We start from the raw sequence: 144,179 nt of genomic DNA, 5'->3' as shown, positions 1-144,179 counted from the left end.
GGTCACATAGCCCCTGCGTAGCAGAGCCAGGGCTGTGCAACTCTTCGCTCCCAGTTCCCAGACTACTTCTTCCCACTGAAGTATGCGCCCTGAATTAGGGCTCCTGGCACACTTGGTAAGAACACAGGCTACACAGTAACAAGCGTTGGGAGTCCATGTGTGGTTTTCCTCCGTGACAAGGCCTGGCCTTTCCTTGTGGCAGCACATTCAGTTTGCTTAGGACCTTTCAAGAATTCTTTTTGTGGGTAAGACATGTCAACCTGTTGAGTTCCTGCCTTCCCGACAAAAGTTGTAGCAATAGAGTAGCAGTAATGGTAATCCTGGAGGTAGTGATGGTGTTATCGGTGGTGCTAGCAGTAGTAGCAGCAGCAATGCTAGTAATGGTAGTAATGTAGTAATGACAACCACAACTAGCATTTAGTGTGTGCTGAGTATGTGCTATGGACTGAATTGTGACCCCCCTCCCCATTCACATGTTGAAACTCCAACCCCTCACGTGACTGCATTCGGAGACAGGGCCTTTAGGGAGGTCATTAAGGTTAAATGAAGTCATAAGGTGGGGCCCTAATCCCATGGGGCAGCATCCTTATAAGAAGAGGAAGAGACACCAGAGCTCTCTCTCTGCGTGCCACAGAGGAAAGGCCACGTGAGGACACAGCGAGAAGGTAGCTGTCTGCAAGCCAGGAAGAAAGGTCTCCCCAGAAACTGAATATGCCAGCATCTTGATCGTGGACTTTCAGCCTCCAGAACTGTGAGAAAATAAATGTCTGTTGTTTAAGCCCCCCAGTCTGTGACATTTTGTTAAGGCAGCCCGAGTAGATTGATACAGTGTGTGTCGGGTCTTATTCTAAGTGCCTTACATAGTTTGAGTCCTCTCAATAATCTTATATCAGAGACACTATTATTACTCTCACTTTAAAGATGAAAAGCAGTAACTTGCACAGGGTCACACAGTGAGAGGCAGAGCTGGGTTTTGCCTCCAGAATCTGTCAACTAAGATAAAGGTGTGTTTGCCTCGCTAATCTGTTCAGCATACCTGGGTTTAACTCCATCTGGAAGCTGCCTGCTTACTCCCATTACTCACTCCAGCTACAAGCTAAACCAGAGTGGTTTCTCAGGGGAAGGAACCCCAGCAATGTCCCTGTTGCTCTCTCAAAAGTAAAGAGGAGACACCAAAAAGGAAAACAGACACTGATAAAGAAGGAAGGAACCAACATGAATGCTGATGGAAACACCGCAAAAGGAAAAGTGGTGTCCCAGGTTTCTGGCCACGTGGAGAGATCCTGCATTTTTGGAAGGCTCAAGTATCCCCAATAGTCCTGTGGCCAGCATGCTCACTGATAGAGGACCCCAGGATCTCCTCAGTGCAGATTTCCTTACCATATTCACTGCCCCCCATGGAGGTGCTGAGGATGGTCTCATTTTGTCTATTGTTGAACGTGTAGCAATTCCCATACATTGGATGGTGGAAAAGCGTGAAGTTCCTATGGAGAAAGATTATGCGTCAGAAAAGGCTGTGCTGGGAACCCCTCTCATGCATCTGAGCTGAAGTCTGGATGAGCAGTGCTAACGGGGCCAACTCTCTTTTGTGGACAATGGACGATAGACGTGACTCACTTTCCCCATCTTTCCTCTGATAAATGACAAAGCCCCTCATCTGGTTGACACATATTGATGTAGAACTACTTTTTGCTTTCTGTTCTCCTTCTTAATCCTCTCACCTCTGTCTCCATCCTGACCCGGCATTCCTTGTGCCAACATATCTGTTCCAAATTCCTCTACTCTTGAATTTCTCAGGCAACACTTGAAATTTTTCCATTCCATTCTTAAGAAATGATCTCCAGAGAAAGGATCACATCATGCATGCCCTTACAGTGACTTTAGATCCCAATCCTCAGGGACACATGATTCCTATCACTCAGTTTTTGCAAAGACCAATAAAAATACTAACAAATAGAAAGGCTTGGTATTTAAAAGAATGAGGTAAGCCCTTCAGATAGGCAGGAACACTTTAGAATGTCCCATCACTGCCCAGTCACCACCAGGGATCTTAGTGTTATCTTAATGGTGGAAAGGTTTGAAAGCTCACACGTCTGTGCATAGACATTTTTCTTTCCTTCCTCCTTCCTTTCCTTCTTTCCTTCCTTCCTTCTTCTGTGCTAGATTGGTGGTTCTCAATCATTGGTATGCATGATGGTAATATACAAGGTTATACACACACCATCAACTACTCGGTGTTTATGAGTAATTTAATGAGTTTAAGGACATTTTGACTCTACGCCATCTCCATCTTCCTCACTGACTCTAGAGCCTAGCTCCCGTGTAAGCTGTTTTCCAAAGGGCAGGGTCACTAAGAAGAGCACTTTTCCCTCCCAAGACCTACGGCTGAGCTGCAGGTGCGTGCAAAGCACCTGGAGCTGAGAGAGCGACCTTCCTCTGCTGACCTGGCATCGCAGGACACCCCGTCAAAGGAGCAAGTAAGCAGCAGCTCCTCAGCAGTGTAGCTCATGTTGATTTTCCTCTCTAGAGACACTTGTGCCATGATGTTCATGTAGTGCAGCTTGTACCACTCCTGGATGGCGTTGACCCCCGAGCTGAAGGTGTAGACAGCACATTTGGACGTGTCATTTGAACACTGTGAATAAGAGGAGACACTAGGCTTAAGCCATCGGCCCTACTACTGACCTTCAGAAGGACTGTAAGGATGAGGAACTGAGACTCTAGAACACATACTTAGGGGAAAAGGAGGATACCTGGGGCAAGATGGGCTTCCTCTCACGTCTAGGAGACACCATCCTCAAGCCTCAAGGACAAAGGAGGGGCTGAATGAGGAAGGACACAGTCTCACTCTCAAGACTCCCTATCAGGAGAGAAGCAAAACCAGCTTCTTCAGGGTCCCCAGACATCCAGGCTTTGGCTTATTATTGCTACTGAGTTTCTACATAACCCTCACCATTTCCTTTTGGATCAGCAGTCCAGAAATCTGGATTCTAGACTCTGACACTACTTCTTTGCTGGATCTTGGGCAAGGCACTATGTACCCACTATTTCACCTACAAGATGTTGAGGAAAATGCCATCCTTTCCAACCTCAGATGGTAGTTGGGAGGACCAGCATTTAAAATACATAATAATGAGAGCTTTATAGGGAAATTCTGGTACATTCTAGAAGTTCTCATCACACAAAGCTACGTATTTCTTGACAGACATCAAAGGACTGATTTTGGTATCAAGAAGAAAACTTGGGGTATCTTATGAAAAGACCCAGGAAGACTTTGAAAAGCCTCAACAATTAAGAGAAAAGGCCATTTTTTCAGGATTTGTGACTGAAGCCATGAAGTCTCACAATCAGCAATCAAGCTTATAAGGTATAGAAGTAGCTCTCGGCCTGCAGAGGTGGCTGGGGCATGGAGAGGAGGGTGGTGATTGAGGTTGCCCAGCAAGGTAAAGGAATTCATTTTTGGCAAACGGTTGCTTCTTCAGAGCCCCTCAAATGAGACCAAAGAGGGAGAAGTGAGAAGCCAGGCTTTGGCACCTCACAAAGGCAAAGTACTGCAGGGAACACTGGGTGTTACTGCTCTCTATTATCTATTTTCTTCCTTCTGATGTCTGCACCCCAATTTTGCTTTGGTGGAATTTCCTTTCCCCCTTTGGATACAGTCTGGTGAGACTGTCCATCAAGATGCCCCACCCTCTGTAAGCCATCAGGTGATCCAAACTTGACCAATCAGATGGTCCCAAAATGGATTTGAATCCACCTTTGCAGATGGATTAACAAAAAGACTGAAAATGGTTGAAGTTTATTTAATCCAGTAGCAGTATATGAAATGACTTTCCATCATTTCTTGCCACCAAGATCCCTGGATCTTCCTTAACTTCTATCTTCCATGAACTACTGGTCACCTTCTGAGGCATTTTTTTCTGCTTAAGGTGGCCTGAGTCAGTTTCAGGTGCTTGTAGCCGCTTCACCCTAACTGGGCGTGTTTCTTCCTGTGGGACTATAGGGGCTAATGGCAAAGGAGAAACCTCCCTGGACCCACTGTCTCCAGCCCATCCCATGCCCCCAAACGGTAAGAAGGTGCATCTCACCAGTTGGAATCCCACCATCTCCTTGGACTCGTGGACAGTTACGACGTCTGAATCTTGGCGAATGATGCTTCCGCTGACTTTCCGCTTCCGCCCGGTGAGGAAGTCCCTGGCCTTGCCCGTCTCACCCTCATTGAAGGCCAGCAGCGGGACCACGTTGAGGAATTTGGGCCGCGTGCCCTCCCAGACTGAACTCCAGGACTCTGCCTCTCGGCGATTCCGAGAGTTAATCTCTGAAAAGCCGTACAGGGTCTTCAAGGCGCCTCTGGTTTCCTGTTCCAAGTCGGCTAGAAGGTCCCGCACGGCACTGTACCTGTCGAGGTGGGAAGGAGGAGTCAGGGACAGCAGAAGCCCCTCTGGCAGAATGCTGGCACTTGTCTGTGCTGCTTTCCATCACCGTGTGTCAGCCTGGTGCCCACTGCTCCCTCCCCCTTGGCAAGGAGACCAGGCCTGTTATGATTTGCCCCATCCAAAGTGTCTGCCGGCTCGAGTCAATGGGGGCAGGCTCCCGTGTGACCCTTGTGTGACTTCCTGTGGCTTTCCCTCTGCCACTACTGTCTGCTTGCTCTCGGGGCGTGTTGATGAGTTTGCCCCAACCAGCATTTCTGGAGTGGCGACTGTCAGGTGCCTCCCATAAGCCAGCCACCGTGAGGACAGGTAAATAACTACTAACCGACCATCCCCCCAGGGGCAGGCTCCGTCTCCACCCAGCACACTTGCCCCTGCCTGCCGATTCTCCCCAAGTCTGGGAGTGCTGGGAAGGGAGAGGTATAACTGCCACCTGGACAACCCCCAAGAACAGAAGAATGTTACAGGAGTTGACTGCATGAAGCATAATGAAACCATCTTTTCATTTTCACTATACCAAATGGTCCTGGCCTCCCTCTTAACCCTCCTCTCTCCCCTCTCTCTCCCCCTTGCTCTGTGCAGAGGCAACACAGCAGAGTGATTGAGCATATAAACTCCAGAGCCAAACCACCTGGGTACAGTCCCCCATCCTGGTTCTAGATGTGTGACCTTGGACAAGTCATTTAGCCTTTCTGTGTCTCAGTTTCCCCCATCTGTAAAATGAGGTTATAGGGAAGAGTCAATGAGTTTATTATCTCTATCTATCTATCTATCTATCTATCTATCTATCTATCTATCTATGTGTGTATGTATGTGTGTATATACGTAATTAAGTGGTCGCTATTATGACTTTTCTTAGTGTAATTACATTTGTTCATATTTCATTCCTCCACTACAATATCAGCTCCACCAGGACAAAGACTGCATTTGAGTTTTTCAGTTCTACGCCCCAGAACCTAGCACAGTGTGTGACAATTTGTAGGTGCTAAGTAAATGATTATGGAACAAACAATGGATGGAAGGAAGAAAGGAGGAAAGGAAGGAGGGAGAGAGGGAGGAAGAAAGACAAACTTTGAAGTGGAAGATGAGTCTTAGACCTGTTTTTTTTTTTTTCTTAGACCTGATTTTGATTTTGAGCTTTGCCACCAACTCATTGATGACTCTGGACCAGTTATTTCCCTTTGATAACCTTCCTGCCCTGCTCTTCCCTCCTCCCCACTCCCACACCGGCTCTGACAAATTCTGCCAGGTTCTGATCTGCCTCACAGAGCAGTTTTTGATAATCCTGGGGAGGACTCCAATGACCCATTTAGAACAGGTCCTGCAGCAGGCAGTAGGGCAGTACCAAGGGCTGACGCTGCTCAGAGCCCAGTGATCTCAATTAGTGGGGCTGGGTTCACACAGGTGAGGATTTGGGGCAGGTAAGATGCTTCCAGAAGTCACCTGAGTGTCATGTCTGAGTCAGCCTTGAGCTCACATTCTGGGGAGAGTGAGGGTGTGAACTTGGAGAGCTCAGGCGAAATGGCTACGCTAGGCTTAGGGCGTGTGTGTGTGTGCATGTCCAGGGTGGGGGGTTCTAGTTCATTCTAGGCCCAACTTCCAAGTGAAACTGATCCTTGCAGCCTCCCCCTCCCACCTTCCCTGGGCTAGCCCATCCTCAGAAGTAGACGATGGACTGAACTTGTGGTACAGATTTAGAACCTAGGAGAGAGCAGTTTACCAATGTTGGCAACAAATTCCAGTTTCTAAAGAGCATGTCTGTAGGCTGGAGTGTGTCACCTTTGGGAGGGGCTTTGGCATCTGGAGTGAGCAGGACCCCCACTCCATGTCCCTGTTCCTGCCTCTTACTTGTAAGGGTTAATGTTGCAAATGGTGACAGCAGGGAAATCCAGCTTCTGGAAGTGGACTTTGATGGAGACAGAGACGGTGTAGAAGGAGATGATGAGGAGGGCACACTGCCAGAAAATCAGGGCTACAGCTGTGAGCGTGAACAGAATCCAGAGCAGGCGCCGCAGGCGGCCACGGGACACCACGATGCGGCGGCAGCCGTGGGTGTTGGTGGTCAGGCAGTACCACTGCATCAGCTCTTTAATGGTGGGTGCCTGAGGCCCCGTCACGGGCAGATTCTTCTTAATTTTGGCTTTGATCTTCTCTCCAGGAGCCATGGCAGGGATGGGACTTGGAGGGGCAGGCAAGCTGGAGGGGCAGGGAAGAAAAGCAGGTGAGCTCACGTCCCCCGGCCTGCGGGCATGTCCCTGGAGGCCACGTGCTGGGAAACACCAGTCCACGTGCCCTCAGAGGTCGCTTCCTTTTTCCCACTGTGGGCTGGACAGTCTGCATTCTGAGGCCTTGGCCCCTTCTCCAGGATATTTGTTTTTTGGCCACCACAGCTGGCAAAGAGCCGCCACCTCCTCTTGCGGCTCCCAGGCGGGCCATATGGGGCTGGGTGAGGTTTAACCTGTGAATCACTGGACGGGTTTCAAGGGCCTTCAGTCCTTCCCTCCTACCTGGAGCAGGAGCCCTCTGAGCAGCCTCTGCACCTCCCTTATCATGCTCTGCGGTGACTAGAGCACTGCCACCTGTGCCTTATCGCTTCCACTAGCCTGCCCTCCTCGAGGGCAGCATTCCTACCCTGTCCTGCCCCCTGGTGCCTAGCTCGGCATCTAGCACAGAGCAAACACCCTGTAAATTGATTCCGACAGATAAAATCCGCCAAGAGAATTTCCTGGCAGCCACCCTAGACCATGTTCAGTCCCTTCCTGGCCGTGTCTTCCCAGCCCTTTCCTGCGGCTTGACTGCAGGTAGTGTTTCTGTTTCATTTCTGTTTCACGTCTTCTCTTTACAGTCCAAGCCCTTGCTGTTACTAGAACAACAGCCTACCACCATTGGCCACTTAGTATTTGCCAGGCACTGTGCATATTTCCTTGATTCTGAGATCCCACTAATTTGGGGAATACACTTTGATTTAATAACAGCTTTGTTTGGGAGAGAGTGTTGGAAAGCAAATTACCACATTCACCAATGAACGTGATGCAACTCAATTACAGAAACTTTACAATGTGAAATAACATTCTTTTTAGAAATGAACTCATATATATATATACATATAGGGTCATCTCATGATTATAATATATGTAGTCATAAATATATAGTGTCTCTCTCTCTATATATACACATAATCTCTATATATCTCAATTCATATTTCAACAGCCCCACAAGGTAGGCATGCTGTTATTATCTCCATGTTACAGAAGAGAAAAACGAGCTCAGAGAGGTGGAGCACCTTGTGCAAGATCACACAGCTAGTAAGTGGAAGAGGTGGACTGGAAGCTTGCAGGCTTCGCCACCTTGGCCTATGCCTCTGAGGGGCCTGCTATTGTGCTGGGTGCTGCCCCCTCCCCCAGACAGTTAATTAACAGCACCTGGGACCAAAGGACGCAAGAAAGAGAAGGCACCCTGAGCTACTGAATTTCCAAACTCTGGACAGTAGATGAGCCCACTCCCCAACGGTCGTGAGCCCTGGTATTGCGGGAGGGGGGTATATGGAAACCCTGTCCCCTACTGTAGGCGACAGAGGCAAATTAGGACATACTGTACTTTGGAGAAGGATGTACAGGGTGCCCCCCGTATCCCCAGAGGGCCTGTGTCAGGACAAGAACTTTAGTTTGGCCCATCAGCTTCTTCAGACAGGATTCTGGACTTGAGGAGTGACTTTTCCTCCGCCCTGAACCCGTGGGATATCAGCCAAAGTCAGGAGCTGGGGCAAAGCTTTCAAGTTTAGGATGCTGATGGTTTCAGGTTTACGATGCAAAAGAAATAGAATGCGGGGTGGGGGAAGGTGGAGGTGAGGCAGCCAAACCACTCCAAACCCTTCACCGACGTATATGACCTTGCTGGGAGGAAGGGAACCATCTCTGACCTTCAAAATCATACTATTAGCCTCTTGGCAAGAGGAATGTAATTATTTTGTTTTATCATTTAAAATATTGCCCATTCTCACCTCCTCTCTCACTACGATCCAAAAGCAAAAACGTTAGCAAGTTTGTTTTTTTTTTTTTTTTTTTTTAAAGATTTTATTTATTTATTTTTTCCCCCAAAGCCCCAGTAGATAGTTGTATGTCATAGCTGCACATCCTTCTAGTTGCTGTATGTGGGACTCGGCCCCAGGATGGACGGAGAAGTGGTGCCTCGGTGCGCGCCCGGGATCCGAACCCGGGCCACCAGCATCGGAGCGCGCGCACTTAACCACCAAGCCACGGGGCCGGCCCACAAGTTTGTTTTTAAAACCTAGGTCCACGTTCAATTTCCACGTCAAACAAAACTGCAACCCAGGGAAGGTTTCTCCTCTGCGAATCTTCAGCAGAAACTGTGATTCTGGAAGCTCCAGTCTCCAACCCTACTTTTTCTCACTGAAGATGACCCCTGGGGTCCCTCTGCCCCGTCAGCCCCTTCCCCAGGACTGACCTTGACCCCAAAGGATCAGCCACCAATGTCAGTGAAGCCACAAGTGAAAGGAGGGAACCCATCTTGCTTATCACAAAACAGGTAAATGTTCACACCATGTTTCAACTTCAAAGCAGAGCCAGGCTGTAGCTCTATTATGCTGTACTGCTTGATTAAACGTGATGCATTGGTGGAAGAATTGGTAGCTGACACACAGCACTCACTCTTCTAGGCACTTTACAGGTACTAATTTCCACAACAATCTTCTGAGGTAGGTACTATAACTTCCTCCATTATACAAATGCAACTGAGACACTGAGAAGTTAGTTTACCCAAGGTCACCTAGAAAGTGGCTGAGCGGGGATTTGGACCCAGGAGTCCATGCCTTTAAGTACTAGCTATGCTGCTCCTCAAATAACAACAGCAGCAGCAATAATAGCTGCTATCATGTATTGATCCCTTACTCTACTCCCAGGCATCTTACTCAGCGCTTTTTACACATTACCTTATTTAATCCTCACTCGAATTATATGAGGTACTAGTGCTATCCCCATTTCACAGAGGAGGAAACTGAGGTGCAGAGAGGTAAGGCAACTTGCCCAAGGCCACACAGGTAGGAAAGATTCCTTGGAATTCTAGGGTCCTGGCTCATGATAGCGACTCTCTACTGCTCCCCCTCGCCTCCCCCTCTTCCCCCCTTCTCTGACCTCACCTTATCCCCATACCACAGTGAGGAAACCCGAACCTCAGGCTCTGGCCGCGGGACCCGAGCTCCTCCCCCGCGACTCTGCAGCCCCTGCTACCTCGCGCAGAGCGACCGACCGGACGCTGTCCTGTGGCCGAAGCCACGTCCGCCCCAGGGCAGCCCCGGCTGAAGCCGCGGGAGAGAATCCAACCAACCCGCTTCAAGTGTTTGCTTCTTTCCGCAACCACAATCACGCAGAGGAAACATTCCAGAGGGTAAAAGGAACAATCGTGGTCAAGTCCATGCGCCTCACCAAGGCCAGGAAGGGGGCTGAGCAGATGCTAGGCGAAGAGGCGAGGGGCAGCCCCGGACCCCCGGACCCTGGACCTCGTGTCTGAGAAATGCCTCTCGCTCCAGCTCTGTGCCCCGGGCCACGGCGGGGGCAGACGCCAGAGAGCCGGACCCGCACTGATCCGGGAAGCTGCCCCAGCATCCCAGCCATGGGGGCAGCCCCGGGCTGACGCCGGCACCGCCACTGACCGCGCGGACGGCGTCCGGGAAGCCACGGGGCCCCGCGTCCGCTCCGGTCCCCCGAGCTGGTGCGACCCGAACCCGCCTGGGCTCACCTTACTCGGTTCCGAAGCGTCCGGGGCTCGCGTGCGCGCGATCTGGGTACGCTCTGCTCTGCTCCGGGTGCAGCGCAAGCATCCCGCAGCAGCCGAGGCCACCGGCTCTTGTGGGGCGGGCCTGGGCCCCGCCCTGGAGCCCCGCCCCCTCGGGCCCCGCCCCCACCTGCCCAGGTGTATTCCCCAGGCGGCCGAGGATGCGCGGCCGCCCGGAGCCGGCCACGACTCCGCAGCGCCCCCTGCCATCCTGAGGCTGCTCTGCGTCCCAGCCTGTCCCGCGCTGTGCCTTCCGGTGGCACCGCGCAGTGCCTGCTGCCGCCTTGAGGCCACCGTGCACGCCGCATTCCCGCTGGGAGTGCGCCCAAGCATGTCGCAGCGCCCCCTGCCGCCCTGTTACTGCCCAGCGCCTTCCACTCTTGTCCGGTCGGGCGTCCTCCCACCAGGAGAAATCTCAAGCAGCCTCTTGCCCAGGGCTTCCTCCTGACCTGGAGCGTAGGCTGCTTCAGTGCCCACTTGCGTCCAGCTGTGGGCAGCAGGGGCTGTTCAGCCAGGCGGTTCCTCCTGTGGTCTCTTCAGCTGCCTTTCTACAGTGGCTCAAGGAGATAATTACAAGAAATGAGCTTAGAAAATTGCAGCTAAGAGGGACCATAGGAGACACCGCCGTCACAGCCCCTTTGAGTAGGGAAGAAAGAGACCCAGAGAGGGGAAAGGGTCTGTTCTCGCTCAGCGCTTCTCAGACTTTAACGTGTATGCAATCACCTGCGGGTAGTGTTAAAATGCAGATTCTAATTTAGTAGGAGTAGGGTGGGACTTGGGAATCTGCATTTTTAACTTCCCAGCTGATGCCTCTGTTGCTGGTCCAAGGACCACACTTTGAGTAACAAGGTGAATGGAAACAAGTTCAGTATTTTTGGAGGGCAATTTAAAGAAAAGCCTGTAAAAAAAATCTCAACTGTTTTTTTGCAACAACACATGCTTATTGTAAAGAATTGAAATGATAAGGAGAAAATGGAAGTCTTTCCGCAATTTTCCACCCCCACTAAATAAGCATAGTTAACACCTTGGTTATTATTTGGTATGTATATATAATAACATATGCGTATATATTACATATATAATGGGATAATGAAATACACACTGTTTTTTAATTTCGTAAGTTTGTTTTAATGACAATAAACTACACAGTTATATTCTCATTGTAAAATAAAGCCAGCTTTTTCACTTCATGGTATATTATGGGTAACGTTCCTTGCCAATATATACATTTACCTAAGTATTCCATTCACATAACTCATTTACTCAGTCTAATGATATCTTTTAAGGTTTGCCTCCAATTTTTCACTAATATAAATTATTTTCTGTATAATATCTTCATGTGCATCTCTGATTATTTCCTTGGAATAAATTCCTACTAGTGGGATTTTTTTTGTCTATATACTTACCCAGTTTAATTGGCACAACAAAAAGAACAGTTAGAAAAGAGCAACCTGTGAAAACAGCATATAGAATATAGAATATATATCAAAATGTTTGAAAAAAAGAGGTTATCTCTCAAGGTAGGCTTACAAGTAATTTTTACTTATCTGTGTTTTATTGTTTTTCTATAATGGGGAGATTATATATATAAATATATAGTATATATTTATTTTATATATATTAAACATATTTCTGTATATATCACCTGTGCCATATAAATAAGAATGTTTTTAAAAGATAGCAAGCTAGTTGAAGTCAGAGATAAGACTTGAAATCAGATCTATGTCACTATTGGATAGGGCGAATTTAGGCTGAATTGACTTCTTTTTAAAAATCAAGTTAAAATTTATATACAGTGAAATGCATAGATCTTAAGGGTACAATTCAATGAATTTTGGTAAATGTATGCACTCATATAACCATCACCCTAGTCAGCATATAGAACATTGCCTCAGAAATTTCCCTCAGCTCATTTCTACTCAATTCCCACATAGACAACCACCATTCAGATGTATATTACAACAGATTAGTTTTCTTGGTTCTTAAACTTCATATAAATGAAGTCACACAGTATGTACCCTTTTGTGTCTGGTTTCTTTCATGAATTCAATTCTGACTTTCTTTTTTCTACTATGTCATTATTGCCTCTGGTTACTGCGTTACCCAGTTTTACAGATGAGGGGACTGAATGTCAAAGAGGTTATGTTTACCATTTGTATACCAGTAAGTAAGTGGTAGAACCAAGATTTGCATCCAATCTGCCCTTCTACAAAGCCAACACCCTCATCCACAAAGCTGCAGGAGAATCTTGCTGTGAGTGGGACTGACCTTCATCCTCCCAGGTCCCACATGAGTGATGACAAAAAGTCCTTGGAACAGCTGAGGTGGAGAGAAGGCCCTCATGTCCTAGGCCACAGGGCAGCAAGACTTCTATCAAGACATCTGCATAAGGCATGGTTGATCAAAGTTATACAAACTATCTTGGGTACAGAGTGGTGCTGTCTCTGAACCACCTCTGTCATCATTAGACCACAGGCAACTTCCCTTCCCTTTGAAAGCATCAGCATCCATTTCTATAAAATATATCTACAGTCTACTTCTCACCACCTCTGGGGCCACCACCATGCTCCAGTCCATCACTATCTCTCACCTGGATCATTGCCATCGCCTCCTAACTAGTCTCGCGGAGCTGGCCCTCTACGGCCTATTGTCGATACACTAGCCAAAGGGATCCTATTAAATTAGAGTCAGATCATGTCACTCCTCTGTTTGAACCTGTTCAGTGACTTCTTACTTCATTAAGAGTAAAAGCCAAATGGTCACTGAGGAGGCCCTCCGTGACCTGACCCCTGTTGTCACTCTTCCCTTGTCTCCTACCACTCTCACTCTGGCTCATTCTGCTTTGTTCTCATTGGCCTCTGTGCTGTCCCTTGAATCTGACTGACACACTCCAGCCTCAGGCCTCGTTACTGGTGTTCACTCTACCTGAACCACTCTCTCTACACACACTTACACAGGCTCAGATAATCATGTGGATCATCTCCCTGTCTCCTTCAAGTTTTTGCTTTGTTGTTAATCAGAACTTCCCTGGCTACCCTATTTAAAATTGCAATGTTTCCCATCTTCCCAATACTACCTATCCTCCTTCCTATGTTATTTTTCTGTAAAGCAAGCCGAATCAAGATAAGCAGAATTGCCTAGCCAACTCACCAGCTGATTCTAGGTGCACTAGTCATGCAATCTTATTGTGGCAATTGATAACTAATACAACTTCATTCAAACAGAAGCTTTGAAAGACCCAAGCATTTCAGGACTATTGGGACTAGTGACAGGCTCAGCAGCAAGCCACTGATAGAGGAGTTCAGGGCCTAGGAAATACAACCACCAGGGGACAAGTTCAGAGGGCATTAAAATCACTTACATTCAACATCAGCTGCTCCTTCCTCAATGCTACTGGAATCCTGTGACTGGAATTAGTCTTGGTAAAGTTGTTTGGTTTCAAGTAACAAAAACAGACTCAAATTAGTGTAAGCAAAACCAAGAAATTATTAAATGGATGCAGGCAGAGTCTTTTATAGAATCCAAAGAAACACAAATAAGGCCTCAGGAGAATGGGAACTAGTAAAGTTCTACATCCCTTAAGAGGAGGATTTTGTGAGCTTTCTTGAGTTCCCAAACTCCCTCTCAGTCTCAGTGGATCCCCAGGAAGTATTTGATTGGCCACTGGCCTGCCAATGAGCTAGCTTCTTTGAGTCAGCTGTCCTCATCCCTGGTCCAATCAGCTAGCACCATAAGGGTAGGAATGTACAGAACAAATATGGTTGTAGAAGTCCACCACTATGGGCAAACAGGCAATTCTCAGAGAATGTGGCTGTGAGTGAGGAAGGAACCTTAAAAGGAAGTGAACCAACACTTCCCTTTGTTATTAATACCATTTCTAGTCTACTTAGGAAAAGGCAATATTAGATGAGACTTACACTGTCTCCTAAATACACAGATTTTTATAGACTTGCTTGCCAAAAGCAATGGTGTAGTGGTTATTTGTTGTTGTTGTTGTTTCCCACCAACATCCATTCTCTCTTATTCTGGAGACATCCTGAATTTCCTTCAGAGAACCATTCATTCCCCTTTCTCAGTCCATGTGGTTCAAGTTGGGTTGATCCCACTTCTGGCTCTAGGTCTAGCCAATCAGCTTATCACTCAGGTCACAGTGTTTTGTTCAGGAGTTTGCATGGGCTCCAGTTCAATCCAGTGAGAGTCAGGCCCACTCAGGACATTTTCTGGAAGATTGCAAAGGAGAACCTGTCTTTCTGTTCAAGCTACTAGCAGAAAGGTCTGTGTAATCTAAGAGCTGTGGGGAGTATCACATGGGGCCTGGGAGAGAAGCCAACACAAAGAAAAGAGGAGCTGAGGGATGGAAAGTGTTCCAGCCCTGATAATAAAATGTGAGTCTCTGGACCCAGCACTACCTGGAGCTGAGTCAACCTCCTAGATTTTTTAGTCATGTGAACCAAAACATTTCCTATTGTGCTTAAGACATTTTGAGTTCAACTTTTCTCACTATAAGTCCAAAGAGTCCCAACTAATATAGAGGATAAACATCCTATCTTCCAACTTGGATGAGGTGATGCCATCTTCTCTTTGTTAAAGTGATTGTATTCCATATTCAGTTCCAGAGGCAGGATCTACAAATCTTCCAGGGAACATTTTTCAATGCCAAATGATACCAGTGAGGACCCCACACTACTAAAAGGGAAAAGGGAAATTTGAACTTTGATAAGAAAACAGACTCTTCTTGATCCTGGACCTCTTTAGCTATCTCAGTAAAGCCTAAAGTTCACCAAATTATCTCCACAGGCCCTACAGCTTGATGTAAATCAGGTGTGGGGTCAATGGGACTCAAATTTCCAGGTTTGTATTTATACTATATAGAAGAATAGTAGCGACCTGGGAAGTTAGCAACAAGAACTTCCATGACCTGTGAGGCTCATGAGGGGTGGTGGAATGATAAAAGATCATTCTTATTTATTAATAAGACCCTAGTTACCAATGACCTGGGAACTATTTCTGTGCATAGTCTTAGCTTGGGGCACTAGCATCAATTGTTGCAATATTACAGAAATGAAAATTTGGTTATGTCCATTTTCTAGGACACTTTCTTTCTCCAAAGGGCACACAAGCTTCTGACAAAAGTTATCATCATTTTCCTAGTATAAGAAACATTCTTTGATTAATCATATTCTTTAAGGATCAAGAAACATGCACAGATTACTCATGATGATGAGGGGCTTGTTGAAACCACACACAAGATGACTATCACAGGAGAGTTCTTGATGGAATCTGTTTCTCTTGCCTTCATGGAATCCATTCCACTTTCTACTGGCAGCAGAGCCTACATTTTCCTTTGGGGAATCATATTCCCCAACCTTATGTCCATTTGATTCTGGTAGGAACCCCATCCTCAGCACCAATCATTTCTCTCTCTGGCCGCAGCTGGTTCTGAGAAGGACATGCTTCCCAAGCCAGCCAGTGAAAACCTTCCCCTGGAGAGAGTTTAACCAGCATTTTTGCTAACAGATGAAAAGTCTTGCCAACTTCTCAGCTGTGTCAGGAGGATTTTCAACGCTCTATATCCCACCTACTAGGCCCTTGCCAATTCTACACTTTAGCCTATGTCACCTAAAACACTCCATTTCTAGTACTTATTTGTAATTCAAGTAGGACTGTGCATATTGCAAGTATCAGAAACAAACAACCCTGAACTAGCTTAGGTTTAAGGATGGAACAAATTATCTCACATACTTGGGAGTTTGGCTTCAGGCCCAGCTTAAAGCTTGATTCAAAAGATGTCACCAGGACCTGGTTTCTCTGCCTTTAAGTCTTGGCTCTACTGTCTCAGTGTTCTTGCCATTCTCTGTCCAGTGCAGTTATAAAAAGGCTGCATTAGCTCCAGCTTCTACGTGAACATAACTAAGTCCAGCAGGACTGGTGGCTCAAGCATGGACTGCAGGATTAGCTCTGAATTAGGCTTTATTACTTTGCTTGAGGTATGTTTCAATCCCTAACTGAACACCATGATTAGAACAATAGAATGCACTGATTGGCTTAGGTTGGATTATATGCTCCACCTCTGAGTAGAATTGGCTTCACCCAAAACACATGGGCTGAGAATGAGGAAGAGGTGGTTCTCCCAAAGCAAAATCAGAGTAAATTCTGGGTTACAAAACATCTAGTCTTCCATCATTTCCCTACTTTTGTCTTCTCCGGCACTTGTAATGGATAGTTGCTTCAGTAGAACTCTTTCTTCTCTTGGCTTCTCTGATGTACCACTTTTTCTAAAATTTATTTATACTTCTTTTAATGCCTCTGTAGAGTTTCTGGGTTTTAGAGGATCAGTGCTGGGGTTCAGGGACTAAGGAAATCAGTCATGAAAAATAATAGGAGATCATGAATCTTCTGCAGAGTCAGAGGAGATCTAAAGTGGTTTAGAAGGCTTGGTTAAACTGATACTAGGACTGAGGCCTCAGAAGCACAGGATTAGCTAAGTATGGGAACCCAGTGGTAATAAGTAAGCTTACTCCCAAGTCTGGCTCTTTCCAGGACTCCTGTGGCTCTAGAATGATGTCCCTTAGATCTTGTGGGTGTTATCTTGCCCCATGAGGATGGGATCAAGGCTCTCTCTTTATGCATGCTCATTAACCCAGTCTTTTTGGAAACTTACTCTCCTTGATCACTAGGGAGTAGGAGACAGGATCCTTGGATTCACTTGTTGTGAATTTCATAATGATTTTTCCTATGCTGCTTCTCTCGCAGGAAGCTGGCTTTAGATGATCAGCACCGCGGACAGCAGCTGCTGTGAGTTCTCCCTTTATGCAGGAGGTCTCTAATGGGGTGCTCCTCTCCCACGAAATGCCACTTGCAGCTTTGAGATGGATACAGTAAGAAAGATGAAGTAGTGAAAGTGACCTCCTCCAGCCAAGTTATTCAGTTGGTATGGATGAGAGATGTCACAGTCAGCTTGCCTACGGAAATAGAAATGTACAGTCGATTCTTGATATTTGTGTTTGCAGCAGTTATGTTCTATAAAGTCGCCACAAACATTGAATTAGCAAATACTGAACCATTGCTCCCAGGCGAAACATACACTTAGGTTCCTGCGAGCCTCTGGTGACAACATATTCATCAACCGATCAATGCATAACTTTTTTTAATGTGTGCTTCTGTTTAAAGATATCTTATTTAATATATATTATTCATTCATTAACACTGGACTCATGGCCAATGGCACTATAACTCATGCATGAACGAAACTTATCTAACACATTTTCTCTGAAAGGCACATCACAGCCTTCTGTTGTTGGCTGTCTTCGTTGGACAGCACTTCAGTACCACACTTGGGGCCACTTTAAACAGCAAAATCACCAACAAAAAGCACAAAAAAGGGGAAAAACATGGCACTAAATAGACTGCAAAAAGAACACTTGTTTACAGTATGAGAGCTCAATCAAGAAGGCAGAGAGGTAGATGTCCCTGCTCCAGAAGAGAGAGAGAAAATTCACCTTTCCTCTGTCTTTTTTTTCCATTCAGACCCTCAAGGGATTAGATGATGCCTGCCCATATTGGTGAGGGTGATCTTCTTAACTCAGTCTACTGATTCAAATGTTAATCTCTTCCAGAAACACCTTCACAGAAGCACTCAGAAATAATGTTTTACCAGCTATCTGGGCATCCCTATGCCCAGTCAAGTTGACACATAAAATTAACAGTCATGCCAGGTCTCAGGATACAAAACGTATTCAGAGGTTATAGAAGCTCAACCCATACGGCTCTTTATGATTTAGTTTGCTCTTCATTTTCTTATATCTTAGGGTGGAAGTTTAGGTTATTCTTTAATATAGGTGTTGATGACTATAAATTTCCCTCTAAGAACTGCTGGAGCCACATCCCAAAAGTTTTCATATGTTTTCTCTTCATTTTCATTCATTTCAAAGTATTTTCTAATTTGCCTTATGGTTTCTTCTTTGACCATTGGTTATTTAGGAGTGTCTTTAATTTCCACGTATTTGTGAATGTCCCATATTTCTTTCTGTTACTGATTTCTAATTTAACTAAATTGTGGTCAGATAACATGCGATGTATGATTTCAATCCTTTTTAATGTGTTGGGGCCTGCTTTATGGTCTACCATATGGTTTATCCTGGAGCCCTACAAGAGTTAACACCACTAAACCAGTTACCACTCTAACCTCAGATCCTACTACTTGCCCTTCATTTATTCCCCTCCAGCCACCCTAGCCTCCTTGCTATTTCTCAAACACACCCAGGCATGTTCTTAGCTTGAGGCCTTTGCATTGTGCTGCCTCTGGCTGGAATGCTCTTCTTCCTAATTTTTGCCCAGCTCACTGCTTCTCCTCCTTCTTTGCTCAAAAGTCTTTGATCTTTGTTCAAAAGTCACCTTCCCAGCAAGCCTTTCATGACCACTTTATTTAAAATTTCAGCCTCTACAGAAGCGTTGTTTCCCCCTTTCCTACTTTATTTTTCTCCATAGCACCAATTTTCATCTGACACACTGTATTTGTTAACTTGCTTGTTGTCTCTCTTTCCCCATTAGAATGTAAGCTCCTTGACAGCAAGCATTTTTGCCTGTTTTGTTCACTGCTCTGTCCTCAATGTATAGAACAGTGCCTGGCACACAATAGGGCTCAATATATATTTTATGAATAAATGAGTGAGTAAAATAATAGACTCAGTTCTAGTTTGTGTTATGGTTGGCTCCACTGGCTCTGGAAGGCTATGCCTGGGCAGAAAGAGGTGTCTCAAAGAGTAGAAATGCCCAGCTAACTGCAGGCTGGGGGGTTGAATGGACTGGTAAGAGACAGAAATACTACAATTTGTGTGTTCTGTGAGGGCTTTGACCTGCTTATAAATGATACACACAGGGCCAGCTTCATGGGTGTGTGACTTGTTTAGTTGCACAAGGCCCCACACTTAGAAGGCCTTGTGTTTGGTTTAATGCTCTGCTGTCACTATCTTAAAATTCTTAATAACAGTTGAACAAGGGGCTCTGCATTTTCATTTTCACTGGGCCCCACAAATTATGTAGCCAGTCCTCAGTATGCAGACTTCTTGGATTTAAGAACACTGTGGGTGATAAAAGTGGGGAATTGCTACAGCAAACATGAACAGAATCCAGCTGGACCTGGAGCTTTCCTAACAGGAGAGGAGCCAGTCAGAGTGAGAATATGGGCCAGAAAGTTCCAGTTCTGGAGGAAAAAAAATAAGTAAGCTATCATTTACTAAATTTTAAGCTCTATGAGGGCAGGGATCTGGTCTGTTTGTATTGGAAAAAAAAGAATGGATGTTTAATATACTATTCTTTCAGCTTTTGTCTATGTTTGAAAAATTTCATAACAAAAAGTTTAGAAAATAAGTAGAATAGTTAGCAATGTGTTTTTTGACGTAATATGTACATTTCTAGGTTTGTTATTCATCTACTGATGAAGTTGATGATCTGTTGCTTTCATGGTTTGATCAATAGCTTACTCAACAATTGATTGATCTTCACAATGTTTTCCAGCGACTCTTAACAAATAATTAATTTAGATTATCAAGATGGAGTTTGCTATTTCAATAGCTATTAGTGTATTCTCAACAATCTTTTTTTAAAAAATTGAAATGTACTTCAATTTTGTTTGATAATATTAATCATTGTAAAAATGTTAAGCAATACAGAAAAAATGAAAATCTTGCTTAATAACCACTCACCTGAGACACAAAATCCCACTTCATTATTAACAATTCATTATTAACACTTCATTATTAACAATTTTGTGTATTTTTTCAGACTTAAAAATTGTTATATAAATATTGAAAGCTATTTATATTACCTAAGTGGTTTTATATTTCTTTGCAATCTTCTTTTTTCACTTAACTACAAATTATGGTCATCTTTTCACGTAAATACATATAGAGGTATCATATTCTTTTTAATGGCTGCATAGTATTTACTATGCCACCTGGTCTGTAGATATTTTTCCATAACCCATTCAGCCAGCAAGTTTTCATCAAAATATTACGCAAATAAGCAAAATTTTAAAAACTTGTTTATTTAAAGTTAAAAGAACATTTTTTAAGAGATTCTAGGTTTTCTCCAGGTTATCTCAATCAGGTTTTCTCCCCCCAACTAAATTCAAGATACCTAATGGAAGCTTTCAATTATTGTTTTACAAAACTCTAGACCATGATGTTAATGGTGCCCCCCTGGATTTGTGCAAGGAGCAACTAAGTAAGATTTCATTCTGCTCTGAGTATTGGAAACCCTGGTTAACAGTCACTTAAATGACTGAGTCTGGAGGATGTAACTAAAGCAGTGCTCAGGTGGAAATTTGTAACTCTAATGCACATATTTAAAAAGAATATTTCTTGGCAAGCATGCAGAGAGGCTGGATCTATCATACATTGCTGGTGGGAAAGTAAAGTGGTACTCTGGAAAATAGTTTGTCAGTTTCTTATAAAACCAAACATGCACTTACCATAAAACCTAGCAATCACATCCTTGGGCATTGGGCGTTTTTCCTAGAGAAATGAAAATTTATGTTCAGACAAATACTTGTACATGAATGTTCATAACAGCTTTGTTTATAATAGCCAAAAACTGGGAATAACCCAAACGTTTTTCGGTAGGCAAATGGTTAAACAAACTCTAATACATCTATGCAATGGAATACCACTCAGCAATAAAACAGAATGAGTATTGATAAGTGTGACAACATGGACAGATCCCAGGCGCATTATGTTTGGTGCAAAAAGATAATTTCAAAAGGTCACATAATATATGATTCCATTTATAAAACATTCTCAAATTGACTAAACTATGGAGATGGAGAACAGTTTGATGATTGCTACAGGACAGGGATGGGGGTAAGAAAGGGTGAGTGGGAGTATAAAGGGGCAGCAGGAGGTGGTGATATTGTGGTGATAGACCAATTCTGCATCTTGATTGTAATGTGGTTACATGAATCTACACATGGGACCAAACAGCCCAGAACTCCCTCTTCTCACACACACAAATGAGTGCATGTCAAAACTGGTGAAAACCAAATAAAGCCCGTAGTCTATTCGACAACATTGTGCTAATGTCAGTTTCCTGGTTTTGATATTGTACTTCAGTTATACATCATTACAGGTAGAAACTGGGTGAAGGGTTCAAGGAACTCTATGTACAGTTTTGCAACTCCTTGCGAGTCTTGTATTATTACTTCAAAATAAAAAATTAAATAGTTTTAAAAAAGAATTTTTGAAAGTCAGTGCTCTAAGCTTCCATCTCAAGAAGCTAGAACAAGAAGAGCAAATTAAACCCAAAGAAAGTAGAAGGAAGGAAATAATAAAGAGCAGATAACAACAAAATAATAAAAATTAAATTATTTATATAAAGTCTTAATCTCTGGTAGTGTAAGTCCTCATTCTTCAAGATTGCTTTCATTATTCTAGGTCTTTTTCATGTCATTATAAAGTTTAGAATTAGCTTGTCAAATTCCACAAAAAAATCTCACTGTGATTTTGATAAGCAATGTGTTGAATCTATAGACTAATTTTATGAGAACTAGCATTACAATATTGTCTTGACAATATTGAGTCTTCTAACCATGAACATGTATATCCTTTCATTTATTTAGGTTTTCTTAATTTCTTTTAGAAATATTTTGTAGTTTTCAGTGTAGAGGTCTTATGGTTCTTATCAGATTTATTTCTCAGACATGTTATGAGTTTTGGTGTCTGTTATAAATAGTTTTGTTTTTAATTTCATTTTCTGCATGTGTGTTACTAGTACCTACAAGTTAGTGCAGCTGCTCAAGTATTTTGTCAAGGACCAGTCTCCTGTTTTCTTTGGCTCCACCATCCTTAGCATCTCAGAGTCACAAGATGGCTGTTGCATCCCGAGGTCTGGAATCTGCCTTTCTGAGAAGAGGAAGAAGTGAGTGACAAGGTGGAAGGGACAGCACCTAGATCAGGAAAGAAAAACTTTCCCAGAAATCTCTAGACTTCTGTTCCATTTCGATCATTAGAACAGTGTTGGCTGCTCCTAGATGCAGAGGAGGTGATGACGGAGTTGTTGCACATTGCTGCCCCAAACAAAATCAGAGGTCTATTGGTAAATCTTAAGGGGAGAATAGATAGTAGGTGAGCACCTAGCAATGACAGCCACAGTGTAGAAAGGGATTTAACACTTTTCATAGCACCATGAACTCCTATCATCCTTTCAATATGGTTAAGGAACATTTTTTTTTTTTTGGTGAGGAGGATTGTCCCTGAGCTAACATCTGTGCCAATCGTCCTCTATTTTGTATGTGGGATGCTGCCACAGCATGGCTTGATGAGGGGTGTGTAGGTCCGAGACCCGCATGTGAACCTGCGAACTCTGGGCTGCTGAGGAAGAATGCGCGAACTTAACCACTATGCCACTGGACGGGCCCCAAGGCACACTTTTTATTTAACTTAGCATTTTTTATGTTATTTTGACTATGTAAATATCATTCCATGCTAATCTGTGTCATGTACTATGATTACATTTCCTCTCTGGGTCAACTTTTGTGATCTCCTTGGAGTTATGGCTTTTTGTATTTGTTTGTTTGGTTTTCTATGTCACTGTCTCTAATCCTTTCATAACTCTCCAACAGAATTGCAAAACCTCACTAAAAAAACATTTTTTTTTCATGCAGTCAGACACATCGAGTTTCCCTTTTTTCACCCTTGGAAATATCTCTCCTGGAGTCTTCTGTAATCTTACTCAATCTGAACTGGTTGTTCTCTAAGCATTCTGGAATTTTCTTTAGCCTCTTCCTGTGTAGAGTTTTCTGTGTCTTGGCCGTCCCATCAGTCTTTATGGTTTAATCTCTCATTTTAGTTGACTGTATTTTCCAATATTTTCTTTCCTGACAAAGACATCGTAGGAAGTACCTTTTTGAGGCATTGCATGAAAACACCTTTATTTCATTTTTAGACTTGATGGATATAGTTTGGGAATAGAATTCTAGATTGGAAATAGTCCCTCATTATTTTGAAGGCATTACTTCATTGTGTTTACATCCCGTTTTGCTTTTGAGATTTATTTTTTTTCCCCCCCAAAGCCCCAGTAGATAGTTGTATGTCATAGTTGCACATCCTTCTAGTTGCTGTATGTGGGACGCAGCCTCAGCGTGACCGGAGAAGTGGTGCGTCGGTGCTTACCCGGGATCCGAACCCGGGCCGCCAGCAGTGGAGCGCGTGCATTTAACCGCTAAGCCACGGGGCCGGCCCCCGTTTTGCTTTTGAAAGTCTGATGAGATTCTGATTTCCACTTCTTTTCTTCTTCTTCTTCTTTTTTTTTTTTTTTGGTGACTCTGTGGCTTGTTGTCTTTTTTTTTTTGTGAGGGAGATCAGCCCTGCGCTAACATCCGTGCTAATCCTCCTCTTTTTGCTGAGGAAGACCGGCTCTGAGCTAACATCTATTGCCAATCCTCCTCCTTTTTTCCTTCCCCAAAGCCCCAGTAGATAGTTGTATGTCATAGTTGCACATCCTTCCAGTTGCTGCCTGTGGGACGCGGCCTCAGCATGGCCGGAGAAGCCGTGTGTCAGTGCGCGCCCGGGATCTGAATCCAGGCCGCCAGCAGCGGAGCGCGCACACTTAACCGCTAAGCCACTTGGCGGGCCCTGTGGCTTGTTGTCTTTATCAGGAAAGTTTTTAAGCTGTTTTTGTTCTTGGCATTCTAAACTTTCCCAATCACATGCCTTGGTGAGGATCTTTTTTGAATACATTGTGCTGGATACTTTTGATCTAGACCCTCATGTTCTTCAGCCCTGGACATTTTCTTCTACTATTTCCTGGTATAAATTACTGCTCTCTTTGTAGAACTCCCGTCAGTTGATTGCTGAACTGCAACGATTAATTCTCTAATTTCATCATCTTTTCTTTTCTCTTTCCCATCTGTTTTCTTTTTAATTCTACTTCCTAGGAGATTTCTGCAACTTTATTTTCCAACTCTTCTGTTCAGTTTTAAATTTCTTCTATCAAATCTTTAATTTCTAAAAGCCATTTATATTCTAGTTTTTAAAAAATTGTGTTATTGTTTTACAGATGCAATATTTTCTATCTCTTTGAGCACGTTAAATACAATTTTTAATAAGTCTTCCTCGGGTCTCTGCTTTGTCTCAACTTCCTCCAAGTTTTTTTTTCTTTTTTTTTTTTTTCTGATTGCTTGCTTTGCAAAGCTGGGGGCCTTCTTCAATGTCTAATGATCCTGAGCTGACTATTCACTTTTAACAGCGAGGTATTAAAAAACTGTGGATGTGACATGTAACTTTTCAACTCAGAGGGCTTCGATATAAGATGTTCGGAAGGAATCCAGCCATTTGTGTCAGACCCCCAAATGTCACTGTGTGCAGACCTTTATCAGAGCCCTATTTCTCTAGAAAAGAGGCTAATTTCCTGCCAATTATCGTCTACAACTGTCTTGGACCAAATGGCAAAAGTGGGTTGCGTCAAAGATGGTGTCTCAGTCTTTAGGCAACAATCTTTTACTTGGTTGCCCCGTTTTCAGAATAGTTCCAATTTTCTGCCCTTTCTAGGCCTTGTTTCTCCAAATTTGGAGCCTCTCTAGTTTAATAAACCTGTCAAATAAACTTCATGCTGGAGGTGGGGGCTAGAAGCGTTGTTGCCTGGATGTGTGTGATAAGTGAGTGTCCCTAAGGGTCTAACTATATAGAGTTTCAACTAAGCTTCTTATTTAAAGTCTCATGCCTCACCCCATCTTTTGTGCATCTGATGCCTCTAATTCCTGACTGTATTAGTTTGTTAGGGCTGCCATAACAAACTACCACACATGGAGTGGCTTTAACAACAGAAATATACTTTCTCACAGTTCTAGAGGCTACAAGTCCAAGATCAAGGTGTTGGCAGGGTTGGTTTCTTCTGAGGCCTCGCTCCTTGGCTTGTAGACGACCATCTTCTCCTTGTGCCTCCACATGGTCTTACCCCATGTGTGTCTGTGTCCTAATTTCCTCTTCTTATAAGGTCACCAACCTTAATGGGTTAGAGCCCACCTTAATGACCTTATTTTAACTTAATTACCTCTTTAAAGACCCTATTTCCAAATACAGTTACATTCTGAAGTACCGAGGGTTAAGACTTCAACATATGAATCCGGCAGGGGGTGGGGGAAGGAGACACAATTCAGCCCATAACACTGGCCATTTACAGATTTTACAAATTGGTTTGCTTGTTTTCTTCCTCTCTGCAACTATTTGATATTCATAGTTCTTAGTTCTGCTACTATCTTTACCTGATTTCCATCTTTTGAAACTTCTTGACATTTCTCTGCTGGATTATCTGTTATTAACTTGACAGCATTACCTCCCTCTTCTATAGTTTCCTCTGCATCACAGGGAAGAAGCCTAGAATTACATTTCCAAGAATCTCTTTCTTAGAGTTTGCTAATGAGAGGTACTGGCAAAGGATTTGGAAGATAAAAGAGAAGTCGTCATTCTTTGGTGGCAGTTGTGGGCAGACAGTAAGCAGGCAGTAGACCTGAAGTTCTCATTAGCTTCCAGGCGAGCTGCTACAAATCACTCCCTTTAGCACTGTGGGTAGCTGAGAAGACAATGGGTCCTCCCAGACTCTTGAGCAGGGCTGGGATCAGGGTGAGGGTGAGTTGAGGCCGGGGCGTGCAAGTGCAGGGTCAGATTCTGTTTTTGTTTAAAATTTTGACATTTTATTCATCGTGGGTTTTTTTTTTCATTAAGTTTATTTTTTTAAAAAATATTGTATTAAAATATTCTTTATTTTGGGGCCTGCCCAGGAGTGCAGCGGTTAAGTTCGTGCACTCCACTTTGGTTGCCCAGGGATCGCAGGTTCAGATCCCAGGCGCAGACCTACACACCGCTTATCAAAGCCATGCTGTGGCGGCGTCCCATATAAAGTAGAGGAAGATGGGCATGGATGTTAGCCCAGGGCCAATCTTCCTCAGCAAAACAGAGGAGGATTGGCAACAGATGTTAGCTCAGGGCTAATCTTCCTCACACACACACAAAATATATATATTCTTTATTTTGATAAGTGAGTTGTGACGGTTAATTTTATGTGTCAACTTGACTGGGTTAAGGGATGCCCAAACATTATTTCTGGGTGTGTCTGTGAGGGTGTTTCTGGAGGAGATTAGCATTTCAATCAGTAGACTGAGTAAAGATCTCCATCACCAATGCAGTTGGGCATCATCCAATCTGTTGAGGGCCTGAATAGAACAAAAAGGCTGAGAGAGGGCAAATTTAATTTTTTACTTCAGCTGAGACATACATCTTCTCCTGCCCTTGGACATCAGCACCCCAGGTTCTCGGGGCTTCAGACTCGCACTGGGAGTTACGCCAGCAGCCTTCCCGGGTCTCCAGCCTGCAGACAGCAGATTATGGGACTTCTTGGCCTTCATAACTGTGTGAGCCAATTTACATAATGAATCTCCTCTTATGTATACCTATACATATCCTATTGGTTCTGTTTCTCTGGAGAACCCTAACACATGAGTGTTTTGGTGCCCTCTTAAAATTTGTGTCCAAGGCCACTGCCCCACTAGCCTTACTCTATGCCTACCCTTGCCCTTGGGTTGCAGCAGAGCTTCCGGATTACCCCTGAGACTCACTCCCTTTGGTGCTACAGGCTGAGACTGCTGACAGGGGTTTGCTTCCCCTTCACTCCTCAGCCTTCCAGTGGTGAAGCAAGCCTCAACTTCCCCTCTCCTATTCGAAATACACAGAGTGGCTTCTGTTTTCCTGATGGAACCTGGATTTATACAATCTCTCATCAACCGTATTCTCCTTTTCTGATCTCTCTTTTGTGGATTTATATTTTTTTTATTATTTTACTCTGTCTTAATAATGTTTTGGTTTGGAGCAGAGGAAAATTTATATGTTTAATCTGCACATTTTTCTAGAAATAACTCTATCCTCAAATTTCTAAAGTTCTGATTCATTTGGACAATTGCACTTTGCCCGTTGCATCCTATCCGAATTACAATTGACAGCATCTTCTGCATGGTTGTGCACATTTTCATCTTCAGTGCTCCTCACTGTGGCCACAAGGTCCTACAATATCTGACCTCTTGTCCACCTCCTTAACCTCACCTCCTCATCTCCAGCCATTTTCCACTGTGCTCAATTCACTGCAGCCACCCTGACCTTCTCTTCCTTGAACATGCCAAACTCATTCTCAGCTCAGGGTTTTTGCGCTACCTCTTCCTACTGAAGGGGTTCAGAACAGGTGTCCCCAAGGTGTGCCACTTTGGCACGTGGAATATTTTGAGCCAAAGGCAATCGAGACCCTGCAGGCTCAAGAGAAACTTTTACCTCTCTCTTAAAGAATTTAAATTGAGGGTCTTGTCCATAATAAGAGTTATTACCAGAAATAAATTTTTACGACCTATCTGTACAGCAGGGAAAACCTCTAATTACCGAACCTCTGCTCTTCTTATTGTCCTGTGAATTACCCTCCTCCGCGCTGAGCCTCAGGCTCCTAGCTCATTCCTTAGCTCAAGATGGCATATATACCTCATTTCACCTTTTTGTCTCTGAATCTCTCACATATGTGGGGTCTCTGACCCTCTCATGTATGTGGGTTTCCCGTGCATATGAAATTAAATTTGATTTTCTCCTCTTAATCTGTCTCGTGTCAATTTAATTCTTAGACCAGCCAGAAGACCCTAGAAGGGTAGGGGAAAATTTCTTCCTCCCTCACACCTCTGTCTGGAATGGTCTTCTCCAGATTTTCCAAAGGCGCTTGTTTCCTTGCTTCATTCAGTTCTCTGTTCAATGTCCCCCCTTCGAGAGGTCTTCTTTAACACTCTATGTAAAATAGTCTATTCCCCCTCGTGCTTTATCTCCTTACTTGGTTTTAGTTTTCTTCAAAGCAATTATCAGTGAAATTATATTTTTGTTTATTTGCTTATTTTCTGTTCTCTCCCTCTAGAATGGAAAACATTTCGTATTTTCCCTGCTGCCTCCCCAGAATCTTAACAAGCACCTGCCACGTAGTGAGCACTCCAATATTTGTTGAATGTTTACACTAGAATGAATCTCACAATTCTCTTATTTTGGTAAAAAGTTAGAGGTTTTCTTTTTTTCTTTCCATCGAGTTCTGGTGTCACTCAGGTGTCTACAACTCTCCCAGGGTCTCCATCCCATTGTTCCTGTCTCCTGTCTGTGATGGTCTTAGGATTCCCAGGAGGACTTCTGCTCTCCGCCCTTTGTCATGTGAGTAAGGGTCACCAGACACCCCCCTCCATTCTGGCTTGCCTGATCTCGGAGACCTGAAGTTGAGAGCCCCAATGTGTGCCCCCTGTACCCAACAAACACATCAGTTGCCTCTCAAGATGCCCAGATGTGAACTCTCCCTCAAAGGAATCATTATTTCCTCAGTCATTCTCAGCCATTCTTACAAAATTTGGCTTATTTATTACTCAATATTATTTTTTAAATCTAGCCCTCCTTTTTAAAAAAATGTAAATGCATTTTTTAATAACCTTTTTAATGTTGTAATAATTTTAGATTTACAGAACATGTACAAAGATAGTACAGAAAGTTCCTGTATAAACTTTCCCCAGTTTCACCCAATGTTAACATCTCACACAACCATGGGACATTTGTTAAAACTTGACATTGGTATCACACTATTAGAAATTAACATTGGTATCACACTATTAGCTAGAGTCTAGATTTTATGTGTATTTCATCAGGTTTTCCACTAATATCCTTTCTATGTTTTAGGATCCAATCCTGGAGACCATGTTGCATTTGGTCATCACGTCTTCTTAGTCTCCTTTGGTCTGTGACAGTTTCTCAGTCTTTGATTTTCCTGAGCTTAGCGGTTTTGAAGAGTACTGGTCCTTTTTGTAGAATGTCTCTAAATTTGGGTTTATATGATGTTTTTCCTTCTGATTAGACTGGGTTATGGGTTTTAGTGAAGAATACCATAGAAATGAAGTGCCTTCTTCATTACATTGCATTGGAGTTTGATGTTTAATTTTACGTGTCATCTTGACTAGGTCATGGTGGGGGTCCAGATATTTGGTCAAACATTACTCTGGGTGTTTCTGTGAGAGTGCTTTTGGATGAGATTAACATTTAAATTGAGACTGAGTAAAGCACACTGCCCTCCGCAATTTGGATGGGCCTCATCCAATCAATTGAAGGCCTGAATAGAACAAAAAGACTGACTCCCCTGAATAAGAGGGAACTCCTCCTGCCTGACTGCTGAGCTGGGACATTGGTTTTTTCCTGCCTTTGGACTCGAACTGAAATGCTGGCTGTTCCCGGGTCTCCAGCTTGCTGACTACAGGTCTTGGGACTTGTCAACCTCTGTAATCATTATGTGAGTCAATTCCTTATAATAAATCTCTCTCTACACACACACACACACACACACACACCCTATTGGTTCTGTTTCTCTGGAGAACCCTGACTAACACAAGGGGTTACTTGATATCAACATGACTTATTGCTGGGTGACGTTAACCTTGATCAAATGGTTAAGGTAATGTCTGCTGGGTCTCTCCATCACAGTTATTATTTCTTCCTCTTCACACTTTGTTCTTTGGAAGTGAGTCACTAAGTCCAGCCCACACTCAAGGGGCAAATGTCTTTTAAAGGAAAATTTCATATCATTGCAGGAAAACAGAAAATCAGTGTTGCTATAAATAGAGGGTGAATGTAAAAATGAATAGAGGAAAACAAAACAATGTATTTAAAATCTGTCTAGATACTTATTAAGTTATCCAATTGTAACAAATTACCCCACAACTTAATGGGTTAAAACAACACAATAATTTATTTTGCCTGTGAATCTGCAATCTGGGCAGGACTTGGCAGGGGAGGCTTGTCTCTGTTCTATGGGGCATCATTGGGCTGGACTGACTGAGGGTTGGAGGGCCCACTTCCAAGATTGCTCACTCATGGCTGGCAAGTTGGTGCTGGTTGTCAGCTGGAGCTCAGCCAGGGCCTAGGGCTCGGGGCCTTGGTTTCTTTCCATGTGGGCCTCTCAGTGTGGCCTGGGCTTCCTCACAGCACGGTGGCTGGATTCCAAGGGTGAGCATCCTGAAAGAGAGCCAAATGGAAGGTATATCATCTTTTATGATCTGGCTTCAGAAGACACAGAGTGTTACTCCTACTGAATTCTATCAGTCAAGGTAGTCACAAAAACTCACCAAGTTTCAAAAGGGAGAAGGTATAGATTCTACTCTTGATGGGGGAGTGGCATGGTTCTCAAAGAGTGCGTGGGATGCCGACCACAAACTACTGTACTGTTGCCTGCCCAAGGCTGTGACCTTGAGGCCTGCTCCATTTGTGTTTAAAAAATGGGAGAACGGAAGAGATTATTAGCAAGTGGTGGAGAGGTTTACAAAACACACCAGCACCACACTGAGACTCTTCCCTTTAAAAGAAAATGAAAGACAAGAACACACTTTGCTTCTCCTGTATTTCTAAGTCTGTAGAGCTACCTGGAACTCGAGCTCCCTGGACACGCCAAGACTTTTCATGCCCCTGGGTCATTACACACGTGATTTTCTCTTCTTAAGTTTCCTTCACTCTCTTCTCTGCCTAGAAAACTCATTTTTACTCTTCCAAACCCAGCTCCATTCTCTGAGGCAAGAACAACATCTTGTTTATTTTAGCTCTTATTGATCTCTTGTGTTGAAATTTCTCTGAGACCCATTTGGCTTCCCAAGTTCATTCACCACATTTTGAGTTCCTAAAGCATAGGAACCATATGTTATTTGTAATTGTAAGTTTTTGCCCACTTTATCTCTGCTTGTAACACTCCAGCTCCACACTGTATTTCCTATCTGGTCATCTCCTATTCATCCTTTTTTTTTTTTTAAAGATTTTATTTATTTTATTTTTTTCCCCCCAAAGCCCCAGTAGATAGTTGTATGTCATAGCTGCACATCTTTCTAGTTGCTGTATGTGGGACTCGGCCTCAGGACGGACGGAGAAGTGGTGCCTCGATGCACACCCGGGATCCGAACCCAGGACACCAGCATCGCAGTGCACGCACTTAACCACCAAGCCACAGGGCCGGCCCTCCTATTCATCCTTAAAAACCCAGATGGACCAACACTTTCTGAAGGAAATATTCACTATCTCCTCCCAGTTGAGTTATTAACTTCATCCTCTGTGTTCTCACAGGATTTCATCTGTAGCTCTAGGCAGTGTCCAGGTGTTAGAGTGTAATTCATTAGTTGGTATGCCAGGCTTTAGGGCAGGGACTAAGTTAAATCATCTTTGTCTTAGACCAGTTCCCCAGAGCCAGACCCTGGGACGAGAAATCATGTGCAAGTGATTTATTAAGGAAGAACTCTTAGAAGAAATTCATAAAGGGTGACGGGAGCAGGTCATGGAATTGGAAGAAGTCGAGCAAGGATAGGATTTGGGGCAAGGTTCTAGAAAGATTACCTTCGGCCTCATCCTGCAGGGAGGCTCTGGAATGTAAGTTATGCCTCAGAATTTGTTATGACTGGAGGCAGAGAAGCCGGCTTCCATACTCCTGCACCCAACAGTCATTGGCTAAGGGCCACCCCAGGAAACAGAAAAGCCAGGCACTTCCAGCTCTCTGACTGCAGACAAGGCGGTGCCAGTAGCCCAAAGGTCAGAAGACAGTCACAGGTGCAGCCATTCAAGCAAAGCACACAGCCAGGGACAGGTACAAAGAAAAAGCAAAAGGCTCCCACGGGATCTGGCTGGGACACCGACAGTGCTGGCTACAATCCTGGAGCTTAGAGAATGTCCTCGGAAAGAAGAAATGACTAGGGGACAGGGAGGGCCATCACCACACACCAGTGATAACAGAGTCACAAATTGAGGAATCTCTTTAACTCATTTCCGTGGCCCTGAGCTAAAAAAGAAAATAGAATTTTAAGATAATTCTTTGTAAGATTTTGCTAACGAATTAGAAAACATGGGTGATTTTCTAGCAAAAGAAAATGACTAAAATTAATTCAAGATGGGAAAGAAAATGTAGGCAGACCAATATTAATGGATGAAAATTATAAAATATTTCAAAGAACTGCCTTCCCTACTAGATCCAGAGAGTAAATTGGGTGAATTCTTATAAGCTTTGAAAACACGTCATGTAAATTGTTCCAGGGCCTAAGGAAAATAGGGACGCTTTACAGTTGTTTTTAAACAGCTGGTAAAAATGAAACCTGACAAGGATAGTGAGCGCACACACAGACTGCAAGCTGGCTTTCTTATAAAAATAGATATAAAATTCTACATGAAATGTTAGCAAGTAGGTAAAGCAATACATTTGATGCTATCATTGCGACACACACGTGCATAGGTGGTACTGGACATTTGTCATTTTTGTCCGCCCAGCATGCAGTAGTCTTCCTTTTGGAGGGAATCTCAAGATAAAGGGGGGCAGCTCCATCTCCCATTTATGGAAGCTGTAGGAAGATATGGTCCCTCCCCTACTTCCCAGCTGTTGGTGACCAGACCTAGTATCTAGCCCAACCAAATGGATGTTTCCACTTTGGGTTTAGAATTTTGAAGGTATGACAGCAAAAGTTCAAGGACAACCAGAAATTATTCAAGATTATTCATAGTGGCTATTGCAGAACCAAGAGTCCAGCAGTGTGGCTGCCACCGTCCAATGGTGGTGCCAGCCTTGGTGGCAGCAGCAAGTGTCCAGCTTCACGAATGGTACCAACAATGACACCATAAGCAGCATTTTTTGGAGCAAGTACTGTCCTGCTATATTTCCTAGCTATGTACTGTCTTCCTTGGTTTCCCAAGTCTGATTCTAAAGGTTTCTGACGGTTCTGTGAACAGCTTAGTGTCTTTCCTTCCAATGAACTCGTTTTATGCTTGAGTTAGCCAAAAGTAGTTTACATTGTTCGCTACCAAGAACCTGTGATGGGTATACAGGTCAAAGGGAAAAAAAGCAAATGCTCATCTCTGTTGATGCCCAGAAGGCATTTGATAAAATTCAAGATCCATTTCTGATAATAACTCTTTCTGAAGTAGGAATAAATGGATACCACTTTAATGCAATAAATAATATATATCTCAAACCAAAAGTAAGCATCATGCTTAATGGTGAAACAATGGAAGCATTGCTATTAATGTCAGGAACAAAGCAGGCTTCCCCACTCTCATTATCATTGCTTAACAGAGTTCTGGGAGGGCAATTAGACAAGAGGAAAAAAGGAGGAGGTACAAATATCACAAAGGAACAGGCCAGATTATTATCTCATGCATTGATACGAATTCCTGAAAAACCCAAGAGAATCAACTGAAAATTATGAGAAAGTGGCTGGTTACAAAAATAATTTTGTCTTAGAGCTAAACAATAGAAAACGTAATGGCATAAAACTATCCCATTCATAACAGCAACCAATAGGAATAAACTTATTAATGTAACACAGACCTGTGGAAGGAAACTATAGTACTCTTGAGGGACATGAAAAGCCCTTGTGTAATCTTAAAAAGACATACATTATTCTCAGATAAGAAGATAAATATTGTGATGATGTCAGTTTTCCTAAATTAATCTGTATAAATCAATCCCCCAAAAGGATTAAATTATCTGAGAGAATAATCAAACAGCTAATAAAATACTAGGAGGTATTGCCCTACCAAACATTTCAATATATTCTAAACCTGTATTATCATGGAATATAGAGACACATCAATGAGAGAGAATGGAATTTTTTAAAATCCTTAAATGTATGTGGAGTTTAATCTATGATAAAAAGTGATATTTTAGCGCAGTGGGAAGAGGTTAGATTATATTTAAAAAAATGGTGCTGAGACAACTGGCTAGCCATGTAGGGTGGGGAAAAGGCGAGATCCCTACCTCATTTCTTACACAAAAATAAATTCCAGATGGAGCCAACGTTAAAGGTAAGAAAAACAGAAAAAAAATAGTAATCATGACAGCACTAAATGAAAAGACAGATGAGTATTCTTACGATCTTAGAATAAGGAAAGGCTGCAAAAAAAAAAAAATCAGAAAACTTTATGAAAAAAACTGATCAATCTGACTATATAAAAGAATTAAAATTCTCTATTTGATATGAAAACACTGTAAATACAGTGAAAGGTAAATAACCAAATGGAATGGTACAAACCAAGGAATAATATAATTCACATACAAAGTACTTTTACTAGCCAACATTTATAAAAGGAGCGCCCCAGAAGAAAAATGGGCAAATCATGTGAGCAGGTAAATCACACCAGTAAAAATACAAATTACTAATAAAAATGTGTTACTAGTTATTATCTTGATTGCAAACAACAGAAACTGACACTAGTTAGTTTCAGCAATAAAGGAATTTATAGGAAGCCTATCAGGTTAGCTCACAAAATAAAACAGAGCCAGGGAAACAGGCTTGGGCAGAAACCCAGGAAGGAGAATACCAGTAAGAACTTGCCACTAGAGCAGCCGGCTGAACACTTGCTACCGCCATTCCTGGCACCGAGGCCACTGGACCCTCATTGCTGAATACAGAGCGCTAGATTCACTAATTTGCTGCATTACCTCCAACTAACCTTGTGTCAATACTTTCAAATCCAAAGTTCAGGTGGGAGCATTTGATTGATTTGATTAGGTCATCTTCTTGGGCCCTAGCTTCTGGGGGTGGGAAGGGGAATACCTACTCCCCATCCCCTCCCCAGTTTTTATAATGAGAGCTCGAGTTGTCCTGCCTAATTTTTCCCTCCAAATAGGACGGAAGTCTGTTCAGATGTTGGATAGTTGACAGACGAGCACATGATGTTCAACTTCACTCCTACAAATAAAAGCACATCAATATGCCATCTTTTGTTCATTGAATTGGCCAATGTGAAAAAGACTGAAAAACTCAACACTGTCTTGGGATTGGGAAATGTGCACTCCCCATTCATTGTTTGCAGGATACAACCTTTCTGGAGGTCAGCTTGACAATAGGTGTCAGAATATGAAATGTGCATACCCTTTGATCTGATGTGTCAGCTTAAGGAGATAGTTGCAGGAACGGACCAAGTTTACATCATGACGATATTCACTGTGCTGTTGTTTCTAATTTGTGTCTCCCTAGCTCGGGGGTAAGGGGTGAGTACAGAGAGGGATGGTGGAAGATTTACTACAGAATGTTGTTTGGGGTGGGTCTCAAAGAATGACTATCTGAGCGCTCTTACTAGCGTTTCTTTTCCAAAACTGTTCTGGCCAAGCTGGGACAGGATGGCTTTGGGGCCCCATTGTACCAATAAGCCTGGAATGGTGGGAGGGGGCCAGATTGGGTAAGGGGTTCATGTGTTCCACCAAGGAGTTCAGGTGCTGATTAGATATCCTGCTGCCAAATAGTCAATATGCTATATGATGGCTACCTTACTAGGTATCCAATAATGAGCAAGACGAGCCTCTGCTGGGTTGAAGCCTGCACTTTAGGGCAGGTGACAGACTGTAGGCTGACTTCCAGCATGGTCAAGTGAGTGTCATGACTGAGAGAACTTGCAGAGGGGACGCCTCCTGGAGCAGGTGATTCCTAAGGTGAGACGTTAAGGATGTGGAGAGGTTAGCTAAGTGAAGAGGCTCAGGAAAGGGGTTAGGGACAGAGGAAACAGCTTGAGCAAAGGCCCATATGTCTGGATCAAATTGCCTGAGAGTGTGGCGGGAAGAACCAGACAGTCCATAATGTTGGATGATAAGTGGGGACTGGAGGACCACTCCTACGTGAGAATTAGAGACGATCGTATTTTATTGGACTCCAGTGACCACGGAAACCACCCTCCGCATTAGTGCTGAACTGTACCAATTACATTTTGGATTTCGGGTACATGCTGGTGGGAAAAGGTGGCAGTGGCAGCTGGGTAGTACTGGGCTTGGGGAGGGGGCAATGTTCAAAGAGTGAACCCCAGCTTGCTCCTGTCTGGCCGTGCTAAATCAAGGGAGTCAGATCTGGTGATGGGCTCAGCCCTAATGTCTCTGAAGCACAGGACAGAATGGGATTCCAAGTGGCTTGTTTGAACTAGAGAGGAGGGCTCGGGCAATGGAGGCTAAGGCTCCAGTATAAGGAAGAGAAGCAAGATGGTAAACTTCCGCTGGTCTTTGACTCTCAGTTTAATAAATTTAAAAAAAGAACAACATTTGTTAGCACATACTGTCTGCCAGGCATGTATGCTAGTAACGGAAGGCATGATGTTCCGTAAAGCAGCCGGCAGGAGAGCCAAGTGGACAAAGCCTGTTGGTGGAGAAGGCAGAGGGTTGCTTACAGCAGCTGGGAGAAAACCTGATCTCCACCAATTCCAGATCTGTCTTGGGTTTGAATTTCCCAGAGCTGATTAAAGTTGCTCAATGTCTTAGTTTGGGTTCTCCTTAGATCAGAGCCTGAGACAAAGGCCTGGGTGCAGGTAGTTTATTTGGGAGGTGATCTTGGAAGCAGGAGTGAGGGAATAAGAAGAGTGAGACAGAGAAGTCAAGAAATCCAGAAAAGGGTGTGTTATTGAACTGGTTACCACTGAGGGCACGTGGGGCTCAATCCCGCCGGGGACTCGCTGAAGAATCCTGCGGGATGCGCCACAGGGCTGTCCATCCGAAGGATGGGAGGCTGGGGCACTTATCCACTGGCTGGTATTTCCCACTGGTCGAGGGTTGCCCCTGTTGGGGGAGGGGGAATTGTGAAATCAACTCCCCCAGTGAGTTCTTTGGCTTTAAAACTTTCAGGCAGAAAAGCAAAGAGATAAACAGCAGGCGTTTGAAGTGGGGGGCTGTCACAATGCCATGGCTCACACCATGGTTTATAGCTGTGGCTGAAATAGAGATGAGCTCAGGGCACGAGACATGAGGATGAAAGCTTTTGCTCTGCTCAGTTTCTCTCTGAGGCAGCTTATTCCTTCAACCAGACATTTATTAGAACCACGGTCAGCGCTGGGCATCTACGGTCAGCAAAATAGATCTAGTCTCTGCCTTAAGGGCTGATAGTCTTTTGCAGATTTGGAGCGAGCGTGATGGGTGCTGTGAACATCTGAGTTCAAAATGGAGACGTGCTAAAAAACAAAAAAATAGAAGCAGCATAGGGAAGCTAACCTTGCGGGCTAACGTCCACGTCTGCTTGACATCTAGCGAGACCACAGCCCCCAAACCCTTTCCATCTCCTAAAATCAAGCAAGCAGGCAAACAAACAAACATACAAACAACTTTTAATATCATGGCTGAATATTGTGATAAAATATTGTCAAACTGCTTGAAATTCCACCAAAAGCTATTTCTTTTTTTGTCGCTCCCTCCCCCACGATCATCATATTTGAATTAACTCAAACATATATGCAAAGGTCTAGGGCCATTGCATTCACACTTTAGTAAGAATAATCAGATTGCTTTCTTCCTGATGTTCAGATGAGCTCAAGGTGCAGTAAGGAATGAATATTTTGACCAGGAGGTAGGAATGGAGGTGATATGGGGGCTAGTGCTGAGCATCCTGGGGGTGTCACCATAAGGGCCCTGCTTACTATGGGGAGGCAAGCCAGAGGCAAAAGCCATTTACTCTGACCTGTGGTGTAAGGTGGGATTTATGTTTTAAAAGGGAAAGCGCTCTCCCTTCCCTATTTCTCCCTTCTGCAGTAACCAGGACTCAGGCTAAGGGTTAGCAAAGAAGAGAATCTACAGAGAGGTCTCAAACCAGCGGATTTCAGGCTGAAGGCGGCACAAAGATGTACTTTTTTTTTCTGCACTATTTTTTTATTTTTTAATTGAACCAACATTTAAAAATAGGATTTCATCTTCTCTTAAAAAATCAAATGATCTGAGCCCTCATTTCTGCGTGCGTGAGAACAATTGGCTAGAGCAGCCACTCCCTTCAGAAGGATGTCAGTTTGCTGTTTGCTGTATTCCCCACCATTCCTTATATTCTCCCCAACACTGAAAGCCAGGTCATTTGAAGTATTAATAGGTCAATATGATGACTGAAACACCACGGTTCTTCACTCACTGATAGGACCTATCTTAGTCCCTGTGATATTTGTGGGTCTGTGACCTTTCGTTTAGAGGTCAAGTCTAGGGGCTTTGAAACACACTTGGGTTTGAAGCAGATAAGAGTCACACCAATCTCAAAGGCATTGAACTGAAGATATTGCATGCTTAGCACAATGCTTGGAACATAGCAGCTATTATCGACATCCACTAGGAGTGTAAGCTGCAGGAGGGCGGGCAGAAACCGCATTAGTTTCATACTTTGTCATATTCCCAGCATCTAGCACAGCGCCTGGCACGTAGCAGTAACTATCTGTTCAATGAATGAATGATGGTGGAGCTTAGCGGGGTTTTAAAGGCTGATCTAAAAACGACGGTAACTCTGATAATACTGTTTCATTGCGACCCCAAGGTGCCGCCTGGAAGACAAGCCCGCCAGGACGTGCCAGCTCTGTGTTGGCGTTCGGGTGGGCACACAGGCGGTCGGGGTCCCTCGGGAGCCAGGCTGGGCTGGCTTGCCCAGGACTGGTCAGTGCCACGTCCATCACCTCTTCCAAGGTCTGGTAAGAGGTAGCGTCCTGATCCCTGGACTTTCCCAAGGCCTCCGCCAGCATATTAGCGAAGCCAAAGACCCACCCCGGGGGTCCACCACCCAGCGCGAACCCAGCGCTCTCCACCACGCCCGGACTCTGCCCACACTAGACATGGCCTCTCTCGGGCTTCACACAGCAAGACTGCGCCCGGAGCCGCGAGTCATTTCGTCTGGCTGGAGGGGCGGCTCTGTTCCCACAGTCAACATGGCGGCCTCGGCGGCTTCAGCGCGAGGCGGGCGGCGCCGGGAGGCGGGTCACGTGAGCGGCCCAGCTGGGCGGATCGCGCGCGCGCCCGCCCGCCCCGCCGGCCGCTGCTTGCTCGCTGGCTGGCTCGGCGGCGCTCTGAGGTGTGCGGGGCGTCGAGCCCCCGGCCCGGTGAGGCGCGGCGCGGCGGGATGCGGCGGCGGCCGTGGCGGGGCCGTGGGCCAGGCGGGCAGGCGCGGTGATGAGCGTCGGCGGCCGCCGCCATGTCCAAGGTAACGGCGCCCGAGCCCGGGCCGCCGGCAGCGGCGGCGGGCGGGAAGGAGAAGCGCTCCTTCAGCAAGCGGCTGTTCCGGAGCGGCCGCGCGGGCGGCGGCGGCGGCGCGGGGGGCCCCGGGCCGGCCGCGCCCTCCTCGCCCTCGTCGGCGCGCTCGGTGGGCAGCTTCATGAGCCGCGTCCTCAAGACGCTGTCCACGCTCTCGCACCTTAGCTCCGAGGGTGCCGCCGCGGACCGCGGCGCCCTCCGCAGCTGCTTCCCGCCCGGGCCGGCCGCCGCGCCCACGCCGCCGCCCTGCCCGCCGCCGCCCGCCGCGCCCGCGCCCGCGCCGCCCGCCTGCGCCGCCGAGCCGGTGCCCGGGGTGGCGGGGCTCCGGAACCACGGCAACACGTGCTTCATGAACGCCACGCTGCAGTGCCTCAGCAACACCGAGCTCTTCGCCGAGTACCTGGCGCTCGGCCAGTACCGCGCGGGCCGGCCGGAGCCCTCGCCTGACCCCGAGCAGCCGGCCGGCCGCGGCGCGCAGGGCCACGGCGAGGTCACCGAGCAGCTGGCGCACCTGGTGCGCGCCCTCTGGACCCTGGAGTACACCCCGCAGCACAGCCGCGACTTCAAGGTGAGCCCCGCGGCGCCGCGCCCCGGGAGAGGCCCTGCGCCCCGAGATCCTGGGACACCACCTGCCGCAGTCTTCTGCCCTCCCGCTCCGGCGGAGTCCTGCACCGATTGTCTAAAGAGGTGTGGGCGCCGGGTCTGGGACAGATACCACTCTGTGTAGGGGAGATTCATTCATTCGTTCGTCCGTCCGTCTGTTTGTCCGTCGTCCGTCCGTCCGTCCACCCACCCACCTACCAATCGTGTATCTGTTGAGGGCTTACTACGTGCCTGGCCCTGTGATGGGCACTGGGGAGGGAGGGCTGTGACAATGAACAAGACTCCGCCTTCATGGAACTTGCGTTCTTGGGGATGGGCATGTTGAGCCTGGGTTCAAATCCTGGTTTTGCCACTTACTGGCAGTGTACCCTTGGGCAAGTTGCACAAACTCTCTGTGCCACAGTTTCCTCTCCTCTGGTGTCTCCCTCCTAAGGTGGTCGTGAGTGGCAACCAAGTTGATATGTTTGGTTGAACCCTTTGAAATTACTCATTTTTGACCCTTAGGACTTACAGATTGGCAGTTTTATAGGGTTCAGCCTGATATGTAAAGTGCTTCCGTTGTGCGTAGTGCCATGAGTATTTGCTGCCATTACTGGTTTTATTGTTAAAAGCTTTAATAGGTTAAGGACATAATATCAGTTAGTGGTTTGGAGAAAGTAAAACCGGTGATGTGAATTGATGTACTGGCAGGCTGCTTTAAATGGGGAGGGGTCGGTTAGGGTGACCTCTTGGAGGAGGTGATATTGGAACTGAGACTTGAGTAACCCCAGAGAGAGCTAGCCTCGAGGAGGTCAGGGGGAAGTGCTTCCCAGGTGTGGGAAAGCGGAAGCCCTGAGATGGGAATGAGCTTGGTGCGCTTGGAACAGCCTAGCTCTGGGATGGGCAAACTCTTTCTGTGAAGGGCTGCATAGGAAATAGTTTAGGCTTTGCTGGTCAAGATGCAAAATCGAGGATATTATGTGGGTACTTATATAACAAGAGAAAGCACATTTCCACAAATTTTTTATTGACTAAAATGAAATAAGTACAATATTTTGTAATACAGGTCTGCTAATAAAAATGGGATTCCTTTTTTGGAGGAGATAACGTTTAGCTTAATTGGAGTTCATAATTAGTGTTCCACTGTCATCGAATTGGTTACAAGTATTCATCTCTACAAACCATTCTTAGCTCACGGCCATGCAGAAACAGGCTGTCGGCTGGATACGGCCCTTGGGTCCTTGTAGTGAGTGGGTGAGAGCAGAGCGTGGGCTGGGACTAGATGGTTTTGGACCATTTAGGCTGCACTAAAGAAGTGGGCTCTTATTCTGAGCAAAAAGGGAAGATGATTTGAGATTGTATGAGGATACTTTTAGGTGGGAAGTGGATATAAATAGAATTAAATTAAATAGAATGAAATCACACAGTGAGAAAGTGAATCCCTTTTCCCTTCTCTTTCTGCCCTGATCATGCCCAAGAGAGAGTCTCAGCTTGCTGGTAGCCTGTCTTTGACACCTCTTGCTCACTCCCCCGCCTTTTTTTTTTTTTTTTTTTAAAACAAATGGAGAACAAACTTCAAGTAAGAGGCTTCAGTAGGCAACAGGAGCTAGAATTTTTTTTTTTTTTTTTTTTTTTAGATTTTATTTATTCAGTTTGTATGTCATAGGTTCACATCCTTCTAGTTGCTGTACGTGGGACTCGGCCTCGCGCTGGACAGAGAAGTGGTGCCTCGCGGCGCACCCGGGATCCGAACCCGGGTCGCCAGCATCAGAGCGCGCACACTTAACCGCTAAGCCACAGAGCCGGCCAGGAGCTAGAATTTAATAAGGTTACGTTTTCATTGGGTTTGTTTTTACATTTGTCTTCCATTTATGGCCAGTGGTACTGGCTTTCCGTTGGTGCCATGAAGTTTCTTCCTAAAATACATGTATTTAAGTAAAAGTAAATGATTTGATTGACATATACAACGGTAATCTATCTGAGGAGTCAGCACTTGGTTGAGGACCTGCTTTCTTGCTGAGGAACAACACTGCCAGGGTGTACCCCTCCCCTTTTAATACGTTTTACTTATGTTTTATTTATATTTATTTATGGTGTTATACTCTGTTCATCTCAAAAAGAAAAAATGGTAGCTGTTTGGTCTTGGAAATTTGAATGGAAATACTTCGCTGGGATAGGAACTGGAAAAAAATGAGGTCCGTGTCAGAGATCTCAAAATAAGAAAGTAGGAGAGAATGGCCACTGACCAGTTACTATAAGTCTTTTTCCTTTTTCTCTTTGTTTATAGTTTCCTGTAAGTAGCCATAGCAGTTGCACACTTTTGAGGGTCAGAGCTAGTGTCTTGAGTTTGGTTTTCTACTCTTTTCCAAAATGTGAAAATTAATTTCTACAGCATTTTTGTATGTGAACATTTCCATTGCTTTTTAAGAGGTTATGTTCATTTTCTTATCCATTAAAAAGCTGTGAACAGAAATGGGTCAGTAAGTCTAGAAATGCAGAGACTGATTTATAGACATGCTTTGGCAAAGTTGAACAGATTCTTAGAGGCCCTAATTTTAAAAAATGTAATCCTCTGAACCTTTAGGAGTTTCACTTTGTATTCATTCATTCCCTTCCCATTTACGGAGGGTTTACTCAGTCAGTTAGGGATGCATTCAGCACAGGAAAGAGGAAGCCCTAATGATGATGCCTTAAGCAATAAAGATGTTGAATTAGCTCACACAGTAAGTCTGGAGGTAGGTGATTCTAAGGTGTTACAGTGGCTTGATGGGCCCAGCAAGGACCCAGACTGTTTCCACTCTCTAGTCCTTAGTTATTATTGGCTTTTGGTGCTTAATGTTTGTCAAGGTAGGAAGTCATTAGGGAAATAAAAGTTATTCCAGAAGCCCCCTCAGCAGGCTTCTGCTGACGTTCCATTGACTATAACCATGTTGGTTGGCTACCTCTGGCTGCCATGGAGGCTGGAAGGTGGATATTGGGTTTTCCTGCCTTAATAGAAGAGATGAGTAAAGGAAGACACTGCCTCAGAGGCAGCCCGCCAGAGTGCCTCACCTACCATGTGCCAGGCACTTGCATTTGGGGAAGGCACTGTACCTGCCTGTGAAGAACTGAGTCTGGTGGGACCTGGCAAGTTCCCCAAGACCTCGCTTCTCACACTTTAATGTGCACATAATTCTCCTGGGCATCTTGTCACAAAGCAGATCTGGTAGAGCTGGGGTAGGGCCTGAGATTCTGCAGTTCTAACAGGTTTCCTGGTGATGCTGATGCTGCTGGTCCGAGGACCCTACTTTGACTAGCGGGCTCCAGGGAACAGGTAAAGCATCACAGAGCAGTGTTCTGAAGGATGAGTAGAAATTTGCTGGGCAGAGAAGTGGTGGGGGGCCATGAAAGGGAATGTGGTTTTGGGTGAGACATTTGGTGGCTGGTTATGCCATGGAGAGCAATGGTGCAGAAAGTCTGGGAGAATTCTGTTGTAAATGGGTTGTGAAGGGCTTTGTAGGCTATGCTGGTTTGGACTTGATCCTCTGGAAGTGGAGAATCCAGATCTGATTTTTAAGCAGGAGAGTGATAGGATCAGATCCCCACCCCCATTAGGTAAGCCTGTTGGCACTGTGGAGGATTACTTTTTTTTTTTTTTTACAGTGTTTTATTACAGGCAAATTTGATGGGTATTATTCTGAGCATGAAGAAAGTTGAACACCAAGAAGGTGGATGTGAGGTATACTCGTCACCTCAACCCCTCTCGATATTTGATGCAGATACTCTCCTGGAGCTCCCTTTCAGCCTTAGAACCCTGCTCAGTTCTGGGCTCTAGGCAGCCATTCCAGTTGATTGGAGTTGGCAGAGGAGAGAAAACCATTTGCCATCTTGAGATAGTTTGCCTTGAGGTCTTGAAAAGCACTCAGTATGTCTTTGAATGTTCTTTTATGTCTTAAAACTTCCTTAAGTTACTAATGATTTTCTTTGTAAGTTTCTCAATTAGAATTCTTTCTTGCTTTCTAACCACATTGTTTTGAGCTTTAAGAGCTTGCCAGGTAAACAGATTTTTGGTTTTGGGTGAGCTAGCTAGTTGTTAAGGTTGAATTTTCATTTCCCAGAATGAAATGGGTTAACTGGCCCAAGCTTGGTATGCTTGAAGAAACTTCTCTGGCTGCCACCTATATCCTTTTTTCTTTTTATGCAGATATTTTTCTCCTCCTCTTAGAGCGGTGGTTCCCAACCAGAGCGCTTTTGCCTTCTCCCAGCGCCTTACTCCTGGGGACATTTGGCAGTGTCTGGAGACATACTTTGTTTGTCACAGCTAGGGTGGGGGTGCTACTGGCATCTAGTGGGGAGAGTCCAGGGGTGGGGTTAAATGTCACACAGTGCGCAGGACAGCCCCCCTCAATACAGGATTATCCAGCCCGCCATGTCAGTAGGGCTGATGTTGAGAAACTCTCTGTTGGAGGAATGTTTTGAGCCTCCTTGGCACAAGTTTCCCTTACTTCCCAGCCCTTAGAATGGTTACTTTGCTACTTTTTCCTTCTTTCTGTGTGGATGTGTTTGCAGCAGCACTAGAGTAAGATTTGGACTTCACTGGCAGGATCCTCGGATCACTGTCTGAAAACAATGAGAGCAAATAAAGCAGTTTGAAACCTAAATACTCAATATGCTGTTTAAGAGGAGATCAGCTTATTATCTTAACTGTAATAGGATGCTAGCCTGGCTGCTCCAGGTTCTTGCAGCTGCTCTGTGATTTCTATTACTCAGTGGCCTTTTGCAGTAAGTAAAAGATGGTCATCTTTCAAGTAACAAAGATAAGTTTCATAACAGCCATTTTCAAAGCATGCTCCCAAAGAACAAGTGGAACAGAGTGATCTACTGATAAAAGAACTGTGGGGACTCCTTCCAAATTTGCAGTGAAACAAAAAGTAATTGATGATAGAATTTTCTCTGCCGTGTTTTTTTCCCTTGCACTTTGGTGCCTGGTGGTGCTTATTTATTAGTGAGAGTTCTCAGGTTACAAAGAGAATAAACATGTGTAAATGAGCAGCGGCAGACAAGCTACAGTCAGTGCTTTCACTGGCTCCGTTTCACACCTTACTGTTTTGTGGACTCGTGCTGGGAGCTCTGATTTTATGCTGTAGAAAATGAAATTGTGTAGGTCACGTTTAGATTTTTGACAGAGTGTAAAGTAGAAAGTACATCTCTTTCTGGTCAGTTCTCTTGTCTGTCAAATGCTGTCACTTTTGTTTTAGTGAAGCTCCAAATCTCTGAAGGAGAAGGAGGTGATAGAATCATCAAATTTTAGACCTGGAGGGAGACTCGGGTGAGAAGTGAGTAGTCCCCGGCCTTTCTGGATGAGGGAACTGCGGGTCACCTGCTGGCTAGAGGCCGAGGGGGCAGAACCAGAGTTCTGACTTGCCCTGGTTGTCACCCCTGCGTAGCTGAGGCGCACACTTTGTCCTGCGTCTGTGGTGGCCTTATCAGTATAACCACCGAAACGACAGGTCTCAACATAAAACAGACAGGCAGGGCGGACGTGCTGAAACGTGTAGCATTTTTTCCCTCTGAGATGGTGGTGCTGAATCGTAGTGAACATAAAGTCATCTGCAGCCAGTTATATGTGTGCTGTTGCTCCTCAGACTTCGGCACTTTTGGAAGTCTTCCTTAAAAAATAATCCTTTCAGACTGTTTAAATGAGTATATAAACCTGTGTACATCTTTTACATGGACGGACTCTTACTCTCCATATAGTTCTGTAACTTCCTGTCCCCCTTCCTCCTACCCTGGACTTTAAAATATATCACAGATAGCATAGCATTGGTTGTTTTTTGTTGATACATGCAAGGCCACCTCATTCTTTTTAACAGTTGTATAGAAGCCCGTTGATGGATGTTTAGGTTGTATAAAGTTTTTAACCATTATAGCCAATCCTTCAACATACATCGTCTCCTTTTCTAAAGAATGAGTCTTAGAAGTGGCATTGCTGAGCCGAAGGAAATGTGCGTTAAAAATGTTGATACCCCTCGCCAGACTGCGCAGCAGAAGGTTGTGTAGGACAAGATTCTCTGACCTCTCCATGGTGCATGCCAGGGTCTACTGCCTGATGTGTGCTTCGACTGTCCTGCTCTTCATTTTTCAAACTTACAATTATTTTCTTTCACGTGGGTTAGTTTTGTTTCCTTTTCTCCACTCTTTTTAAACAAATGGATCTCCCTCCAGTAAGTGTCCAGCTGATGTATGGAGCTTCTTATCAGCTGGTAAAGGGGAATCATAAGAAAGCATAAGAAAATTGCCAAGAGGACTACTTGGGGAATAAAAATACACGGGACAGTTATGGAACTCCATGTTTGCTGACTTAAACCACATTTACCGAGCAATTATTGTGTGTAAAGGGACGAGTTTAGGGGAGGGATTGGGAATAGATGATTAAATGTGAAGATTATAGGAAAGGTTCTTGCCCTCAGAGAACTTACCTGTTGGTAGGGAAGCTGTTTTAAACTGTACTGACTAGGAAAGTTCAGTGGGAGTTCAGAGAAGGGTGACAACATTGTGAGCTGAAGTGTTAGTAGAAGATTCATTCATTGCCAGCAGTTAAGCTTCTACAACTTTATTGCGCTCCTGACTCCATGCCACATGCTGTGCTAGTCATTGGGTATATAGTGGTAAACCAAATGGTATGGTAATGGTGAAAAATTGGTACAAGGCCATGTGGTCCCTTCCTTCCTGGAAATTTTTTATTGTCACAGGGGAGGCAGATATTAACAAATAAACATGAATAAATATGAAATTTAGAGTTATAAGAGCTAAGGAGGAAAAGAGAAAGTGTATGAGAGAGTAATGGGTGTGGCCAGGCAGGGGGAATAAAAGGTATGCAAAAGGCCCTGCAGGAGGAAAGGGCTGGTGCTACATTTGAAAGTCTGACAGGCCTTGTTCGAAGCTTGGAGAGCTGGCAGGGGTTGGGGGAGAGTGGGATAGGTGAGGCTGGAAAAGGGGTGGGCAGAGGCTGGGTCTTTTAGGGCCTTGTAGGCCAGGATAAGGGGTTTAGATTTGATTCTAAGAGCAATGGGGAGCTGTTGCAGGTTTTAAGCAGAGTTCTGGCATGATCTCATTAAAATGTGAAATGATCATTCAGTGCTGAATAGTGAATAGAATGGAAGTAGGGAGACCCGTGAGGAGGCTTTTGTGATAGAGCAGGTAAAAGTGGCGGTGGATGGAGATGGAGAGGTGGATGGATTTGAGATATATCTGGAGGTTGACCGACAGGATTTGCTAATGGACTGATTCAGGGGAAGGTGCTGAGGCAGAGGGTGGCATCCAGAATAACTCCTGGTGTTTGTCTTGACCAACTGAGTGATTACTGGTGTGCGTACTTACTTGAGGAGCAGCAGTTGGAGGGGATTAGGAGTTCATTTTCAGAGTGTTAAATAGGACATCACGAGATGTCTAGTAGGCAGCTGGGTAATGGAGTCTGGGGTTCAGAAGAGTGAGACTGGCTAGAGATAAAGATTTGGGAGTCATCAGCCTATAGATGGTGTTTAAAGCCATGGGATCTGGCTTAGAATGGGATTTGAAGATAAATAAGGCTTAAGATAAGCCTTATTAAATAAGGCCTTAAGATAAATAAGATAAATAAGTTAAGAAGAGAGACGACATTCCAGGTTGTTGGGGAAATACTCTGAGCAAAGGCGTAGAGATGGCACGTGGTCTGGGGACAGGAAGGCTTGATTTGGAGCAGTTTTCTCAGCTTGGTGCTAGTGACATGTCTGGCATTATTGGCCAGATAATTCTTTGTAGTGAGGGGCTGTCCCAGCGTTGTGGGTGTTTAGCAGGGTTCCTCTCCTCTACCCACTGGATGCTGGTAGTGCTCCCCTCCCCCCACCCCAGTCTGACAATCAAAAGTGTCTCCAGACATTGCTAGATGTCCCTTGAGGGGCAAAATTGCCCCGCTTGAGAGCCACTGATGTGGAGAGAAGGAGAAATAAATGTAGACGGCTGAAGAGATGAGAGGGGGCAAGTTATGAGTGGCCTTGAAAGTCTGTCACAACAGTTTAGCCTTGAGGCTGCAATCAGTAGCGATTCAATTGAGGCTCCTTGAGCTGTGCAGACACTGATTTGATGAAAAGGATGTTTTAGAAAAATGGGTCTGATGGTGAGCAAAAATGGATCAGATGAAGGAGAAAGTAAATGCAGCGAAAGGGCAATCACAGGTATGAAGTGAGGAAAAGGAGGAGGAAAGGGTGAGTTCAAGAGGCATTTTGGAGGACATGGTGACATTATGAAGGAGACTTCAAGAGGTGGAGTAGTAAAGGAAACACTGAGGTTTCAGACCTGGGTGATGGAGAAATGGGGATATCTGATGGAAATGGAGCAGTGGGAAAGGGGAAGTGGTTTGTGGAACATAAGGGGCAGAGATCATGCATTTAATTTGAACATGTGGGATTGGGGCTCATGGGATACCTAATCTAACAAGGGGGGTCTTAATAGACAGTTGGAAATCTGGTGCGATTTAGGACTAGCTGCATAGACTTGGATTCAGCTGCATAGAGGTCATGATTGAAGCCTGGAGCATTGAGTGTGTCAAGGTCAGAAAACCTAGGCCTGGCCCTGGGGGAAACTAAAAATAAGAGGATGGGAGGAGGGAAAGGATTTGTTGAAGGGGCAGTCAGAGAGGTGGGCAGAAGACCAGCAAGGCAGAGTCATGAAACCTGACTACCTGCTTTACAGTTTGACTGCCTGCTCTCAGCCCTGAATACAGTGCAGAGCTGCAGGAACCTCACTTTATCCCCATTAAGAGTGAAATTCGGGTTGGTATTTGCTGGACATGATTTATTAAGTCCACAGATTTATAGAGCACATTTCCTGTGCTGGTTCTGTGTTGGAAGGTACTGGGGGTATGAAGATGAGGGAGAGATGGTCCATGCCCTTAGGAAATTCAGGGTCTAGAAGGGAAGACAGATGGGTAAAGAAACAATTGCAGTGGTAGGGTGAGTGCTGTGATGGGGGTATGTACAAAACGCTGTGCAAACCCAGCAGAGAGATCACCCGAGGGAGCAATGGGAGGGTTGTAGGGGGAATGAAGAGATGATTCCTGGACTCTGTCTTGAAGGATTTGGTAGGAATCCTCTAGGTGGACAGGAGAGAGGTGGGAAAGGCCTTTCCAGGGCAGGAAACCCATCAAGTGCAAAGGCTTGGCCCCGCAAATAACTCAGCTTATTCAGAAAGTTTCAAGGTCTAGTGTGGTTGGAGCAGAAGGATAGAGTGGTGGTTGGGGCGGGTGGGATGGGGAGGAGGTCACTGAGTGATGCTTTGAGCAGGGTTGCATCGTGCAGTCCTTGAGTGCCATGTCAGAGAGGAGCATCCTGTGAGGGCAGCCACCAAAGAATTTCAGACAGGCTTGTGGTATGATTGTCTTTTTCTTTTATTTCTTTTTAGAAGAATGGTCACTCAGGGGCTAGGGACATTGAAGATGGATGGGGTGATGATGAGAGAGGGGCAAGGACAGAACTGGGGGACTCAGACACTACAGAGTATATCCTAGCCTCTTTGAGACTGGTCACATTTGGGAAACTGAGGCAGCTTAGAACTTTTCAAAGATGCTAAATTCTGTTTTTAGACATGTTATATTTGAGGTTCCATAGTAACTCATCAAGGGAAATATTCGATAGTTCACGGTAGAGTTTTGGCAAGAGATTTTTATTTGTTATAAAACCGCCATTCTGAGGTTTTAAAAATATCTTTCCAACCAGCAACATAAACCAGCACTTAATCTGTTATTTTGATTTGACCTACTTTGGTTCTTTACGCATTTGCAGGGGCAGAGCCTCAACTCGAACTCAGGGCCGTGTACTGATAACATTCCTGTGCTCGCTGTACTGAACACATTCCCTTAGAGTGTCATCAGTGTACATTTTTGTGCTTGTTCACATGCCTACATATTCTACATAGTTGCTGGTCATCCTGGCCAGACCATTTGGATTGTGATTTTTTTCATGCAATTTATAAAATATTTTTCCATGTTTCTAGATGGTGCTCATAATACAGTTTACTGTTTAATGATATTTACGGTATCATATTGCTAAGTGATCATTTACTCATCCAGTCCTTTTTGATTGGGCATTTCCCCCCTACTCTTTTTACTGTAATGAACATGAATCATGTTTATGGCCTTTTGCTTTGTCATGTTATTTAGTTAGAATAAATTTCCAGACATGTCCTCAGAGCATCAAAAGCTTATGGACATCTTTTTGACTTCTTATATGTATTGTAATATTACTCTTCAAAAACAAGAAATTACAAAAATTACAGTGCTGCTAGTTTGATCATAAACTTCACCCAGCCCAGTGAATGGTGCATGTTGCATGCTGAAAAACCGTTTGTAGAATGAGTTGGCTTTTATAATTTTAATTTATCATCGGTTTATATTCATTCTTTGCTCCTTTGTCTATTGGCATTTTTTTTCCAATTATTTTTTGTTGTGGTAAAATATAAATAACATAAAATTTATCATTTTAACTACTTTTAAGTACAACTCAGTGGTTATTAAGGACTGTCACAGTGTTGTGCAACCATCACCCTCTATCCATTTACAGAACTTTTTCATCATCCCCAACAGGAGCTCTGTGGATTAAGCAATAACTCCCCTCCAGTCCCTGGTAACCTCTATTCTACTTTCTGTCTCTGTGTTTGCCTATTCTAGGTACCCCATATGCCTAGAATTATACAATACAATACACAAAATCCTTTTGTGTCTGGCTTTTTTCACTTAGCATAATGTTTTCAAGATTCATCCATGTTGTAGCACGTAGCAGAACTCCATTTCTTTTTATGGCTGAATAATATTCCTTTATATGTATATACCACATTTTGTTTATCCATTCATCTGTTGATGGACACCTGGGTTGTTTCTGCTTTTTGCCTATTTTGAGGAATGATGCTATGAACATTGGTTTACAAGTATCTGTTTGAGTCTCTGTTTTCATTTTTTTTGGATCATGGTAATTCTATGTTTAACTTTTTGAGAAACTGTCAAATTGTTTTCCACAGCGGCTGCACCATTTTACATTCCCACCAGCAATGCTTGAGGTTCCAGTTTCTCCACATCCTTGCCAACGCTTGTTGTTTTCCATTTTTTTTATATTAGCCATCCTAGTGTGTGAAGTATTTCATTGTGGTTTTAATTTGTATTTTTCTAATGACTAATAATCATTCATCATTAATGATTTACCTAATGACTTGGGCCATCTTTTCAAGTGCTTTTTGGCTGGCCATTTGTATATCTTCTTTGGAGAAATGTCTAAGTACTTTCTTCCTTTATGAGTTGGATTTTTTTTTTGTTGCTGTTGAGTTGTAGGACTTCTTTATATATTCTGGGTATTAATCCCTTATCAGATATATGATTGGCAAGTATTTGCTGCCATTCTGTGGGTTGTTGTTTCTCTCTCTTGATATTGTCCTTTGATGTACAAAGTTCTTAATTTTTTTTTTTTTGTGAGGAAGATCAGCCCTGAGCTAACATCTGCCAATCCTCCTCTTTTTGCTGAGGAAGACTGGCCCTGGGCTAATATCCGTGCCCGTCTTCCTCCACTTTACATGGGACACCTGCCACAGCATGGCTTGACAAGCGGTGCATCTGTGCGTGCCTGGGATCTGAACCTGCGAACCCTGGGCCGCCGAAACGGAGCACGCGCACTTAACTGCTGCGCCACCAGGTGGGCCCCACAAAGTTTTTAATTTTGATGAAGTCCAATTTATCTATTTTTTTCTTTTGTTGCCTATGCTTTTGTTGTCATATCCAAGAAGTCATTGCCAAATCCACTGTCATGAAGTTTTCTCTCTCTGTTTTCTACTACGAATTTTATAGTTTTAGCTCTTAGGTTTTGGATTCATTTTGAATTAGTTTTTGTACATGGTGTAAGGTAAGGTTACTTCATTCTTTTGCATGTGGATATCTAGTTTTCCCAGCACCATTAGTGAGACTACTGTTCTTCCTCATTGAGTGGTCTCAGTGCCCTTCTCAAAAATTAGTTGACCTTTATGTGAGGGTTTATTTCGGGGCCTTTTATTCTATTCCATTGGTCTGTATGTCTGTCTTTATTTCAGTACCACACTCTTTTGATTGCTCTAGCTGTGGAGTAAGTTTTGAAATCAGGGAGTCTGAGTCCTCCAACCTCATTCTTGGTTTTCAAGATTGTTTTGGCTTTGGAATCCCTGGAGATTCCATGAGTTTTAGAATAGGCTTTTCTCTTTCTGCAAAAAAATGCTATTAGGATTTTCCTAGGAATTGCACTGAATCTGTAGATTGCTTTGGGTAGAATTGTCATCTTAACAATATTAAGTCTTCCAATCCATGAACATGGAATGTTTTTCCATTTATTTATGTTTTCTTTAATTTCCTTCACTTAAGTTTTGTAATTTTCAGCGTACACGTTTTTCACCTCCGTGGTTAAATTTATTCTATTTTATTCTTTCTGATGCTTTTGTAAATGCAGTTGTTTTCTTAATATATATATTTTTGGATTGTTCATTAGTAGTGTATAGAAATGCAGCTGGTTTTTGTGTGTTAATATTGTATCCTGCACTTTGCTGAATTCATTTGTTAGCTCTAACAGACTTTTGTGGCTCTTTAGGGTTTTCTACAGATAAGATCATGTCTGTGAACAGAGATAATTTTACATCTTTCTTTCCAATGAGGGTACCTTTTATTTCTTTTTCTCACCTAGTTGCTCTGGCTAGAACTTCCAATACTCTGTTGAATATAAGTGGTGAAAGTGGGCATGCTTGTCTTGTTTCTTGATCTTAAGGGAGAAGTCTTCAGTCTTTTACCGTTGAATATGATGTTAGCTGTGGGCTTTTCAGATATGGCTTTTATCGTATTGAGGAAGTTTCCTTCTATTCCTAGTTTGTTGAGAGTTTTTATCCTGAAAGTGTGTTCAATTTTGTCAAATGTTTTTTCTGCATCAATTGAGGTGATCATGTGGTATTTTTTCTTCATTCTCGTAATGTGACATATTACATGGATTGATTTTCATATGTTGAACCTCCTTTCATTCCAGGAATATATCCCACTTGGTCATGGTGTCTATTGGGATTTTGTAGCTTCTTCTCTTTTTTTAAAACTTTGTAATAGCTCTTTACAGAGTGTAGATGTGTGTAAGGCAACAACTTCATTAAGCCCTTGATACATTTGATGTAGGTATTTCCCTCAGTCTCTTGCTCTTTTAGTTTTCTTACTTTTGTGTACTATAGAAGGTTTTAATTTATATATATATATATATATATATATTTTTTTTTTTTTTGTGGGGAAGATCAGCCCTGAGCTAACATCCATGCCAATCCTCCTTTTTGCTGAGGAAGACTTGCCTTGGGCTAACATCTGTGCCCATCTTCCTCTACTTTATATGGGACGCTGCCACAGCATGGCCGGAGAAGCGGTGCCTCGGTGCGCACCCGGGATCCGAACCCGGGCCGCCAGCAGCGGAGCGCGCACTTAACCGCTATGCCACGAGGCCGGCCCCTTAGTTTATATTTTTGAACCTGTGCGTTTCTCTTATTGCTTTTGTTGCTGTATAGCTGAAAAAGTTATTCTTGCATAGAGGATAATTTTTCTATTTTATTTTTTGTTAATTTTTTTCTATTTTCTAAAATATTTATCTCTTCAGTAGTTTGGAGTTTACTTTGGTGCATGTGTAAAGTGGGAATTTATTTTAAGGTTTGCGATTTCCCATCTTGTATAGTATAGTGAGTGGCTGAGAGCCTGGGCTGGGGAGCCAGACTGCCTGTGTTCACATCCTGGCTGCACCACTTATTAGTGGGCACTTAATTCTCTGGGCTTAGTTCCTTCATCTGTAAAATGGGGATAAGAGTATATCTACCTTATTTGGTTGTTTTAAAAACAAATAAGAGAAAAACTTGACTGAGGGCCTGGCATACTGTCAGTGCTCAGTGTTAACTGATATTGTCACCCCAACCTTATTGTCACCCTGCTAGTTTACAAAAGCCTTCTTCATATTTAGGGTTTTATGGTCTGTTTCTGCATTTTGTATTCTCTTTCATCAGTACTTTTATTGGTACCACATGGCATTGTTGCTTATTCTTCTTTTCATGTTATTTTTTTTTTCCACTGTGAAACATTTATTTTTGTTTTGCAGTATTAACTGTGATTAAAACCAGTGCAGAAAACTTCTAAGTACATTGGGTTAGAGGTGCGCTATCTTGCTATTCTTTAAAGGTTTTCCAGACAAATTTTAGAATCGTTTTGTCAGGTTTCAAAAAACATAGTAATCCTGTGTGAATTTTAGTGTTAAATATCTACATTAGTTTGGGACAAATAACTATCTTTGTGGAATGCCTGCCTCACCTCTAAAATTAGTAACTTTCAACAAAACATAAACTAATAACAGTGTTACAGTAAGAAAGCCTGAATCGACTGATAACTGAGGGAGACATTGAAAGAGTTATTAAAAGAACAGCTTGTTCTCCCAAAAGATAACAGGGTTGGATGGATTTACTCATACATTCTTCCAAGGATCAGATAATCCCCGTGTCGTATGACTGTCAAAAGCATAGAAAAATTTCCTCTCAAGGGCAAGAACATTCTGTTGCTTAAACCCGTTCGTGTCTGTCTCCTCCACTCCATTGTAAGTCCCACGAAGGCAGTGAGTCTGTCTTATTCAGCATTGGTTTGTAGGAGGTGCACAAGGTGTTGGTTAATCTGAGCTGAAGATGCCACGGGCGAGCACAGCTTGCAGACCAGCCTCAGTTGTAAATGTTACATGTACTGGTGATGGGCCACTTCTGTTGGGGACATGGGTCAGACCTCGCTTGAGGACTGTGATCACTCTTAGACTTGAAGCTTTGAGAAAGGGGGGGAGAAATTGGAAAAGGGGGTGCACATCTCAGTATACAGAATTTTTTGAGCAAGTTATCTGAAAATGAAATGAGCTGCCTCACATAATAGCATTTTTATCACTTGGCAAGTTTAAGCAGAGTCTTGGGTGATATTGTAAGAGAGAGTCACATACCACATAGTGGATCGGGCTGGGTTCAGTTTATTTCTTTGCTTTTGCTTGTCTACTGCTCCTTTCCTCTGACTTTTGAACATATGTAAAATGTATATTTGAAGCAGAGTTGACAGTGTTTGGCAGCTTTATGGGTGTGTGAAGGGTGAATAAGAAGGAGGAGATGGAAATAACTTTGAGATATTGACACAGGGTGTCTTGGGAGGGTGCTCCTCAAGACTGGAAGCACAGAACGGAACACAGTTCTGGAGGTGGGTGGATAAGTTCAGTTTAGACAGGTCACATGATATTTGAACATACGAGTCCTAGGAAAACTTTCTTTTTTTTTAAGTTACATGTGTTGAATGTCTATCATATATTAGGCACCATGTGAAGTGAATCATTTAAGTTTTTGATGACCCATGTAGAAATGAGCTGATCTGGGGCTGGCCTGGTGGTGTAGCGGTTGGGTGCACACGCTCTGCTTTGGCGGCCCGGGGTTCACAGGTTCGGATCCTGGGCGTGCACCGACGCACCGCTTGTCAAGCCATGCTGTGGCGACATCCCATATAGAGTAGAGGAAGGTGGGCATGGATGTTAGCCCAGGGCCAGTCTTCCTCAGCAAAAAGAGGAGGACTGGCGTCAGACGTTAGCTCAGGGCTAATCTTCCTCACAAAAAAAAAAAAAAAGAAGAAGAAATGAGCTGATCTGGTCTAAACATGGAAATCTATCTTAAATCGATACAGTTGTAGTAATAAGGATGCTTCGATACAGATGTAGTAATACAGATGCTTGTCCTGAGTTAGTTGTTTTACGTCTTCCTTTGTGTGGCTGAACGTTTTTAGTTTGACTCTGCCGCTTTTGTTTTGTTATTAGTGTGTGATGTGATGGATTTTTCCTGTCCCCATCTATCCACTTGTCACAATGAGGGGCTACTAAATAGGGCAATGTTCTCTGTTTGTGTAGTTCCCCACAGCTGTTTCCTATAGTAAAGACTCTGGAAAACAATGACCTCATGGTTTCCACAGAAAAACCTTTTATATACGGTAGTGGAAAAGAAATCATTCAAAACTGAGTAATTTAAAGTTCTGCCCTCTGTGGCTTTTTCCTTCAAAAATATTCTTGTTTGCTCTGCTAATTAATTGTGCATTGGCTGTTCCTCAAATGACCTTTTATGTTTAACAAACAACATTTTTGCAGGGGAACACATCGAGATATCTTGTCTTTCATTTGATTGTGATCTTTCTCTATTTAGAAATCATTGTTTTATGCCACAGACTGTGGCAGTTCCTGGAGGAATTGACCAGTCACCGAACATCTGCTGCTTCTTCCCTCCAGTTGTTGAGCTTGGACGGTACCAAACTGGTGTCCACAAACCAACAGTTCATGCTTTAGAAGATTTCATAGGACTGGTCGGGAAACACTATTGTTGCTTCCACTGTAAGGAACCTTTGTAAGGTTATCACCAGCTCAGTAAATTCTTTGACTTTAACTCTTGGTCTTGTAATATTTAAGAGCAGGGCAGAGCTGTCTGATTCTCAGGAGATTTAAGAAACAATAATAATCATCATAATGAAAATACCATTTATTTGTGTGGAGCCAGATCATTTGCAAAGTACATTCATATACAGTTTTTTTCATTTAATTTTCACAGCAGCCTTGTGAAAGAGGCATTTTTATTCCATTTTAAAAATTAGGATATTGGGATTCAGTGGTAGTAAGTAGCAGAGCCAGAACTCCAACCTTGTATGGTTTTTATGAGGGTTAAATGAGAAGATGTGAGGGTTTAGTATAGAAACTCGCACATAGAAAGTTTTCCAGAAACAGTAGGTGGTGATAATGGAGGTGCTGATTCAAGTCTGTGGCCACCTAAATACCCTTCCCCATTTCTAAACTCTCTTCCAATTGTCAGTTTTTATTGCTGCCAGATTAATCTTCTTAAAGTTGATCTGTAATTACATTATTTCTCTTTTAAAAAATTGCCTTTATTTTTTCTTTTATTTACAAAATGTGGTATAAATTTCTTAGCTCGGCATTTAACCTTTCCAGAAAAATGAAATAAAACAGGCATACATAAAAGCAGCCCCATTAAAAAAATTGTTAGATTCAATAGATATAAAATTACTGTTAATTTTCTCTGTATGTTTCTAAATGCTTGCTCTCAGCTTCTGTACTTATCTTGTCGTGGACTGGTCACAGGAGTTCACACTCGCCTGGCGCCTGTCTGTGGATCATACCTTGAAGAGCATGACTGTGGAGCTTCCCAGTCTGATTTTGCCTGTTGTATTCCTATAGCTTGAATTAAAATGTTCTTCTGTCCTTGTATTTCCTGTAAGTTGGTAGTTAGATGTACAGGCTTAATGAAATTCAGGGTTTTGGTTTTTTTTTTTGCTTTTTTTTACCCCCCTGCCTGCTTTTTGGTAAAACCAGTTTGTGAGTGGTGTTGTAAACTTCCATCAGGAAGCTTATAATGTCTGGTTTTGTCTCTTGTAGTGTTAGCAGTCACCAGTGGTTATTCCTTGATCCATTAGTTCGTTGAGAGTGAAAAAATGGTGCTGTCATAATTTTAACATTCCTTCTTAACTTATTAGCTGGAACACTTCTATAGAGACTCTTACCCTCGTCACTTATTTGTTTACCCCAAAGTAAATTTAGAGAAGAAAAGCAAGATAAATACTTGATTTTTTTCCCTTTTCTTTTCCAGTTTTCAGACTAATTACTTGATTTCCAAATGGGTGAGTTTTTGTTGTAACTGTATAAACTCATGGATTTAAATGCATATTTGATGTGTTTTGGTCAATTACAGTTATTAACCTTATTAATGCTCAAATTGTCCCATTTTTGGCCATTGGGACAAGTTGGCTACCAAGTCCTTTTGACATGATACTAGTAGTCTGTGATGTCAAACCAGAATGCAGGAAGTTATGTTCCAGGCTCAGCTTATATGTTTCCTGCCTCAGATCTGGAATCAGTCATTTCTTTAAGGAGCCCTGGTTCCTTTTGTTGGCCCATGGTGCTGAGAGACCACTATCTGGGCACTAGAGGTACACGTGGTTTCTCTGTCTTCTAAGTAGACAGAGCTATGAAATGTGTAATTTCTTTTAAAGATGTAATAAATCATGAATTCATATTGATAATTCCATTCAGGATTTCAGAGTTTCAGTTTAATGTCATTGATCGTACATTTGTATTTCCTTCTCCTATGCTGAAAATCCTATTCTTAACAGCAGTGTAAATTCTCATTTGCATTATCCCACAGTGCATTCATAAGTCTCATAATAATAATCCTAATACTACCACCAACACTATGAGTATTTGAAAAAGGTTTAAGATTTACTTCTGGTATTTTTTTTTGTCCGTAGGATATGACTTAGTAGAACTCAATAGTCAAATTACTATGTTTTAAAGTCACTTAGAATAGTTCTCAACATGGCTTTGTCACCAACGGGATACATAGTTAGATTTGTCTCTTTTTGTTTTTGATTTTGAAGGGTTGCTTTTTAAAATTAATTTTGTTGCATAATAATGTAAAAAGTAAAATATATGGCCTGAAGTCAAATCTACAAAACAAGATCTATTCAAAGAAATCTCATTTCTGTCTGATTCTTACACCCTACCCTTTTCCCTAAATTTTGTGATATTCTTTTATTGTTTTAATATAATCAAATACGTGTGTATTCATATTTTCCCTCTTATTTAGATAAATGGTAGCACACTATACATAATTTTCTCTGTCTTGCTTTTGTCCTATAGCTAACATGTGAGTGCTTACCCTATGCCATACACAGTGGATATTTTATTTATTCCTTATGACATTGTAAAGTAGATACACATATTATTATTTGTGTTTTACCAATGAAGGAACAGGCATTTCTACAGACCTTTAATTCCGTGATTCTCTTTATTCCCGATGGTAACTGGTCCTGTCCCTGTGTGCATGTTCATGAGTGAGTGAAGGAGCAGGGAACTAACTTCTGTATCTGCTTCTTTGAGCAATGAGGGGGACAGAGAAAGGCTGTTTTTAAACTGTAGGGAAGGAAATTCAGCCTTTTCTTTGAGGTCCCTAGCTCTCTATTGCTGGAGAAGAATAGTGAAAACCTCTTTCCTGACCAGAGGGGTTCCTAGTAATTATAAAGATACGTTAGGGCCGGCCCCGTGGCTTAGCGGTTAAGTGCGCGCGCTCTGCTGCCGGCGGCCCGGGTTCGGATCCCGGGTACGCACCGAGGCACCACTCCTCCAGCCATGCTGAGGCCGCGTCCCACATACAGCAACTAGAAGGATGTGCAGCTATGACAGACAACTATGTACTGGGGCTTTGGGGGAAAAATAGATAAATAAAATCTTTAAAAAAAAAAAAATAAAGATACGTTAACTAGGAATGTTCTTTAATCTTACCCTAAAATGAGTCCCTTTTTAACAGGGCAGTGACAACTTGGAAAATCTCCCTCATTTTAGAGGCTTTAATAAACTAGAATAGCTAAAGAAAAGACAAACTCCTTTAAAAGCAACAACTCGTGAGAAATAACTACTAGTTAATGATTTCAGGATTTTAATAGTGACGGGAGGGAAGGAAGGAAGGAGAGAGGAGAGTAGCCTCATTCCCCTGCAGGCGGGAGAGAGAGGAGCATTGGCAGCTTTTTATCTTATATGCAGCGGGAGGAAGGGTTAGTTAGGTTGGAGACCTTTGGTCATTACTCTCTGAGGGTCTGTTGTGATGTCAGGCAGCTGGTTTGGCTGTTGTAACTGCCCCCACCTGCTTCCTGGTGATACTCTGTTCTCTCGCAGGCTTTAGGCTGTCAGCATCAGAGGACAGTGCTGGGAGGAGGGTGAGGGCAGCCAGGTGCAGGTCTGCTCCTTTTGTTTTGAAAATCTGTGAACCCGTGAATTTTGAATTTACTCAGAATCCTGGTGCAGCTGAGATCTTGGGCTGGGCACTGAGCCTCAGTTTCCTTATTTTCCTTTTCATTGCTGTACAGCAATATCAACCTCACAGATGGTGATGTTTAACAGCCGTTGGTTCCTTTACACCCGAGTGATGGGAATCTTTTAGCGGGAAAAACCAACCAGCCAGCCTGCCCACACACCCACTCGGCCTGCAAGAGCAAGCCTGGGACATAGGAAAGGGACCCTGGTAGGAAGATGTGGAGGATCCTGCAGAAGGCACTGCAGTTAAGTGCTAAAGAGAAACGTGTCCCACCTCAGCATTGCTCTGGGTCTGGCCTTGCAGCTCTAACTGTTCCGTAGCTCACCCTTGATGCGTATGTGCTCTGGGTTTTGACCTCTTGAGTTGTAGACTGTTTTTGCAGGGGTGGTGTTTAAATCTGCAGTGTTATAGTGCTAGATGAGTCACTGAGGCCTCCGTCCCCCGAGTCCCCTGAGAGGGTACTTCTCAGTGTGATATGTTCTGTGGCATTGTCTTGCCATTGTACGATCTTTTTTTTTTTTTTTTTTTAAAGATTTTATTTATTCAGTTTTTTCCCCCCAAAGCCCCAGTAGATAGTTGTACGTCATAGGTTCACATCCTTCTAGTTGCTGTACGCGGGACTCGGCCTCGCGCTGGACGGAGAAGTGTTGCCTCGGGGCGCTCCCGGGATCCGAACCCGGGCCGCCAGCATCAGAGCGCGCACACTTAACCGCTAAGCCACGGGGCCGGCCCTGTACGATCTTTTTGAATCACACAATAATAACCCATTCATCTGGCCTTTTGAGGGAATAAGTCTTCTATGTAAGTTACTTTCCAGGTAATTATTTATTTGAACATTGGTCTTTAAAATTTTAACTTTTTTTTGATAAATGGCTTGATAGCATATTTTACACACCCACTTTCCCAGGGAGAGAATCCTGGACTACTTTACTCTCTCTCTGGTGATTTAGAGTCTTCGTTATGAGCATCATCCGTTGCACTCTTCTTCTGTAATATGGAGGTTTCTTGGGGCTACTGGGACTCTGTAGGACTTACAAATAGTCCTGGATTGCTATATTGTTTGAATTCTCATTTTGCTTTTATAATACTCCCTCTCCCTCCCCACCATCTTCCTTCATGGTCCTTCCTTAGTTTTCTCTTGCTTTATCCTGGGAGCCTATACCTCCTACTTCCTCACTCCTATATTTCGCAGTTTCTAATATGCTTCTAGTTAAGTAACCAGTTGAATAGAATCGGCTCTAAAAAGACTAAATAAACTGAGTTAGGGCCTGGGAGTCTGGCTAAATTAAGAAACTTTAGTGTTTTCCTTTTTGTAGTCAACTGTTTAACTTTTTAATGTAGTATGGCATACATACAGAAAGATGCATACATTATTAGTGTACAGCTTGGTAAATCCTAAATCCTAAAGTGATAATGTATCAACCAGATGGAGAAAGGGGGTGTCTTCAGCACTCCAGAAGCTCCCTCTTTTGCCCCCTCCCAAACTCTACCCCCCGCTCCTCGCCAAAAGTAACCACTCTCCTGGCTTCTAACACCATTGATTAGTTTTGTCTGCTCTTGAATTTTATTAATGAAATAATAAAGTATATATTCTTTTTAAAAATAGCTTTATTGAGCTGTAATTTACATACCATATAAAGTAATCCACCCATTTAACGTGTACAATTCAATGGTTTTTAGTATATTCACAGAGTTGTGCAACTATCACCACAATCAATTTTAGAACATTTTTATTATCCCCCAAAGAAATCCCACACCCATTAACAGTCACTCTTCATTGCCCCCTGACCTCCTAGCCCTAGGTGTCCACTAATCTACTTTCTGTTTCTGTAGATGTTCCTATTTTGGACATTTCATATAAATGGAATCATACAATGTGTGGTTTTGCATTTAGCTTCTGTCACTTAGCATGATGTTTTCAAGGTTCATCATGTTGTACCATGTATCACACTTCATTCTTTTTTATGGCTGAAAAATATTCCATTATATGAGTATACCATATTTTGTTTCTCTCTTCACCTGTTGATGGACATTTGGGTTGTTACTACTTTTTGGCTGTTATGAATAATGCTGCTATGAATATTCATGTACAAATTTTTGTGTGGACATATGTTTTCATTTCTCTTGGGTATATACCTAGGAATGGAATTGCTGGGTGGTGTGGTAATTCCTTGTTTACTTTTTTGAGCAGCTGCCCAACTGTTTTCCACAGTGGCTGTACCATTTTCCATTCCCACCAGCAGTGTGTGAGGGTTCCAGTTTCTCTGCATCCTTGTCAACACTTGTTATTGTCTGTCTTTTATTGCATACAGCCATCCTAGTGGGTGTGAAGTAGTCTCTCGTTGTAGTTTGATTTACATTAAGTGTAGTATATTCTTTTGTGTCTGGTTTCTTTTGCTAAAATTCATTATGAGATAACATCTATTTTGATAAAAGTAATGTCTAAATTGTTGTGGAAAACTTGGAAAATATGTAAAAGTTGAAAAAGGAAAATTGAAAATGTATAGAAGTTGTTTGGCATATTGCTTTTTGTTTTCCTTTTTTATGTGTTAGCATAATTTGGATACAACTGTGAATTTGTTTTGCATTATGTGATTTTCGTTTCATGTTGTATTATGAGTAATTTTTGTCACAAAAACTCTTCAGATCATGAAGGTACTATAACCTACTTTTGGGTGGTTTCTGGTTTCAATGAACATATTTTTTACATAAATCTTTCACTTTTTGATTATTTCTTTAGGATATATAGAACTGAAATTCCTGGGTCAGTGGTTATCTATTTTGAAGCTTCTTAAATCATATTGTTACTTTATTTTACAGAAGGACCGTGCTGTTAGCAGTGTGTAAGAATGTCTGTCATACCCCACTATTGCAAAAAAGAAATCTTACGTTGATAAGTGGAAAAATAACATTTTATTGCTTTAATTTGCATTCATCTATTCTTTGAAGTGGGAGTATACCTATATGATAGTAACATTTTGATAATTTAGGGATTTACCCTGTTTTGACTTCACAGACTTCTCTTTGTCTGTTATCTCTGTATTCACGCACTTCTCCGTGTAGCCTTCACATTCCAAGGCAGATAACCAAGGCCTGCACACACTAGAACTGGTCAGGATTAGGGCAGGTCAGACCAGGCCTAGGCTGGGAAGGTTCTAAATTGTACTTTGCTAGGAAACCCTGGAGCCAGGATGAGTTGGAGGCTTGAATCTGTGTGGTGTTTTTTTTCCAGAGGAGGATTTACCTTGAGCTAACATCTGTGCCAGTCTTCCTCTGTTTTGTATGTGGGTTGCTGCCACAGCATGGCTTGATGAGTTGTGTAGGTTGGCGTCTGGATCTGAACCCAAGAACCTGCGCCGCCACAGTGGAGCACGTGGAACTTGAACAACTCGGCCACGGGGCTGGCCCTGTGTTGGTTTTTGCACTCCGATTCTGGTGGTGCGAGTTGAAAGACCTGGTGGAGGCCAGGATTGATTTGGAGACTACACCTGTGTGTGGCTTAGGCGTCAGCCTGGCTTGACCACAGTGTGGAGTGTGGAGAAGAGTGGTACGGCAGGCCCATGACTTGAAAGCATCTTTACCCAGTTAAAATTTATTGGGAATACTCTGGGTTTATGGCAGTATGAATACGTAATTTATAGTGAAACTTGCTGGATCTCTATCTGCTTATGAGTAATGTCTCTTGGTTACTACTAATTGATATTTCAGTTATCAAAATGCAATAACAGAATATTGATTCAGAGCAAGATTATTTCCAGAATATTTTGAATCCCTTTATAAAATTGGCCATTTGGTCAAAAACATTTTAGATCTGTTTATCATCAAATACTGATATATTCAAGTCCAGAGGATGTATACATTGCTTCTTTGTGTGTGTGTGTGTGTGTATCAACACACACACACTGATTACAGAAGAAATATATGTATGTTTGGCCTTGGGGTAGTTCAAGTCTTGACCTCATGCCTTCCCTACTTCTTGGTCTTTCCCACCCTGTTCCACTTCCGGGGATGTGTAGGTTACTTCACTTCCATTCCCAAGAGGAGTGCCACTTAGAACGCTGATTGGCCCCTGTGCTGGTGAGTAGGGCATGTGCTGAGTTCATAAGCCAGGCCCATGTTCCTCCTCTGTTTCCCTCCACTTGTCAGGAAGCTGACGCTGCTGTTGTTTTTTTCTCTTCCTAGGGCTAAGCTTTCACCTCCCACCTGGCAAGCCAGAGTGGCCTAAAAAGACCTCTGGTGGGTGGCTGTAGGCATAAACTCTCTTTTTCTCTCTCTCTCCCTCATTTTTCTTTGATGCTAGCTGCTGTCACTTTTTTCCCCTCATTGGTAAGATCCAAAGATTGGTTTGGGCTTTGGGTTTGGAATTAATATAGGCAGAGGACTTTGGTTTAAGGCTCCCTAGGTCTGTCTAGCAGAGAAGAAAGAAATTCTCAGCATAGTGCAACCTGACTCTGGGATTTGGGGCCAGCTAGAAATAAGCCTCAGCTAGAAATAAGGTATATTCTTTGATTTGCCAGCCCTGTCTTCTGTGCATAAGATTTGGGTTCCCTGGGCAAAATGCCAGGGTGTGCTATCATAAGATCACCCCTAAGTACCCCTTGGTTATCATTATGAACAAATTCATTTAAGAAAACGTGGAAAATACAGAAACGTGTAAACAAGAAAAATCACCTAAAACTTGCCACTCTAAGATAATGGCCGTTAGTGTTTTGGGGTATATTGAGAATGATAAAAGACAAAAAGGCCTTTAAAAATGTTTTTTTAAAAGTTTGAAGTCATGTGCATAGGTAGTTTTGTATCTTCTTTCCACTTAATTTTGTTATGTATTTATTTATTCATATTTTCTGAAACTCTGAAAGTAGTATTCTGTGGTAGGAATATATAATAATTTCTTAGATATTTAGATGGCCTTTCCAGTTTTGCTGTTTTGACTTTTAGCTGTTGAAGATTATTACACTCCTCGTATGATGACCTTTTAGTTACATCAGGACTGGGTGTTTATTTTTTTGATTGTAAGACAAAATTTACCCTGCTTCCTCCTTAAAAAAAAAAAAGGCTGTATTTTACTGTAGTTAGGAAGGATCTTAGATTGTGTTGGAAAATGACAAGGAGGCCAAAAAGAAGATGCTCTTGAGTTACTTGCTTGGATACATAAACACATTTTGGTGACCCCACCTGACTTTAAACTTGGGGCGGACTAGGCTTGGCCATTAGAGTGTGCTGGGAAGGATGGAGGGGATCAGAACTCATCTGCACCAGCAGAGCGGCTTGAGCAGTATAAGGTGAAGAACACTCCCCTTTACGTTAGGTGATGAGACAGATGCAGTTCTCCACGGCCAGATCCTTGTCTCTCTCTTGCTCTCTCTAGCATCCTGGGACACTAAAGCGAGACACAGTTCTTCACATGCTGCAACTTGATCTTCTGACATAGTCCAAATTCCTCCTTACTAACCTCAAATAATAACATCTCAATTAGATAAACTGCATTTTTGTTTCTGGGCCATATTTCAGTCATAGGAAAAAATGCAAATTACGACAAAACAAACACTGATTAACAGGGATTTATTTAAAAGCAAATAAACTCCCTGAAGCTCAGGCTTGGTGCAGCTGTAGTTTAAACTCTCCAGCACATGTTCTATGTCTGCGTTGAGGACTGACGTTCAGAATGAAGAACCTCAAGCCCCGTATCATCCTGAGTCATGTAAGGGAAAAAATCATTTACTGAAGAAGGATTATGGACAAAAATGTTTTAAGGCTGTTTTTTAACTTTGGACAAGTTACTTCATTTCTCTTGAGCCTGAGTTTTTTCATCTGTAAATAATAATAATGATTCTTTATAGGATAGGGAATTTTATAGGGATTAATTTTATAGGAAATAATACCTATAAATAATTGGTGTAGTGCCTGATACATTATAAGCACTCAAATATTAACTGTTATTATTATTATTACTCTTTGTGTCAAGTGTTGTATTTGCTAGATACTGGGGAAATAATATTGAATAAGACCTTCCTGATTACTGTCTAGTGGTGGAGACGGATATGAGATTATGTCCTGGCGATATGAATAAAATACAATGTAATAAGTGATATAATAACAGTTATGACAAAAGAACCTCCCATAAGTTTTACTGCTTTTGGAATTGAAACTTAAGAGCTTTTCCAGTGTGGCCATGTTCATTCTCAGTCTTAGCTTCACATTAGAAATAGAATCATTAAAAAAAAAAACACACTTGAAAAAAAATAGCAATGATCAGGCGCTACCATAGACTAATTAAATCAGCATCTTTGGCTCCTGCCATGACATGGTTTTTATTTTTTAAAAATTTCCCCAGGTGATTGTACTGTGCAGCCAGGGTTGAGGACCAGTGCTTTAGATATTTTCTCCTTTTCTTTCTCGCTGGCGTTTTCCAGGATCATGTAGTACCACAGGGTAATTCCTTTCTTTTTTCTTGCCTTTTGAAACTTACGTAGTAGCAGCTGTGTAGAGTTTGAGAGTTTATAAAATGTTTTTCTGATCTCATTTAAGCCTCACACTAATCCTTTTAAAAAAGTATCGTCTTCCCCCTTATGCAGCAAAGATAGCCAAGGCTCAGAGAAAACACACGTTAAGTAAAAGGTGGTGGAAAGAGGTCTTGACCCCAAATGTTTGGAATCCAGTCTTTCGGTTTCTGTTGGGTTTCTAACAGAAACTTCCAACCATGGTTCAAATACTTGGCGGTCTTCTCTTGCTGCTGTTTTTTCTACCTGTACAACTTTATGATCTGTTGGGAAATCTTTGCTCATTGTTCATCTGGCTGAGCCACTTCTGGTATATTCCTTTTTATATTTCTCCCTTTTGTCCTGGACCTAATGCTCTTGACCGTACTTCCACCCTTAGTTATAATTTCTTGAGATGCAGTAACCATTTCTCAGCCCTTTTATTACAGCTTTTTCTTGTAGACTATATATATCTATATATCTATATATCTATATTTACATATCTATCTTGTCTCTTTCCTAGTCTTTATTTCAGGAATGAGTCTCTGCCACCAAGTCTTTGTGGTACATGTGAGTATGTTTAATAATATCTAAAGCTAATCTTATAGCTGTGCAAATATCCCTTGCTCTCCAAATCCATTTAGTTCCTGAGTTTGGATCATGTCCCTTGGCTACAAGGGACGCCTGTACTTGAGCTACCCTATATTAGGCCCTTCTGTCTGTAAGGATCAAGGAGCTCTGTACCAGAAATAACTGAGTTTTCCGTGTGGCCAAACATGAACACATGAACAGGTTGTGCATGGCATTCTCCACTGTGCTCATTGAGTTGTCTTTCCATGCTAGATGGAAGCACCTTTCCTTTTGCCTCCTTCCTTTTCTTTCTCTCTTCTCCCACCAGGGTCCCTGCTCCATCCTGCTGAGGAAGGAGAGTGAGGGGGTGCATTTAGCGGATGAGAGTGGAGGGCTTTCCAGGCATAGGGAAAGTGTGTGAGAAAGTCTAGAGGCCTTAGAGTCTCTTTCAAGGGCTGGTTGTTGCCACAGCTGGCTAATACTGAGGGCCTCTCAGCCTAATTTGTAGTGTTATGTGAGAAGACCTCCCCACCAGAGGTGAATATGAGGGGGAAAGAAAGGATGAAGGGCACAGAGAGCCCTACTGGGGGCATGGCTACTTTCTGTACCCTGGTGTGGAGTACTATTGTATGGACACTTTCTCTGTCACTGTTTTTCATGGTCATACGTGTTTTTACAGTATTCATCTGTTTGCACCAGTTGCATCCCCTATATTTTAGTTAATTATTCTTCATCAACTTAGTAGGTGTCCAGAAAGTCAGATTCAAAAGATGAAACTTTTCTCAAGGCAGGTGCTTATCATTCTGTTCTTTCCAGCACAGTCCAGAAACCAGATTTCACTTTTAGCTACCGTGTATGAACCCTGCTGCTCACATTTCATCTTTCTCTTAAAATGTCAACGCTATTGTTCTCCACAGTTCTTCTGTTTCTTACCCAGAATCACTGAAAATAAATTCTCCGTGTCTTCTGGCGTAGAATCAAGGAGAGTGGGTGATGATTGGGTTTGATGAGTCTCAGAAAGCTACCTTTTTCCCAAAAGAGTAACCCAGCTCTTGATCGTCATGTTAGACCGATATGGCCATGACCGTTGCCCGTGGGAGGAAGTCATTGCTCTGTCTTCTTCCTGGGTTCAGGTAAAGGGTGGCTTGAACCAGTTACTGTCCTTTCCCTGGAGCCCAGGGTTCTGCTGCTTCTTTACTAGCGCTGTATGGAAAGAAAGACCCTCGTGTCTGATTTTACAGCTCTGGTTGTATAGATTTCATTCTTTTTCTTTTCTGGGCCGTGTTTCCAACCCTTTTTTTTTTTCCTTTCTTTAAGGGGAAAAGTTCTTTTTGTACTGTAGTCCTTAATGTTTTATTTGAAGGGTAAAGAGAAATTTTATGAAACTTGAAAGCCCTACAAATATGTTTTGACTTTTACTTTATTGTTTAGTAACTACATCTTAAGGATCATCCCAGCTGCGGGGAAAATTGGAGTGATGGTCAAATTTATTTATAATAGGATGTATAGGATTTAAACCAATAGACTTAGTTTAATATTTTTCCAAACACCATGCCCAAATTCTATAAAATAGACACAGATATGTAAGGTTAACTTTAAGAAGGTTTATATTCTATTTTTCATAGAAGTGACAAATTTAAATAATTTCTCAGATTGTAGTAATGCTTCTATTTACAGATGACCTATTCCAATGATAAACAGCTTTAAAACTACAAAAATGCAGGAGGATTAATTTTAGGACTTCAAATAAACTGAGGTTTAATTATAAAAAAAATCATTAAGACAAACCAAAGCAGTGCAGATGTGGCCCAAAACAAAAGCCAGATCACTTGCTGGGACTCTAGGAGGAGAGCTTGGCTGAAGATTTGGGAAGCCAGGCAGAGCGTCCCATCGATGGCCCAGCTCAATTGCTTTGTTTTATAAACCCGGAATCACAGGTTCAGTGCGCTGCCTGAGTTAACCAGTGGTTTGTGGCAGAGCCAGGGCTTGAACCCAGGTTTCTTGACTCCCACTATTTTTCTTTCTTCTGTAACACATACTAAGGATGGTTATTAGATTACTCCATGTTCTGTTTTGTCTGGGGAAGAAGTTAAGTAAACAGTGCTTTGGGTTTCTGCAGTGAGAAGTCACCATTGTGAAGGGGGAAAAGAGGCAGAAAGAGGAGCCTTTGAGTATGTTCAGTGAGGTTTTCTGTAAAATTTCCTTTAGTTTCTGATGTAGTGATTTAGGATGGAGTTGACCCAGAGCAGGTTTTGCCCCAGTTACAGAGGGTTGTGGAAGTCCTGTGGCCTGTTTGGGTGTGCCCAACAAAAGTCCTGTTGAGCAGCCTCAGCACGGTGCCTTGTGCGTAGCGATTGGTGGATACGTGCTGGATGAGTTGAAGTGGTAGTGGCAGGAAGCATAAACATTTAATGCAGTCTTGATAAAGAATTGAATATCGTCTCCTCCTTGAAATTTGATGGACAATGTGTATTAGATATCTACTTTGACACATAATGAAGGGTTTGATTTCAGCTAATTTGTTTCTTAGGATGCATAAGCTGAGAACTTTTTTTTCCCATCAGCGTATGGCCGCTCTAATTTAACCTTCCAGTTCAGATGTCTTTCCTGAGCACCAGACTTAACCTCACTTGTCACCAGTTACCTGTTTCTCTTCCATCCAGAGGCAGATACATAACTGACAGTGCTGCTAGGGCTGAGTTTTTTATTGATCCATTTTTCTTTAGGAAATCTCCTTTCTTCTGTAGCTCACGTTCTTCCACTGTCCATACCAATGGCTCTGGTTTTGATTCTCCTAACTGAGAACATAAGGCGACAAGCCCAACCATTTCAAGATGAAGAAAGATGTCAAGTATATAAAATGCTACAGGGAGATTGAGGAAGGTGAAGACTAAGAAAGGAATTGGATTTGGTGGTTCAAGTGGCATCTGACTTCTGGGAGAAGTTTTGTAGTGTAGTGAAGACTTTCCCCCACATCTGTTCCTCCTCTTGTGTACCTGTTTTGGAGATGGCTTCCAAGTGGTATCCTTCCAGTCACTTGAAACCTTGATTGTTGTGAGGGTCCTTCCTCTCCCTTGCTCACTTTATTCACTTAGTAAGTTTTACCAGTGACACTTCCATGTTCTCTCTCATTTGTGTCCCTTTGATTTTTCCTCCCTAAATTTGAATCTTTGTAAATCAACTTTGTTATCATTCACATCTAATTGACCATCAAGTTATGATGGTTCTTCTTCATAACTGAATTGCAAATGTATCCATTCTTTTCATCTCTATTATCATTATCTTAATTGGAAAATACAACGGACAGTTTTTAGTTCTTTGGCCTACTTTATCATTTTTTCAATTTTAACACTATTGATCACTCTCTCCTCCACAACTTTCTTCTCTTGACTCTTGAGACTGTATTCTCCTCATTTTCTTGCCACATCTTTCATGGCTTTTTCTTGGTCTCCTTTGAGGGGCCCCCTAAATATAGTATCCTCTGGATTCTGTCCTCTGGCATGACCTCTCATGATTATGTCTGGGCAATCTCAGCCATACTCTTGATTTCAACTGTCACCATCTGCTGATTCCCAGATCTTTGTCCTTAGCCACACTGTTCCACTGTGTCCCAGATGTGTATTTTTCAGTTGTTTACCAGATACTTCACTTGGAGGTTCCACAGAACTTTAAATACGGTGGATTCAAACAGAAACTCGTCACCCTCTTTCCCAGACATCTTCCTTTTTTATTTTGTCTTTTTTTTTTTTTTTTTTTTTTTGTGAGGAAGACCAGCCCTGAGCTAACATCCAATGCCAGTCCTCCTCTTTTTTGCTGAGGAAGCCTGGCCCTGGGCTAACATCCATGCCCATCTTCCTCCACTTTATATGGGATGCCACCACAGCATGGCTTGCCAAGCGGTGCGTCGGTGCGTGCCTGGGATCCGAACCGGTGAACCCCGGGCCGCTGCAGCAGAGCGTGCGCACTTAACTGCTTGTGCCACCGGGCCGACCCCGTATTTTGTCTCGATGAAGGGTACTACCAGTGACGCATCATCCAGATAAGACACCTGGGTGACATTAATGCCGCCTTTTTCATTCTTCACATTCGTTAGGTCACAGATCCTATTGATTCTACTGCCTCAATTCCTAAATCTCTGTCAAATATGTCTTCATCTTGCTGTCCTCACTGCCTTAGCTTAGACCTTCGTTGTTTCTTGCCTCACCATTTTGTCTCCTAACTGCTCTTCCGTTGTGCAGTTGTCTCTCCTTTTTTCTCCCTACTACCAGATTTAATACTCATAGCTAAAATTTGAGTGCTTATTATATCTCCTTTACATGTGAAATATTTTGCATGCATTCTCACTTAACCATCACACTAAATCGTTATTATCCTTTTTACTTTGGAGGAGAGTAGGCCCAAGTCTCCCAAATAGTAAGTGGTGGGCCAGAGATTTGAACCCAGGCTATGTGCTCTGAGCCCATGATCTTAATTAAGCAGTTCACTTAACAACCTTCCACTGGCTACCCCTCTTTCCATACTGTGGTCTTTGGAAGCAAGTCACTATCGCAGCCCATACTCAAGGCGGGGGGTTAAGGTCTACCTCCGGGAGGGGGGATTATTGTCATAAATTATTTAGCATTCTTCTGTAAGGAAGATTTGTCTCTTTCTCCCACTTATTTATTCATTCAATCATTTATGTTAGTGTAGACTTGTTTATTTTATACTTTAGTTTATAATATAATACTATGTTACTTATTTAACCAATTCTCATTTTTAAAATGTTTAAGTTATTACCAATTTTTTGCTGTTATAAAGCCTGATGAGTGAATATCTTCTTAGAAGTCTTAACATGCTGTTTTGATGGTTTTCTTTAGATATATTCCTAAAAGTAGGATTGTTGGGTAGGTACATTTAAAGGTTTTTGGTACATGTTTCTGGGGGTGGGCTTTTTACATTGCTTTCTTTCTGGGAAGTACTCTCTAACACGCTTGAGATCTTACATCCCTCTTTGGGATTATGAATAGTTTTTATCTTTAAAGCTAGGAACTCACAACTATTCATGCTGTTTTATTTACCTGTATAGAGTATTGTGTCGAAGAATGCACTGCAATATCGGGGAAATTCCCAGCATGATGCCCAGGAGTTTCTGCTGTGGCTTTTGGACCGAGTTCACGAAGACCTCAATCATGCTGTGAAGCAGAGTGGGAAGCCTCCTCTGAAGGTGAGGCTACCACCCCACTGGGGCAGTCAGGATCAGTGACAGGGTGCTCAGTGGCCGTTTGGTGAGTGGAGTAAGGGGAGTGTAGGTTCTCCCAGAGCTCCACTGAGGAGTTGTTGCAGTTTGCGTTCAGTTAGTATGGTGAACTTGACTAAGCTCTGGGTGAGTATAAAATTCATGGATACTTAGAGGATTTTCCCCATGTTTACTACTATTTCTTGGCGGTGTAATATACCAGAGACGCTGTCTCCAGGGAGCTTCTAGTCTAGTGAGAGGGGACACATTTGCACGTATGACTAGCTTTAGATAAAATTTAAGTAATTCCGTTTCACTAAACTGTTCTTAAAACACAAGTTTGCTTTCTCTTCCAGTGAGACACATAGCCTGTAGATCACTGGAATGAATATACAATCAAAAGGAAACACATGGATATCTCTGCTGTTACGATTGGATTTGAGTGTAGGAACTGAACCCCTAGAATGTTCTTACTGAGAAACAGTGATTCATTCTCAGTTTTTGTGCATGTAGCCTTAATGTGGGTAAAGTGATTTACGTAATGGAAATAAAGAATTGCCTTCCTTTCACAACTTTTAAAGTTTTTGATAGTTCTGCTCTTTACCTCAAATTTTAAATTTCTGGTTTTGGTAAATTGTTAAATTCTTCTGATTCAAGCTCCTTTTGTGCCTGAACACTCTTTACTGTCATATGACTATATGCTTTTGGCTGACTCTCCCATCAACTTGAGACTTACTAAAGGTCAGGCACTGTGTCTTATTTATCTTTGTATCCTAATGCCCTTTACAGTGCTGTCTGTACATGGTAGCAGATGGTCAGTAACTAATTGTTAGGTGGAGGGACATGAAAAAGTTAAGTAAAATATGAAGTAGAGTGATTAGGCACCAAAATGAAGAGCTAATAAGTGCTAGAGAATTTGGACATGGGGGGAATTGGTCCTTTTGAAGTGGTTAGGATTATTTCCTAGAAGAGGTTGGAGGAAGACGTGGAGAGTTGGAGGGAGATTGGAGCATCCTGGGGAAGGAGAACTGCCTGACTGCCTGGATGGGGTGGAGAGACAGGGATAACACGGTCTGTGGGAGTGCCTGTGAGGACATGAGTCCATGGGACCCACATCCTGGCAGGTGGGTTCTGGTTCCTTTAGCAGATGCCTTTCACTGAGACATCTGGACCTGACACATAGCTTATAAAGGAAGTCAAGAACATTTGTGACTTTTTCAGGGTCATCTTCAAAAATTGGTACTTCTAATCCATGAAATTGTACTTTCTTTTTTTAAGCCACCATCAGAGACTGATATGATGCCTGAGGGACCATCCTTCCCTGTCTGTAGCACTTTTGTACAAGAACTTTTTCAAGCCCAATACAGGTATGAGTAGATTAAATTTTCCCTTATGTTGTCTCCTTACGTAGTTCTAGGTGATCTTACTGTGAGTGTCTTACATTTTTGTTTTTGAAGATCTTCTTTGACATGTCCTCATTGTCAGAAGCAGAGCAACACTTTTGACCCTTTCCTCTGCATTTCTTTGCCAATTCCTCTACCCCACACAAGGTAAGAACAGATTTAATAAAATTAAGACTTTTTATTCCTATGTGTTTCTTTTCCTCTGTAGGCTCCTATTAGGTCTTCTTACTTATTGAGACAAGTAATGGGATTAGTGATAAATTGAATACAGGCATTTTTAAAACCTTACAGAAACTTGTGAATGCTGGTCTGAGTTTGCAGGGTGAGCAGGTGCATGGGGCAAGCAAGTCTGTTCAGTCGGTCATCCATTGACAGGATGGGGGAGAAGGGGAAAGGTTGTTGAGTGCCTTCTGGATTCTCTAGAGACCTTACATTGCACTTTTAATTAATTGCTTTATTTGAACTGTTTCTCAAAATTTCTAGGAGTTATGCTGTTTTAAAGAAAATATAAAGCACAGAACCAAGTATTGATATATTTTTGTTTTATGAAGATTGCCTTTTCCAAAGATCCGTTGATTATTGTTTGATAGTTCTACTTTAGTCCAAATGAAGTTTTTCCATTTGACTTCCAAATAAAGATGTAGGTTAGCTTCGGTTCTGTATTGATTTCACATCAGGTTTGTTTTGCTTCTGTATTTTAGTTGAAATAAGCGACTAATGAGAAGATCTGACTTTGATCTGTACAGGCCTCTCTATGTCACTGTAGTGTATCAAGGGAAATGTTCTCACTGCATGAGGATTGGTGTGGCCGTGCCTCTGTCTGGGACTGTCGCCAGACTTCGGGAAGCAGTGTCTATGGAAACAAAGATCCCCACTGATCAGGTAAGAAGCCTGCTAAGTCCAAGTGCACGTGAGCCACAAAAGTGTTGCTTTCTGTTCTCCTGGAATTTTTTAACAGTTCTCTGCCAAATATGGTTAGATAAAAATGTAAAACCAGTTGTTTTTGTGTTGAGGGAAAAAAAAATCAAGACTCAAAGGAGAAAAATGTACGCAAAAACTTTTCATGTTTCGTTGTTTATGTATTTTTAAAGGTAACTGTGACTTTACAGCAAGACCTTCTTTTAGCTTTGTTTGTGAAGTATAATTACTTAACCCCTCTTAAATCATTTTTATGGATGCTTATCCCTGGGATAGAGGGAAGAGCATCCCTGTGGTATCTGAGGGTCAGAGAGGCTTAGAACACTCGACTAGTGGCTCTTGAAAGCCCTTACCGTTATGGTGATAAGAATGGGCCTCTTCTTGCTGCTACAGTACACGATAGATGTTCAGTTCTGTTTGTTTTCTGATGAAAGATGGATCAGTCTCTTACCTGGTTTAGATAAGAGAAAGGAAGGTGGTGTGCCCCCACCCACCCTTTGAGTAAATTTTTGATAAGTAGTTATGTTTAAATTGACTCAGAATACTTTTAGCCTGTTTGTGACTTGACATATTTTTGCATACGTTTTTTACTCAATTCACTATTATGATTTTATTTGGAAAAACATTCCTATTTAGGATTTACTAAGGAGAGATGATTCCAGTAGCTGAATAGTTTTTCTCCAGATAGCTTCTGGAAGCTGCTGTTTAATCACTTGGATAATAAAGGTGTTTTGTTCTTTGGCCTCCTGTGGCCTCGTCTGTGAGGTTACCACAGTAAAACAAATACAACCAGCACTGTTGCCCTCATATAGCAAGTGTCTTGTATTTTCATAGGCCAAGTACTGGCACATTGATAAAATGTTCATATTCTTCCTGACTCTGAAGAGCTCGTTGATGCTTCTTCTTTCCTTTAGGATGAGGGGAACAAGAGAAAGAGAGAGAGGCTTAGATGTATGTCTAAGGCAAATCTGGTTGTATCTTTAAAGCTTCTAGTGCTCTGGCTCTTTTTGCGTGTGATTTGAATAAGTGTTATAAGTACAAGTTTGTTTTTGATCTTAACTTGCTGGGGAAAGTAAGTTATACTTGCGTGTTCACCTGCAGAACAACGTGGTCATTAAAATCATTGGACGGAAAAGGTGCTGGGAATATTTGTCTTGGACTATTTGTGGACTATGCCACAGCTCCTTTCACAGTCATAGTGTGTTTGTGTTAGTAGAGGGGACTTCAGGGGTCCAGTCCAACCCCCTCATTTGAAAGAGGCCCAGAGAAACCCTGTGACTTGTTCAAGGTCACAGGGCTGGTTGGTGGCAGGCCGGGACTGGAACCTCCTCATGCCCAATCCAGTGCTTTTTCACTAACAATGCTGCTGAGCGCGTAAGGAAGGCTCTAAATGTCCCCATTGTTTTTCCCCATCTTTTGTTTTTCTGTTTCATTGTAAAATACTCCACCGTTTCAGAAACATAACTTAGAAAGTGAAAGAATCTCGTACTAAGTATCTTAGAACTAGTGGTTACTAGCTTTAATACTGTGTTGTATATTCATTCCTATTTTTTCCTGTGCATATATTACATTTATTATTTTATAAAAATGGAATCATTTACACACATTGTTCTTTACCTTGCTTCTTATTTACTTAGGAGATCTTTCCATGTTAGTGCAAATATATGTAGCTCATTCTTTGTAATAGCTTTATGATTCCAGTAGGGCTATAATATATTTAACTAGATCCTATTGTTGGACATTGGAGTTGATTTCATTTTTTTTATGATACAAATACCTATGGTTATTTGACATTTTTTTACCTGAAAAGAAGAAAATGTAATGACGTAGGAGAAGGTCTTGGAGTCAGATCTTGACTCTGTCCTTGCCGTGAGACTGAAGAGTTGGTATACACTTAGGCAAGTCACTCCACCTCTTTAGTTTCTTCCCCCTGTGAAACAAGGGGTTAGATTTTATAGTCTCCTGGGTCTCTTCTCCAGCAAGCTTAGAGGAACTTTGGATTTACTGCCGTAGTATTCTGAAACCAGAGTATATTGTTATACAATTTCAGAGAATATTGTGCTTCCAGGATTGTCTTATTAAAGGCAAGTAACGTGGGCCCTATGAGATGTTTCAGAGCTCTCTCAGATCACTGGAAGTCCTGACGGTCTGGAGAAGTTCATACCAGAATTGGGAGATCAATTCGTGTTGACTTTCTGGTTATCCAACTATTTACATTTTTCCCATTTTTAGATTGTGTTAACAGAAATGTACTATGATGGGTTCCATCGTTCCTTTTGTGACACAGACGACCTGGAAACAGTCCATGAAAGTGACTGCATTTTTGCCTTTGAGACTCCAGAAATATTTAGGCCTGAAGGAATTCTCAGTCAAAGAGGTAAATGAGCATCTGTTTCCAGAATACCACCTGGGTTTGCAGAGTTAACAAAAATCTGCCTTTTTAGATGTCTATTTTATGATGGTGTAATTTTTTTTTAATTGTGGTAAAATATGTATAATGCTTTTTTTTATGATGGTATAAATTTTATGGTAACACATTTCCCTGGAAGAAGGCACTGTTTTAGGCAAAGATATTTCCTTAATTTCTAACCTTTCCTGTCCGAACTTGGGGCAGCCCCTTTCTGAAGCTCAAGACTGACTCTGTCCTCCTTTAAGTGGCCTCTTTGGCATCCTATGACAGCACTCGGGAAGGTATACTATGCCATAGCTTTTTTTGTTTGTTTTTTGCTACCAGCTTTAATGCTTAATTTCTAAATTCTAAAGTCATTGCTGTAGAGTGTTTTCTTGATACTTGCGTTTAAGAATTTTGCATGTAACTCTTCACTGATAGGAAGCAAAAGAGAGTACTGTGGACTGTGCTGATCTTTTCCTGCGGTTTGGGCTGTGATATGGAACTTAGCCTGTCTCTCCACTGTGCTTGGAGGACTTTGGGGCTGTTTCTAATTTTGAGAGTTGCCGGGCAACTTGAACTTTGTTTCTGGCCTTAGTGTTCTTGGTTCTGGGGCTCCTCTTCTTTTTGCTCTACTTCAACATCACTGTCACCTGGGAGCTGGTCAAAAATGCAAATTCTTGGACCCTACCCCAGACCTACTGAATGAGAAACTCTGGGGGTGGGGACCAGCAGTCTGTTTTTAACAGCTGATTCTGATGCACATTAAAGTTTGAGGACTGCTGCTCTACCCAGCCTTATCAGTATTTGCTACTGCCGTGATTTTTAGAACTAAACTCCTCCACTAGCCCCCACCTTTCTTCTGGTTCCATTCCCTGACTTCCAGCTGTCCACTGGAGTCTCTGCTTGGAAGTCCTGCAGGCATTTACACTCAGCAGTTCTTTCTTAGACTGGTTCCTCCTGCGTTTGCTCTGGAATAATGGAACCTCCCTCCTTCTCTTCACCCGAGATGGATCCAGCACTTCTCCCTCAAAATTCACACAGAACTGATCAATCACTGTGCAGTTTTCCTCTTCATCCTGCTGCCACTGACATGGTTCAGACCAGACTCAGCTGGGCTTTTCTAGTAACTTCTTTACTAGTTACCCCTGGGCTTTCTCCTGTTAAGTTATTTCTCCACAGTGCACCAGACCTGTTCTGACATACAGTTCTGATCATGTTACATGCTTATTGATTGACCGGTGGTTCCCCTTTGTCTAAGATTAAATCTAAACTCCTGGAAGAATCCTGGTGCCTCAGGACTTGGTCCTTGCCTTCCTTTCCAGCCTTTCTGCTATATTCCACCTCCTACCCCATGTCGCCTTTCCAAGATCCTCTTTCTTTCTCAAACATGCCATGTGCTTTTACACTTTCCCTACTGTTTGCTCTGCTGAGAATTCACTTCTCCAGCTCCTGTCTCATTAGCTGCTACTCTGTCTCCCCTATGCACACCTCCACCCAATCTCCCATCCCACCCGGTCCTAAGCAACCACTAGTCAACTTTCTGCCTGTATGGATGTCCCTAGTCTAGACTTTCATGTGGATGGACTCATATCATATGTGGCCTTTTGTCACTGGCTTCATCCACATTGTAGCATGTATCAGTCCTTCATTCCTTTTTATGGCTGAATATTATTCCATTATATGTATATACTGCATTTTGTTTATTCATCTACTGATGGACATTTGGGTTGTTTCCACCTTTTGGCTATTGTGAAATAGTGCTGCTATGGCAAGTATTTGTTTGAATACCTGTTTTCAGTTCTTTTGGGGTATATACATAGGAATGGAAATGCTGGGTCATATGATAATTCTGTGTTTAACTTTCTGAGGAATTGCCAAACTGGTTTCCACAGCACCTGTATCATTTTTCATTCCTACCAACAATATATGAGGGTTACAATTTCTGCACATTCTTGGCCAACATTTGTTATTTTCCATTTTTTTGATTATAGCCATCCTAGTGGGTGTGAAGTTATATGTCATTGTGGTTTTTATTTGCATTTCCGTAATGATAAATGATATTGATCATCTTTTCATGTGGTCGTTGGCCATTTGTATATTCTCTTTAGAGAAATATCTATTCAAGTCCTTTTTCCAACCATTTTAAAATTGGGTTGTTTGCCTTTTGGTGTTGAGTTGTAAGAGTTCTTTATATATGCTAGATACTAGACCTTTATCAAATACATGACTTGCAAATATTTTCTCCCATTCTCTGGGTTATCTTTTTCACTTTCTTGATAGTGTCTTTTGATGCACAAAAGTTCTTAATTTTGATGAAGTCTGATTTATCTCCTTTTCTTTTGTTGCTTATGCTTTTGGTGTCATATCTAAGAATCCGTTGCCAAATCCAAGGCCATAAAGATTTACCCTTATGTTTTCTTCCAGAAGTTCTTTTTTTTTTTTTTTTTAAATCATTGTAGCTCTTACATTTAGGTCTTTGATCCATTTTGAATTAGTTTTTGTATGTGGTGTGGTGTAGGGGTCCAACTCCATTCTTCTGCATGTAAATATTCAGTAGTCTCAGCACCATTTGTTGCAGAGACTGTTCTTTCCTCATTGAATGTCTCGGTGCCCTTGTTGAAAGTCCTTATTTTAGCTTCTCTTTTCCTTCACCTCCAACTTCCAGAGATCTCTGGTGCCTCTAGTTTCTGAACCTTTTGGTAATTCTGCATAATGGATTGGTTAGCTTTTTCCGCTGCCAGCTTAGGATTCAATTTTCTGTGGTCTGCTCATATTAGCATTATTTTCTAGACAATCTTGTTCTTTCACTTTTCATTCTTCTTTGACCTAGGAGCTTTTTTTTGTTTTCCAGTTGTTGTGTATTCATGCACGTGCTTTTGTTTGTTTAAATTGTTTTCTAATTTTAATTGCATTACAGTCAAAGATACCCAATCATCCCCTTATCCAGACAGCCTTGCCTCACTTACCCCACCCTAGGCTGGCTGACTGACTCCTGCTCTTCTGTGCTGTAATCGTAGCTTCTGCTAATCTGTGACTCTAACATGCTGTGTGGAAATGATATGTTTTCTCCTCTGTCCTTCTACCACACTGTGAAATTCTCTGCAGTTGGGACTACGTTTTGCTTCATCTTTCTGTACCCAGCAGTTCAGTATAGTTCCTGATGTACAACAAGAGCTCAATGTGTTCAACTGAAAATTTCCCAATATCTCCCTTTGCACCCCAGTTGCCAAGGGTTAACACTAAATTTCTATTTATAAGTGAATTTGGTGAAGTCCAAGGTTATCACCAGATAGTGCTTTTGTTGGAAGAATATACCCACTTATTGAGTGTGTGTTAGCCTCTGTTCTAGAGCCTTATAAATCTTTTGTTCAATACATATGCAACTACTACGGTGCCCACTTCACAAATGAAGGAGCTGAGACTTGGAGATGCTAAGTAACCGCTTGGGTCACCCAGCTGGTAGTAAAGGGCCTACACTTTGAATGCAGAGCTTGATTTCTGTGGCATCTCCTCAGCTCCTTAGGGATCCTGATCACTTTTAGCACGGTCTTCCCAGTCTTACTTCTGCCAGGAACCTGGGAAATGAGGTTATTCGTTGTCTCGAATTCAGACTTCTGTTATTTTTATTTTCTCATACCAAAGTTTCAAATGGTCATAAAGTGAAATCTGCTCTTCCTCTTGTGATTTATTTGTGGTGTTTAAGCTTCAAAAGTTTGCTTCCCTCTAAGAGCTTCATGAAGATTCAGTTTTTCCTTATTTCTAGTTTCTGTGTTCTTTCTTTAAACTCTAATTCATTTGGAATTTATTCTGGTATTAACTACATAGTCGTCATTTTAAATTGTTGTACTGATGTACCTTAATAGGTTCAGCAAGTCTCGTATTGCTTGCTTGATGTTTAGGTTATTGCCAGAATTCTGCTATGAATACTTTTGTGTAAACCACTTTTTATTTTATTCTCCTTCTGGTGTTGTTATTGTTTTCCTGTGTGTGTGTGGTGGTGGTAGAGGGCTTCCTTCTATTCTCCAGTTGCAGTATCATTTCCTTATTGAGTTCCTCCTAAGTGCAGGGCGTTGCGCTAGGTGCTGAATTGCTGAGTACCTCTGATTGACAGATAGCTCTGCCTTGGGCATTTATAAAGACCTGGTTTTCAGCAACCAGAACTGTGTCTGTGAAACATATTTTTGTTCACTTTAATGTAGGTTGATCCAGTCTAGTGGATTATATTAAAGTTGACATGGTCTATAATGGCTGTGGGTCTAGTAATTGTAGTTTATCTTTTGTTTCTTATAAGTCTGGCTCTTTAATTAGGGAGAAGAAACTGCTCATAGAATATTGAAAATCATTCCACATCTACTAGTCTTTATTTTTTATTAAAAAAAATTTATTTGCTTGTTAGTTGCATGGTTTCCCTTTAAATTTGTCTTGGTAGATTCTCTCAGCAAACTTGCCTTTCGGACATTGTATCTAATATTCATTGAAGTGAAGAGTTTTAATTTCCAGTTTTTAAGATAGGTAAGGCTTGTTTAGATGGAAAAATGAATGCTAAGGAAATTATCTTAATGGCTAGGTGAATAATCTCTAAGTAGATCATTTATTCCTTTTTTTCTGTTGCAGTTTAAATTACATAATGAAAACTTCTTAATTTACCCTTTGGGTAAATATCTTTGTAATGAATGAATGGAAGGAATTTTGAAGAGATAAAATAAGTTGTTTTTTAATTCTATTTCAGGAATCCACTTAAACAGCAATCTGAATCACTTGAAATTTGGCTTGGATCATTGTAGACTGTCTTCTCCTACACACTCAGCAGCAAAGCTAGGGAAAGCAGACTTGCCCCCCACAAGAGCAGGAAGCGACAAGATTGTTCTGTTAGTGTGTAACCGAGCCTGCACTGGGCAGCAAGGGAAAAGGTAAAAACAGACTTATTTTCCAATAAGTACTGAGACTGTAAAACTCTAATACTTTCAAACATTTTTAAAAGTAGGGATGAAAAATCCTTACTTTTAGTAGTTAATCTTTGATTCTGATATTTAGAAGGAATATGTGTATAAGTTGACCTGATTGGAGGGGTTGGGAGGGGGAGAATATAAAATTAGAATGAAAGAATCTGAGTTAGAAAGGCTCTTCAAGCTCATCTAGTTTTTAAAGGCTCATTTCATATGTTTATTTTCAGCTCAGGCTCCTCTTGGGACTCTAGACCTATAGACCTGTATCCAGCTACTTTCTTAACAGCCTTTTTTTTTTTTTTTTTTTTTAATTCTTAATATATCTGCTTGGATGGTATGTGCACCTCCATCTTATGTCCCTAAGTGCACTCATTATCTCTCCCTATAAACCTGGCCCTCTGGTATTTCCTGTCTCAGCAGATGGCACCACTGTTCATTCAGCTGCTTATGTCAGAAATTTGGGAGTCAGAAATCTCTCTCAAATCTGTTTCCCTTTGTAAGAATTTTTGGAAGTTTTAGACTGTCTTTTAAAGTAGCTTTATCACAATAGTAATGTAACTTGAGTAATGACAAGATATGGCTATGTTTCACAGAGAAAGGACTCGGTGTTTCCAGTAGTTGTCAGGGTAGCATTTATATTAGCCTTTTAAAATGTTGGTTGGAAATAAGTTCCTTATTTAAGGCTGGTAAACAACCTAAAAGCAAAATGTGTTGATGTGTAAATTTATGATATTCATTAACAAATACTTAAGTGTTTCCAGTGTGTTGGGCACTGTTCTAAACACAGGGGATACGGCAGCAAATGAGACTGGCAGGATCTGTGTCTTATGGAGCTGACATCCTAGTTAGCACAGGCTGACTGTAAACACGTAAACACATTTACTTTCAGACAGTCGTTATTACCACTGTGAAGATATTAAAACAAGCTGGTGTGATGGAGTGTGCTGGTTGGGGGGCTGGCGAAACTGTGTGAGAGAGGGGGATCAGGGAGAGCTTCCCTGAGTTGGCAGCCGCTGAGCCAAGCCCGAGTGAGGAGAGGGCATGAACTGTGTGAGCCTCTGGGGAAAGGGATCCATGGAGAGGGGGTGTGAGTACAAAGATGCGGAGACTAGAAGGAGCTTGGCGTGTTTGAGGGACAGAAGGAAGGCAGCTCATCATATTGATATGAAATAAAGGACTTGTGGAGTCCCCTTCCTGATGCTGGTCGCTTAAAAGGAAGGACATTGTATGAAAATATGGCTGGCTGATTTACATGTGCTTGTGCCTTATTTTGCATCACAGTCGTTTTTAGACAGATAGGTTCACTGTTGAGTACTGCGAGTAAACTGACGCTTGTTAGGGACGGGCTTCTTGGTGACCTTAGTACCTCTGCTTCGGCCTGAGTCAGGGTTTATCTGTTTGCTCCCTGCTTGGTTCATGCATTCGTTCATTAAGCATTTACTATTTTCTAGGCGGTGGCTATTTGGGCGACTATGATAAATGAATTGCAGTTCCTGCTGGCAAATAACTCAGTCTATTGGTGGAGGCAGAAAAATAGACAGCATTTGCAGCACAGTGTGGTTAGTGCTGTGGTACAGATCGCACGGGGAACAAATCAGTAGGGTGCTTCCTGGAGAAGAATGTCTCCACTGGCTCTTGATGTGGATGAGCAGGAGATAGCCTAGAGGAAGGGTGGGAAGGGTATTCTAAGCTGAGGGAATTGGCTGCACAGAGACCTGGGTGTGTGAGGAGGACACATTCAGGGCACAGCAAGTAGGTCTGAACGGCTGGGGCTTGGGTGATAGTGAGGCTAGGCCAGTGGTCCTCCAGCTTGGCTGCATGTTAGAACCACCTGGGGAGCTCCTAAAAAAAACCTCAGTGCTCAAGCCACATCCCAGAGCGATTACAAGCAGAATCTCGGGGTGGGGGATGCACTTGGACATCCTTGTTTTTTAAAGCTCCTTCGGTGATTTCAGTGTGTAGCCAAAGCTGAGAGCCCAGCAGTGGCAGGGGCCGCATGGCTTCTACCCTAGGCTAGGAGCTACTTTCAGTGTCACTCTCTTGCCAATGCCTTCCTTGTTGTCAGACTGTTGGGATATGGCCGCCTGCCTGCTAGACCTTCCAGCCCTGTCTGTTCCTCTGACACCTAACCCCTTATATGTTTGACCCATGCCGTGTGCGAGCCTCATGTCCACTCTCACCCTCTTTTGTCACCATCTCCGCTAATCCTGTCCTCTTGCTACTTAATATCCTAGCATCGTACTCCTGAGAAGCAGTTTTGGTGTATGGGCTGTTAAATTTTATTTAGAAATCTAAGCTTCTCTTCTGACTTTTTCATCTACTTATGAGAGTTACTATTAAATTTCCTGTTTGTTCTGAGAACTATCCTAAAACCAGTTTTATAGTGATTCCATTTAAAAAGATCATGAATAAAGAATTACAGTATTAAAGGAATTGCCAAACTTTTAAGGCAATTACAGTATTTATGTGTGTTAGATTTGGACTGCCTTTTGTGCTGCACTTAGAGAAGACAATAGCATGGGACCTTCTGCAGAAGGAAATCTTGGAGAAGATGAAGTATTTCTTGAGGCCCACGGTTTGCATTCAGGTGTGTAAGCCTTCTGATACTCCAGCATAGCCTTGTGTGTGTACCCAGTGAAGAAACAGTCCTTACAGTGAAATTTGAAATTCAGACTCTGCAGTTAGGGAGGAGTGGGCACTGAGCTGGAATGTTGGGAAGCCCAGAGAAAAGCTGTTGAGTAAAATCAGCTGTGTTCAGATTTTCAAGACTGAGGACTTATCCCTCATTTTATGAAGGGAGCTGGCCACTGCAAGATTTTCCTTGAACTGCTAGATAGTCCTTTATAATATTTGTCTAATAAAGATTAGCACATGACCAGCTTGGAGAGATTTTGTAGAACATTTATCTTTGTATTTCAAAATTATGATTCTATATTAAGGTATCCATGCAAAACTTACATTAAGTTAGTGTCCAGCTGAAGTCACATGTTACTTGTCTTGCATAACATACTTGGTATGTAAATTACATTTGGGTAAATCGTATTTAAAGTATATTAGAATGGCTCACCAACCTAACAGAATATTGTAGAGAAGCATTTTGCAAAACAGTGCTATCCTTCTGATCTGTTTTGGAAATGCCACTGCGAAACAGATGCCCTTGAAGAGAAATTCAGCCTGATTCTCCTTTACTGTTTGACGCAGGTGTGTCCGTTCAGTTTGCGTGTGGTCAGTGTTGTGGGAATAACATACTTGCTGCCCCAGGAGGAGCAGCCCCTGTGCCACCCAACAGTAGAAAGGTAAAAAAAAAATCACCTTCTGGAATTTCATATATACTGATGTATAATTTCTAGTGATGTCTGGTATAATTTCCACATAAGTGTGGTGGGTTCTTTAGGCTCATTTAGAAATTAAGTACTTATTTTACTTTTGATTCGTATTTGAGTATGATGTTTTATGATCTTTCTTAAAACAGAAAAACCTGGAGGACTCATGTTAAGAAAGCAAATTAATATATGTCTCAGAACTACAGATGAATTACACTTTCATATTCACCAAGATTGAAGTTTTCCCAAGTAGAATTCTAATTATACTACTTTCCTCCTGGAAATCCTTAAGTGGTAACCTGTGGCCTAAAAGAGAAAGCCCACGTTCCACAGTGTGTGAAGTTCTCCATAGTTTGAACTCTGATTCCTTCCCTTTTTTGTCAGGCCTTGCTCTTCTCCCCACCATCCTAAGCAGTATGCAAGTCCTGAGGGTTGTTTGCACGTGTGATGCTGGGTTATGTGTCCCTTTGCATGGATAGTTTCCTCCGTTGATAAATTCCATTCCTTTGAGTCTTTCTTTACACTGTCCTTCCTTCCCCGCACTCCAGTAGAATTAGTCACTCCACTCCTCTACCTCGTGCTTTCTACATTATATTGCAACAATCTACTATATTAATAAAATAATAGAGATGTGTATATGTATATATACATGCTATACATATATGGGTACATAAGTATAAAAACTCACATTATTGTTTTTATTATAATGATTTTTTCAACAAATATTGTAGTGTCTGCCTTTCAATAATATTGATGTTAATGCTGCAAGAGTTTCTCAGGAGATGGCAATGAGCCGAGGAAGTTGGGGGCTTGATGAAGGAAGGAGGTGGAAATTGTGTGGTGCCTTGCAGGAAGGGCATAGTTTAGATTGGTGTGGGCATAGTCCAAGGACTAGGCATGTATATGAGGGAAGGTGGAGGGGTGCAGGAGCAGGCTTTGTTCCCAGAGGGACTGTCATCTCGTCTCTATTTGGCTTGGTGAGAAATGGGACGTAAAGTTGGAAAAGTCATAAAGAACATGTGATTGTGGACAGCCTTATAACCTGGTGCTAGATTTCTTCCAATCTCTTTATTTCTGTATTGGACATTTTAGTTTAAAGATTTTTCAGTCCAATTATAACTTAATTATTAAATATGAGATTGTCATGATCTCGCTAGAACCTTTTTCTGATGGAGAACGATGATAAAGATTTTCAATAATCATATTCTGATTTCAAATTTCAGAAAGGATGTAATCATGTTTAAGTAATATCATTTATTTAGAAAATAATGTGTGACTTCCCCGCCTTTCCCTCCCCATCCTATAGGGCATTAAAATCTTGTGGACCAGGTGGCACTGCTCATGTGAAATTAGTGGTAGAATGGGACAAGGAGACAAAAGATTTGTGAGTATTTTTTTACTTAGTGTTTATAGAGTCGTCGTTTTAATTATCATTTCAGTAGCATATCTTTGATCTTTCAAATGAGCTGAAACACAAATCTCTCTTTTCTTTAGCTAAGTATCCAAGTGTGCTGCTAGTCCTTTATTTAAGCAGTTTATTCTTCCCTTCCTATTCATTCTGTTGTCTGGATCCCAAACCTTAGAACGTTTGTTTGCTGCTAATGAGACAGAAGCTGTATATTCATTAACTACTGTATAGGTGCAATTACTTTGATTTTTATTACAGGCCCATTGACTCTAGTAAGTTATGTCAAATGCATACCCTTAGATACAAAGGACAGGAGTATGTGAATTAATCAGTGCAGTTCAGGGCCAATCCCAGAAAAACCAGCTCCATGTTCTTTCTTGGAAACAACTTGATAGAGAACTTTTCAAGATCATTTAGGAACTCAGAAAAGTTGGCTTACCACTTTGGCTTTCTTACACATTGATCTTTTTGGTTATGAATTTATAGTCACATTATGAAGCTGTACTTGTATTTTTGTGTCAGTTTTGCAAGACGGTTTCTAATAACAATGCTTTTTTTTTTTTTCCCGGAATTGCAGCTTGTTTGTAAATACTGAAGATGAGTATATTCCTGATGCAGAAAGTGTCCGTCTGCAAAGGGAGCGTCACCATCAGCCTCAGACTTGCACTTTATCCCAGTGTTTCCAACTCTACACCAAAGAGGAACGGGTAAGGATTGGGCAGCATTCTTGGCTAGGGAGCGGGGCATGGCAGGATGACATGGAGGAACAAATTATGCCCCAGAAAACTCCCCAGGATTTTTGCGTTTACATAGGTTCTACACACGTAATGGGCGTCTTAGTATTATTCCTTTTAGGGCTTTAACAAAAAGTAGTTGAAGTTTCCAGAAAACCTTGATTAATTAAAATGCTCTAGAAATGAACCTTTGTGGTTAATTCTTTTTTTTCTTTTTAATGGTTAATAGTAAATTTATTTTTTGTTTCAATTTAGAGATTTTAAATTATTTTCCTTAGTAACTAGACCAGTGATTCTCATCTTTTTGATACAAGAACATAGGTACTAGGACCTATTTAAAATTTAAACTTAAATTAATTAAAATTAAATAAAATTAAAAATCCAATTTCTTAGTTGCATTAGCCACATTTCGTGTTCTCAGTAGACACATGTGGCTAGTGGCTCTCATATTGGGCAGTGTAGGTATAGACAGAAAGTTCTATTGGACAACATGCTTTGGACTACTTAGCAGAGTGCTTTGCAGTTAGTAAGGGCTCAGTAAATATTTGAATGAAATGATGGACAGATAGATGGATAAATGTCTCTGTGGATGAGGCCCAGGCTTGTGTGGTTTTTCAAACTCTCCCGATTTAATGCACCTTGAGAAACGTTGACTAGAGCATGTGGAGTTTGTCTAATCTTAAGTTGATGTTAAGGATCATAATTTTGACCACTGATTGTTACTCCTCACTCTTGTATATAAAGAATCGTGCAATTTCAGGGTTGGAGGGGACTTTAAAGCTCCTTTTTTCTGATGGTTGAGTTCTTCTACATAATAGGTAATTGTCCACTGTTTGAATACCTTTAGTTATGAGACTTTTCTCTACTCAAGAAACATACCATTTCCTCTCTGGATCTCTCTGATGGTGACTGAAGTTAACCTGAAATACGTCCCCAGTTACTATAACCAACAGGTGTTCTCTCTCTTGAGTTCATTAAGAACAGTTGACGACAAGGCTTAATTTTCTTCCACTTGTCTGTCTTTTAAATATTTGAAAATAGTTTTCATATTCTCAGAGTCTTTCCCCCACCAAGCTGTTTAGTTCTTTTAATAATTTTTCATAAGACATGTTTTTTCAGTTTTGGGTTGGTTTTGAAACTGGTTGATTACATGCTCTGTGTAGCGCCTTATCCTATTTAGCTTTTTAAAAATTGATTTGGGAGATATTTGCAAATGTCACAAAGCTTAAAGGTGAGCAAATCTACTAGATGACAACGTCGGTATTCTACAAAACATTCCGCTGATCTAGAGGGATGATACATTTTCATAGGAACTCATTCATTCAGTGAATGTTTATCGAGTACATACTATGTGCCAGGTACTGCTCTAGGTCCTGGAGATATAGCAGGGACCAAGAAGGATGGCGTTTCTGCCCTCAGGCTGTTTACAGTCTAGTGAGATAAACAAGTAAATAAAGGAAGCAAAGGCCCTGGGGTGGGAAGGAACTTGGCAGGGTTGAGAAACAGGAATGAGGCCGGTGTGGCTGGAGCTCAGGGGGTAAGGGAGAGAGTTAAGAGAATCTGTCCTGGTCATAAAATAATCCTAGTATCTATAGCAGTGCCTGGCACATGGAAAGCATCCAATAATTATAGACTGGAGTGAATGAATGAATGAGTGTTACTTGGAAAGTTCACTCACTGGGTCCAAAAACAACGGTACAAACATAGAAGGGGAGAAGGGGAGACTTAGCAGTAGGCCGTGTGATGATAACTTTGGGGTCTAGTTGTCTGCCAGCTCAGTATTGACCAGCAGTGTCATGTGTGTGTCAGCCACTGTCGTGCTGCCTTAGGAGCAGTTGTCCAGCGCTCGGATGGTAACAGCGCTGCTTTTTTCATTACCTTCAACATTTACTGTTAAGAGACTGATGAACTGGGGCGCAGGCAGAGAGTGGATGGGGAATGGTGCATCTGGAAATCATGACACACTGAATATACTTTGATGAAGGAGGCCTTAAGTGGGGATCCGATAGTTATTTTCAGGCACTCCGAGGACTGTCCGTGGATGAGAGATTGGACTTAATTTTATCTAAAAAGCAGAACTTTAAGATTGGATTTTGTCTTAATATGAGGAAGAACTTGGTAACAGACTATGTGAAAATGGAGTAGCTGCCTACTGAGATAGCTCCTCTTCATTTGCTAGGCAGAGTTAGCTAGACCAGCGATGCTCTGAGTGTGGTCTGCAGGTCTGGGAGCTCTTTTTAACAGTTTACAAGATAAGTACAGCAATCAGAGAAGTGTTTTAGAAACGGTCATAGCTATTAGACATTGTCATGACATTCTTATTGCATCCGATGAAAGTATTTGTTTGTAATGTATTGGAAATGAAAAATCAAATAAACAACCACCTGCTCTTCTACCACAGGCAATGGGTTGGATGGCCATATATGTAGACTATTAATATGTCGCACAGATGTGGACTTACCAGGTGACGGTTTAGGTCCTTTCCAGTCTAACTTTCTGATTCACTTTCATCCATCCAAACTTCTGTCCCTCCCCCTCTTTCCTACAAACATGATTGGGTCTCCCTGTGATGAAAAAAACATTCTTCAGTTCTGCTTCCCTTTTAAATTACCTTACCAGTCTTTCTCCTCCTCTTTTCTGCCTAACTTCACCAATAGGGGTTTCAGCTCTTCTCCATCCCTCCCTCCTTCCTTTCCAAACCTCTCGTCACCTCTCTGACTTGCATTTCTGACTCTGCTCTCTGGAGTTCTCAGTGGCCCCTAGTTTGTGCTCAATTCAGTGGCCTCTGCTCAGTCTACCTTTGACCTCTCCATAGGATGTGGTACTGGTAACCACCACCTTGTTCTCGCCACTCTCTTTTCTTGGTGTGCATAAAAGGGAATGCTTCTGATTTGCCTGTTTGTCTGACTATGCGTCCTCAGGTTCTGGTGGTTTCTCAACTTTTGTTATTTCCCTTAAAAATAGGCATTCCCCAAGGTTCTGTTCTTGGCTTCTTTCTTTCTCTTCCATCTCAGTGGACATTGCCATCCATTCCAATGCTTCCTTTACCTCATCATGTTGATGCATCAGATCTGATGCATCTTCTGAACTGTGGAGTAGATTTTTAAAATCTCTCACCAGACATGTCCTATTGGTACCTCTAACTTAATATGTCCCCATCCTGAAACCCTTGCCTACAGAGATGACATACAGGGATTTGAGGCCTCAGATTGATGTTCAGAAAGATCTTGTTGATAGCAGGATGGGGAGGATTGCTTGGAGCAGTCCAGTGCTTGGGAGAGAGAGAGCAGTTAAGAGACTTGAAGAAGTCCAGGTAGGAGAATGAGTGAGGACTTCGAATTAAGGTAGTGTTAGTGGGGTCGGAGAGGAGGAGACAGGTATGAGAAATGGCAGAGAGAATTACTTTGGATGGCCGTGGAGCAGGAGGAAGAGGGAGGGGTTTGGGGGTTTGAGATAACCACCCGTGTTCTGCTTGTGGGGGGTGGTGGTGGTATCTGCTGAGGTGGGACATACAGGAGGAGGAGAAAGGGGCACTATATTGATGGAAAGGCGATGAGTTGAGTTTGGGAGTTATGCCGAGTGTGAGGTGCTTCTATGCATTCAACATCCTCTATATAAATATTTACCTATTTAGTCATTCCTTTTTGAGAAGTAATCTATTCAGCAAACATTCGGGTGCCAACTCTGGCCAGGTGCCACTTTTGATTGTGTTTTTCCATTCACTCCGTCATATGGAGTTTCCAGAGAGATTCTGAGTTGTACTGTGCCCTGGCCAAGAAGTGAGTCCAGCTGTCTCCTGTAAAAAAGTCTTGCCTTAAGTGGCGCTTAACAGAAGCCGTGCTCCTTGTTTTCAGCTTGCCCCGGATGACGCCTGGCGTTGCCCACACTGTAAGCAGCTGCAGCAGGGGAGCATTACGTTAAGCCTCTGGACTCTGCCTGATGTGCTTATTATACATCTAAAGAGGTTTCGACAGGTAAGGAGATCATCTGCTGTAGGGAAAAAAGCTGTGACCAAGTTTCTTGTGCCCCCTGCTGGTGGGCTGCGTGGGGTCTTTGGTGTCCCCGTTTGATCCAGTGATCCTGTCTTTGTTGTTAGACACACATCTATCTGCCCCTGTCTTAGGGTCATGTTTTCTTCTTCCCCAAAGCAAAATTTGGGCATCCTGTGGCCCTTTAAATCCTAAACATTTTAGTTCATACTGCAGATATTTTACTTTCTTCTTGAGGATTTGCTTTAGATTTGTAAATGTGTGCTTAAGTAAGCGTACTTTGGGATTTAAAAAAGAAAAGTAGAGCTTCTTTTTTGGGGCGGGTAGAATTCTATTTCTACCTCAAGTAATGACGGTTGTCGTTCTGCTCCCTAGGAGCTGTTGTATAGTTGGGGAATGAGTCATAAATATATACAAAGAAGACTTGCTTTGAATTGTATTGCTTTGTGAGTCAGTTTTTCCAAAAAGCCTGTCTATTCCCTAAGGTTAGGGTTGTCCTGGGCAGCCCCATTGTAAGAGAGGTCAGTGGGAGGTAAACGTTACAGGAGTCTCTGGGGTCTGGCTTTAAGAAGGTTTGTATCTGAAAGATTAGGGGTAGGCATTTACCAGGTGAGGAGGGAGCAGGGCTGCACGCACATGTGGCAGAGGGAGGCAGTGGGTGCAAAGCATGCAGAGGGGGCTGAAAGCAGGCCTACTTGGCTGGAGCTCCCGAGGGTGGGGAGAGAGGTCTGAGTGGAGGTAGAAGAGGTGGGCAGGGGCTGGACATCCGAGCAGATCCTTGTAGGCAGAGTGGGGTTCTGATGAGGGTTTTAAGCAGAGAAGCAACATTACCAAATTTGTGTTTTGAAGAGACCATTCAGGCTGCTGTGTGGAGAATTAGAGGCTACAAGAACGAAGAGAGGGGGTTCAGAAGGAGGCCATTGTGGTCATCCAGCGGGGAGGGATGCTCATGGCTTGGAATGGAGTTGTGGCCGTGGAGATGGAGAGTCCTGAAGAGATTTGAGAGGTGTTTAGGACTTGCTGATGAAGTGAGGGTGTCAGAGGTGACACGCACATGGCCCCCAGGGCTGGGCTTTCACACAGAGGTTTGGAGTGCGGCTCCTATAGTAGTCAAGAGTGGGCATTTGCCTTGAATGTCCCAACTGCATACTTCCATTGGATCCGCGGGTAGATAGCTGGTTGACGGTTTGGACCCCAGCCTTCTCTGTCTCCTTCTACACACACACAGACTAATTTCCTTTGCTTTCTGTTTCTTTTGAAGGCATATCATCACCCTTCCAGCACCCCGGACTCAAAACTGCAGTGTCATCTTTGACTTTTCTTTCTTGTCCCTCTCATCTAGGTAGTCACCTTTTCAGTTTGGTTGTACCTCTCCATTGCCTTCTGTATGTGTCTCTTTCTCCCCATTCTTGCTGTCACCCTGCCATTTCCCACTTTTGATACTTTCCAGCTGATTGCAGTTGCAGTGTCTTTTAATTGATTTCTTAACCTACACTATTCTTCCCTTCTGCCATGTTTTATGCACTGCTTACACAACTCTTCACTCACCACTCTGATGACATGACCTTTGCCCTCAAAGCCTCAGTACTTCCCCTGTGACTACATAACAAGATCCAAATTCTTTAGCCTGACCTTCCTGACCATCCAGGGCCCATCCTACCTGTCTCTTACAAAGATTTTTCTTCGCTTAGTAGAGCCATGGCTCCTTGGCGTGGGCATTATCTGTGCCCCGTTAATTTTTATAAAGCTCCCATAGACACAGGAAACATTCAGTAAATATCTATTCAACTGATGGTTGGATTTCAAAGGATTACCCAGTGGGCTTAATGGAAAATACAGATTACCCAAGATCGTCAGCTAAATGAATGTATTAAGCTAAGTCACTGTTAATGTCTTGCTGGAGGAGGTGAGGAGGAGAGAGGCACTGCTTACTGAATGGCTGTTCTGTGCCAGCACTATGCTTGGCCCTTCACGTGTGTTATTACTCCATTACTTTTCGTGCATGCCTCTGTGACAGAGGCATCAGGATGAACCACCTGAAATTGTCATTTTGTAAGTCAAAAGCCTAAAAGCCCTTGATCAGATAGGGAAATAAAAACTCAGAGAGGCTCATTACCCATTATATGTAGATCATCACTGATTCCATTTTTGGTGACTTAAAAACCTGTTCCTCCAAGTAGTTAAAACTGTTAGTCTGTTTCCCTATTTTATGTGTGTCTTGGGAAACATCAGATAGGTAATTCAAACCGACTTCAGCTGATAGAGGCCACATTCCACGCTAAACTGATCTGTCATCTGCTTACGTGAAAATATCATCAGAACTTGTTTTTCTTCTTGCAACAGGAAGGAGACAGGCGTATGAAACTTCAGAACATGGTCAAGTTCCCCTTGACTGGCCTGGACATGACACCTCATGTGGTTAAGAGGAGCCAGAGCAGCTGGAGTTTGCCATCCCATTGGTCTCCGTGGAGACGGCCCTATGGACTCGGGAGGGACCCTGAGGACTACGTCTATGACCTGTATGCTGTGTGCAATCATCATGGCACCATGCAAGGGGGGCACTACACAGGTCTGCAGTGCGAGAGGCCGGGTGTCTGTGCTGACAATGCCTTCAGATTTGCTTGTGACTTGGTTACTTTGCTTTAGAGCCTGAGTTTCTCTTCCGGTGGGCAGTGTGCCAACTCGGAGGGCATTTTTCATCCTCAGGATCTCCATCCTGGAACAAATAAACGAAATTCTTCCCCCTTTTCCTGAGTTGGCGCATCCAGTAGGTGTCTGACCTGATGGGGGAATGGCGTGTGCAGATAGACAGCATCGTTGGGGTCACTGAGGATTCGCTTTATCTCACCTGCACTCCCCATTTAACGTTTCGCTCTACTTCCTTGAGGTTCTAGCTTCTCCCTTATTTGGAGTGATTGTGTATCACTTTTATAGTGTCTTTAAAGTGACTTGGAAGGGTTTTTCTTTTTGTTTTAAGGTTAAATTTACTTCTTCATTTGTAAAAGCAACAGTGCTCATCATTTGAATTTAACGGCTAGAGAGAGGTAGAAAGAACAGTACCATCATCCGTGGGCTTACCCCTCAAAAATAACCACTGGTAACCTTTTTTTTAAATTGTGGTAAAGTATACCTAGCAAAATTTACCATTTTAACCATTTTTAAGTGTACAGTTCAGCGTCATTAAGTACATTCACATCTTTGTGAATCACCATCACCACTATCCATCTCTAAAACTTTTTTCATCTTCTCAAATTGAGACTTTGTGCCTATTAAACAATAACTCCTGTCACCCCCACCCCGTATCCACCGGCAGCCACCATTCTTTCTGTCTCTGTGAATGTGACTACTCTAGATACTGCATATAAGTGGAATCATACACTATGTGTCCTTTTGTGATTGGCTTATTTCACTTAGCATAATGTCTTTAAGAGTCACCCATATTGTATCATGTATCAGAATTTCCTTCCTTTTTAAGACTGAATAATATCTCATTGTATGTAGGTAACGTTTTGACATATGGTGTTTCCTTCCAGTGTGTCTCTGTAAGTTTTGGCTGTTATTTTACACTGTTGTGATTGTACTGGTGTGTTCGATTTAGGTGAACATTTTCAGAGCATGTCCTCTAAAGCTCACACTAGGCTATATCACATGAGAGGCACATTGGAAAGGAATACGTCTCAACCTCTGCCTTCCAAGAGTGTGATCAAGGAGGGGGATGTAGGTACAAATGAAATGAAAGAGTAGTGCTGTGTAATAATGGGTTCTGTCTGGCAGTGTGAACAGTGGTAGAGCAGGGGGCCGAGGAGAGAGTGGTCAGAGCATGCTCTTCCTGGAGGGATGGGAGAAGCTATTGGGATTAGTAGCCTGCTGCCTGCACTGAGGACCTTACGGGCTAATGTGGGAGATGCTTAGTTTTTATAAACACTATTTTTAATAAGCACGGAATATTCTGTTGATAGAACTCTGATTTTATATAACCATTCCCCATTGTTGAACATGTATATTGTTTCTGGTTTTTAACTTTGAATATAACAGTGATGAACATCTCTGCATATTTGCCTCTTCTGTATTTTAGTTCTGTATTTCCACGAGATAGAGTCTCAGACATGGAATTATTGGGTTAAGGGCATACCTGAACACTGGGGAGGCAGGTAGATGTGGGGGTTCTTGCTTGGACATCCATGTATGTGGAGTTGATGTGAGGGCACCACTATTCATTTGGTTGCCCTGTATGGGTGGCAAGGACTCGGATTTCTGCATCCTTCACACTCAGCATATTTGGCATGCGTACTTCTCAGGGACTTTGTTTCTTCATTAATTCAGTGGTTTCTGCAACAAGACCCCAGGGTACTAGTGATTCATGAAGGTAGGGGAGGTAGAGGAGGGTGAGCTCTGCCAGCTGGTATTTCAGAGTCTCTGAGACTCTTCCCTAGCAGTTAGCCCTGAGACTCCCACCAACAAGGTAAAGGAGCCTGTTGGGCCTCCAACCCCGCCTTGGCCCAGCACACTCACCCTCTCAACCTCCTCTCCCCACAGGAGGTAGGGGATGCAGAACGTGACTGGATACAGTAATCTTTTATTTTTGAAACCCTTCTAGTTCAAGTTCTTTCAGTATGTAGATGCTGCAGGCAACAATTATTTGTGAGAGGAATGATCCCACTTTGACTGTATCTCATAATGGAATGGTTTGGATTGCCTCTACTTGCCCTAGGAAGCACTTTCAAGGAGAAAGAGGAGGTAGAGAAGTTCAAAAGATCCTTGCAGTCTGTAGAAGACAAAGTTAATATTAATTAAATGTTTAAATATATTTTGCCTTGTCTATTGGTTTAAAGCAAATTTAGATTCTGATAATACTGTATTTTGTGTCTCGGGTATTTTATATTTCTGTTTTATGGGGGCCACTTGTATAGTAAACGTGTGTCTAGCTGGATCTATGCCTTTGTGGCATTACTAGTCATAACTGTGTTCTTTGAGACTGAGTCATAGAATTAGGTACTCATGGATGCTTAGAATTGAGAGACTTAGAGGTAATTTAATTTCACTAATTAGGTGTACTAATACCTTTGCCAGCGTCCCTGGTTGGTGTTCATCCACCTTCAGCTTTGGTAAAGAATGCATCTTCCATGTATGACACTGTTTCTCAGGAAAATATGGGCTGGCATGTTGTGTAGTTTCCAGCAGGAAATTGTTAAGAAAAATAGGACAGTGCTAGATTTTAGCTTATCACATTGCTTCCTATATAGAATAGACTGGAAAATGTCTGAAAACCCACAACTGCCATGGAGGCAGTACGAGTTAGTGAGAGGAGCTTGGGTTAGAAGCTACACACATCTTCCTAACCCCACGACCTCAGGTGAGGAACCTTACTCTAACATGGCGACCACATTAGCGAGCCAGTGGGGTCGTGCCTGCCTCACGGGACCATTACCGAGGAGGAGCATGGATATTTTCTGCATTGTTTCCTTTTCCCCTGCTTAGGCCATGCCACTGTTTTTCTGGTATATAAAATGTTTAGAGTCTTAGTTTAGAGGACATTTTTAAATACCTCAGCATTGTTAAAGATACTTGTTTTAAGTTTTCATTTGGAATGTTTATTTTGATGTGTTCTTTATTTTGCGCTAGTTCTAGCTATAATTACATGGTATGTGTATGGCTAAGTTCTGTAAGGATTCTAGAACAGTGCTTCCCAAACTATCTGTGATGAAGAACCTGTCTTTTTCTTTTTTAAAATTTCGAATCCTTCATGAACCAATACTTCTGCAAAAATACAATAAAAATATCGTGGCAGTATCAGCTTGCCATAAAAGTTTTTAAGTGCTCATCTCAATTTTGGTGTTTATCTTGTGGACTGACGCCAGTCTGTGGGCTACAGTTTGAGGAGCACTGGTCTAGAAAACACTTCAGAAAATAGTGCTAGGAAGAAAAGCAAATAGAATTATTTTGTAAATACATCGTTTACCCATTGAGTTACTGTGCTCCTTACTTTCCAATCTGTGACTGAGGACAGACCATCTTAAAGAGAAACAGACTGAAGCTAGTGGGAGGTTGCTCTGTCCCCTTCTCTTGGGCATGTTGCCCCTTACAGTTCTACTCCCACTGTCCCCCCAGAATAGCAGCCACCTCGCCAGCTGGGTCGTGTGTCCATCAAGCCTGACCTGACACCATTGACCAAACAGTTGCTGTTTTACTAGCTCCATTTGCTGCTTCTATCTCCATTTCTCTCCCTTGCTGGTTCTAGTGAGTCCGTAGCTGCAGATGACTTTCCTCCCTACAATCGTAGATTCGTATTCTGCTCTTTTTTGGGACCTGTCTGGTATGGCCCCTCCTCTCCTGGGTCCCTTTCATCTCTTAGGGTTCCATACTTGCAGAAGTGGTGGTGGCCTATCGAGGGGGTCACTCCTGGTGCCTCTCAGGACCTTATGTCCCCTGGAGCCATACTAAGTCTGTTCTTGTATTCAGCTAAATATTCTAGCACTCACTTATTCTCACCCCAATAAATGGGTATTTTAGAAAGTGTGATAAGAATGTACCTTTCTGGATCAAGCTTATCACACCCTTTGATAAATCCTTACAGGATGACGTGGCTTCTTGAACACTAAGTTGTTGTCTGTTCTTGCTGGTTCTTGAACGCTCTTTATTTCTATCTCAGGTTCAGAACTTGACCTGAGAAAAGGCCACATGCATTCATGAGCTCAAATGTTCTCAGTTTGCCTGGGAATTTCCATGGGGCAGTCATTGATGCTGCCCCTGAGGGAGACAGGGTAAGGGTTTAAGTGCAAGCTCAGGGACGAGATAATCTGAAATGAGCTGTGCCCTGCCCTTCACCAGCCTTGTGACCTTGGGCAAAAGCTGGTTCATCTTTTTGAGCCTATGTAAAATGGGAATAATGATAGAACAAATCTCATAGGACTGAATAAAATGCCGGGCACATAGTAAGTGCTAAACAAATATTAGCTGCTCTATTATTAGTATCACTATTTCTACTTCTGTTATTTCCTATCTCTAATAAACACTAAAACATTATGACATGCTTTAATCAGGGTATCTCAGCCCTAGCACTATTAACATTTTTGCTGGATAATTCTTTGCTGTGGGGCTGTCTTGTGCATAGTAGGATGTTTAGCAGCGTCCTTGGTCTCTACCCACTAGATACCAGTAGCATCGTCCCCCCCTGTTGTGATAATCAAAAACATCTCCATTCATTACCAGCTGTCCCCTGGGTGGCAAAACCATCCCTGGTTGAGTCCCACTGGTTTAACTAAATAAGTATATTGTGTTTTCTAAGATTATATAGAATTTCATCTATTTGGATATTTGGAATTTCTTGAAACATATTGCCCGAGTGTGATACGGGATTCGGAATTTTTACTTCTTTCTGTGTTACTACATGCAGTCTTAAAAAGTTCTTGAATTACTTATATAGGCCTAAGAAATGGTGTCTGTGGGTAGACTGATGGCTGGTGCAGCCACCCCCGTACTGATGGTGGGCTCTTTTGGCAGCATACTGTAAGAACTCGGTGGACGGTCTCTGGTACTGCTTCGATGACAGTGATGTGCAGCAGCTATCGGAAGATGAAGTCTGCACACAGACGGCGTACATCCTCTTCTACCAGAGGCGGACAGCTATACCATCGTGGTCGGCCAACAGCTCAGTGGCAGGTAAGGCTGGCTCTCTTCTTGGGCAGTTTTTGCCAGAGCAGAAGATTATAATTAATGGTCCAGAGAACTTCTCCAGAAGGTCTCATGACTCTGTGAGTTTGATCAGATTAATTCTCACATTTGCATTTAATCTGGAAACCAGAATGATTGCAATCAAGGAAATGGGTGGAGTGTGAGCAGCTGTGAACCAGCAGAGTTCAGATGGAGGTGGAGTAGAGCTGGGCTCAAAGTAAGCTCGTGATTTTTACTTGTGGAGTAAATGAATGAATGAATGAGCTAAAAAGCAGTGTGGCATGCTACTCTAATAAGGGTAGGGATTAGGGATTAGAATGAGGGATTTGGAAATAGAGTGGAGACTTCGCTTTGCCATATTTTGGTTGGGTTATCTTGGAGCACGTCCCATCCAAGCCACATATTTATCATCTGTGATATGGGTGTAATAACAGTACCTACCTCATGGGGTCATTGTATGCATCGGATTAGCTAAATGTATGTTACAGCATTTTGTAAAGGGTAAAGCACCATTAGAAGTAGTTGTTCTTTCCAGTAAGATTGGCCTGTTCTGTTAGGGGAAGGGTTGAAGGCTGTCATAATAGTGGATGGATTGGGTTTAGCCTGATGGGATCTAGTCTGTTGTGTTTAATAAACACAGAAACCAATACCCACACACAGTATGGATGCATCCACACACAATCCAAACAAGGGGGCGCTTAATGCAGAGGTTAAGAGAATGTGACAAAGGACAGTGGTAATGTGTCATCGGGGTAGGGAATATTCATCCCTGCTCCCCTTGAAGCTTGTGAGGGCTAGGTTTGAAGCCACTAAAGGGAAGCACCACTGAAGCAGAGTGAGCCCCCGCTGGAGTCAAACCCCAGCCAGTACACCCATCTGTCTGTAGCACTCACTCAGTTAACAGAAAGTGGAAATTCAGTGCTTTAAGGCCTTCCCTCAGTGCTTTCCCGAGTCTGAGAGATGCTCAGAGGTCTACTTGAGTCATGTTCTCAATTTCGAGAGCAATTTCTGTTGCTCTAATATATATTTAAGGGCATCCCTGGAACAGATTGACATACAGCCCTGTGTGTCTGCATTTGTGTATGTGTTAGTATATTAATATTGTGGAAATGATTTAAAAATTCCATGAAACAGCGAGGCTAAGAAAATAACCCTGCACTACCGCTCTCTTTCTTTTCTTTCTCTGTGTCAGGAATATTACTGCAAGTGCTTAGAACAGTGCCTGGCACATAGGTGCTTAATAAATATTTATAGAATGAATGAATAGATGAACGATTGTCTATATTCCATTCTACTGCTGGCACTTGAGACTTGGACTTTGCATTATGATATGTCCATCCCTATACTTGTATTTCATTACCAAACGTGTGTGGGAACCTGCACTCCCAGTTAAGTTTCTCACCTTAACAGGGTATTTGAGCAGGCACAGTGTGGAGTCTGGGAGTTGATGCTGACCTGGTGGTGAGGACATCAGCCACGCCCCAGCTCAGGCGCAGCATCTTCCTGAGGGTGTGTGCAGTGCAGGCCGGTCCCGGGATTCTGGCCTGACTTCAATGCCAGCTTCCTTTTCTGCAGGCTCCACAAGTTCTTCCTTGTGCGAACACTGGGTGAGCCGGCTCCCGGGGAGCAAGCAAGCCAGCGTGACCTCTGCAGCCTCCTCCAGACGCACCTCTTTGGCCTCGCTGTCTGAGTCCGTGGAGATGACTGGGGAAAGGAGTGAAGATGATGGTAGGTGTGGGTTTTGGTGACAGATTTCCAAAATGGCAACTCATGGACACAGCACAGAGTCCCTCATGGTTAGGAACAGGTTCCAAGAAGATTGTGGGAGAACGTAAAACGGATTATGGAGAGCAGGGCTGCATAGCTGTGGGTTATGATCTTAAGTAACATTTTATAAAACAGGGTCATTTGCTTTTCCTAGTGCCCTAGGACTTTTCCTTCCACTTCATTATTTTCCACTTTTTTTTTTTTTTTTTTTTTTGGTGAGGTAGATCTCTTGGCCCTGAGCTAACATCTGCCAATCCTCCTCTTTTTGCTGAGGAAGACTGGCCCTGGGCTAATATCCATGCCCATCTTCCTCCACTTTATATGGGACGCCACCACAGCATGGCTTGACAAGCAGTGTGTCAATGCGCGCCAGGGATCCGAACCTGCGAACCCCGGGCCGCCGCAGCAGAGCACGCGCACTTAACTGCTTGCGCCAGCGGGCCAGCCCCTATTTTCCACTTTTAAGGTCTAGTGTGCAGGCTGGAGCTTAACTCTGTACAGTAATGAATACATTTTTTTCCAAGTGCTTTTTAAGGTCCTCAGAATAGCTGTAAGGGGACTCACTGAGTTGTGATTTGCCCAGGGCCACGTGGTGAGGAGTCACTGTGCTGGGCCTGGTATAGAGGCTTTCTGACTCAGCTTCTCACCTTTCCACCATGCTGTTTCCCTTAGAGGCATTTGTGGCCTATCCTTTTAAGTACAGAATACAGAAGTGTCTAGAACAAAAACTATTGCCTCTGCATAAAAGTAGTTTTTAGGAATTCTGAAGATAGTCACAATAAAAAACTTTGAAAATCTGATAAAAATTGACCTCTGTTTTTTTTTTTTTTTTTACCTTCACTTACTGCTTGAGTAGTGTCAGCTCAGCCCTTAGTTCTAACAGGGCCCCCCGGTGGTATGGGAAGGAGCAGGCAGCCAAAGCACTGAGAGCTGGAAGGAGGAGAGAGTGAGCTCAGCTTCTATAATGAGGACGGTGACTCATCTTCCAACAAATCTCATTCTGCGGCCAGCATTTCGATCGCTGTAATCTGCTTCTAGTAGTGATGGATAATTCTGAGAACATGAAATGGAGAAAAAAAAGCAGGAGGTTGGAAGTACAATGCCAGACTGAGAGATCTGCATTGTAGCTCCGGCTCTGCTGCTGCTTCTGGCTTGTCGCTTTTTTATTTGTAAAATAAAAGTATTAGGCTGTAATTGCTAAGCTCCTGACAGTTTATGAAAAGCTGATGAGTGCATCTTTGCTTGTGTAGGTAGAGGTTATTTTCAATACAGCCTTTAAACTTACAATTCAGTGTCATTTTAACAATAAGCCTAGATATCATTTGCCCCTGGTCTATTTTTAAGCAGTGCAGTTGGTGAAATCGATATCCTCTTAAGCATCATCATCACATTGTGATGCTGGGTGGTGCCCATAGAACAGTGCTTATCTTAGGATCTCATCCAGACACAGCTTTATAAATACTACAGCTATGGTATCAAGTATGTATAGAATTCCACTTAGAATATTTTCTTTGGAAGTTTTAAGTCACTCAGGGTGGGAGTATATTATTCTAATTATGAATATTGTCTTTGGAAGTTTTAAGTCACTCGGCATAGGGGTATATTGTTTCGAAGTCTCTTTAATTTTTTCCACTGGTCCACTTCGATAGTCAGTACTTACAGGCCAACCTACATGTGGCATTGAGGGCAGGACAAGCGGTTGTGGTTCTGATATTAGCACTGCCTCTGATTATCTCTGTGATCTTGGGCAAGGACATCACTTCCATGAGCCCTGGATGTCCTTAGGAAGAAGCAGCAGGTGGATCACCAGCTCACATTGATTGAGCGTCTGTGGAATGCCAGGTGCTTTGCTGGGCACAAGACTTTCAAGATTTTAGTTAATTCTCATAGTAGCCTTGTGAGTTAGAACAGGGGTCAGCAGGCTACAGCTCACAGACCAAATATGGCCCCTGCCTTTATTTGTAAATCAAGTTTTATTGGAACCCAGTCACACCCATTTGTTTATGTGTCACCTGTGGCTGCTTTGGTGCTACAGTGGCAGAGTTGGGTGGCTAGCCCACGAAGTCTGAAATATTTGCTGTCTGGGCTTTTGCAGGAAAAGTCTGCTGACCCCTAATGTGGAGCAAGAAGGTAAAGAGTCGGCTGGCCGAATCCCCGAGTTAGAATGTCCCTGTTTTATAGATAGGGGAACTGGGCTCAGAGAAGTTGAAGTCACATGGCTGCTCTTTGACCCCAGACGTGCTGACTCTGAGGCCATGCTCCTATCATTCCACGAGGCTTGCCTTCCTTCCATCTTCCTTCCATCTTTAGATGTTATGAGGAAGTTTTGTTGTTTAGCTTAACAAAATTCTCTTTGCTGTATTCAGGAGGTTTCTCAACTCGACCGTTTGTGAGAAGCGTCCAGCGTCAGAGCTTGTCGTCCAGATCTTCTGTCACCAGCCCTTTGGCGGTCAGCGAAAATTGCATTCGACCTTCTTGGTCCCTGTCTGCTAAGCTGCAGATGCGCTCCAATTCTCCTTCCCGATTCTCAGGGGACTCTCCGATTCACACCTCCGCCTCTACCTTGGAGAAGATCGGGGAGGCAGTGGACGACAAGGTCTCCATCTCTTGCTTTGGTAGCTTGAGGAACCTTGCCAGCAGTTACCAGGAACCAAGCGATAGTCATAGTCGACGTGAGCACAAGGCTATGGGTCGGGCCCCTCTGGCTGTCATGGAAGGTGTGTTCAAAGACGAATCAGACACCCGCAAATTGAACTCCAGTGGTGTAGATACACAGAGCAAAAACTCAGCACAAGGGGATCGTGTGCCCCCCATCTCTGATCCTTTTGATAACAATAACCAGATTGCTTATGTGGATCAGAGTGATTCTGTAGACAGCTCTCCAGTCAAAGAGGTGAAACCCCCCAGCCAGCCAGGCTCCCTCACGAAGAAACCAGAGAGCACAACCAAGAGATCCCCCAGCTCCAAAGGCGCTTCTGAGCCAGATAGAAGTGTGCGGAAGGGGAGACCAGTCTTGGCAAGCCAGGAGTCATCTCTTTCGAGTACATCCCCTTCTTCTCCTGTTCCTGTAAAAGTTTCTATAAAGCCCTCTCGCTCCCGAGGCAAAGCAGATTCTTCTTCCAGGGCCAGTGGACGGCATTCCTCCCCTGCCCCTGCACAACCCAAAAAAGAGTCCTCCCCCAAATCCCAGGACTCCGTGTCGTCTCGTTCACCCCAGAAACAGAAGTCAGCCCCTTCTCTCACTTACCTTGCTTCCTCCACATCTGCCAAAAAAGTCTCGGGCCCTGCCACGAGGGGCCCCTTCCCTCCTGGGAAGGGCAGGACTTCAGACAGGAGCTTAAGTAGAGAGGGCTCCAGACAAAGCCTGGCTTCCGACAGAGCCAGCATTGCCTCCAGCTCCAAACCCAGCTCCCCACGGGTGAGCCAGGCCAGGGTGGGGGAGGGCCGAGGGGACGGAAAACACGTCAGGAGCTCTTCCATGGCCAGCCTGCGCTCCCCCAACACGAGCGTGAAGGCTGGTCTGAAGCGGGACAGCAAGTCGGAGGACAAGGGGCTGTCCTTCTTCAAGTCAGCCTTGAGACAGAAGGAAACCCGGCGGTCGACTGATCTTGGCAAGACAACCTTGCTCTCCAAGAAGGCCAGTGGGAGCTCTGTCAAGTTGGCCTGTAAGAATGCCGGGGATGAGAAGGCCGAGAAAGCCTCCCAGCCTCCAGGTTCCCAGCAGCCAAATGCAAATGCATTTGGAAAAGAGCAGCTTGTCACCAAGGACCCTGCTTCTGCTAAACATTCCCTGCTGTCCACTCGCAAATCCAAGTCTTCCCAGCTAGATTCTGGAGTGCCCTCGTCTCCTGGTGGCAGGCAGTCTGCTGAGAAATCTTCAAAAAAGTTATCTTCTAGCATGCAAACCTCTGCACGGCTTTCTCAAAAACCTCAGTGATATTTCTGCAATCCGAGTGTTTTATCTGTAAAGATGTTTATTTATTTAGAACCCCATCCCTCCCACCAAAGCCCTCTATGCTTTCGTTTTGTATTTTTTGGGTTACGTGCCTGATGTGTGTGTGTATGTGAGTGTGCGTGTGTGTGTGTGTGTGTGAGAGGAGAATTCAATTGCAAATTGTTAAAAGCGTCGCCTTATTCTGCCATTGAACCAAATAACAGCCATAGGCAAAGCATTGATACCAAGCTAACTGGAATAATTGTAGACGATACCCTGGATGGTCCCTTTAGCAACTGTACATATTTCTTTCTAGAGAACTCTAATGACTTTCGTTGGACACTAGGGTTTTGAAACCTGTGAACCAGTTAAGCTATCATTAGTGTGCTCTGTGGAAGGACGAATTATTTGACTTGGGTTTCATCTGAGCAGGATTTGTCCTCACTACGGATTGTCATGTGGCACCAGGAGCTCTAAAAACTGTGACACTAACAGCGAAACAAACTGAGAGAAAACTGTTGCTTTCTGCACTTTGGCCCCCTCTACCAGTCTTTGTAAAGGGCAATATTTTAACACTAATGTTTCTCAGGTATATACTCAGCTAGTCTAGGATGGATATGAATCAGTAAAAGGATTAGAGAGGAAGGTGGCCTGTGGGTGGCTGTCATTTCTCCTACTGCCACAGATAGAAGTTTTAGAGCTAGAAATGAAGTCTTTCACTGCCTTCATATCTGCAAAGATGTATGTACCATCATATGTACCATATGACTCTTGGGATATGTCCTAAGAGGTGGCAAATTGGATAGCCAGGAAGCCAGTCACTAGTAGTTAATTTTTTTTTCCTTCTAAATTTGCTAGCTAAGGCCATTGGGATTTTGAAATGTAGTAGAGCAGTTAACACCTTTGAAAGATTCCTGGAAAAAAATGGATTCTAAACTGGATGCATGAATCTGTACCGTTTTCCTTCTCTGGTGTTGCTTTTCTCTGTGTTAGAAGTTGAAAGCTCCATGCTGCCCCGTGTGTGCATGCCCTTGTTTCCTCCTCTTGCAACTTGGAGAGGAAAGAAGTTGCCTAATGCCAAAAGTCAGTGCTGGTGTGTTGAAGCGATGTGTGACACAGTATTACACGTACACTTCTGATCCTGCCTGTCCGTCTTAGTTATGACTGCTTTTCAGTAACTCATTTACTTCTTCTTTGTGCTTAAGATTTAATCTCTTACCCAGAACTCACAAGCAGGATTGGAGTGTGTTCCATCGGGCATTGTCGGTGCAAGTTGCATTTCTTGTTTAGAAAAATGGGAACCTCATGAAAATCTCACAGATAAGCAAGATATATAGTTTTTCAAGGTTTTTGGAGGTATCCTGGCAGTTTAGCCTTTTCTATTTTTTTTTTCTATTTTTTTTTATATGTCAGGAGTGTCACGGTCCTGATTCTCTTTGAATAGCATTTGTCACTTTGCCATGAAATATAGCATGCTAAGTTTATATGCTTTTAAATATTAGTTTTTTTAAAAATCATAGAGTCTTCAAGTTCTTCCTGACCTCCTGGTGCACAGATCCATTTATAATCTCCCTTTTCAGTATTGCCATGTGTGAAGTAACTAGAACACATATACACCTATACCTATGAATTCTGCACTGCCTTTTTTTTTTTCCTTTTTTTTCTGTGAATACCTCTTGGGAAATGTTTCCAGTAGGTTCCTTAACTTTATTTTGCTGCTAATTTGAGCATTAGCAGGTAACTTGCAAGTCTAGAGGCCATTTATGTTGAGGGTAGCTGGAATTTTAGACCCTTGCAATATATGAGACGCATATTCAGCCTTGTGAAAGTTACTCTAGTGCTCCATGAAATTCGCTTAACACAGGCCTGTTGCCCATTGCACTCAGTCCTGCACTCATCGCTTCACTAGGTGTCCTCGTTCCCCTGATGGGCATCTGGTTTCCCAAAGCAGCGTTACCCTCCTCTGCTGTAGCGTGCCTGCCGACGACTGGCTGCCTTTGATGTTGTTATTGCTTCCAGCAGCACATTGACAGCCCGATCAGTGTTTAGCCCCTGCTAGTTTTCCTGTATCACTTTTATTTCCTGAAAAAGATGCACCAAATATGGGATCGTCAATATCAAGAATTGAATGTGTGTCTGATTTGAACTTCTCATCTGTCTTTAACAGGTAAATCTCATTTGAAATCTCCTTTCTGAAGCTCTGAAACAGTCTTAGAATTATAGTTGACTGCACAAAGGGTTTTAATAATGCCTTTTTGAGTGGCTGTAATCAGTTAAACAGTAGTGGAAACTAGTTTAATTTTCACAATGGTAAATATTTTTGTTCTTGAGTCCTCCAGGAATGGATTCTCCATCCTACCTAGTGTCTTAAAAAACAAAACAAAACTCTACAAACTCCTTTAGTTTTCCATGGGATCTAGAAATAAAATTTCACTATCTATAAACTGTATGTCTTTGGAGTTTAGTCCTTGTTTCAGATTTAAGTGGAAAATCAGGAAGTATTATGGCATTGTCTAGACATCTTTAGGCTATTAGATTTCTGTGGTTGATCAACAACGAGAATTTCATCCCTAACTCTGAGGTGCATCTTTTAAGCCACAGAAAAGGAGAACTTGCCCAAAAATTTGGAAGTGCTCTTCAAGCACTGAAGTACCTTATGGGAAAATCATTACTTGGTTCAGTTCAGCTCTTTGGTAGGGTTTGGGGCATGGTGTGTGTTTTGTTTTTTATTTTCCTGGTGATGTTCGGCACAATAAACATATATGTGTTTTGGGTTAAGAATCATCTGCTAAGGATAGTAGGCCTGAGTTTCTGTTTGACAGCCAGGTGGGCCCAATTAGAGCAGACATTCCTGGTAGGCACAAAATAATCCCCAACCCTAGTGCTGCATCTGTAATGTTTGTTTGCTTTTAAAAAACTTTTTACTCTGGATTTCTTTTCCTGTAAACATCCAGTGCACTGAGGCTATATCATTCCTTAAGACAGCCCTGCCCCTTGCCTTTGTAGTCCCTTGTATAATGTGGAAGCATAAAGAAACTGTTAAACTCATGTCATCTGAAGACCATCTCCTACCCCTTTTAGTATCTTCTCATCCTAAAAGCAGCCTAACTGAAAGTAAGTACTGCACTGGACCAATAGAAGTGGATGTGGGAGTATTTGTGGTGTGGTAAAATATTGTATTATCTGTGAGGCTGCCCTAAACTTGTGTAATCATTCTTTCATCATTCATTCATTCATTCTGCACACGTTCATTGAGGGCCTGCTTTGCTTGTAAAGGGAAGCGGAAAGCGTCAGGAATTTGCTGTAGCTGAGGAACCCTGGGGCACAGCCGCTGAACCAGGGGACGCTGATGATGTCCTAAGTGGAGTGACAGTCCTCCTGAACAAAGAGATCACATGGATTCTGGTGAATCGGCTAAGGCTTGTGGTTTTCTTGAGCAAGTCTGTTCCGTTCTGGAAACCAAAAGTGCCCTTCTTCATCTTTGGAGACGTTTTACTCTTATATCCACTTTTTCAGACTGAGCTGTCTCTTCTGCTTAGGGGTTGAAAATCCATTACGAAGTCACTTTTCATTAGAATTTGGTCATCCACGTTTGTATGAGTTGGATGTGGGGGTTTTTTGGGGAGTGGGGGGAAAAATTGTCATCCCTCTAAAATAACTATCATGAAAAAAAGTAAGAACAGTATGTAAAGGAAACAGTAGTGGCAGCCTAGGAAAAATGGAGCAGAGAAGAGCTGTGGACAAAGCTCATGTATTTCAAATAAACATGTTTTTAAAAGTAGATTGACATCTGACCTTACATTTTATTCTGACAAATTACTGAACAGCTAAAGTTGTTGTTTCCAATGTGGGTTATTATAATTATTGGATGCAAAGATAATTAGTGTTTCTGGGTTGGGTTTTTGAGATAGTATGCAAATCATAAGCACAGTTGCAATAAAACACATATTCTGTGAGGCACACTGAACTTTTATTATTCGGAATTGAGAAGGGAAAAATTGGCTGACAAACCAGCCAATTTTTATGTCATAAACATAAACACAAAAAGTAGCTGTTACTGCGTGGGCTGTCTTCAGTTGCGTAAAGGGTACATTATCGTTAAACCTGACTACATATTTTGGGGGGAAATACTTTGCTTTTATGTAAATGAACACTCAGTGTCTCACCCTGCCTTACGGTCAGCTCACAAAATGTTTTGCAGCTGCATTTTGAGCGTGACTGATCATTTTTTTCCCCAAGTAATGCAAACAGTTTTGCATGGCCTCCATCTAACCCAGAAAGCATGCTGTTACTACCTATGCAAGCAACTGATGAAAAATAGAGACTACACTAAATGTAAGTTTAAAAAAAAAAAAAGGCAACTCTTAGATGATGGAGCTCTATTTTTGAATTTGTAATTTTTCAAATGTGGCTTAATCATCAGTATAGAAGAGCATGAATGTGGTTTCTTGTTTTGCTTAGCATATATTTCTGTTGGCTGATTTTTTTTGATCATTGGCCAGATTGTGTGTAAAATAAGTATTGTGCAAGCAGAAGAGGAATTGGATGTGTTGAACACATGCTGGTTTATATACTGTATTTAGCCTAAAGACTTTGGTAAAGTATTTTGTTCTAAAACTAACCTGCCATTTTCTATAGATTTTAATTTTTTATATCTTCTAGGGTTCTATCGTGGTCACAAGGAGAGAATGTGGCTTCTAATAGTGCTAACAATTTTAAAATGCTTTTGTAGAGACTTAGAGCTGTTTTGGAAAACTTCGGAGCTTCCCAGCCACTGGTCACACAATAAGACTAAGCTCGTGGGATTTATGGCAGTGTTGTACAGCGGATTAGGTTCTAGATCCATCCCACATTCATTTAAAACTGGTGTTTCCCAGTTTTGGGGAGAGGGGAGATCCATAGCAGCCTTGGGAGGCTTTTTCAGATGTCGCGTGTGCTCTCCCCACATTCTGTTAAGCCTCTTCTGAGTGACTTGTCTGAGATTCTGATACCTGACATTCACTAGAAGCATCTAGGGAACTTTTAAAAGTGCCTGGGTCCTCCTCCTAAGCTTTTGATCTAATTAGTGTGGGGTGGGTCCCAGGAATTGACGTATATTTTAAAGCTCCTATGTGTTTCTAATTTGCTGTCAGAACTGAGAACCACTGTGATTTGCCCTCTGTTTGCCGAGAACCATGGTGAGAACCACTGCCATACAGAGTACTCAGGAGTGACTCAGATTCCTCTGTTACATTGGAGAGGAAAGAAAAAAAAAAGGTTGACAACTACTGATATCAACCTCCTGTTGACATAAGGGGGCCTTTCTGATTTGAGGCCTGACTCGGGAGCTTGGAGCATTCATTTTGTGGGTGGCCCAGCACTTGCCAGTCTGGTGGGAGTTGGTAGTCCTTAGTTTGCTATAGTGGCCAGAGTGCCCTTTGTGGTGTGCATCCTTCCCAGAGCCTTTCCCCCGGATGCCACCGTGGGGCCAGACCCCTTGGGGGTAGAGAAGTCACTCTGAGTTAGAAAATGCTGAAGTAAAGCCTTCACTGACCCTGGAAAACCTGTCCCTGATTTTGATAGAAGGATTGTCTCTTTGTAGTAATTATAATAGCAAACCCCAGGCTGCCGCCAGGTTTCCTATTTAGCTTATTCTCTACTTATCCAGAATGTAGTTTCAAGAGTTATTTTTAGTTTAAAAATGAATGTGAAGCATTTTATTTGAAGTCCTTTTTTTTTGGTAACCTTCGTTGGTATTTTTTCATGTAATTAAAAAAAATCAAATAATACTCATCCAAAAGTTGGGCAGATATATGTTACCTATGGCGGCAAGTGAAATTTAGTTTTAATCTGTGGTGAGCTGAGCGCACTGCAACATCCTCAGACTAACTCGCTGTGCTTCTCCAGTGGTTTCATCCTGGTGAGCATAATGCTGCCTACAAAAAAAGGAAATCAACACAATTTACCTGGTGTTTTCAACATTTCAAAGAATAAAGATTTAAGTCAAAATCCAAGCTGGAAGTGCCCCTTTAGAAAGGCCATCCAGGGCAGTGATGCTGCTGTCGTGAAGACACAATACGAAATCTCCCAGGTGCTATTCTAAAGGGTGTGGTGTCGTTACTGCAAGAGAGGAGACAGTGACGGGGTCTCCGAAGCTCAAGTTCTCTTTGTAGGCCTGTCAGATGTGCATTTATGTTCCCGCTAGGCTTGCTCACCAACTGTGCCTCTCACCACTGGTTAAAATTGAATTCAAGCCCCATTACGAAAATGATTTCTGGACTGAAGTCTTCAGTTTCTACACTGGAATTTCTATAGCTGTCTCAAAAGCTGCATGTCATATCACTGTACGCAGAAGTGCTTTCGTATTGTTCATTCACCGCTCCTAGTGATGCTGTATAATTTTCTTCTTTAGTTGTACAGTAATCTGGAAGGCAGGATGTCTTTCCTTGAGGCTGGAAGAAAAGTGTATCACACATTCTAAATTATTTCAGAACAAGTGCATGAGATGTGTCACTGACTTCTGTTATTTATTTGTATGTTTTACTATTCAAGGTGTATGCACTTTTAAGAAGCAGAATTTATATTTTTATGTTGAAAACGTTTTATTTCTGGAACAGCAGTTGATTATATAGTATACAGTTGGAATTAAGAGAAAAGTGGAAAATGTAACAAAATATAATAAATTTATTACATGATGCCCTCTTCAAGCCATATTCCTCTTTCTCCCCTTGCCAACCTCTATCTTTTTGGTGTTGACTAACCTTGGAAATTAAGCAGAAATTATATTTGTACTACATTATACAAAATGTTGTAAAATCGTAGTGTTAAATGAAAAAATCAAGTCACAGAAGGATTCATACAGATACTCTATGTAAAATTTTAAGACCGAAAAACACATCCATGCTGATTTAATTTTCACAATCAGTGGTTATTATTCCCACTTTCTCCAAGAGGCAGTTTGTCGTGGGCTGTGGAGCTGAATAAGAGCTCACATTCTGACTCCATTCTAATGGACTTTCAACATTTCATTTATCTCCCTTTTCTACCAAATTTTATGATGGGAGGAAACATCAACATAAAAGGAAGCATTCTTTTCTGGGCCCTCTCTTGCTCCTGGTATCTTCTTTTTTAACCATCCTGTTCTGATGTTTTTCCAGCCGTCTTTACTACCCTTCAGGACAGGACTCCTATTGAGGATGCCATATCACTTATGACCACTTGGGGGCACTAAAGATCGCCATTATCAAATGTCTTTTCTAAGTCCCACGCGCATGTGCTTAGGCTCTCTGTCGAGATGCTTATTCAGTATGAGCTGAGGATTGCGTTCTCAGTGAGCAGGGGTTCAGTTTAGATGAGTTCTACCAGCCATCATTTTTCCTAGAAATCGTTAAATACAGATCATAGAGCAGATCTTGTTTTCCTAAAGCACAGCGTTATGGTTTAGGGTTGGGCCAGGGAAACTGTTACTAACCAAGGACAAGTGTAAACCACATGCCATAAAACCCAAGGTACAGCACTTACAAACCTCTCTAATTTTAAATGGTAAACTTTTGCGCTAGGTTCTATAAAGAGTTTAACCATGTAGTACACTAATGATTCAGGAGGCTTCATTATGCCTGAAAGTGTTCACATGTCATAAAATACAGATTTTAATAGTTATACAAATAGTTAAGGATCATTTTGTCTGTCGCCTTAGAATTTGGAAGATTATTTTCAAATATTTGAATGATCAGTCTCTCCCTGAACACTTTTCTGTCCTCTGTCCGTCTTCATGGAGAAAGCAAAGCCATGAAGCCCCTTGCCCTGGACCACAATCCTCTTGAGTGATTCTAGGCCACTGTCACTCTGCAGGATGTGGCTTGAGGCTTGTGCCCACCTCCAGTATTCCCTTTATGTTTCCCAGCCCGACTCCTGAGTTCTCCCAGGGGGGTGTTTTCCTTTTTGCAGCCCTGTTCCGTGTCCAGGTGTCCCCACATGGGTCATCTGATAGATTTCAGCTCTCTGGGAGGGTTGGGTCTACCTTGTGTGGAACCCTCTGTAATTCAGCCTTGATTTGGTGTGGTCTTCCCCGTGTTTCTCACCCCCTGGCAACCTTTGCTGCACGGAGAGAGGACAAGGGCTCCCCCCTCCCAGAGTGATGGGTATTTTTTGCGTGATGCTGTATAAGCCAATGGCCATGCACCCCATTTCTTAGAGCGTTCAGGAATGTGACGTTAATTTGACTTGCTCTTTGGATTTATGACAGCTCAGTTTTTCTTAAAGAAAGTAGCAAGATAACGTGAATGAAACCAGTGTTGTAGTCAGAATCAGGCCTCCCTGCCACTGGCAGGCCCTCCTGTGCCTTTCCTTTGTTTAGGAAGGATTCATAGAGGCCCAGAGTACACAGAGCCAGTTCCCGAGACTCGGGGACAGGTGTCAGATGCGTCATCCCTTGGGGGAGGGGGAGGCATGGGGATGGCGCAGTGTGGACGAGGATGGACGGTGCCAGCCGGTAAAAGGTTGTGGTGGGGAAGGTGCCCCTTTACTGCCGCACTCAAAATTCAAGTCCAAGTCCCTTTTAGCAGAGCCTCCTGTGTGCACAAATGCTGGGGATACGACCGTACCCTGAGGCGCTCACTGTCTAGTCAGGGGGTCAAGTTGGTTGGTAGATAATTAACATTTCAGTGCTCTTCCCTCAAGGCATCGCCGTGTTCCCACCCTGCTTCCCATGCCCTTCCTGGTGCTGGTCTCTGAGATGCCCACACAGCTCATTCCCTTAACTCCTTCAAGTCTTTACTCACGTCACTGGCTCAGCAAGGCCTTCCCTGACCACCATTTTAAAACAGTGCAACCCGCTTCACATTCTCTCCCTCCTCCCTGCTTATTTTCTTCATATCACTTATCACCAACTGCCACAGTATATGTGCATATACAGTATCTATGCCCACAGGAGGGCAGGGATGTCTGCCTGTTCTGTTCACTGCTCTGTTCCCAGCACCTCAAAGAGTGCCAGGCACATGGTAGTTACTTAGTAAACATTTACTAACTGAATTAATGGATATTCTTGGGTATACCGCTTAACTGTTCTGAGTTGCCTTCCCATCTAGAAGATGAAGAACAGTACCTGCATCACTGAGTTGTGAGGGTTAGATGGGAATGATGCCCATAAAGTGTTCAGCACAGTGCCTGGCACAGAGGAAGTGCTCAGTGAACGACGCCCTTCATCATCACAACAGTAGGGTGGGGAGGAAGGGCTGACCCTCGTGGGAGATTTACAGAGGAGGCGCATTGGAGCATAACTCACATACTTCAGCCTGGGGAAATGGCTTGTACTGTTTGGAAAGGCCAGGAGTCCAGTCTTCCTGGAATGTAGGGCAGGAAGGCAGGAAACAGCAGATGGGGGTGGAGGGGCTTGGCAGAGGCCTCATCTAGAAGGACCTTTTATGACCTACTGTGTTTGTCCTGAAGTGAATGAGAATCCAGGAAGAGATTTTAGTTTAGGAGAGGTGAGATCCGGTGTGCGCCTTAGCATGGTTACCATGGCAAGGCTGTGGCACCAAGGAGGCCTGGTTAGGAGCCAGTTGAGGAATCTGGGTGCAGGCTGTGGAAGGGCTGACCAAGAGCAGGGGAGCTCCTGGAGAGGTGACGTGCTCAGGCCCTGGAGGCAGGCTGCTATGTTCAAATTCTGGTACCGTGACTTCCTAGCTGGACAACTTTGAGCAGGTTGCTTAACTTCTCTGTGCCTCAAATTCTTCACCTGTAAAATGTGGCTAGTAGTATGTATATGACTATTGGGAGGCTTAATTGGGATAGTTGGCTTATTTACATTTCATATAATTACCAGTATTTGGTTTTATCTACTCTCCTACTTTTTCTTTGACATTTGTCCCACCTGTTTTGTATTTCTTTATATTTTTTCTTTATTTTATTTTATATTTCTATATTTCTCTCTTGTCTTCCTTGTCTGCCTTTTAGATCAATCAAGCATTTTTTAAATTCCAGTTTTTCACCTCTGTTAGCTTGTTGGTTATTCATTCTTTTACTCTTCTTTTAGTGGTTATCCTTGTGATTTCAACATGCATTCTTGATTTATAAGAGTCTAAGAAAAATTAGTAATTTTTACTGCGTAAGGGCCTTAGAACACTTTAATTCCATACTCTTTCTGCCATTTGCTATTTGTTGTTGTGCATTCTAATTCTATGTATATTTAACATACACAGATATAAAACTCATATAACATGATTATTAATGTTGGAAGTCGGTATTCACTTAGATTTACCCATATATTTGCTTTCCATTGCTCTTCATCCCTTCCTGCATTTCAGGGTTTCTTCTGCTGTCATTTTCCTTCTGCCTGAGGAATTCCCCTTAGTGTTTCTTTTTTAAGCCTAAACTAACTCTCTTAGTTTTTGTTTGATTGGAAATATCTTTATTTTGCCTTTACTTTTGAAGGGTATTTTCACTGGGAATAGAATTCTAGGTTGGAAGTTATTTTCTCTCATTTTTATTCCATGGTCTTCTGCCTTTTATTATTTCTGTTGATCAGTCAATTATTAGTCTTGTAGCTGTTCCTTTGAAGGTATGTGTTTTTTTCCTAAATGCTTTGAAGATGCCTCTCTTTGTTTTTCATCAGGTTTATTATGCTGGACCTAGGTGTGGGTTTTTTTTAACTCGTTTGTTTTTATCCTGCACTTCATGAATCAGACTTGGGAAAATTTTCAGCCATTATCTCTTTAAACATTGCTTCTGATCCATTTTTCCATCCCCTTCTAGGACTCAGTAAATGGCATCACCATCCACCCTAGCTGCTCTGTCCAGAAACCAGGGATCCATCCTTGACTCTGCCCTTTCCCTCAACCCCCATCCTGACATCTAATCCATTTGCAAGCCCTGTCCAGGTCTACTTCCACAATCATGTCCCAAATCTACCCACTGCTCTTTCTCTCCACTGATAGCTCCCAAGTCCACGTCACCCTAGTCTCTCGACAGGGCTTCTGCATCAGCCTCTTAAATCTGTCCACTTCTCCAACCCTGTCTTATATCACTCTTCCTTCGCTTCAGGCACGGAAGCCACCTTTTACTTTCTTGACCACAGGGCCTTGGCACTGGCAGTTTCCACTGCCAGGAAGGCTCTTCCCCAACATGTTCATATGACGAGTCCTTTCTCATCTCAGCAGAACCTCGGGAGGTCCTCCTTAAATTATCCGATGTCTTCCCACTTTCCTCTCATTACCCTGTTTTATTTTCATAGCACTGCTCCATCTCTGAAATTCTTAATTATTTCTTCACTAGTTTATCATGGGTCTTCCCACCACAGTGTAGTTACCGTGAGAGTAGAGTCTTTGTCTGTCTTTGGTCTGATACTTATGTCATTTTGGATGCTTTCAGCTATAAGTAGTAAAGTGCCCAACCAAAGTCAGCTCCATTATTCGGTGTTACATGTGTGTATACTGAGGCTCAGAGAGACTAAGCAACTTACCTAGAAATCACAGGTAATAAGTGGTAGATCTTGGGTGTGAACCTAAGCCTATATCTTCAAAGCTTATGATTTTGGGGTTTTTTGTTTTGTTTGTTTGGGTTTGTCTCATGCGTTGTTATGATTAGATTGAGGTTTTGCAGTTTTTGGCAAGAATATCGCAAAAGCAATGTGCCCTTCTCAGTGTGTCATAGGGAGAACGTGACATTGATATGTCTCATTACTGGTGATGTTAAAACCTCGGTCGCTTGGTTAAGGTGGTGTCTTCTGGGTTTTTCCACTGTAGAGTTACTGTTTTTCCCTTTGTACTTAATAAATGTCTTGCAGGAGATACTGTTAGACCATGCAAATATCCTGTTTCTCCACAAACTTTGGCCCACTAATTTTAGCATCCATCAGTGGATGTTGCCTGCAACAATTTTTATTACTGTGGTATTCTAATGGCGGAAGAAAGACATCTTAAAAATCTCACTTAACAAGAAGTCCAGAATCAGGGCAGGCACAGGGATTGGCCCAGTGCCAACAGTGCCATCAAGGACTGAGGCTCTTCTTAGTCTTCTCTCTGTTCCTCTGAGCCTGTTAGCCTTTGTTCTCAGCTTTGGCCTTCAGTGACAGCAGTGAAGAAGGCGGGACCTTGCACTGCCTAGGTGACTTGACCGGTGAGGAGAATACTTCTCAGATCCCCTCCCCGCTCTCTGAAAACCTTCCCTCAGATCCCATTGACCAGGATCTTGGTTACCTGCCTGTGACCAAGCTGCAGGGAAAGTGAAGGAAGTGAGCATCTGGCATTTCCAGCCAGTGTTGGGAGGTGGGAGAGTGGGCTCTGGCGGAGAAGAAACTCAGAGGAGTGAGCGCTGGGGGGCAGCCCCCGGTGTGGGCCGCATTGTGTCACCCCCAGCGCCCGACGCAGTGCTCTGCTCCTGCAGGTGCTCAGTAAATCTTCGCGGAGTGAATGAGTTTTTTGTCTCTTGCCTGGTGGCATAACCTGCCATTACCTGGAAGCATTAGAGTGACTTGAGTGTGGATCGGGAACAGTGAGGTCTGTGTGGCAAGGACGGCAGAAGGGCACGGTTGGGTCCCTGGAGGGCGAGTCCCCAACTCAGTGACACCCTTCACTTCATCATGCTTTGGTCTCCTGCAGGATGATGCCCCTCGGCCTGCACTCCTCTCTACCAGAGTCTGGAGAGGACTCCAGAGACGTTTATGAAGGAAGGCAGGGAAACCTGTCTGCTAGACCCAACCTCCTCTACTGAAGAGGTTCTCCAGAGGAAGAGGGTGCGAGGGGAGGTACCTGCTCTGTACGCACAGGAGTCTGGCTCTGGGGGCCTTGGACACAGCCTGGTAGCTTGTTTGGTAAATAATGACATTGTTATAAATATTTAATAAGTCAGGGGACTGCAGCACATGAAAAATTGATGAGGTCCCTGTGTGGGAAATGCAGGCTTTTCTCTACGTGTGCTCTGGAGGAGGCAGTTAGAGGCTGACGTCTGCTGGGGCTGACACCTGTGTTTGTGGTAGGGCTGACGAATGGCCAGAGAAATGTTCGCGATGTTTAGGAAGCATCAATCCATCATGCTGGAGTTTAGGCTGAGGGAGGAACTCACGGCCATCAATATTCTCCGTGTTTATTAAGCATCGTGTGTTGCTTGAGATGGCGAGTCCCGCGTTGGTCCTGGGAGCAGCGCCTCCAGAAAGGGCACGGTGGCTCTGTGATGAATGACTTTAATAAGAAGCAGCTTGGAAGTACCTTCAAGTAAGAAACGAATAACAATAATTAGATGTTTCTTAATCATTTATTTATTTTATAATTCATGCCCTGCCTGCTTCCGGAGAAAGAATGGAAGTGGCTTGCAATTAAAACACATCTACCCAGGATGGTTCAAATGAAGATCAACAAGAGATCAGAAACCATATTGAAGGAGTGAATTTTTCTTAATCAACTTTCCTGCTCCCTGTGGAGAATATTGTATTCCCACTCCTGGCAGTCGCCTTTTGCTCCGAGGAGCCACGGAATGTAGCAGATGTAAAGCAGCGGCCAAAAGTGTCACGGAGACGGGAAGATGAGGCAGGAGCGTGATGTGACCTGCAGTCTCAGCGTCTCGGCACTGGGCTTCCAGCCACATTTGCATTTCATTTATCATCGCTCTAAACAAATCTGCGTGTCTGCGGCAGGGTGGCATGAAAAATTAATGCCCCGGTGTCAGGCAGAGCTTGTCAGAGTGACAGTGCAGAAAGGGAATAACAAAGGGGCGACATGCATGGTGCTGTCTACTTAACAACCACGCTCGTGTTCCCTGAACGCCTTCTCCAGAGCCTGTGTGTCGAGGCTAACGGGGCTTCAGCAGCCAGACCCTCCCTGTGGGCTGAGGGCAGAGAGCCTGTCTTTGTGCAGAAGCTCAGGCCATGTGTCTGGAGCATGTGAGGGGAGAAGTGGCTGTGGTCAGAGCTGGGTGACCAGGTGACCAGTCTTTGCTGAGCCATCCTGGGCTCAGAGAGCAGGCTAGGGCGGAGATGTTCTAGAGAGGCTCCGGTGTGGGATTACCTGGGGAACAGGTGGGCGAGAGGACGGAGGGGAGGAGGGAGGTTTGAGTGTCTGTTGCTTCAGAACCTCCGTGAGAGGTAGAGGGGAAGTTTCCCTGCACATTTAGATGCCCAGCAAACGTTTGTTCACTCTGAATCTCATGTTGGCTTCTCTCTGACCTGTGCTCATAGTGGTGGGAATAGCTGCCCCCTTCCTGCAGCACAGATGGTTTTGTGTAGCAGCTTTAAAATCATGGATTCTGAAGCCAGACTACCTGGGTTCAAATCCTAGCTTTACCTCTTCCTAACTTTGTGGCCTTGGGAAAATTGTTTAACCTTTTTGTGCCTCAATTTCATATATGTAAAGTACTTAGAAAAATGTCTGATACTTGGTGTTAATTGGATTAGCGATTGGATTTCCCTGATTTTCATCCAAGGTGAGTGGATCAGGAAGGCCTATGGAACTCAGTGACTTAGCCTTGAGCCATATGAGAAAGGTCTTGTGGCTAGAGCTTTGGAGCGGGAGTTAGGAGCTTGTAGACCTGCTGAGTGGCCTTGGGAAATAGACATCTTCTTCTGTCTGGTTAACCCACTGAAAAAAAGGAATCCCTCTTGCCTCCCTTCCCCTCCAAGGATGAGCATAAATGTGATGTTCGGTTTACAAGATGAACCATCTTCACCCAAGCCAGGGCCGACTGAGCAAGGCACTCTCTTCTTATGAAATAGAGAGGAACAACGCTTTTCTGCCCTCTGGAAATTAAGTAGTATTTCTGAATGTTAAGGCACTGGATCTCTTCCCTTATTGCACATTAGAATCCCCTGGGGAGTTTTAAAAAAATTACTGAAGTCTAGAACCCTCGCCTAGAAATTCAGATCCGATTAGTCTAAGGTGAAGCCTGGATAACAGTGTATTTTTATAGTTCCCTATAGGTTAAATCTGGAATACTTTTCCTGTTAAAGAAGGGAGGAGGTGATGAATGAGGAGAATCTGCGGAGGTGTGTAGGACTGATGATAACAAGATCAGGAAAGGTGTGTGCACCTCTGGTGTAAGGGCTGCGACATGATTTTGCATGGGACATGGATAATAACTGTAGCAAAAATTGTGAAGGTGGTTCTAAAATGGCTGGAGTTGGGGAAAACTCTGGGACAGATCATTCACTGTGGTTTGGGGTTTGGTGGACCATGAAGTTTCCTGCTCTAGCCCATAAAATTGGAACTTCTGTCAACACTTAGCCAAGTGTTAAGAGGCGCTGAGAAATGAATTTATTTCTCTGGGTTAATGATCTTGTTCTCTGCAGTTGAAAGCGGCAATTGTTCTCCGTTATCCGTTCTCCTCTACCCTGCCAGAGGCTGCACGTCTCAACCTCTCTACAGGTAGGTATGGTCATGTGACTAAAGTCTGACCGTGAGAGTGTGAGAGGAAGTGATATGTGCCACTTCCTGATCACGTCTTTGAGAAGGAAGCAGGCTGCCCTCCACTTCCTCTCTTTCCCTCTTCTTGCTGGCTGGGAAATGGTAGCAGACTGGAGCGGAAATGGAAGCAGCGTGTCAGGGGGCCATGCAGTCTTGCAGCTCTGGGCTCTTATGTGAGAGGAAATAAAAGCCTGTTCTTTTATTTAAGATACCACATCATTAGGTCTTTGTTTCAACAGCATGGCCTGTACCATAACTAGTGTATGATTCATTTGGCTCTAATTTTGGCACACTCTAGAATTCTAGGAAAGGCCAGAGAAGAGTGGAAAGAGGAGGGGAAGAAGAATAGGGAAGAAGGAAAGAGTAGGAGGATTTCCCTCCCTTTGTCACCTAGTTGATCTGTATTAGCCTCTTCTCAAATACTAGAAAAGTCTTCCCTGACTCCACGATCAGGTCTGTCCCCGCAGCACCGCTATCAGATGCCTCTTTGGTTCCATGCACCCCTGATTTACAGTGTTTATCACAGTCGCGATTTTACACGCTCCTTTGCTCCTGTTCACCTTCAGGTTTGCTCTCCACTGGCTCAGGTTCTTGGTTGGTGGTCCAAAGCCTGCCAGGGCAGGGGGACGTTATTCCTTGAGCCCCTTGTCCTACTGCCATCAGGAAGCAATGATCTGCAGCCGGACTCCATGCCCTGTTCCTGGGGTCAAAACATGGACCCGCAGGTCCAGCTGAAGCCCTACGTTTTCACTGTGGATTCCACTTGGCTGCCCAGTGGTTTGCTGAAGATTTGTCTTTCATTCAACAAATATTTATTGAAGGCTTACTGTGTGTCAGCTACAGTATGCTAGGCACTGGGGATATAGTGTTGAGCAAAAGTGACATGCCCTTTGCCTTTATGTAGCTTACAGTCAAGTGGGGAGAAAGATATTAATTGAATAACCTCATTGACCCACGTGATTCACAGAGAAACATTTGTATTTTTCTACTTTGCTCAAGTCTATTGGAAAAATAAGAGAATAATATTAGCCACCAGTAGCTTTTCTCTTGGAAATGGGGAAGAACTCTAATGTCATTTCGATTCCTGTGACTTAGGCTTTTCCCTCTGATGGGACAGCAAAGAATAAGCTGGAGAAAAGGACTCTTACAGACCAGACGACAAGGTAAAGCTGTGTGTCTGACTGCTCTCTCTTCCATTATCCCATTGAGGTGTCCTAGCTTAAACAAGAGAATGCTGTAAGCCACTCCTAGAAATAAAAGTGGAGTCCCTTCACACCTGAAAGCTCAAAAAGCATCAGTGGAGAGCTCAGTGTGGGGGCAGGCAGTGGCCCACTGAAACCCATGGCCTTGAGGAGATACTTTCCCCCCAAAATGGTAAAAGGATTCCCCCACCTCCAACTCCCCTCAACCCCTTAGCATCTGTGGAATCAGTGAGAGGATAGAGACAAGGACCAGTGAGAGCAGAACAATCAGAGGGACAAGTCCTGAGCTTCCAACCATGGATGGTGGTTCTGGGGAGTGGGAGTTCCACAGGAGTGCCTAGAGCCTGCCTTCACAACCCACAGGGGTAGAGAGTGCGGATCCTGCTGTGATCAGCACCTGCTAGGTAGCCAATTGGAGACGGGTTTTGAGTTAAGGGGAGAGGGTAGTAACTACATAAATACATAAATAAAGTAAGAGAAGAAGGCTTTTCACAGACTGAAGATGATAATATGCCATAAACTGAGGGGTATGTTTACCTCAACTTTCTGCAACTGAGATCAATTAGATAAACATTCTAATCATCAAACAAGTAGAATTTCCTTCTTTGGTCTCACAATTCGTCAACATGTTAATGAAGCTCACTCTCAGCTACTGGCACTGAACTATCTTCACCTTATTTCTGAGAAAAATCTCCAGACACATGAAGAAAGTCATCAGAGTGAGAGAGGGGGTCTACCCTGAGGACTCAGAACAAGTGACACGTTGTGAAGCCACATTACTGCAGTGAGATTTAGGAGGATAAGGCAATGATATAAGTAAAAGCAGGATACTATGAAAAGGTATTATCAGAGAAGCAAAAGGAATTTTTGGAGATACAAAGCATGATTGAAAAAAGGGAATAACATAATCAAATGAATAAATTAAAAGTCTTATCAAGAAACTCCCCCTAGAACTTGGTTAAAAAGGATGAAGAAACAAAAATCATAAAAGACAAAATAAGATATGAAACTAGATCAAATGATTCAATATTTAGGTAAAAGGAGTTCCAGAAACACATAATGAAGTAGATGGAGGAGAAGAAATGAAGAGGAAAATTTACTTGACCTGAATACTTAAATCTTTATGTCAAAAGGGCTTCCTGATTTATGCTCAGGATTAATTGAAAAAAAGTCTGCACTTGGACATATTTTGTGGATTTTTATAAATTCTAAGTATAAAAAGAAAATATTAAAATCAGTTGAAATGTGACTATTAAAAAGGAAAAAGATTAGATGCACTGGATTGCTCCCCTGCAACACTGAATATTAGAAGGCAATGGCAAGAAGTTTACAGAGTTCTGAGGAAAAATTATTGTGACCCCAGAATTCTGTACCCTTCCAAACTATTGTTTTTGCATAAGGATAAAAGACAAATATTTTTAGATGTTCAAAACCTCAGAAAAGATACCATCCACGTATAGCTATACGAAATTTACTTGAAGCAGCTCTCCAGCAAAATGGGAAAATTCAAAATAAGGAACTGAACAAAGGGAAGACTTGGTGGTCAAAAAACAGTGGTTCCAACTATATCCACAAAAACATTAAATATGAGTGGTTTAAAATAATCCAATCAAAAGGCAGAGCTTGTCAGACTGGATTTAAAAACAAGATCTAACTATATTCTATTTATAGGAGATACACTTTAGACTCAGATAGAAGTAAGATGGAAATAAAAGGATATAAAGGAAATAGCATGCAAACAGGAACCATAAGAAAGCTGGAGTGGCTATACTAATATCAGGTAAAATAGACTTTCAAACAAAAAGCCAGATACTAGAAGGGCATTTTATAATGATGAAAGGATTGATACATCAGGAAGATATAATAATTATATATATCCATCTAACAACAGTGCCCCAAAATATATAAAACAGAAATGGACAAAATTGAGGGAGAAATAAGTAATTCAACAGTAACAGTTGGAGACTTCAATACCCCACTTTCAATAATGGATAGAACTAAGGAGATCAACAAAAAAATAGAAGACTTGAACAAGACTATAAATGAATTAGACCTAACAGACATCTATAGAACACTCTACCCAACACCAGCAGATTATACATTCTTCTCACAGGGGAAATTCTCCAGGATAAATCATATAATATGCTATAAAACAAGCCTCAATAAATTTAATAGGATTGAAATCATACAAAGTATGTTCTCTGACTACAATGAAGTGAATTAGAAATCAATAACAGAAGTAAATTTGGAGAATTCACAAATATGTGGAAATTAAATAAAACACTCCTAAATAACCAACGGGTAAAAGAAGAAATCACAAGAAGTTAGAAAATACTTTGAGATGAATGAAAAGGGAGCTACCTCATACCAAAACTTATGGGATGCAGCTAAAACGGTGGAAAATTTATACCTGTAAACACCTACATTTAAAAAAAATTAGAAAGATCTCAAATCAACAGCATAATCTTCCACCTTAAGATGTAGGAAAAAGAGGAGCAAACTAAACCCAAAGCAAAGAGAAAGAAATAATAAAGATTAGGGCAAAAATTAGTAAAATAGAGACTAGAAAAACAATAGAGAAAAATAAAGCCAAAATTTTGGGGCCGGCCCTGGTGGCCTAGTGGTTGGGTTCAGTGTACTCCACTTCTGTGGCCTGGGTTTGGTTCCCAGGTGCGGAGCCACACCACTGTCTGTCTGTTAGTGGCCATGCTGTGGTAGCAGCTCACCTTAAAACAAAAAAAAAATGGTACTTTGAATAGGTCAACAAAATTTGCAAATCTTTAGCTAGACTAATCAAGGAAAAAAGAAGACTCAAATTACTAGAATCAAGAAAGAAAAAGAGGACATTTGTGATATTGTGATTTATAATAAGAAATATTTGGTCTTCCATCAGGTTCCTGGCACAGAGCTCCTAAAACCTTTAGAATTTCCAGAGTGATAAGACTGATAAATGTGAAAGGAGCGTCTTTTCTTATTCATAACAGGCCCCTTTCAACCACATCTGAGCTTATGTTAATGAGGTGACCGAGAAAGCCCTTAAGAATGGGGGAGGGGGGCGGGTACCACTTGCCAGGGGAACCAACCTTATGATCAGAGGGTAGGAATGTTCAGCCCCTCCTCCCCAATTTCTAGGGAGGATGGGAGGGGCTGGAGGTCAAGTTAATCACCAATGGTTGATGATTTAATCAATCATGCCTATGTAATGAAGCCTCCATAAAAATTCTTAAAGTACAGGTTTGGAGAGCTTCCTAGTTGGTGAACATGAAGGTCCTGGGAGGGTGATATTCTTGGAGAGGGCATGTCCTCACCCATCCCACATAGCTTGCCCTATTCATCTCTCTTATTTGGCTGTTCTTGAGTTGTATCCTTTTATAATAAACTGGTAATCTAGTAAGTAAACTGTTTCCTGAGTTTTGTGAGCCATTATAGCAAATTATAAGACCTGAGAAGGAGGTCATGGGAACCTTTGACTTGTAGCCAGTTGGCCAGAAGCACAGGTGACAACCTCGTCGTGCAGTTGGTGTCTAAAATGGAGGGAGGAGGCAGTCTCATGAGACTGAACCCTTAACCTGTGGGGTCTATGCTAACAGCAGGTAGATAGTGTCAGAACTATTAAATTATAGGGCATCCAGTTGGTGTCTGCAGAGAATTGGAGAATTGCTTGGTAGAAAAAAACCCTCCCACGTTTGGGTGTCAGAAGTGAAGTATTCAGAATAGTAGTGGAGTAGAGATTTGAGAGGAGAGTTTTTTCCTCCTTATAACATTACTACTGACCTTACAGAAAAAAAAGGTTTATAAGAGAATCCTATGAACAGTGTAGCCAACAAATTAGATAACTTAGACAAAATGGACAAATTCCTATAAAGTTTTAAACTACCAAAACTGACTCAAGAAGTAGAACATCTGCAAAAACTTTTAACAAATAAAGAGATTAAGTAAAACAAAACAAACAAAAAATTACCCACAAAGAAAAGTCCAGACCCAGATGGCTTCATTGATAATTTCTACCAAACATTTAAATAGGATTAATACCAAACTCTTCCGAAAAACAGAAAAGGGAACACTTTGCCACTCATTCTGTGAGGCTAGTGTTGTTACGGCCCAACTTGGGGCCTTCTGCTCACCGCAAGACATGCCAATAGTCAAGAGGCAAGGTGGTAGGAGAAAAAGGACTTTTTATTACAGTTTGCTAGCAAGAGGGAAGATGGCCGACTCATGTCCAAAAGAACCGTCTTAAGGGCCCCAAAATCTTACAGCAGTTTTATAGGCCATTGGGTTATAGGGGAGGAGGTTAGGAATGTTGACTTTCTGGTGTTACAGACTGGGAGTGCTACACCAGATCTTTCAGTTTTCACTGATGATGGCTATCAGCATAGATTCTCTGTTTGGGGGTCATCACATTCCTAAGGAACTCAAAAAAACAAAGTTATCCTCTTATCGCAGCTGGGAGGTACATGCACAGGCAGGGGTCGTAAAATCTACAGAGCAGTTAGATCTCCTGGAGAGTGCATATCCAGCTGGGTTAGTTTGTCAGCGGTCATTCAAAGTTACAATAGAAATTTTCTTTTCTACAATATGGCTTCCCTTATGTCAACCTTGTCTTGAGCCGGTATCAGTGTTACTCTGATACCAAAACAAGATAAAGATATCACAAGAAAAGGAAACTATAAACCAATATCTCTTATGGATACAGATGCAAAAATCCTCAACAAAAACTAGTAAACCAAATCCAGCAATATATAAAAAAAGATTACACACCATGACCAAGTGGATTTATCCCAGCAATGCAAGGTTGGTTTAACATCTTAAAGTCAATTAATTTATACCATATGAATAGAATAAAGGACAAAAGCCACCCAATCATCTCAATAGATGCAGAAAAAGTATTTGACACTATTCAACATCCCTTCATTATAAAAATACTCAATAAACTAGGAATAGAAGTAAACTTCCTCAAACTGATAAAGGACGTCTATGAAAACCCATGGCTAACATCGTACTTAGTGGTGAAAAACTGAATGTTTTCCCCCTAAGATCAGGAACAAGAAGGATGTCTGCTCCCACCACTTCTATTCAACATGGTACTGGTGGTTCTAGCCAGGGCAATTAGGCTAGAAAATAAGATAAAAGACATCTAGAATGGAAAGGAAGAAGTCAGATTATCTCTATTTGCAGATGACATGGTCTTGTATGTAGAAAATTCTAAAGAATCCACTGAAAAACGATTAGCACTAATAAATGAGTTCAGTTAGCCTGCACAATACAAGATCAATATACAAAAATCGGTTGTATTTCCATACACTAGTAATGAAAATCTGGAAATGAAATTAAGAAAACAATTCCATTTATAGCAGCATCAAAAAAACTACTCAGGAATAAACTTAACAAAAGAGATGCAAAACTTGTACACTAAAACATATGAAAAGATGTCAACATTATTAGCCGTCAGGGAAACGCAAATCAAACCCACAAGGAGATATCACTTTTTTTTTTTTTTTTTAAAGATTTTATTTATTCAGTTTTTTCCCCCCAAAGCCCCAGTAGATAGTTGTATGTCATAGGTTCACATCCTTCTAGTTGCTGTACGTGGGACTCGGCCTCGCGTTGGACGGAGAAGTGGTGCCTCGGGGCGCTCCCGGGATCCGAACCCGGGCCGCCAGCATCAGAGCGCACGCACTTAACCGCTAAGCCACGGAGCCGGCCCAGGAGATATCACTTTACACCCACTAGAATGGCTAAGATAAAAAAGACAGATAATAACAAGGGTTGGAGAAGACATGGAGAATTTGGAACTCTCATATACTATTGGTAGGAATGTAGAATGGTGCAGCCACTTTGGAAAACAGCTTGGAAGTTCCTCAAAAAGTTAAACATAGAGTTAACATACAACCCAGCAATTTCACTCCCATGTATATATCCAAAAGAATTGAAAACAGGTGTTCAAACAAAAACTTGTATACGAATATTCATAGCAACATTTTTCATGATAGCAAAAATAGAAACAAGTCAAATGTCCATCTACCAATGAATGAGTAAAAAAATGTGGCGTATTCATACAATGAAGTAATATTCAGGATTAAAAAGAAATGCAGTACTGATACGTGCTACTGCATGGATGAACCATGAAAACACAATAAGTGGAAGAAGCTACTCATAAAAGACCACAGAATGTGTCATTCCATTTATATGGGATATCCAGAGGAGGCAAATCCATAGAGACAGAAAATAGATAAGCAGTTACCTAGGGCTGCTGGTGAGAGTGGGATGGGGGAAGGGTGCAAGGGGTGAGGGGAGGTTGGGGTGAAATAGAGGGTGTTTCTAATGGGTACAGGGTTTCTTGTTGGGGTGATGAAAATACTATAAAATAGATTGTGGTGATGATGACATCACTCTGTGAATATAAAAACCATTAAATCGTACACTTTAAATTGGTGAATTATATGGAATATGAATTATATCTTAATAAAGCTGTTATAAAAAACAGGACAGTGGTGAATCAATATCAGTGAAAGTAGAGTTGGCTAAGTAATTGTTAGTATGGTTGTTAAGCCTATTATAATTGATAAAAAATATATTTTATTGGGAAAAAATAGATTCTTTGTACAACAGTTACCAATGTTTTGCCAATCTCATTTCTTCTCATAGCATATTTTTAAAGATCAGTGATAATCTGGAACCATATAAACTCTTTTGCATATTTAGAATGCATATTGAGCACTCTTTTCAGATGTCCACAGATGGTCGGAAAGACTCACTCCTCTTGTGTCTTCCTCCTTTACTCTCACACTATTATCACACTCACAGCACTTTTGACACCCAACGTGTAGAGTTTTTTCTCAAACCAAGCAATTCTCTGTGATACCACCTGGGTGTCCTACAGTTCAATTCAATTCTGACATTAACTGGGATTAGTGAATACCCCCCGGGTTAAGGGCTCAGTCCCACGAGACTGCACCCTATTTCAGATGCCAATCTCAAGTAGTAGGTCCCCAGGTTACCCACAACTTCTGTCCAACTTGGCTACAAATCGGAGGTTCCCATGACCTGTCTGCTCGCCCACGCTCCCCTCCCCTCGCCTCCCCTAATTACCCCCACCTCCCCCGTCCAGGCTGTGGATTCAATTATTTGCTAGAACAGCTCACAGAACTCAGGGAAACACTTACATTTACCGGGACAATAAAGGATAATGATAAAGGATACAGATGAACAGTGAGATGGAGAGATATGTAGGGCAAGGTCTAGGAGGTCCTGAGCACAGGAGCTTCTGTCCCTGTGAATTTAGGGTACATCACCCTCCTGGTACGTGGGTGTGTTCACCAACTTGGAAGTTCTCCAAACCCCATACTATTGGATTTTTATGGAGGCTTCATCATGTAGGCATGATTAATTACTAACTCCATTTCCGGCCCCTCTCCCCTCCCTGGAGAATGGGGGGTTGGGCGGATAATTCCAAGCTTCTAATCATGGTTGGTCTTTCTGGTGACCAGCCTCCATCCAGGAGCCCACCAAGAGTCACCCATTAGAATAAAAGACACTGCTATCACCTAGGAAATTCCAAAGGATTTAGGAACTCTGTGTCAGGAACTGGGGTCAAAGACCAAATATTACAACAAAAGGTGCTCCTAAGTGCTCTTATCACTTAGGAAATTACAAGAGTTTTAGGAGATCTGTGCAAGAACCGGGGGCAGAGACCAATATATGTATATTGTATTATCTCACAACAGAATACTTCCAAAGGATTGTTATTCACTAAAGATGGGAATTGTCTATCTCATTTACATGCTGAATTCTTTTATGACTCAGAAATGCTTTCAGATGCAAGTAACAAGAAACCCAACCACAATGACTTATACAGACATGAGTTATTTTTTTCTTCATATGAGAAATCCGCAAGTAGGCAGCTGCTGGTATTGGTTCAGATGCTCAACAATGTTAAGGCAAATATTTCTGGGATTCTCTTGGCCTTTCTCACATTAGCAGTCAAGACAAGAAGGAGAAAGGAGACAGGGCAGCATCACTATCAGAAAAGTAAAAGCTTTTTCAGGAACCCCACTGACTTTCACTTATAACTGAGTCACATGGCCACCTATGGCTGAATGGGAAAAGGATTGGGGATGGGATCGGGAGGCAGGACACCAACTAACGATATCTGCCAGGATCCCAATGTCTATAACAATCTTTGGTACACAGTGGGAGATATCTCCATAGTCCTTTATAAATATCTGTTGAATGCATATGTAGAATACATCACAGATATTCAGTGCTCCTCCCTTTAGAGGATAAGACATCCATATTCTCTTGAATTCAGGCATCTGAATTTTCTTTGGCCAATGAAATGGGCACAGAAGTGGCTTTTAAGAGCCAGGCTCTCTTTTCTTTGTCTCTGTGATCATGGAAGCATGTGTCAAAATGGAGCTTTCACCAGCTTGGGTCCCTGAATGACTATGATGAGAAGAACTCCCAGGTTACCCACATTATTTAAGCTACTGAGATTTTTTTGGTTGGTTGTTACTGCAGCTTAACCTAACCTATACTGACTGATACAATGTATGTACCAGGTAAAGAAATCCACAACAAATCCCCAAATTAAAATCTTACAAACTGTATTTCCTGATCACGTCATAGCAAGAGTATCTCTAAATTAAGATAAATGATAATCATTTGGAAATAAAATAAAAATAACTTTTGTCAAAGTGGAAATCAATACTAAAAAATAGACATAATAGATAATACATAATACAAAAAATAGACATTTAAGATGACATTTAAGATGATGAGACCACTGTATAAAAATACATATGGGGGTGTCACTAAGTTATTCTCAGTAAAATTTATAATCTAAAGCTGTTGTTACTAAAACAAATATGCTTATATGTTGAAAGACTGAGAATAATTGGATTAAGAATTCAAAATAAGAAGCTGGAAAATGAACAGCAAAATAAAAATGAAAGGAAGGAATTAATAAAAATAATAGCCTACATTAATCATAAAGCAAAAAGTCAGTGGAATTGATTAATCAAATCAAGAACCAGAACTTTGAAAAGATACATCAAATAGACAAATCTCTTGGAAGTCAGACTCCCCTCAAAGCAGGTGAAAACAGAGAGAAATGCTCAGTGTAAGGTATGAGAAAAGGCCACTATAAATTGGTACATTTCTGGTAGCCAGTTTGACACAACTGTCAAAATGTAAAATGTGCATACCTTGAAAATTTGATGAATAAATAAATGTTAGATTGAACTGAATGAGGTTCTCAGATGTGAAATCTCATGAAAAAATGCTTCTTTTTTGTAAGAAGTTGGGACCCTGGACCTAGTGAGCAGGAGATGAAAGGGATCCCCCTCCCACCCTCTCTAATAGGCTTATCAATGACCTTATGAATCTGTACAAAGGAGATGGTCCTGGCTATCCCACCTCCCTTCCCTCTTCCTTTTCCAGAAATTTTTCCTGGCTTGTCCTGATGCTCTAACAGACAAAATCATCCCTAGGCTCCCAGAGCACCCACAAACTCAATGGGTGTTCACAGAGATGTCTTATCCATTCAGTGAGCTGTCCCAGTCTCTGATGCCTCCAAAAGCTCCTTGAGTCAGCTTGTCTCTTCTCATGCTATGAACCAGGGCCCTTTATGAACTTAGGCTCAAGCTCCCTCTTTCACCATTTTGCTCTAGGGTTACATCAGCACTTATGGCTGGAAGGCTGGGGCTCATGCCAAGCTCTGGACCTCTGCCCTCAGCATCTCCATCTTCCATGCCAAGATTTCTTTAATTCCCAGAATCCTAGAATGCAAAGTGCAAATACATCCAAGCTCCTGGCCTAGAGTAGACCCTGGTCCTTGGACTTCATGGCCAGAAACGAATGACAGATTGTTCATTCATTTATGCATGTTTACATGTATTCATTTACTCCATTCACTCAAAAGAATATGTATTTGCACACCTACTTAGTGCTGGGCTTTTTTCTAGACTCTGGGGATTCAGCAGTGAAACAGAAAAATCCTCGCCCTCCTGTAGCTAGTATTCTAGTAGGGTGGATAAACAATAAAATAAATAGGTGAACTTAAATGTGTGTTAGTAGTAAGATCTATGGAGGAAAATAAAACAGAGATGGAGGATAGGGAGTAGGGGTAGTTGCAACTTTAAATAGGGTGGTTAGAGGCCCCACAGAGAGGTGACATTTGGATCAAGGCGTGAAGGAGTGAGCCATGCCCATTTCCAGGAGAGACAGATTCCAGGTAGGGGGAATGACAAGTGAAAAGCCCTAAGGAGGAGGCATGTGAAGAGTGATCAAGGAGACAGCAAGGAGTCGGTGGAGCTGGAGCTGAGTGAGCGAAGGGAGAGGACTAGGAAACGTGGTTGGAGGGAACAGCAGGGCGGAGGCCATTGTCAGAACCCTGGCTTTCTTCTCAGTGAGCTGGGAGCCATGGGAGGGTTCTGAGATGGGGAGGGACGGGAAAGGCCTCTGGCTGCTGTGCTGGGAACAGACTATAGTGAAGCTGGGATAGATGCAGGAGGCCAAGTAAGAGGCTTCTACAGTGACTTGATTGAGAGGTGATGGTGGCTTGGACCTTGATGATGGCATGGAGGTGATGAGAAATGGCTGGATTCTGATGGCACTAAAGGTAGTGCTGCTGAGAAAGGGAGTGTGAGAGAAAGGGGGTGTCAGTGATGGCTCCAACACCAGCTTTTAACACCAAGAACTTGTCCCTTCTGTAGGAGACCCTACAAGGTAATGCAGTCTCTCATAACTCATCTTTTCACGGCCCTCTTCCCCTCCAAGGACTCCTGCATGAGATCATTTCCAAAAGCTGTTCCCTCCGTGATTCTCCCTGCAGAGGGCTCTGCTTCCCATTGTTGGACAAAAAATGATGAGAGCCTGGACTCATCTGAATTCTGCCTCAGTCCCTTTGTTCTCTTCAGTGACAGGAAGAAAACATCACTGGGTAGGCTGCTCAATGAAAAACAATATTTTAATTAGGGCTGAGAGAGGTAGACAAGCAAACAACTAAATGTTCTATTACGATCAGTCTTGAGCCATTTAAGCTTCAGTTCAATAAGAAATCATTATGAAGATCTAATAGAAATGAAAATATAAGTAGTGTAGTTTTGGGTGGCGTTTCAATTGTTTCCTCAGCCTTGCAGGTCTAAAGTCGGTTTGACCACGGCCAATGAAGACTCAACCACAGGGAGGTTCAGCTGAGTGGAAGGAGGTGGAAGGGGGGCATGTCCACCAGCCGGCTGGAGTGGGAGCAGGAGCTGGTTTAGACCTACACGACAGGGGCTTTTTCATCTGATTTTTTTTTTTTTTTTTTTTTTTTTAAAGATTTTATTTATTCAGTTTTTCCCCCCAAAGCCCCAGTAGATAGTTGTACGTCATAGGTTCACATCCTTCTAGTTGCTGTACGTGGGACTCGGCCTTGCGTTGGACGGAGAAGTGGTGCCTCGGGGCGCTCCCGGGATCCGAACCCGGGCCGCCAGCATCAGAGCGCGCGCACTTAACCGCTAAGCCACGGGGCCGGCCCTCATCTGATTTTTAATGTCTGAGAAGCAACACGAGAATTCTGCCTGAGAGGGAGGAGAGGCAACTTAAAAGAAACCTTTGGATGTCTTGTGAGATGCTGGATTGTAGAATAAATATGTCTAATAAAATCCCTCTGGTTACCCAGCTTTGAGGATTTGGAAATAACTTCAGACTGTTTCACGAAGGAATTACTTCACTGCAAGTGGAAAAATACCTGCTCAGGGCACCACAACCACAGCAGAGGGCTTTGGGACGAAGATACCGTCCATCGCTGAGGTCTGAGTCTCTGCGGCCTCTGGGGATGTAGAGACGCAAGCCCAGGTCACCTCTTCCTTGTATCCTCTCAACATGTCCCCCCTTCTTGAGGAGTTCCAGTCTCCTCTCTGGAAGACCCAGTGTGTCGTGAGGGTATGGCCTGGATGTAGTCCTAATATCAGTCAGGTCTTGGGGGTTGCAAGTGACAGAAAATCCCACTCAAATTGGTTTAAGCAAAACAGAGAACCTGCTGACTCATGTGACTGAAAAGTCCAGGGCTAGATCTAGCCTCAGGCGTGACTGGATCCAGGTGCTGAAATGATGTCCATAGGAATCGGTCCCCCTCAGCCTTGACTCTGATTTCCTAGGTGTTGGCATTACCCTCAGACAAGCTCTCCCCATGTGGTGGCAAGATGGCTCCTGGAAGCGTCAGGTTTATACACCAGCCTTCCAGCAATGGCTGCTTCTCTTTCCTAATAGCTCTAGTCAAAGATCAGTTTGGGTTATGTGCCCATCTCAATCCAATTATGGTGCCCAGAGGAGTGGAACGTTCAGATGGGCCAGGCTACGGTCACATGCCCATCCCTGGACCCAGAGGGGGTATTAGCTCCTATGGAAACCACACGATTATGGATAGGAGAGGGGTGGTTTCCCAAAGGAAAATCAGAGTACATAATTCCCCAAAGTGGTAGATGTTTCCTGGGTGACAGGAACAGATTACCCACATCCTGATTTTCACAGTCATGGTCAAAAGCTTGTATATCCCTTTAAGCTCAGACACACACTGGGCGTGGTAGGATTGCTGGTGTAGCTCCATGATGAAGGCAGTGGCCAGCGGGAGGAGCCAACCTGGACATGGCGAGATGATGCACATCCTGCCCTTGATCTTCCATACTTTTCAGGCTCTGAACTCTGGACTTGTAGTGCCCTTATTCACTTCAGGGTCTTGTTCGAGATCAGTTATGAGCCAAGGAGGAACACACATAAAATGAGGCACAGAGTGGGTGTCTCAGGCTCCTGGGTCTAGGCCTTGGAAGGAGACCCTCTTTTTTCATTGCATTGGTCTTTGTTTGCCGTTAGAACTGTGATATCTAGAGCAGAGACTGGCAAACTTTTTTTCTGTAAAGGGCCAGATATTAAATATTTTAGGCTTTGCAGGTCTCTGTTGCAACTACTCAACCCTGCCATTGTAGTGCAAAAGTAGCCATAGACGATAAGTAAAGCAACAGGCTTGGCTGTGTGCCAATAAAACTTTATTTACAAAAACAGGCCACAGGCTAGGATTGGACCATGGACCATAATTTATTGACCTCCAATCTAGAGCGCTCTTGCAGGCTGGCTTCCTCAGGACCCTGCAATGGAGTTAGAGTGCAAAAGGTTTTGCAAGGAATAACACCTGTATAAAGAAAATGAGAGAAGGCAGGATGGGGCCAGAGGAGGTGTGAGGCCACATCGCAGACCTCATAAGATCTCTGCCAGCCTAGGAGGAACTCCAGATCACAGGTTGCCCATTAGAGGAGTCCTGTGGTGGACAGAAATGGCCAGGCCCTAGTACCACTGCCTTGTTCAGTCATTGGCCAATGACTGGGCCAATGACATTGGCCAGGGGCCAGTCCGAGAGAAGAGTGACCTTGGTTCAAAAGCTGGGGACATGAAGGAGCTGCCAGATGGAGGCTGTCCGAGATTCACACTCCTTGCCACTAGGCAGCATGCTTTCTCTTGAAGGGGGACTTGAGTGGTGCATCTCTGTATCTTCCATAAGCCCACAATCAAGCAGTAAACTCAGGGGGAAGACACCAGGGAGCGAGACTCGCTTGGGTCAGAGGAGGACTTTGGCTTGCCTCTAGAAATGGCCAGAAGGTATAGATTGGGGACAAAAGCCTTTCAGGTCAAAGTGTGATTTTTGCCTGGAGCATTCCTTCTCTTGAGAACCTGTGGTGGCATTCAGCGGCTGAATGAGAAGTCAGAGGCCCTGCATCCTGGGCAAACTCATCATGGCCACCACATTTGTGGTTCATCAAACTCATTTTGTTCAGTTTTATTTTTAAGTGGCAAACTTTTGATTATAATTTGGCTTCCCATGTGGCTTTCTCTATAGCAAAGAATGTGCGGGCCACTGGGCTTGAGTGAACAATTGTATTTCTCATTGTAAGTGAATACTTTGGAATTATAGCTTATGTCCCAGCCTCAGTGTCAGGTGGGTGAGTCCACCTCAGTGTCTGAGGTGGGTGAGTCCGCCTCAGTGAAATTGGTTCACTGTCCGAGTCTGGACGACAATTCAGCCTAATAAACCGCGAACCAGACTACGAACCTCTGAAATGCACCAGAGCAGATTCCGCCCTATCAGGCTTTTTAGATCTTGAGAAGATGCCTTCCTTAGAAACTCCTCTACCTTGTCAAGCTCTTCTTTGGACCTTCTACATTACAAATACATGAGAAGGTTGTTTGGGTGGATGACAACCACCAAATCTTGTCAGATGTGAAAGGACCCATCATTCACAAACCGTCTGTGACACTAGGAGGCTGATGCAGAGGCTAACAACCATAAGTGGATTTCAAAACCCCCTGCAGTGGGTCTGAAAGGCACATGGCTCCCAGCTAGAGACTACATTTCCCTGACTCCCAATGGGGAGCTCCAGGTTGACAGTCTTTACATGCTTGTGAGAGCAGAGCCACGCTTGCAGCACCATGACCTGAGCCAGGGGCCACACAAAGCCTCTAGGGGGTGGCACCTTCCTGAGGAGTGGAGTTGACACCACAGAGCTGCAGAATTTCCCACCATCATGTTAGGCACGGCATGGTTGGCCACTGGTATATGTGCATCTCTGAGGTGGGTGAAATTGTGTGTGGGGTCTGCATGTGGAGGCACTTTCCCTGGGTGGTCTCCTGGTGAGTGGTGTGCATCCCGAGGGAGAGGGGTTTTGCATCAGAAGGCATCAGAGGGAGCACACGCATCATGTCTGTGTGAATGTGACAGATGAGGAGTCTGTGCCTTGAACAGAGGGGGTAAAACGTGTGTGCAGCATCTGAATGAATGAGCTTAATTTTGATCATCACAAAGCTCTTTATCAGCATATTATTTCAGTTTAATTGATAACAGCTCTCCCTCCTCCAGGATAATTCATTCAGGTTTATCATTGAAAACAGAGCCAAGGACCATCCATCCTGGTTTCACAAGGTATTCTGGCTTACCTCCTGCTCCTGGTTTGCCTATCTGTTTAGTTGGTTAGCTAGCTAGTTGAGTGGTCATACTTTAAGGTACCTCTGTGGGTTTCTTCTCTTTTCTGAGCCGCATTTTTTGCTTGTTCTGGAGTCATCAAACCCCCGTTCTCTCTGCAGCTCATTGCTGCAGAATTCCTTTTTTTTTTATTTAAATGAGTTTAAATCATCTCAGAATATATTAGATTACCCTCTCCCTTGGGTTGGATGTTCGTAAGGATGGAAGTAAACTGAACAGTTAGCAGACATCTTTTCTTCTCTTAATTGAATAGGGGTGGGCTGCCGGGAGGATTGGTATTCTGCCCAAACACGTCCCTGAGCATCCACAGCTGGGCTCCTGTTGGGGCTGTAAACACACAAGGCCAGGCCAAGTGATGGGGCTTCAGCATTTAGAGCTGAAACCTCACCTTGTGAACAAAGCCCATTGGAGGCACCCCGTTTGAGGCCCTCTTGAATCCATGATGATGAGTCTCTCCTTAATTGGCAGCCGTCTGCCTCCTGTAGTAATTCACAGAGACTTCATGCCAGCATTTAGGCAACTTCTGATTTTGAAAATGATTTCTGATTCATAATGAGCAAAAGATTGCTCTTCAGATGACCTGTCAGGGTAAGCCTGACCTGGGGCTGGAGTCCATGGGACAGGAACCTATTCTCCATGTTCTGAGGGGTAGGAGAGATGGGAGGGGCCACGATAGCTCAAGGGTAATGCAGATCAGGGCTTGCTGCCAGCCTATACAGCACACTTGTGTGGATTTGCAAAATGTGCCCCTGTGGGTAGATACAGCTCTACCGCCACACAGTTTGGCAAGGGGAGGGCTCCTTTAAGCAAGAAAACGTGCCTCTTCCTCCTGGCACGTTCAGCCCGTGCCAGGGAGCATGCCTTGGGGAGGAGGGTGTGGACCGTATTTCAGGCACCACTTGACCCCTTGGCAGGACTTTAGTGCAGAGCCCTGATGCAGATGCTGCCCACTCTCTCATGGCAACTGGGCCCTGGATCTTCCCACCTTGAGAGTGTTGAAAACAAGACAACAGGCCCAAAATGGGGTTGTTTATGCTAAGCCCCATGTCACCAAACCAAGACTTAACTTAGTTACAGCTTTGGTTCTCCCAGAAATGGAATCTTAAACTAGTCAATCAGGAGTTGCCTGATCAGCACTAGCTATCAGCACTGCCTGATAGACCCCTGCCTTCCCCTAAAGGAAAGTGACCTTGCAATAACCAACCTGCCTTTTTGCCTAGTACAATGTCCTTGTTCTTGCTCCCTTCTGCCTACAAAATCTCTTGCCTTATGTAGCTCTTTGGAGGTCCTTTCTATCTGCTAGCTCGGATGCTGCCGGATTCATGAATTGTTGAATAAAGTCAATAAGATCTTTAAAATTTACTGTTGAATTTTGTTTTTTAATAAGAGAAACAATAATCTACCTTCTTTGCCTTCTGTTCCTCATGTCCTCCTCTTGTCTTAAGCATTCTGCTATGAGGTAGGTATTATTGGTCCCATTTTAGAGATGAGAAAACTGAGCATCAGAGCAGTTTTCCATGGCTGCACAGCTTGTAAGTGATGGAATGGGGTGATTAGAACTCAAGTCTGTCTACTCCAAAGCCCATGTTCTTTCAACTACATTTCCTTGTAGAAATCATTGGATGGATTCCAATTTTATGTGATCAGGATATGCAGTGTTGGCTCTCCCCCTCTTCAACCTGGGATAATGCCGTTAGTGTAACTCTGGCTACCGACTCTTTGCCAGGCTCTGTGATAAATGCTGGGTTTAAGAGGTAAATGATCAAAAGGAGCTTCTTGTCTAGTTTGGGGAGATTGACAAGTCCTGTGCCCAACTCCCCTGTGTCCGTGTCTGTTTCTCTGTAAGAGGCACCTCGGGGAGAAGAAGGAGCCCTGGACTGGGGGTCAGGGATCTGGGAGCCTCATCTCAGGCTGGCTGCGGATTTGCTGTGTGATGGCCAGAGCATATCACTCAACTACGTGACCAGCTCCTTCTGTGTGGTTTGCCTGGGACTTTCCTGGTTTTAGCACTGAAAGTTCTACGTCCTGGGAAACCCCCACCCCCTCCCTGGCGAATCGCCACAGTTGGTCACCCTACACTCAACCCTAAAACTTCCATCTAGCTCCTTCATGAGACTGCAAAGCACTTTGCAGGAAAGAGGGGGCAGCATTTTTCTTATTGTTTTGCTTTTTCTATTCTACAAGTCATGCATGTTGATTGCTGAACATAGAGAAAACCAAAAAAGTACTCTGCTCAAATGGCTAATAAACATAAGAAACGGTGCTCGATTTCGCTCTTAAAGAAATGCAAATCAAAACAAGATATCATTTTCACCTCTCAGATTGGAAAAGAAAATGAAAACATTGAGACCACTTAGTTTAAGCTAGAAAGACTGCTGAGGACACGTGCCTTTTCATTTTGTGAGATGGGAATGCAAATTGGTGCAACCTCTGAAGTGGTCCATTTGGCATGTCTATCAGCTTTTGAGTGTGTATATTCTTTGTCCTAGCAAATCCATTTCTAAGAATATTCCCTACAGAAATACTTGCATGGGTCCATGAAGATGTGTATGAAAGAATGTCCAATACAGACCTTTTGTTGTTGAGAGAAAACATTGGAACTAATCCAGGAGTCCACCAACTGGGGTGAACAATAGAACAAGTGCACATGTTGGGATTTTAGACATCCTTCCTGTGATTCCTGTAGATGGGAGTTCTTAAATGTCAGTGTGCATCAGAATCCTCTGGAGGGCTTGTTCCAACAGATTACTGGGTCTCATCCCCAGAGTTTTTTGTTTATTGGATCTGGGGTGGAGTCAGAGAAATTGCATTTCTAATATGCTCCCAGCTGATGCTGCTGGTCCCGGGACCACATTTTGAGAACCACTGATATGGAGAGAAATGAGAAAATCTTCTTCAAGTGTGACCTAGTCCAGATCTGGGAGCAGCACAGTCAGAAACAGAGAGGCCTGGGCAGAAATCCAAGAGAGGAGTGAGGGGTACCCTCTGATTTCCCCTCCACTGGCCTGGAGCCCCCACCTGATCACCCAGAGCATGAGCCAGGTAAAACGCGGCTGGAATCCTTGGCAAACATGAATGCCAGGGATTCCTGCAGAGCGGGGCTCAGCTGTGGGCAGAGGGAGGTAGCAGCTTGTGGATTGGCCTTTCAGGCAAAGGTACAGTGCTGGGAGGAGGAGAAAGGACTGGCTGGGTGACTTCTGCCAGCTGTGTTTGTTGATGTCTGTGCTCCTCCCTGGGAACCTGGCATTCTGGTTTCAAGGACAACATCAGATGCTTGGGGGAATAGAGGAGCAGGTGTTCTCAGGAACCAAACCTTGCAAATGAATTAACAGGTGTTGATTGCTGCCAGGCAGAGGTGTGTTACGTGTGGATATTGTTTTCTGCCTTCTTTTCCCTTCAGTGCCAGGCTAACACCACCATCTCACCCCCTCAGCTAGAGCAGCTCTTGAACTCTCCCCATGTGCACACTTAATGTGGCGCTTTTCCCTAGGTCCACAGTTTTTCTCTGTCTTCTTCATCCAGGGCAGTGGTTTGCGGCATGATGAGGAATATGAGAAAGAAGTGGAGAAACAGCCCCCTTCTTGCTTTCCTTTTGGAAACTCCCACAATCTCCAGCACCACCAACACCTTTGCTAGAATTTTTCTCAATGTTCTAGGAAAGGTCAATGGAGGGAGGAAAAAGTAAAATGAATCATTGCTACTGCACTGCTCCTCACCCACCAATCTGGGCTTTGCTCCATTTCTGGTCTCTCTTCCCTCAGTGCTCCATCTTTTGTTCTCCCCAGGCTGATCCAGCTCCTTTAAAATGCCATACCTTCTCCTGCATTTCCTGTGAATCACCTAGAAAGGACATTCAGGTGCCTGCTCACTATTCATGGTCATGTTCTTGAACCACTTTGATTCATTCATTGCACCTTGCTTCATTCTGGACTTGACTATTCTGGCTGTTGAATTTGCTATGCATTCCCCCATTTGTCTCTTTTCCTCATCCTTCAGGTTCATACCAAGTTGGCTCTTTTCAAAAATTCTTTTAGTTTTCCACCCAAGCTACGTTGTTCTACGTTACCATGGGTAATTCCCATGCCTAGTTCTCCCTAGTAGCCTTCAAATCTCCCTTCGCCTTCCAGCACCATGCCTGCAGACAGAGCAGCCCCAAAGGAAAAGATTGGGAATTTCAGTTCCAGGGCAGAGGAATCCCTGCCCTGAACTCGAGAAGAGAAATACGAGTTTGGGAGCAAATCAAAGCCAGAGCCATAAGACTCCAGCCTAACACCAAGTCAACTGTACAGCTCACAGGATATATTTGAGCCATGCGCTGGTAGGAAGGGGCCAAACTCCAGATAATCTGGTCAGCAGTATATCTGCTGTCCATGGTGCTGAACACACCAATCATTTGCCTCTAGGAGAGGAACAGGATCCAGAAGTCCACATGGAGGAAATTAAAACCAACAGCCCTGGAACCTAAGTCCCCACCAGGAAGGTGCATACCACTAAATTAAGGTCTAGTTAAACTGTAGTTATTTGAGAAATGGAAATGACACTGAACACATGACCTGTCATTATGTTTGACATGTTGGATACATTATTTATCTTAATCTTTAAAATAACCAGCGGGAGTAGCTATTATAATCTCCATTTTACTGATGAGGGAATAGAGGCACAGAGAATTGCTCACACTTTGACCAAGCTCATACAGGTATTAAGTGGTGGAGCTAGGGCTCAAACGCAGAGGTTCCCAAAGCTGGAACTGCTGACGTTAACTCATATGCCCCCAGGCTAGTGCCAATGGCTCTTTGTTAGGCAGCTGCCCAAGAGCTGCTGACATTTGGGCAGGTCCCCAGATTGCATGTTTTCTCCCTGGGTCATTTCAAATTTCAAATCTTTGAGACTCTGAAACCATTTCAAAAGCCGTCATTGTCCTCAAAAAACACACACCACACCCACACAAATGAACAAGCTTCATTTACTTCCTCATTTATGGGAAAAGGATGTGAATATAAGCAAGACATTCAAATTAAAATTGAGTTTTATTTTAATTGACCTTTGATTCCCAACTCACTCTCTCCCTCACGTCCCTGCTCCGGCCTCTTGCATCCCTTGCTGTGCTCTGTGATTCATCAGGGCCTGAGGCTCAGCAGCTGTAATTGGTTTGTAACTTCCTGGAATGTCAAAGCCAGGATGGAAATTTTACGTATCACTCCACCAATTCCGTCCTGGCTTTAATAATAAGTTGGCAGAAGGGAAGGCAGATTTACAGCAGGAGAGAAATGTAATCAAATTTGGAGGTGAAATGCAATAAGCACAAATGCTAGTTTTCATTTGGAAGCTTCTTAGATAAACCTGATCTCACCTGGCTCCCTAGCCAAATCTATTGTTTCTTTTCCTGGAGCAGTGGAGGCCCCGGTGGAGTAACAGTCTTCAAAGGGAGAGTTTGTATCCAGGATCCCCCACCCCAGCCCCAGCAGTGTGACCCTGGTGGACTGGGAGGCAATGGTGAAAGAAGCATGAAGAGTCAGTTCGGGAAACAAGGCTTAATTGGGGCCTCTGATAAACTGAATGCTGGGGGGAAAGCAGAGTTAGGTACTTGCTAGCACTGTAGTAGGTGCCTTGCATGTCTTATCTATTTGAGTTTCGTGGCAACCCTGTAAGGTAAGTAATGTTATTCTTCCCATTTCATAGAGGAATAAAGTGAGGTTTAGGGAGGAGATTCTCAGCTATAGTAGAGTGAAGTTCTGTTCGACTCTGAAGCTTATACTATTAACCCCTCTCTTACAGGGATAGTATCAGTTAATATTTCTTGAATACTTACTTGCCAGCCCCTCCTCAGGTACTTCATGAGAACTTTCACAGCCTCTCTGTGTGGTAAGTCCTGTTGTCGTTATTATCTCCATTTATAAAGTGGGAAAACTCTCTCAAGACTGATCTTGTAAAAGTTAGTGAGAGTCACGTGAAAAGATGTTCACATCATTAGCCGTTTGGGAAATGCAAATTAGAACCACGAGAAGATACCACTATTTCTCTATCAGGATGATCAAAATTTTAAAAAATATTCATCACACCAAACGCTGGTGGGGATGTAGAGGACCTGGATCACTCATTCATTGCTGGTGGGGACGTAAAAGGGTACAGCCACTGTCAAAAAGAGTACGGCAGTTTCTTACCAAATTCAACACGTGCTTGCCATACAACCCAGCAACTGCACTCTCGGGCGTTTGTCCCAGAGAAATGAAGACTTATGTTCACACAAAAGCCTGTACATGAATTTTCAAAGCAGATTTATTCATAATAGCCAATAATTGGAAACAATCCAAATGTCCTTCAATGGGTGAATGGTTAGACAAACTGTGGAACATCCATCCCGTGAATTACTAGTCAGCAATAAAAAGGAACAAGCTATTGATACAGGCAAAAACTTGGGTGGATCTCAAGGGAATTAGGCTGAGTGGGAAAAAAAGCCAATCCCAAAAGATTACATACTGTATAATTCCATTTATATAACATTCTTGAAATGACAAAATTATAGAAATGAAGACAGAGTGATGGTTGCCATGGATTAGAGAGTAGCAAAGGGAGGCAGGTGGCTGTGGCTATAAAAGGACAGCACGAGGGAATCTTGTGGTAATGCATCTTGACTGTGGTGGTCACACAAATCCACACATATGATAAAATTGCAGAGAACTAAACACACACACACACAGTGCATGTAAAACTAGTGAAATCTGAGTAAGGTCTGTGGATTGTATCAGTACCAAGTTCCTGGCTGTGATATTGTATTATATTTATGCAAGATGCTACCATTAGGGAAAATTGGGTAAAAGGATCTTTGATCTCTTTCTATTTTTTCTTAAAACTGCATGTGAATCTATAATTTCTTAAAATAAAAAGTTTTTTTGTGTGTGTGTGAGGAAGATCGGCCCTGTGCTAACATCTGCCAATCTTCCTCTTTTTTTGCTGAGGAAGACTGGCCCTGGGCTAACATCCGTGCCCATTTTCCTCCACTTTATATGGGATGCCGCCACAGCATGGCTTGCCAAGCAGTGCGTCAGTGTGCGCCCGGGATCTGAACCGGCGGACCCTAGGCCGCCGCAGCGGAGTGTGCGCACTTAACTGCTTGCGCCGCCGGCCGGCCCCTAAAAAGTTTTTTTTAATGTCAATGAGAGAAAAGGATGGAGAGAGCTCCGAGGAGGGAGGTGAAGTCACTTGCCAAAGTCCACACATTGGGCGATCCGACTCCAGAGCCTTGGGCTCATCACCTCTGCTCCGGGCCGCCTTCCCATCTGATAGAAAACTGTCGTGTTCTTTACTTCTGGGAACTTCCCCTTCCTCTCTCCATCTGACTCTATGATGTGATCAATAAAGGGGCCTTGACCCCTCGAATACAAGGCCCAGGCTCTTACCCACACTCAAGGTTGGGTGTGCGAGTTCCGTACCCACCACTCCCACAACACAGAAAGAGGGGTGCAGGAGGGCTGTGAGCCACGTGGAGTCAGAGTCCTTTTAGAGGAACTATCATGGACACTGAGGAAGAGAGAGACTCTTTAGTTCTGAAGGGACTGTTGAAACAGAAATTTCTGAGTGCCATTTTCCTCCCACGTAGACGTAGTGTGCTTGAGAATATCAAGTTAGCAGGGAATCAGAGGCGAGGGATGGAGGAAGAGAGGCAGAAACCTGAAGATAAAAACCGAGCATCTGATCTATACATCTATGCCTATGCCTTTGCATCTACGTCTGCCTCTACCTCTATATCTATATTATTTGTCTGTATTCATGTCTGAAGCATCCAAACTCATGGACTTCTTAGGCATGTGAAGCAATATATTCACTTTTTTCGGTGCTTGGGTAAGTTTGAGTATCATTTCTATTTCTCGAAACCTCAAGAGTCCCAACATATCCCCTTGCTTGCTATATGTCTCCTAGCACTTTGCCCACTAGCCCAAGCCCTACTCAACCACGGGAGTCATTAGTGAACTCACAACCCTGCGTGTACCAAGACCTGGTCAGCTCCCAGATATTTGAGGATTCTAACCTGAGATTCCTTCTGCAGGGTGTCCTGAGCCCAGTCTGAGGAAGGGGAGAGGTGGGCTGTGTTCTGAGATGGCAGCAGCACCTCTGGGG

At 43.0% G+C, this 144,179-nt stretch overlaps 2 protein-coding genes across 3 annotated transcripts in view; one reads left to right on the top strand and one right to left on the bottom strand.

Annotated features, from left to right (window-relative positions):
* Positions 1 to 10,283, bottom strand: part of SCNN1G (sodium channel epithelial 1 subunit gamma) — a 25,545-nt gene extending 15,262 nt beyond the window's left edge. Inside the window, exons 1-5 of the mRNA XM_014796988.2 lie at positions 10,188 to 10,283; positions 6,282 to 6,629; positions 4,089 to 4,398; positions 2,445 to 2,635; positions 1,381 to 1,484 (exon numbers count right to left, since the gene is read on the bottom strand). Of these exons, the coding sequence (XP_014652474.1) occupies positions 1,381 to 1,484; positions 2,445 to 2,635; positions 4,089 to 4,398; positions 6,282 to 6,598 (922 nt within the window). The 5' untranslated portion in view covers positions 6,599 to 6,629; positions 10,188 to 10,283. The remainder of the gene's footprint in view (positions 1 to 1,380; positions 1,485 to 2,444; positions 2,636 to 4,088; positions 4,399 to 6,281; positions 6,630 to 10,187) is intronic.
* Positions 10,284 to 39,136: 28,853 nt separating this feature from the next.
* Positions 39,137 to 111,170, top strand: USP31 (ubiquitin specific peptidase 31). Of its 2 annotated transcripts, XM_014796975.2 has the most exons (16): positions 39,140 to 39,816; positions 71,850 to 71,987; positions 73,278 to 73,366; positions 73,457 to 73,549; positions 74,149 to 74,284; positions 76,553 to 76,697; positions 81,442 to 81,622; positions 84,134 to 84,245; positions 84,860 to 84,954; positions 86,288 to 86,365; positions 86,967 to 87,096; positions 90,978 to 91,097; positions 93,456 to 93,681; positions 98,613 to 98,771; positions 100,359 to 100,511; positions 102,917 to 111,170. In XM_014796975.2, the coding sequence occupies exons 1-16, from the start codon at positions 39,190 to 39,192 to the stop codon at positions 104,485 to 104,487; spliced, it is 4,053 nt and encodes a 1,350-aa protein (XP_014652461.2). In that variant the 5' UTR covers positions 39,140 to 39,189; the 3' UTR covers positions 104,488 to 111,170. The 2 variants fall into 2 exon arrangements, with proteins under 2 accessions (XP_087273247.1, XP_014652461.2); XM_087417121.1 differs by lacking the exon at positions 90,978 to 91,097 and having other exon boundaries at positions 39,137 to 39,816.
* Positions 111,171 to 144,179: the final 33,009 nt, after the last annotated feature.

The sequence above is a fragment of the Ceratotherium simum genome, chromosome 26 (assembly GCF_057802395.1).
Source record: "Ceratotherium simum simum isolate JZ-2026a chromosome 26, ASM5780239v1, whole genome shotgun sequence".
NCBI classification, from domain to species: Eukaryota; Metazoa; Chordata; class Mammalia; order Perissodactyla; family Rhinocerotidae; genus Ceratotherium; species Ceratotherium simum.
The sequence above is the reverse complement of the archived record's forward strand: the minus strand, read 5'-3'. Positions and strand labels throughout refer to the sequence as shown.

Bases quoted from the DNA above. Each gene is read 5' to 3' on its own strand.
- USP31 (XM_014796975.2), top strand. From the start codon at position 39,190: ATGTCCAAGGTAACGGCGCCCGAGCCCGGGCCGCCGGCAGCGGCGGCG. The intron at 93,682-98,612 runs GTCTGCAGTGCG...CTCTTTTGGCAG, and splicing joins GCAAGGGGGGCACTACACAG to CATACTGTAAGAACTCGGTG. The intron at 98,772-100,358 runs GTAAGGCTGGCT...CCTTTTCTGCAG, and splicing joins GGCCAACAGCTCAGTGGCAG to GCTCCACAAGTTCTTCCTTG.